The 143,006-nt window shown below is 34.2% G+C and overlaps 6 protein-coding genes across 6 annotated transcripts; 3 read left to right on the top strand and 3 right to left on the bottom strand.

Moving 5' to 3' along the window:
- Nucleotides 1-74,503: 74,503 nt before the first annotated feature.
- Nucleotides 74,504-76,294, bottom strand: LOC124533556 (MIEF1 upstream open reading frame protein). Its single transcript, XM_047108915.1, has 3 exons — nucleotides 76,068-76,294; nucleotides 75,286-75,533; nucleotides 74,504-74,739 (listed from the first exon to the last, which is right to left on the bottom strand). The coding sequence occupies exons 1-2, from the start codon at nucleotides 76,230-76,232 to the stop codon at nucleotides 75,495-75,497; spliced, it is 204 nt and encodes a 67-aa protein (XP_046964871.1). The 5' UTR covers nucleotides 76,233-76,294; the 3' UTR covers nucleotides 74,504-74,739; nucleotides 75,286-75,494.
- A 1,515-nt stretch (nucleotides 76,295-77,809) lies between these two features.
- Nucleotides 77,810-80,555, top strand: LOC124533545 (caspase-8). Its single transcript, XM_047108903.1, has one exon. The coding sequence runs from the start codon at nucleotides 78,045-78,047 to the stop codon at nucleotides 79,665-79,667; it is 1,623 nt and encodes a 540-aa protein (XP_046964859.1). The 5' UTR covers nucleotides 77,810-78,044; the 3' UTR covers nucleotides 79,668-80,555.
- Nucleotides 80,543-81,297, bottom strand: LOC124533546 (ribonuclease P/MRP protein subunit POP5). Its single transcript, XM_047108904.1, has 2 exons — nucleotides 81,099-81,297; nucleotides 80,543-81,002 (listed from the first exon to the last, which is right to left on the bottom strand). The coding sequence occupies exons 1-2, from the start codon at nucleotides 81,116-81,118 to the stop codon at nucleotides 80,552-80,554; spliced, it is 471 nt and encodes a 156-aa protein (XP_046964860.1). The 5' UTR covers nucleotides 81,119-81,297; the 3' UTR covers nucleotides 80,543-80,551.
- Nucleotides 81,298-81,817: 520 nt separating this feature from the next.
- LOC124533704 (FGGY carbohydrate kinase domain-containing protein) lies at nucleotides 81,818-84,472 on the top strand. Its single transcript, XM_047109152.1, has 5 exons — nucleotides 81,818-82,123; nucleotides 82,263-82,478; nucleotides 82,558-83,423; nucleotides 83,656-83,878; nucleotides 83,946-84,472. Exons 2-5 carry the CDS (start codon nucleotides 82,296-82,298, stop codon nucleotides 84,303-84,305), a joined length of 1,632 nt encoding a protein of 543 aa, XP_046965108.1. The 5' UTR covers nucleotides 81,818-82,123; nucleotides 82,263-82,295; the 3' UTR covers nucleotides 84,306-84,472.
- Nucleotides 84,473-85,176: 704 nt separating this feature from the next.
- Nucleotides 85,177-108,533, top strand: LOC124533624 (E3 ubiquitin-protein ligase Bre1). The gene is made up of 16 exons (XM_047109020.1): nucleotides 85,177-85,335; nucleotides 85,881-86,067; nucleotides 86,364-86,549; nucleotides 93,435-93,655; nucleotides 95,303-95,557; nucleotides 96,259-96,432; nucleotides 96,722-96,979; nucleotides 97,686-97,787; nucleotides 98,274-98,374; nucleotides 99,777-99,930; nucleotides 102,117-102,272; nucleotides 102,826-103,017; nucleotides 104,107-104,299; nucleotides 106,101-106,195; nucleotides 107,228-107,359; nucleotides 108,364-108,533. The coding sequence occupies exons 1-16, from the start codon at nucleotides 85,183-85,185 to the stop codon at nucleotides 108,514-108,516; spliced, it is 2,712 nt and encodes a 903-aa protein (XP_046964976.1). The 5' UTR covers nucleotides 85,177-85,182; the 3' UTR covers nucleotides 108,517-108,533.
- Nucleotides 108,534-113,968: 5,435 nt separating this feature from the next.
- Nucleotides 113,969-141,488, bottom strand: LOC124533470 (cilia- and flagella-associated protein 91). The gene is made up of 12 exons (XM_047108764.1): nucleotides 141,332-141,488; nucleotides 122,920-123,973; nucleotides 122,542-122,768; nucleotides 121,997-122,124; nucleotides 120,592-120,764; nucleotides 119,953-120,168; nucleotides 118,524-118,744; nucleotides 118,311-118,409; nucleotides 117,867-118,161; nucleotides 116,675-116,783; nucleotides 115,123-115,182; nucleotides 113,969-114,983 (listed from the first exon to the last, which is right to left on the bottom strand). The coding sequence occupies exons 2-12, from the start codon at nucleotides 123,945-123,947 to the stop codon at nucleotides 114,963-114,965; spliced, it is 2,577 nt and encodes an 858-aa protein (XP_046964720.1). The 5' UTR covers nucleotides 123,948-123,973; nucleotides 141,332-141,488; the 3' UTR covers nucleotides 113,969-114,962.
- Nucleotides 141,489-143,006: the final 1,518 nt, after the last annotated feature.

The following is a 143,006-nucleotide window of genomic DNA, read 5'->3' as shown; positions in this document are numbered from 1 at the left end:
TCCTTAATATATGCTAATAACACGTACATATAGCTGTGGATTAAATTCGCGTTTGAAATGCTATTAAACAAGCACTCGTTATGATTACAATTACTTAGTCTAATAAATATCAGATGAGTAATCAAATATTCACGTACGTTCCTTGTTGCTAACTTTAAACTTGTCACGAAACTATTATAATATGATAAGTTTTGTCTTGTACGTAATAAACATTGTGTCTGTTAACAACATCAAGAAGTATTAAGAAGATTAAATTATAGTTGAATATAATATAATACATGTATATTGCTAAGAATTTATACCAAAGACATTTCTATGTTTGTTTCTAGGGATGTGCGAATATGAGGAATCATTGTAAGATTTGCCAAGTTTCGTAGCATTGAATGTAGTTAAGACGATAGTTTTTAAGATAAAAAGTATGTTTGGATCCCTATCTCACTTGTAGTTACCACTTGAAGATACTTCGTGATAGTGAAATAACACTTGCTTGCTCGTTCGGTCGGAAATTATTAATTTAAAAATGGGTCAATATGAATACATAAATTTATTTATTTTTTATTTCTTTCTTATAAAATTAATAACATTAAATTTTTAAATATACACAAATATGACCTTAAATTAGTTGATGTATAAATCTTGCCCGCGTGAAATGGTGGAAAGAAAGCTATTAGCATTTTCCCGTTGAATCGCAATTCCGATCCTCTGCTTAAAAAACGTAGGTACCAGCCCTCCTGTCACCAGTGGAGGCAATGAGGCGAGGTGTTATAGGTGTTATAATTTTGATGAAGCTTTTTGTACCACTGGTTCATGGTCTTAGCGACAGCAAAAGGAACAAAAAAGTAAATTGAAAATTCAAGAAAATATTTTGAAATTGAATATTAATTAATTATATATGCCCCGTTATTTGTTAGAACTTGTCGTCTTTTAGGTAAAAATCCCAAAGACTCACCAGCCCCTTGTTTTTTTACTAGAAAAGTTACCTGCTTATTTAAAATATGACAGTACTCTCCTTCCAACCTAATATACTCGTATACGCCTGCCCGTTCTCGTGTGATATATATGTACACGGATTGCAGGATTTAGTTTAACTTACTCGGAGCGCGTTTCTATATGTCATCGGTGTTATGTAATTATTATATAAATCATACAAGTATATCACATATTAATACAGTAAGTCGAAAAATGAAACAAAGATATCACTACCACAATATATTAAAATTACAATAAAATAAAATTTAAAAAAACCTATCATAGGTTTCGAAATTTGTAAAAACCAGTTGAATTAAAGTTTCACATGTGAACCAAAATAAATAAAGTGAAAAAATAAAGTACGTATTAGATATTTCTTTTGTATTTCCAAAAGTGGAATTGGAGATTTTTGAGTATAAATAAGTGACAAGAGATTATCAATCGCGCTAAATTTCTTAAAAACTAACAATACTTGTATGTATATATGTTAGCAGTTATAAATATGATTTTTCATTACAAAATTAAAAATGACCTTTAAAGAAAAAATAAGTTATTTATTATACATATCAATGTTATGACATCAGACATATTATACAAACTCGAGCGCACTCAGAAAAATAACATTTTATTCTCTAATGTTATCAATTAATACTAAAATCCTCTGACGTCGCTGAAAAGCTTAAATTGCGTCTTATCTCTTTATAAATACTATATGCATGCAGATTAAATAGAACATAATACATCAGTGTACTATAAAGGGCTCCGCGAAGTTGCCCAGATTTAATTTAAGCTATTTCAACAACAAAGGAAGTCTTGATACGCGACACGCTTGAAATCGTCTTAGAAATAAACGTTACACTATACAGAGAACCTCCTAAATCACCTGAGTAGCTTATACAGTTGCAGATTTAGAGGTCTTGGGTTCGAGTGAGGTAGGAAATTGGTAGTTAGACACTCGTGTCTCTACAGTCCTTGCTCTCTCTGAGGTCGTTCGTGATTGCCGTTCTATCAGATTATGGCATTGAGGAATTAGAGAATGCATCTATGTTTACGTAAACACTTATGCAACATGTTTATATTGCATATTTGTTCTTTGTAGTTGTCTAGTTACAGATTACAACAATACTTATTATTATTATAACAATTTTTTTGTTTGGTAAAATTCATTTTCAACCAGTTTAAAATTTTTGGATCAGTAATTTTGGAAAACTTGTTCAGAATCATCATTTTATATATTTTAGTCGCGGTGAAAAGATATTTCTACGTATACATATTAAGAAGACTTAAATTACATTTGAAACATTTACGTTTATAAACTGAAAGTACGAAGTTTGACAAAAAGGGTACAAGCTCAACTAAAATTGGATTCACTAAAACTTTAGTCTGACATTTCAGAAAAGTCAGATGGCTTCTTAAATGTTGGAAATAATAAAATATAAAATGTAAGACAAAATGATCAACTTAAAGCAAAGAAAAGTAAAGTAACAGCCTGTAAATTTCCCACTACTGGGATCCCACCTCTTCCATTAAGGAGAGGGTTTGGAACATATTCCACCACGCTGTTCCAAGTGTGTAGTAGTGGAATGCACATGTGGGAGAATTTCGATGAAATAAGACACATGCAGGTTTCCTCGCGATGTTTTCCTTCAGCACTGAGTACGAGATGAATTATAAACACAAATTACACCAGCCTATGTTTGAACCCAATCAAGCAATCATCGGTTAAGATGCACGCGTTCTAACCACTGGGCAATCTCAGCCCCTAATGATTAGATGAATGATCATCTTAGATGGGATAAAATGAAAATATAAAAAAATTGAGGAAATCAAGTTGGAAATGTATGTGTGTAGTGTAATGTAATGCGTTGAACTGGAATAGGATTTAAAGTCGCGTAGAGGCGTTTTATGGGCTTTCCTTCGCGCGATTTTCTTGAATCACCTTATAGTATTTCGTATAATATTTTCCAAGGAAATTTTATACGTTTAAAAACAATTTTTATTCTTGCTCGTTATTTAATCTGCAAATTGCAGTTCTCTTTGCATTTGTAGTTTGGAATATTCGATATTTTATATAACCAGAGTAATTTAAATTTTATAGAACATCGATTGAGATCGAAAAACAGATTACTATCTAGAAATTAATATACCCAATACATATAGCTCAGACTGCGGAGTGGTTAGATAAGTACTGGATAAAACTCCGGCAAGCACCACTGAAATTTTATGCGCTTAATTAATATTTATAATTAATTTCGAGCTCAGCGGCGAAGGAAAATATCGTACACTATCGGTAGAAAAAAACACTGTGACCTGTATATCCACCATTCCACATTGGAGCAGCGAGGTGAAATAAACACGAAATATTCTCAAAAGACCGTCCCAGTACTGGGATATTTGCAGGTTACGTACTTTTGACCAAATCCGTGGGCGAGTGGTGTGTACACCGGTTTCCATGGGTACGTGACTCCGAGGTCCCGGGTTCGATTCCCGGCCGATTCGATGTAGATTTTATTATTACTTTTCTATGTTTGTTGGGTCTGGGTGTTTGTGGTACCGTCGTTACCTCTGATTTTCCATAACACAAGTGCTTTAGCTACTTACACTGGGATCAGAGTAATGTATATGATTTTGTCTCATATTTATGTATTTATTATACATACTTTAATTTTTAATAAAATATTATTTTCAATGATGAATGACGTCAATTTACCGAGTAAAGACCATCAGCGCTGAGCAAAGCACATCAGTAATCTCAAAGGCAGGCTTTGTTACCTATCAAGTTTCTCATGTAATATACATTAAACGAATACATCAGAAGCGCTCTTGACGGGAGCTGAGATATGACGTGATGTTGACGTGAATCAGTTATAGCTTCAGTTCAGCTGTCAGTGTGTTATTCAAAGCTATATTTATCTTCACGAATACATAAATTCAAGTTGTTTGCAAAAAAAAACATTAATATAAAATCATATTGTTCTAGACAATATAAGAAACCTAAATAATAAAAAGTGTGAAACTTATACTTGTCGACTTCCAGGCAGGATATATTGTATACCTACCTACAAATGTATACAATTTTGTTAAACTAACATGATTTTCTATTTTTTAATTTGATAAAGAGTTACAAATGAGTTTCTTAGTGGTTCCTTTTGGTATAATTTACATTCGGAACCGGTGGTAGCTTCACTATAGTTTTGTAAAATGACGATTGAAACTGCTCGTCAAAGCCTACTTGAATAAAGTATATTTTGATTTTGAAAGACTTGTTTGTGCAGTTATTAGCGAATCTGTGTTTTTCATGGTGAAAAATCGCAGATATATTTCGCCAGTTAGCCTCATGTCTAGATGTTTTATTTTTCAAATAATTTGCAGTTTTTCGATGACTTAAAAAGTATGATTGTGTCTTTAGAACAAAATCTGGCAAAGAAATAACATACGATTAACGAAATTGTTTATAGTCTTAAACATAAATATTTTATATAAAAAATATTATGTATGTATTAATATTATGTATATGTATAAATTTACTCTGTTCACGTACATAAATTGTTCCAGAACATATTCCAAGGAATATTACTATAAATTCCAATAATCTCTAGCTTTAATTGTATTCCTAGGAAGCTGGCGCGGAGAACGCTATTGTTTATACAGATATATAATGTACAATTGTACATACAATGCTATGAATTTCATGTTACGTTATTCATATACTCCAGCGTGGTAAATAATTAACTTTTATAAAGTAATCGAGATATATTATGATAACGTATATATTTGGTTTGATAATAATAAATAGCATTATTTCCATTGATAATAAATTCCGCTTCCATTGATTATTAATTATTTGATATATACATATATAGTTTTTTATTCCGATTATGGGCAACGCCCGTTTGAAGGTGCCTGTGCCACTAAAACTAATGGATTTGCCATACCTAGAAATTTATACCACATGCTTACGACGAATCAAAAGAATTATTGCTGATATATTTCAAATAATAACTTCAGACAATTATATCGCGATTTAAATAACTACTAACGCCATCTATTAACAACAAAACAGCAACTATTTTATTAATATAAATACGAATAACATTTCTTTAATTGTCTAACAATACAGTAACGTGCAGTTAATCAGTTAAGGATGATACCGACCCAACGAGTAATGCTACTACAATTCCGTATAAAAGTGTTAAGTAAAGAACATTAAATTATCCCTACACTGGGTAACAGCCTCAAACGAAAGTTCCATCTCGTAAACCTGACTCGTAAAATGCTAAACATCATGTTTTGCGTTTCTCCGTGTGGGTTTGCATTTTTAAAAGCCCTGCTTGAAATTTAATATTTAATATTTTATAGGGCATAAAATATTACTTCGAGTTTTATAAGATTTTATACATATGTAAATAAAATGTTAACAGCAGCAGTGTGAGTCTGTAAGATGTCACTTCGTATCTCACTCGTGAAATATTGACATCCGTGTAAATGAATGAATGAATGAATTTTATAATTACTATAGTCGATGTCGTATATACTACATTCTGACATTTCATACTCGTGTTTTGCTGTGAGGTTCGAGTTTCTGGACTACAGAATACCTGTAGGCAACAGGTCTGTCTGTTTTATGCTATTTCACAGATAAACTGAACCGAATTTAGTATGAAGCTTGTATTCCGAAGAAAATAGACTTTCTATAGGACCACCGGCCAACGCCCAAAACGCGACAACTACCCTTTTATATATTACAATTTCTTGTTTAATGTATTTGCTCGAAGTGTACCTATCTCATAGAAAATAAAGAATGAAACTTGAAATCGAGTTATCACTACAAATAATTGATCATTTTGTTATATGAATAAAAAAAAGATATAAAATTACTGAAATATGTTTAATAATCAATTACATGTTCATATATTAAATGGTACAAAATGATATAAAAATATGTTACAAGGAAGTGAGCATTTATAAAAGAAATGCGACATATACCCATGTTCACCTTGGTGTAACAAAAAGGTATATACAACGGTTTCCGGTCCCGAGACGAGGCGATAGACAAACATGAAAACGCTCGACTAAATTCGGTATCTGGGTCATGGGCGTTGATCATATCAATATTATAAATGCGAAAGTACCTCCCTCTCGGTCGTTACCTACAGCTAAGCCACCGAACCGATGTAATTAAATTTGTTATAGAGTTGATAAAGACAGATTATATAAATATCAATTTAAAAAAAAGGACATTTCTCTTTTGCTGAAATCCCGGGAACAGCTATAATAATAAATAATTCCATTATTCAGTGATATTTATATATAACGAAATTGTACATTCAGTGCATAGTCTGTGTGAAATAATGCTTTGTGAGTTAAACATAAAAATGCTTGTGTGTCAGATAACTACGTCCAGTTCACGGGAAAACAAGAGCTTTAGTATAAGATGTATATTTAATATATTTTTAGACAGGGTTTAAATTTTATAATATAGTGTTAGAATTAAAAAGTAAAAATAATTTAAAAAATCAACAAAGGAATTTATATGAAAATAATTTTAATTAGAAGCTCCAAATAAAATAAAATCTAATAAAATAAAAGACAAAGCTATATTTAGCATTTTATAAAATAAAATCATGACTGTTTTTTACCTGATCTTATACAGCGTATAAACAGCGATTTTACAATAGGAAGCTGTGTTCCAGAGCTATCGATAGTTTGGCTATGGATGATTGACCTCGAAAACTATTCAGGATATCGATCGATATTATCGTTTTGATCAACACTATCGATACTGTCGATAGTATCTGTAAGCAATACTGTAGGCTATTTCACTGGTTTTTAAAATCCATTTTATATTATTTAGTAGAAGTTAAGAAACCCAGTAAAAGTTGTGTTTTTTTTTTAGTCATTTTCCTATATTTTAATCTGTAGTTCATATAGTAGAAAAGCAAAGTTTACAAGAAAGTGACTTCATCATAAGCCCGGCCAATCAGGAGCGTTTTGTGTCACGTGACAAACGTTTGAAAATTTGCATTTTTATCTATGGATTTTTGAATAAATTAAGTATTATTTTCAACTTTCGTTAGTAAATAACCATATTTAAACTCATAATATACACTGATTACAATAATTCACAATTTATTTTTCGCATTGTGAAATAGCCTATTGAAAAGCGATACTATTGGAATTATCGACAGTATCGATAGTGTTGGACTATCGATAGTGATTGAGTTTTATTTAAAATTTGAAAAGGATAATGCCGAAATCAAAGTTTTCGTGAATTTTCGTGAGTTTTCGTGTATTTTAACTTAGGCTAAGTTACGCTTTATTGCATAAGCTATCTGCCTGTGAAGTCTCGGAACAAATACATATGCATTTAGTAAAAAGCTTTTATTTTAATAATACAAACAGACACTCCAATATCTTTATTATATGTATATAATATTTCATCATCCTTAATGTCATCATAAATGAAGGAAAACTTCTTGTACATATTCCAATCTGTCACAGAGGTCATTAGATGTGTCTCGTTCGACAACTTTATACGAAGATTATCGAAGTAAGTAGTAACAAACTTATGGGTATATCGATTATTTGATCGGAAGTAAATCAACATTACTAATATTCAAAAGAAATACAAAAACATATTTCATTGAGATTACATTATATGTTCATATTTACTAGCGACCCGCCCCGCTTTGCACGGGTGCAACTGATGCTGATACTAAATATACTACATAATTTGTTTATTTACAACATCACATTAGAAACTTCTAAATATACTAGAATCACTATCTACTAAAAGAATTGCATTAAAATCCGTTGCGTCAATTTAACGATTTAAGCATACATACATAGGCACAGACAACGGTAAGCGACTTTGTTTTATACTATGTATTGATATGTATATAGATAAATTTGAAATATTTAAATACATTATAAGTGCCTGTAACTGAATTCCAGTTATATGAAGTATCTATACTTCGGATAACCTATACAAAGCTTACCTGTCAATATGAGAAATATTTTCGTCAGTAATAAAACGTCTTATAACCTAAAGGTCGCACAGCAATAACTACACGGGTTTTATTAAACCCAGCTTCTGGGTCAACTATTAGATCCTAGTTCTAAATTGCTTTTTTTCTCTTACGACGTTTTAATACGCTAAGATGCGATATTATGTCATCGTCGTATTTAATATAGAAGCTATAAAATTTTTAGAATAAAAAAATTATTGATTTGATGAATAAGTTGAAATAATGTAACACAACAAGAAATAAGTAAAACAAAACAAAGTCGCTTACCGCTGTATGTCCCTATGTATGCTTAGATCTTTAAAAATACGTAACGAAGTTTGATGAGTTTTTTTTTAATAGATAGATTGAATCAGGTGGAAAGTTTATAGACATAAAACATGTACAATATAGTAGAGAAACACAGAAGACGTAGCGGTTTGTATTGTCTAAAGACTGAAAAATAGTGAACGTTGTAGAAATTACGTAGTATATTTTGTACCAGCATTGCACTCGCATCAAGCCGAAGCGGGTCGCTAGTATATAATCAAATGCCTTATTTATTCAAGTCTGTTTTAGTTATTCAGTCGTGTAGTCAGTCAGTATATGAGAACATGAACGATGTTTCGAAGCCAATAAAAGAAATTTAAATATCAAGCTACATTTATACTTCATTATCCATACCAGAGATAATATACAGAGATGATCTTTAAAAAAGGGTCTATTTTATTGACAAATTACCTCCATTTATCCGACACACCCGAGAAGGGATGAGTGTTCGCAGAAAAATGAAAAAAGGTCGACACTTATATTCGCACAAAAGAATAAATATAGTTAAATTAATATTAATGACACTGTAATAATATGTGTGAAATGTATGTACATTTATACAGGCCTAATCGTAAGCATTAGGCTAATGATACAGAATTTTCTATCAACGTTGGACCTACTAGTACGAATAGAATGCGGCTATGCGGCAAGATAAAACAACATTATGTAAGGCAAACCGCAATGAAGTAACTTTTATTCTGCCTTACCGAAGATTCCAACAATTAAAAACGAAAAACAAAATTACACAAAAAAGAACAAAAAAAAGTAAAATAACAACCTGCAAATATTCCACTACTCCAACTACAGCACATACATGCAGGTTTCCTCAAGATGCTCTGCTTAGCTTCCTCCAACCTGAAAATAATTCTACACACAAATTAAACTTATGGTCCTCTTTGATGATCTGGGCTTGATCCTGGAACCTTCGCTTAAGGTTAGCCTATCTTCTTGCATCAGTACTAGTACTGGCTTACTCGGCCATCATTAAAAATAAATAAAGTGTAGTGGGATAAAATGTAATGATCGATCTAATAGTATTGTTTGCGGCTAATTCAACCGAAACGAAAATACACTTCAAAACATTTTTATTGACTTCGAACGATAAATAATGTATCTGTGAAAAATAAATATTGGCTTGTTTGATTTTTATAACAATTATTTGGTGTATTGTTTTTCTATAGAAGAAGTTTATTTTTATTAGAAATTGTTAATGTTTATATAACATACAAAGTATTTGGTCTGTAAAGTCCATTATTTGAGATTGACATGTTTATTTATTTATCAAAACTTAATATCTAATAATATTTTACTACTACCAGAGGTCTTTGTGCGTCCTGTCTGGGTACGTACCACTCACTCATCAGATATTCAACCGCCAAACTCAGTATTGTGTTCCGGTTTGAAGTGTGAGCCAGTGTATTTACAAGAAATTTAATATCATAGTAGCCAAATTTGGTGACGTATTGGGTTGTTAATATATCTTGCAGACCTACTGTCAGTGGTCTATGGTGACCACTTATCATTTGGAAGCCAATTTCCTTGAACACCTTCTTAAAAAAAAAGCATAATTTGTTTCGTAAATAAAAAAAGAAGTATAAAACATCTGACTGTCAATATTCCACAGCTCGGAAAGAACCTCATTTCCTTAAGGAGGAGTTTTATAGCTTGTTCTTTCAGATTGGTTTGTGGAAAACACCTGTGGCAGATTTGCATCCCAAACATGCAAATTTCCTCACGATATTATCTTTTACAGAGCATAGGAGAAATTTTATTATAAACACAAATCAAGCACATGAAAACAAAGCGGCGCTCGCCTGCATAGCAACTGAGCTATTAAAAGAAGCTTTAATACAACATTATTGTATTAAACCTTCAGGCTAATTTAAATATGATATAGAAATGCCTCATAGCTTTTATGGTATTGATGTCATTATTTTTCTCTATGGCGTGTTTAATTCTGTTCTATTCTTTTTTCCAGAGACGGATGCACATTGAAGACATAAATTATATTAAAAAAAAATACCACATAAACAATTATTTATGTGGATTAAAACACTACATATTTAATACCGATAGGCAGACTAACCTTGGGAATTCATATGTCATGTGTTGTGATTGTTGTTTCACTGGTTCATTTATTTCTACTTGGCGGTTTATATTTAGTGGGTCATACCTTCCCATGAAAGGGCAAAGAAACCATTCCACATGTATTGTTGCTTTTATGAATAAATCTTCAACACACTAAAACTTTATAATAGTATATGTCTGATAAAATTTAAACGCAAAAACAAAATTGTTATTGTATATCAATAATTCTGTTTTGTCACATTGTGCGCTCACTGACAACTTGATAATGAGATAGAATGAATAGAGATTAATCGCTTTCAAAACACGACATAATGTTCAGAGGAGTGTTCGTAGTTGCGTTATTTTCATTTCAAACCTATACACATTACTTGTTTATGATCGAAATTGAAAACTCGCTAATCTAAGTAATTACAATTTTAGATGATTTATTTAATTGGCGCGTTTTGGGGGTAAAACCGATTCGTATACCGTAACGGTAAACGGCTTGACGGCCTCTTCGTCATCACTATCCATATATCCATATATATCCCATATCCATATATATATCCCATACGGGGGTATGGGTATGCGTGGCGAGCTTGCTATACTAAATAATTCGACGCTACATTAAATTGTGTACTAGATTATCGATATACGTATAAAATCACTCAGGAGTATTAGATTCACAGGCAGTCGTCATCTATCCTTCTTGGTATTTGCGTTGTTGTTGAAATCGATAGCTATGTTAATATGTGCCTGGCCGGCTACACCATAATTAACTTCGTAACGCAGACGACAAATTTGCATAAATGCTATGGCGGAATGAACCGAATGTTGATCGGGTCAAGCGACGGCAGATCATCGCGCTTTAAATTAAATATTTAAATATGTTTGAAGGTGACAGCGGGACAGTGTGGAATTTTTATTGATATCTATCGACTGGCTACAGGTACTGGGTAAACGAAATTTCGCCACACATTCGACGGACAATTTAGTTTGAAGGGAAATTATGAGAGCTTTTGCAATCCATCTGGATTTTGTTTCTTTTTATTCGATTTTCACTTTGAAATTACCATCAGGTAGAACTTCACAATCAAGGTTATAAAATATTTACTAGTATTGTGTTTATATCAAGTAATTATAAGAATATGAGATTTTTATATGTAGTTTCAACTATTACCGCTTGAAAGTAGAACAAAGGATGAATAAGGGAACCTACCCTGAATGGTTTGAATACAGTATTCTATATCTAATCAAAACAAATAAGGCGTGTTTTATTCAAAAAACGTTACAACGAGGCATTTTTAAATGTTCAATATATAGTTTAAATATTGAACATGTTAAAAAGGCGTTTTGAAAAGCAATTTATAGCGAGAAAAAACGCCAAGAAACTCGCATAGTTTTAAGTAAATAAATTTACAAAGCTGTAATTCATAATTATTGTTCAGTCAGTCCTGTGATGAAACCCGATATGTCCAGGCGTTTTTATCTAAAAACTATTCTTCTATATTTGTTGTGTGTTGAATTACATTACTGTTAAAGTGACATAGGTATGTATAAAGACCCTTTCGTCCGACAGCTAAACTGAAAAGTTGGAACAATAATATGTATTTATTCATGAAAAAATGAAATACATTATTCATCTAAGTTGCAACTAGATGGCGCTAGTATCCGTGATCTCGATGATGTATTCGAAAACTTAATAAATGTCACGTTTTTCCAATTGGCTACAAGATTTGTTGACATTGATAATAAAAAATTACCATGAATTATTTATCTACAGCCTATATTATATGACGGCGCATGGTGCGCCATCTTGTTTTTCGTACTGGCTGGAAAAGAGTGTCAATGGAAGTCGAACGGCGCTCTAGTGAAGCGTCGCGGCGCTGGTAGCGAGGCAGCCATCTTGAATGCAGTTACATTTAAGATTTCCCGCGCACCACGTATGCGACGAATCGCTAATGTCCAACAGTCTGTATTTTAAATAGATTTAGTGTTTTTATGTGTTTGTGATATTTTAACATAAAGATATTTATAGCTACTGTGAAATTATCTGTGATTGATTTGCTTAATTAAAACTTTACTGAATTTGTGAACAATACTTTGAATATACGCCCACTTATAATAAATTATTCTGATATTGGCAGTAAAATGTCTATATATATATCAATAATACTATAAATGCGTAAAATGTGTCTGTTGTATGTATGTCTGTCTCTCAAAATATGGTAAAGTAACGGAACTCGTACTAAAATTATATCTATATGATTTTCAATTACTTTGGTTTTCGTATTTTAAATTTAAATAATATATATAATGGCGACAATAAGAAATACGATACATGTTAATTCGATATACCTACATGTTACATCTATGGACAAAAATACAAGTGATACGTAAAAGGTTAAAATAAAAATAAGTATTCCATTGAAGTAGGAAGAGATTAACAAACCTTATCTCACGAATTTTTAAATATACTTATATCATTTTAATTGAAATAATTTTGTAAATTTATAAACATAAGAATTAATAACATTAAATACTTAAATATATACAAATATGAATTAAACTAGTTACTGTATAAATCTTGACCGCGTGGAATGGAGGCAAGAATGCTACCAGCATTTCCCCGTTGAATCGCAATTCCGATCCTCTGGGCAAAAAATGAACCAGCCCTCCTGTCACGAGTGGAGGCAATGAGGCGAGCTGTTATATTTTTGATGAAGCTTTTTGCACCACTACTCCAAGGGCCAAGCGTTTCGACAGCAAATGGAACAAAATAATAATATATAATTGAAATAATAATATTTAGTACGCTTTTGATTTTGAAATACGTTTTGTTAATTGGAATAACATTTATTAGTATAATTATTGATTCGGTTATCGACACCGTATAGTGGGACTCCCGTCACTTCCTCTCGTGGCGTGGTGTGGCGAGCTGGTAGAGCCTGGCACGAGAAAAACAAAACGCGGTGGATTTTGAACGGGGATTGGAGAAGTAAACTAGATTCGAGGTTGGGCGATAAAAGGATATAATTAATATACAATAAGCGGATAAATAATATATGTATCGATAGGTAAAGTAATATAGTGACATAAATTAATGTTATGTGAGTAGTTTTATTACATTTAGATTTACGTATTTCATGCGATTTAACTAATTAATCAGCTTTATTGTTCACTATTATACTTAACTACTTATTTCCAGTTACGTACGTTCCGTATCGTAGTTTTATTTATTTGTTTTTTTTTGCTAGCGTTGGAATAGAATATATATGTATATCTAGGTATTTAAAAGTGATATATATATTTAGCATACAGAAGTGAAATAGATTAAAAAAAGACAAGATCGTAAATAACTTTAATCAGGATATAAACAACTTCAATCATTTACAAGCAAACATAATAGTTCTAACTTCGAAAATATCTTAACATAAATAAATCACCAAATCATACATATTGAAGTAAATTACTTACTCGGTTGAGTTTACAAATCCAAATAAAACACAAATAACACTTATAACAAATTACAAGTCGCGCCAATATTATTGACCTTACTGTTCGCGCCCAAAATGATAGAATAATGACAGCTTGATGCAGTTTCGCGCGCTTTTGTTTCTTTTTTTTATTTCATTCTTTCCAGCCAGTTGCATAGTTAAAGGAATCTCCTAAATCGGCCATTTCTGACTTCGCGACGTCCTCGTAGCGTTGGTAACGCCGCTCTGGCTCGAAGTCAGCGGTCGCAGTGTCAAAAGAGTCAGAGAAGTTAGTGCGGTCCAGGGCTCTGCGATTGGCTTACATTCGTCATCTGAAACATTCACATGTCTAGGGATATGCTACAACTGATATAAACGGTAACGTTCGCATAGCCAATAAAAATTACAAGTGAGAGCTCTCATTGCTTATTTTCCCCAATACCACCTCAAATATTTCTATAGCGGTGAAGTCATCCGAAGTCGGAGTCCAGGCGTTGTAAAACCTGTGAACAGAACAGCAGACAGAAGGCGTCCCAACTGTCTCAATGGACCACATGTCCAGCATAACCAAGCGTCCTCCAGGACCACACGTTCAAGACCAAACGTCTTCCAGGACCACACGTCCAAGACCAAACGTCTTTCAGGACCACACGTCCAAGACCAAACGTCTTTCAGGACCACACGTCCAAGACCAAACGTCTTTCAAGACCACACGTCCAAGACCAAACGTCTTCCAGGACCACACGTCCAAGACCAAGCGTCTTCCAGGACCACACGTCAAAGACCAAACGTCTTCCAGGACCACACGTCCAAGACCACACGTCCAAGACCAAACGTCTTTCAGGACCACTCGTCCAAGACCAAACGTCTTTCAGGACCACACGTCCAAGACCAAACGTCTTTCAGGACCACACGTCCAAGACCAAACGTCTTTCAGGACCACACGTCCAAGACCAAGGGTCTTCCAGGACCACACGTCCAAGACCAAGAGTCTTCCAGGACCACATGTTCAAGACCAAGCGTCTTCCATGACCACTCGTCCACCATAACTAATCTTCCACGAAGATCAAGCACCTTTCAGGATCACACGTCCATCAATGAAGACCAAGCGCCTTCCAGGATCACACATCCACCATGACCAATCTTCCACGAAGATCACGCGCCTTCCAGGACCACTCGTCCATCATGACCAATCGTCCATGAAGACCATGCGCCTTCCAGGACCACTCGTCCATCATGACCAATCGTCCATGAAGACCACGCGCCTTCCAGGAACTCATTTTTGGTACAAGGTAGCTTCTGCAATAAAACTTTAGAGCAAATTAAATAACATGTCAGTCTGTATGTCTGTAATTGGAATTAGTGTTTTTTTTGTATGACTTTTTCTTGTTCAGTACCCTAATGAAATACGACGTCTTTATGGGTCGGGCGGGTTATGCAGGAGGTCTTAGCTGCATAATGGTGGTCATAGCTCAGATATAGCGTCGCATATAATATCCTGCCTAGCCCACAGAAATTGTCTAACTTGTTTGATATTACTGAAAAATGGAGTAACTAGGACTTTGATTTTCTGAGGACTCGGCCTGACCTGACCCTGACAAATGATACGTCCTAAGTACTCAACTTCTAAAGTAATGAAAGAACATTTAGTAAAATTAATCGAAAAACCTGCCCTCGTTAGAGTTGTTAAAAATACATTCAGTCATTGTATACCCTCTTCTATGGTATTGCTCATATTTAAAACATTATTAATATACATCAAGACATTACCAGTATCAATATTCTCACGTAGTGTATTACTAATAATACGCTGATACGCAAGTTACTAAAATCGTAAGAGATTCGCAAGTACTTATATTAATCTTCGGGAGTCACAAAAAGTGTGATTAACTGACTCATTATTGTTTTAATCCAAAACCAGTAACCAGAGGTAAAGGGTACCGTTCCTTGAGCATCTGTCGGTCTAGCACTCGATGATCGACACACATCCTGATGCTTCTATCATTCTTTTTATTTACTAGGATGATGGGGCTGACATACTCAGACTTTGGGTCTCGATTAATACCCTTATCTTTAAGATCATTTATTATGTCACGAACTTTGAATTGCTTTGTGTGTTATAGCCAGTATGATCGATAAGCAAAAGAAGTGTTTTCTGTGACGTTAATGTGCATTTTACCCGCGGTGACAGTAGTTGATGCTGAATCCGAAATGTACAATATAATTCAGCGAAATGTTCAACCCTCAAGAGATTTCGCTCAATGGCCAGAAGAGGCGTATAAACGTATTCTACTGTTTGACGCAATTCTACATGAACCAATTTTTCTGATGACCGGATTAGATATTGCTGTCTTTTGTACGTACGTATGTAACACCTTAACGGTTGAGAATATCTGAAGTTATTAAAATTTTCTATTACAAAACCGGCCTCGAAGGAAATCTCATAGAGTTCAAAAGTTAGTGTCACAAAAGAGTTTGCTTTGCTTCTATCATTGTATTATTTATACCTTTTAAAGTTCATCGTTTTGGTTTACTCTCGCATGACAAGTATATCAGATCATCAGACGACACTCCTGATATATTTTAAACACCACTGTCGATGAGAACATCAACCGGAATATCTTGGACAGCCGCAGTGGTTAAATCAGTATCTCAGGGGGCACCAGATAACCTCAGCGACGGGTCAGTGCAAATAACCTTACCAGTATTACGACTGGTGGACCCGTCTTTAGCGAAGCAAGAGGTTTCAGTATGCCTTGCCTTTTTCAAACATTACAACTTACCCTACCGCCATGTGGGTTTCGCTTAGAAATTTGATTAGCAACCCTTTTATTTGGGCATTATAAAAAAAATGTGCCAGGTTTAAGCATACGTTGTGGTTGACATCGATTGTCTTGTAACCTGCGAATAGGCTTAACATAGATCAAAGTAAGCAAGGTTTGCATAAGACGCGGCTGTCCTAGCCTGCACGTTTATGCTTCGTATCACGAGTTCGTCACTTAAATCTTTAACTATTTTAAGCCGTTACCTTTACCATCGCATCATATAAAATATTAATTTACTCAAAAATCCACGGAAACAATGACTTGAATTCACGACAAAAAAATGGACCAATAGCGATCAGTGGTTAACCACTCATTAAGCCATAAATGTGCGGCACCCTTGAGACAGCTCGACACGCCAGACAAACATTCAGATCCATTTATTAGAAATATTGAATCTTTCAACTTCTTCGCACCAGACATCAATATCATGTGTGTCGGGTTCAACACAAAATACTTTCCATTTTTTTTTTGGTTAAATTTTAGATTTAATAAATTCGGCAAAAGGACACCCCTAGTTCCTTAATAAAAATAAACTTGTAACTGATCAGATACAATACCCGTCAGCAGAACATTGGGCATGGTACTCTCAATTAGACACAAATTCAAGGAATAACTACAGCCTGAAGGATCAATAGATATCAGCCTATTATTGATGTCAGCCGCTATGTTTTCGGTTTCACTATTGTCACGCGAGGTGGCAACTTTTGAAAGCTTTACCTAATAAAATTTAAATGATTTCGAAGGTATTAAGTTATGAAACATCCTGACTTCGAGGCTTAGGGTTTCATGAAGAAGTACAATTTTGAAAATGGTACCTTACATCCAAACGGGATCTTGTGGATAACGTCTCATCTCATCAAAATGAAATAATTCTCCTTTTTGTACATAAACTATTAGTAAGTACTTATTTATAACAAACTTAATACCAAATGTTTTTGTTTTCGAGATACAACTGAATTTACCTAAGTTTACGGAATATAATTGGTTTCTCTTTTTTTTTTGTGTTCCATACTTAATTGTCAACATTGCAGTATTAAACTAGTTACATATATTTTGCGCGGGAAATAAACATACTTTAACATCGTACAGCAGTCTAAAATAAGATATGATTTCTGTAAGCCAATCATTTTAATTTTTAGCGGTTGAGGAGTCAATTAGGTAAAGTACAACTGTCTTGACTTATTTTTACTATACCCATTCTAAAACGATTCACCGTATCGCCCACCTCACTGCTTCGGCGTCGCACCGCATGCCGTATACCAAAATGTCTATTATTTAATTATGATAATAATGATCTTACACTTTTGATGTGCGTAAAATATTGAAGCAATTATTAATACTAAGTCCCTGTTAATAACTCGATAAATACGATTGTCGACTATACCCTCAACTATAAGTTCTAAATCAAAAATATTTGAATAAAAAGATATATATTCACATGAAGACCTTGAAATCCACATAAAGACTAGCTGTCATAAGTTTTGAATGCTGATTATTACATTATTATTTTTATACACTCATTACAAACACTAAGCACATATGTAAGTGTTCCTAGGAAAATCATGTTTATTAAAAAATTATAAATTTTACTACTTTCAGAACTTATCGTTTGTATTTAGATTGATTACCTATCTGCATAACTAATTTTAACTTTTTTTTTTAGATTATAGTTTTGATATAGGTATATGTTAGTCAATATTAAAAATGACGCTATTTGTACGCTACTATCTAAATAACCGTTTGTGTTTATGAAATCTTAACCACATATTTATCTCGCAAGTCTCAATATACGAACATAACTTAACACGATTATTTGAAACATTTTTTAAGCTACTAAGTCTAAAGTGACCCTACATAGTTCGTGTAATATTAAACACGGTGCCGCTTCTCGTCAAGAATGAGATTTATTTTTGATTACTTCGCATTCGAGACGTATTCTACAACCTATCACCCAATGACGTTCTAGTAAACAGACACGTCACTAACGCGCAAAAAGTGAAGACCAGAAAACGTCCCAATTGGGACGCCCGCCCCCAGTCGCCTTCATCATAATTATGCCAGTAATACGTTTTGCGCAATTAAAACATCTAGTCATCCCTTTTACCTGTAACGAAACTCAAAATAAACGGTCCCCGGCGCGGCACACCCCTTTCCAATGCTTAGCATATGTACAACATATCTGTTTATTAGAATATCATTGCTATCACCGGTCTCATATCGACGCGACTTGTTTCTCGAACTACGCTGTTTATCAGCCTTAATAGTTTACAATATTTAATCTTACAACAATGAATTTGGTGATTTATTTATAAATTATTTTACAGAACTACCGTGTAATTTTTACAGAATTAATAAAAAATAAGAAGCCTGAAGGGCGTGTAAATGTATCCCACTTCTGAATTTAGCATACAGAAGTGAAATAGATTAAAAAAAGACAAGATCGTAAATAACTTTAATCAGGATATAAACAACTTCAATCATTTACAAGCAAACATAATAGTTCTAACTTCGAAAATATCTTAACATAAATAAATCACCAAATCATACATATTGAAGTAAATTACTTACTCGGTTGAGTTTACAAATCCAAATAAAACACAAATAACACTTATAACAAATTACAAGTCGCGCCAATATTATTGACCTTACTGTTCGCGCCCAAAATGATAGAATAATGACAGCTTGATGCAGTTTCGCGCGCTTTTGTTTCTTTTTTTTATTTCATTCTTTCCAGCCAGTTGCATAGTTAAAGGAATCTCCTAAATATATATATATTTTATGGTATAGGTTTGTGGACGAGCATATAGGCCACCTGATGATAAGTGGTCACCATGACCCATAGACAATGACGCTGTAAGAAATATTAACTACTCCTTATATCGTCAATGTGCCACCAACATTGGGGACTAAGATGTCATGTCCCTTGTGCCTGTAGTAACACTGGCTCACTCACCCTTCAAACCGGAACACAACAATACTGAGTACTGTTATTTGGCGGTAGAATAATTGATGAGTGGGTGATACCTACCCAGACGGGCTTGCACAAGGCTCTGCCAAGAAGTATATAAAATAAATATAAATAAAGTATATAAAAATACAATTCGAATTCAAGTCCACCAAACAGTTTCGGTTATAGCGGTCAACCTCTCTGAAGACGATATTTGCCAAAAGACGATGTATCTACATCGTTATAACTTAAGTGCTTACTCAAATTATTAATTAGCGTAGTAAAACGATACAAAAATTTCTTAGTTTGAATATTTTTAAAATTACATTACTATAGCTTCGAAAACTATGGGTATGATATTTACTATAAAAAATATGTATATACAACAACTCTTTGCTTTATTATTATAATACTGAGTATGACAGTAATTCCAAAAATGACATATTAAAGTACATTTCCACTTAATTATATTTATTGCTTGTACAGGTATTTTATCAGCGAAAGAAAACCAGAGAGCAACTCGTGACGTATATTTGGCATTTGATTGACAAACCTACGTTTAAAAAGTACTTACTTACTTTTATTAAAATTGGAATGTACTTTATTCTTATTATATTTCTTGTTGCCTTAATTCCAAAGAGTATTTAATTATGATACGACCTCTTTGATTCCTTCCTTAATAAACCTTAAATTTATATTGTTCACTACTAGCAGAGCTTGACTAATATATCTTTATTTATAATACAACACTATTCCATTTAACAACTTATAGTCACTTTAATTTGACTTCCAAAGTACCGATAATAGTTTCATCGTCATTCAAAACGCAATTTACTTGCAAATCCATAATGAATATCATGGATTCAGCTTTCGACTAATTATATCGTGCCAATTCGATGTCAAATTTTGGTTATTTAGCTTGTGGCAACACTTTTGTAATTCTGTTTTTTTATTAAGTTGCCAATACGGAAGGAATTAAATATCAGCTCGAATACATTTTGAGATTTAACAATTAATTATATATTGAAATGTAATTAAGATCCTTGATGATGTATACTTGTAATTGAGTAAAGAGGATTTATGATCAAAACACGGTATAATTAATATTAAGAAACAATTTATATTTCGCGCAAAATATAGAACGATTACAATTAATATATATATATATTGCTATCACCGTCAACAGTCTGTACATTTCCCACTGCTGGGCTAAGGCCTCCTATCCCTTTGAGGAAAAGGATTGGAGTATATTCCACCACGCTGTGGGCTGGTGGAATACACTTGAATGTTAAACTTCAGTGGTGCTTGCTTGGGTTTGAACCCGCAATTATTATATACGATGCACGCATTCTAACCACTGGGCCATCGTAGCGTCATTATTGCAATAAATATAACTCTTGTTAACGCAATCTTAACAAGCGATTAAAATAAGTCAATAGATTCTCATTCGATTGCACAAACTCGTCTCATAAAATAAAACAAATCTCAAAGTGAAACTGGAGCGTATAAATGAATTATAAATAAAATTACTTCATAAATTTAATACACATATATATAATTAATTAATAATAGTGAGCCTATATATCCTAAAAAAGTTATTTATCTAGACACCCTTCCTGATTCTAGTTTGTAGTATCCGTATAACAAATAGGAGGCCGCTCTACTATTTTTTTCTACTCTCGGTATTTATCCACCGTCAGTATAACGTCCTATTGCCTTGTAAGTGTCAATTGTTTTACTAGCCAACTGTGATAGCAATAAGCCTATTAGAAGTTAGAGTATACTTTTGTCGTAGGTGTTCAAGAATTCTTATATAGACACTAGCTGTGCCTGCGACCTTGTACGCGTTTGATTTTAACGAAAAAATATTTTATTGTAGCCTAAGTTACTCCTTATTATATCAGTTATCTGCCAGCGAAAGTCCCGTCAAAATCGGTCCAGCCGTTCTAGAGATTAGTCGCAAGAACAGACAGACAGACACAAAAATTGTAAAAAAAATGTTATTTTGGTATATGTACTGAGTGTAAACATGCATTGAGTAAAAAAGAGCTATTTTAATATTACAAATAGTCACTCCAATTTTATTATATTTATAGATTTTTCAAATCATTAATATACTCAAAGGATCGGAATTTGAATTCCTATTCAAAAGGAACTTCCCTTCTTTTCTTTTCTTGCTGCGAACATTCTTACCCGCATTCCACACGTTTATTATTTTTGTATTGACTTTCTTTATTTGTACCTATATAATTAAAATCTTAATGCAAATAATTCTTATTTTAATTATACAATGCAACCTTAATATAACGTACCTCAATATAACGAATTCCTCTATTTAACAAATTCGTCATAATCTACTTGAATTGTCCATAAGAGTCAATGTAAAATATACCTTTTACATTGCATTTTTTGCGAACAAGATTTTAATAACGAATTTTCAACTATCAAGAAAAAGTATAAATACCTCTAATTAACGAATATTGTCAATCCAAAACCTTTATATAAAGTTCCCACCAAGATATGTATCTATTTGCGGATTTTACTCCATTTAATTTTGATTCTTAATGTAAGAAAAAGTTTTTGTTACCTACCTAATTGTTTTGAAATAGGAAATACATTACAAGTTATTTGTTAAAAATAACTCATTTTTATCAAATTACCATTTACCAACCACCAATTACCAACCTAACCTCAACATAATAATATTCGGTTCAACGAATTACTTGATATAACGAATATTAACTTGTATCTACCGATTTGTTATATCGAGTGTGCACTATATATAAATATAATTGATCAAAAAACAAAAAGAAAGCATTATGCTGTAACACCTTGGAAAGATTATTAATTTGTAAATAGATAAAATAATCATACGTCGATATATCGATGATGCCATGTTCAATACTCAGTTTAACCATTATTTAGAGATCGTGGAACGCTATTATATTAGCTGTGTTGTAATACTTATGGCCATTCTCAACGCTGATGCGAAAACGAGATTAACAACGTTTTCATTAAATTCCTCAGGCGATTGACCTGAAAAATATAACATAAAAATATTTTCTCGTACATTTAATTGAATGTATCTTATACTGAGTACCTAAATCACCAAACTTGTTTTGTAGTCCATAAAATACAATATGTAGTTACTGTAAATCATTACAAACTTGTAAAGTACGACACAAATTAGACGTAGCATCGGCAAATTTCGTAAAACCGATTACTGGCGATTTACATAACCAATAGAAATAGCTGCCTTTCGCGCCATTCGACGCTATTCGTCGCTATAGATTCTCGCGTCAGTTCAACCCGAGAAAGCAAATTGACATGTCAAATTGTCAAATTTTGCCGATGCTACATCTGAGTTGTGTCGTACTATATGTATCTGTAATTTGTATTTGCTCTTTCTATTTCATGTTTTTCAATATCTATCTGTCTATCTATAGACAAAGAAGCTTACGATGTAACGACATTTTGATACCAATAAAATTTATAATTAATACAATCAAAGTCGCATATTTCATTTGTCGGTAGCTTTATGCGGTGAGTTTTTAGTTTCATCTTAAGGAATATTTCTACATCAATGCGATTCTTTAAATCTCACCGTATCTCACTCTTGAAATATTGACAGCCGAATTTTCTTCATAGCAGCGGTGATATATATAGTCTAAGTTTACTTGGTTGTAATGGTTTTGCTTTGTGCAAGTCAGAGTAGGTAGGAACCTAGCAATCCATGTGGGTAGTGTAATCCTTGTCATCGTAAATTGAATTGCCAGGTAGTAATACTTAGGTATCGAGTATTGGCACAATGTACAGAACAACTTTACTGGCGACACACTGGAGATATAAGGAATGGTTTAAATTACTTACAATGCCAATGATTATGGGGACTTGTTACTACTTACAAATGGCACAATTGCTAGTTCAGTCTTCTATGTCATTAAAAAGTGTTTCTTATTTCATTCTGACATTTCACGATCGTGATCTGCGGTGAATTTCGAGTTTCTTCACTACTTTTTTTATGGAATAGGTGACAAACGAGCAGGTTCCCATTTAGCCGGGATTAATCTGAACAATTCCTCGGAACATTCCCCATGAAAAATTCGGTGAAAGATTGATCCGACATCTCTACACAAAGCCAAAGGATCAAGGAGATCGGAAAGGGCTTGATCGTCGATAACTCGAGCCGCTCTACGTTGGATGCGGTCAAATGGAAGGAGCTGGTACTGAGGAGTACCCGCCTAAAGGTGAGAGCAGTACTCCATGTGAGGCCGAATTTGCGCCTCCTTCAATATTAGCTCTCCCTCAACTATTTGATATGATTAATTAACATTACTAAAAAAAATACAAGTACGTATAGAAAAAAAGTAGAAATATAACTAAAATTTTTAGTAATGAACGTGGTCGTCTTTCAACCAATCGTCCCATTTTCTTGTACTATAGTACAAGAAAATTAAATTAAAAATTAAAAAAAAACCCCGACCAAACAAGACAAAATAAATGAGCCCAAACTCGATGGGTTTACTAAAAGGTAGAGCAGGGTTATGTCTCCTACCTTCGAGCCCTACGATCAGACCAGTTCAGAGGTTCCAGATTTCCAGCATTAGGTCCTCGTCAATTAGAAACATAAAGAGAACTAGTTAAGCAAATCCAACGAGCCCAAACTGGATGGGTTTACTTAAAGGCAGTCCAGGGTTACGTCTCCTCTCTTCGAGCCCTAACAGCAGACCAGCTCAGTGGTTCCAGAAGACATTAGTGTTCAAATGTCAGTTCCCACATATGCTTGCAAACAAACGACCTGACCTTGAAGACCTGAACCGATTTCCACCAAACAGAACAGTCTCGACTGATATACCTTTAAAAAAACGCATTAAAATCGGATCCTTCGTTTGGGAGCTGCGATGCCACATACACATACACGCAGACATGTCAAACTTATAACACTCCATCGTTTTTGCGTCGGGGGTTAAAAATATCGTATAACATTTAATGTACGGAATACTAGTGGATCGCCCGTAAAACTTCGCATTTATTACAAATATTTTATAGGTATTTTAAAAAAAATATGACAGGTTTTGTTTTGATTTCATTTCATTGTAAACTGATGGTACCTTTTTTAAATGAAATTTTAAACATCAAATACAATAGTTTTCAATAACAATCCAGTCCAGCTTTTATTCGCTCTCTAAAATTAATTATTTATTAAATTGTAATAATTTGTACATGTACGGTTTGAGGGCTTTAAAATAAGACCATAACCGATCTTCTACGCGCAGCTATCGTCCCATAATCACTGGGATAAAAATCGGCTTACGCTTTTATTATAGAATACTAGCGACCCGCCCCGACTTCGCACAGGTGCAATGATATGACATCACAGTAGAAACTTTTAAAATTATCAATGTTTCTTTACTAAATTGTCCATGTGTTATATATCTTCTCGAATCACTCTATCTTTTTTTATGATATAGTTTGGCGGACAAGCATATGGGCCACTAATGCTAAGTGGTCACCATCACCCATAGACAATGACGCTGTAAGAAATTTTACAATTCCTTACATCGTCAATGTGCCACCAACCTTGGGAACTAAGATGTCATGTTCCTTGTGCCTGTAGTTACACCGGCTCAGTCACCCTTCAAACCGGAACACAACAGTACTGAGTCCTGTTATTTGGCGGTAGAATAACTGATGACTGGGTGGTACCTACCCAGGCGGCCTTGCACAAAGCCTTACCACCAAGTAAATTTCAAAGCAACCACCAAGCAAAGTTCTTCTTAAATTGTCAGTGTTTCTTTACTAAATGGTCCATATACATATAATACATAAAACCTTCTGCTCGAATCACTCAATCTATCAAATTAAAAAAATAAAAACATTAAAATACATAGGAATATAGGGACAGAGAAAGCGACTTCGTTTTATATGTACCATGTAGTGATTATGCAGTACAATTGACCAATCATTTTCACAAACTAATCTAACCGATTAGTTTAAATAACCGTAATGTTCAATATTTGAAATTATAATTTAAGACTTATGGTTTTCGAGGCTTGGTAAGGATTTAAATGTCAATATTGTTTTATAACAGCCACCCTTTATCGGTGCACCCTTAGTAATACACGTCGTCTCATATTTCGTATTCGGTCAGCTAGCCTTACCGTACCTTACATAAATTATATTCTCGTATAAAACCAGATAATTTGATTAAGCTTTTCAAATATTATCAGTCTACTTTTACCTCGAAAACACAATGAAATATATTAAATTTCTTTATGCTGATAAGAAATTATCCTTCTTTTAGATAATGGTTGTAACTTCCACTACGCCATTGTGTTGCTGAATATACACGAGGCTGAATTTCAAGAAAATTAAGCACATAGCAGACTTTGCGATTAGGTAGAAACAACCTTGAGGACGAGGTGAATAGAAGAATTCAGCTGGGTTGGGCAGCGTTTGGGAAGTTACGTCGAATCTTTACATCGTCGATCCCACAGTGCCTTAAGACGAAAGTCTTTAACCAGTGCGTCCTACCCGTCATGACATACGGAGCCGAAACGTGGACACTCACGACAAGGCTGGTCCACCAGTTTTTAAAGTCGCTCAGCGTGCTCAGGGCTATGCTCGGCGTTTCTCTGAGGGATCGCATCAGAAATGAGGTGATCCGTCAAAGAACCAAAGTCATCGCCATAGCTCACCGGATCAGTAAGCTGAAGTGACAGTGGGCTGGTGATAATTGTCGTAGAATCGACAACCGTTGGGGAAAACGTGTTCTAAAGTGGAGACCGCGTCTCGGCAAACGTAGTTTAGGACATCCTCAGACACGGTGGAGTGACAATATACGCAAGGTGGCAGGCAGGAGCTGGATGCGAGTAGCCGAAAAAAGACCATAGTGGCGTGCACTTGGAGAGACCTATGTCCAGCAGTGGACAAAAACGAGCTGATGATGTGATGATTTGAAGCACACAGAAACTCTGTAGTGCATGATGGGGTTTTTCGGTTAAGTTTAGAATTCACATTTAATAGGGACTGGGCCAACTCGGTTGTGTTCAAATCTATCCAACATCTAAACGGCATACCCTACTTTGCCTGTGAGCACGCAATTGCAATGAGCATTGGATAGAGTAATTATGCCGGACTTACATACCTCGCCATGCATGACACTGTATAAAACATGCTGACTGAAGCTTTGAGCAACAAAATCTATGTGTTTGAATAAGTAATGCGGTCATAAATGAATGTCACTTATCGATAAAGAAAGCTTACTGCCTTTTATAATATGGCATTATAAATATTTTTCTGGTCTGGTTATATTTTTAAATAAATTTTGATATAATTGTATTGTATTGTATATATATTATATGGCGTATGGTCGAAATAATTCGAAAGATAGCATAGCAACATACCTATGTTGCTTTTTGATTGTATGCAGCCCAGGTGGGCTGAATGTCATAGTATGAAATGAATCATCATCAATATTGACTACAGGTGACGTAATTTTGCAGTTTTCGTCCTAAACCTTCGGCATGTTCTTCACTACCTTTGCGATGACTGTCTCTTAACATAACGCATCCACGTTAATCCACTTCATTCATCATTCTTATGATCATTGATAAGAAAATTTAACGTGAACGAGATACAATGACCAATACCCTAGCTTGACGTTTTGAGTTAGCACACAGAATAGTGCTATTTATACTGTATGACGTATATGTAACGCTTTTATCATAGCTATATATCATAATAATTTGCAATATCCTTAATCAAATACTTACCATACAAAAAAATCATTTTCAAGTATAATTATTAAGTAAATAAATGTTAGCTCGATCTAATTATAGAATCGAATCTCTCTCACAGCAGGAAAGCTGACTCATTTTGTGTCCAAACAATCGGAATTGCGATTCAACGAGGAAATGTTGCCAGCAATTTAGTCAAAATACAAATCGAGAATTTATTCAATAGCTATTTTTAACGTTGATTTTTATTGTTTGATGTCCTTTATGTATTTAAAAGTTACATAAATAATTGTAATTTTGAAGCAAAATAGTCGTTATTTATTTGTTAATTGTCAAAAATCTAAAATAGGAACTTAACAGTCATCTTATAGACATTTCTGTAATTTCTTGCTGTATCCGGAAACAATTCATTTTTGACGCCTAAAAGTGATTTTTTGAAATTAAAGGAATACTTGTTGATATAGATGCTTAGACTCTGTTCTTAAGAAAATAATGCGATAATAAAATATAATGTCATATAAACATTGCTAAAATTTCTGAGCACAGGCAAATCAATGAAAAACACGTTTTCACGGCGAAAAATGGCTTCTATACCGAGGAACTCCTTGATGGGGGGGAGCCTAATGTATAATGCGACTCTGTAAACAATCCTGTAAATAAATGATTGTAAATATTTGAACGTCTCCTTGAAATAAATTTCATTAGCTCCGCGCGGTTTCACCCTCGTTAAAAGTTACTGTTCCACTTCCGTAGGTCGTAGCATGATATCATGGAGTCAAGAGACTTTCTTAATAAATTTGCTTTCTAACGCAAAGAGATTAATCTAAATTAGTTTATTTAATGCAAACAACAGCAACAATAACAGCCTGTTAATTTCCCACTACTGGGTTAAGCCCTCCCCTCCCTTTTGAGGAGAAGGTTTTGGAACATATTTCATCACTATTCTAATGCGTGCTGGTGGAATACATTTGTGGCAGAATATTCAATATGAAATTAGACAGTTTCCTTCAACGCCGAGCACGAGATAAATTATAAACACAAATTAAGCACATAAATAATCAGTGGTGCTTGCCTGGGTTTGAACCCGGAATCATCGGTTAAGGTGCACATTCTAACCACTGGGCCATCTCGGCTCTTTAAACAAACGTTTAAGTTTTATGTAATTCCTTACTGTATTGTAGATTCACACAATAAACAGTTTTAAGCTAGATCACATACAAGACTATACGTGTTTCGTTTACTCTAGTGTCTCTAAATCGGATTTGAGATGTTATCCCTGAGATATCGACTATAACAGACAATATATTACGTAACGCATAACGGATTGGTGTCGAGCAATTGCAGCGTGCCTTTGTGCATAATCCTAACGCCACGAAGTTCGCAATTTGATTGCAACTCTATCCGCAGATGCCATGACACACAACATTGTTGTTCAAAGTGAATCTACAATATCGCTACGACAATAACAGTACATTAATATTAATTCATAATTCATAATTCATTTATTTATTTGCAAGAATATGGTACACAATACAGGTGTTCATTAATATAAATTCTCATATTCTACCGATTTATCGGTGTGCAAAATATTAAACATGCCATAAATAATAATTTATATAACATTAACAAAAGCAAGACTACCATAAATTCAATCACATTAAAATAAAATAATAAAATAAATTAAGGAATAAATAATTTAGATTAAAAAAAATAAGGATTACATAATAATACAAATAGTTTCAATATTTTCATCAATTTTTGTCACATAAATATTCATTAACGTTATAGTACAATTTATTCAAAAGCAAATCAAATACCTTTTTTTTAAACATAGTAAATGGTAAATCCTTTAAGTGGTCGGGAATATTGTTATATATGCGTATCGCCATACAGTATACATTTTTTTATATAAAACTAACTTTTGTACAGGAGCATAGAGCTTATGTTTATGTCTAGAATTTGTACCCAATACATCACGATTTGTCTTAAATAAATGTCGATGTTTTTGGACAAACACACTTACTTCGTATATATACAGACAAGGAAAAGGAAGAATTCTTAATGATTTAAAGAGCGGTTTGCAACTGTCTAAACATCCTACACCACATAGCGATCTTAAACATTTTTTTTGAACTTTAAAAACTCTATCTGAATCTACGGAATTTCCCCATATTATAACTCCATATCGAAGATTGGAAGATACATATCCGTGATATGCTAACATTGCGGCTTCTTTAGTGGCTACTTTTTTGAGACGTTTTAAAACGTATACAAATTTCTCAATTTTATAACATATTGCATTCACATGTTCTTTCCAATTACAGTATTTGTCTACATGGACCCCTAAAAATAACGCTGAATTAACGTTTTCAAGTTTCGTATTGTTCCCTGATACATTTATATCTAAAAAATTACTATTCGATGTTTGAAATTGTATAATTTTAGTTTTAGATAGATTGATTTGTAGATTATTATTATCTAGCCAGTTTATTACTTTTGTCAAAACGGTGTTGGCTTCCCGTTCAATATCCTGTCTATTGTTACATTTTATATTAATTGTTGTATCATCAGCAAATAAGATACATTCGTGATTTAACGCATCTGGCATGTCGTTTATATAAATAAGAAATAGTAAAGGTCCTAGAACACTCCCTTGTGGAACTCCGTAGCGATTTACCAGATAATTAGAGAAAAAAAATTGCCTTTTAGACTTGCAAACTTTTGTTATCAGCACACATTGTTCTCTGTTATATAGGTAACTTTTAAACCATTCGAGCTGTTGACCTCTAACACCATACCTATACATTTTTTGTAATAGTAAATTGTGAGATACGAAATCGAAAGCCTTTGTCATATCTAAGAAAATTGATAAAGGGTATATTTTTCGATTTAAACTTTCAGTTATACTTTTTATGAGTGTAAAGCAGGCTAATGTTGTGGAACTTTTTTTCCGAAACCCATATTGACAATTCTTTAATATCTTGAATGTTGTTAAAAAGTTATATAATTTATCACTCATTACCTTCTCGAAGATTTTTGAAATTATTGGTACTAAGGTAATGGGTCTATAACTACCGGTATTAAGCGGATCACCTCTTTTATATAATGGTTTTACTATAGATTTTTTTAGTCGTGATGCAAATATACCTTCTTCTAAGGATTTGTTTATTAGATGAGTCAATGGTTCAGCTATAATATAGGCGCATTCTTTTATAATTCTTGTATTTAGTTGATCGTAACCAACAGATTTTGTGTTTTTGAGTGCGGATATTATTTTAAGTATGTCAGACACATTTACTGGTGTAATGAACATAGAATTATTATTTATAGGTATATTTGTAGTATTTTTTGTCACTTTACAAGTTGTCAAATCTTTATTAGTTAAATCTATAAAATAATTGTTAAAATAGTCAGAAATTAGTTTAGAGTCAGTACATTTTTTATTATTAATAATTAATTCATTTATGTCATTCTTATCAATTGTATTATCAAATGACTTTTTTATGATATTCCATGATGATTTACATTTATTTTTAGAATTTATTACATGTCTTGTAGCTGTGATTTTTTGTGAAAGATATATACATTTTTTAAGTATCCTGTTGTAATTGATATACTTTTTTTTGTTGTAATATTTATTACTCGGCGATAAGAGATATTTTATGTATATCTGTCGTTTAATTATACTACTTTTTCTTATTCCTTTAGTTATCCACTTGTTACGGAGTGCTTGGCGAGATATTTTAATGTATATAATGGGAAAACACAATTCAAATAATAGAGTTAGCCAGTCGTGAAAATTTGAAAATGCTTTATCAAAATCGGTTTCTGTGTAAACGTCTGTAAATGAAAGGGCTTTTAGATATTCCTTAAATTTCCTAACATTATCTTTGTTAAAATCGCGTCTTGTTTCAAACCAAAAAGTGGGATTTTGGTTAAGAGATGAATCTGGTAATACCTCTATCAACAGGCTCTGGCCAGTTTCATGATCAGATAAAGCAAGGTTATGAAGGTTAGCTATAACTTTATCATAGTTACTTACAATAAGATCTAAGCACGAGTTTTTTCTGGTGGGTTTTACAATATGGTTCTTAAAATTATAAATATTTAAAATTGCTGTAAGATCATTCGATATCTTGTTGTTCTTTAAAACATCAATATTCCAATCACCACACAATATTATTTTTCTATTGGTTTTTCGAGTTAATGAACGTAACAAACAATCAAGTTCAGTAAGAAAACTACTAACTATTGATTGATTGATGAATAGATGATGGTGTTCTATAGATGCAGACAATAATGATCTTGTAATTTAACAAATCTATTCCGCAACTTTCAAACACATAGGGCTTACTATTTTTTATTTTAAGTGGTTCATAAATCAAATTCTTTCTTATCAAAATACAAGTACCACCTCTCCGTTCATTTTGACGAGAAAAAAATGATGCTAGTTTATAATTTTGTAGGTTAAATTAATGCTAAGTAATTTACTAATGGTTCCATTTTACGCACGGTCCTTTAATGTAACTTTTATGATGTTTTACGCTCTTGGCAGAAAAAATCACTGGACTGTGAAGAGGTCGAACGAGGGTGCGATTTCAACTTGAAGGGCAAGTGTTTCTTTGGGCTTTGAACCCAAAATCATATGCCACGGAATATAATATAATAAATATATATCTCAACCAGCTTATGCGATACTTTGTCTACGTTTTACGTTGAATTATGCTGTATGATAATAATGTTTTCCTAAAACCTTGTTTGAAACACGGTGAATATAATAACATAAATATCACGCCAAAATATATTGAATAAAAAAAGCTTTTTCATATATTATTTATTATACATACCTGTCGCAAAACTTTTTCCGAAAAGCGCCGCATCGCAAATAACATAGTAGGTGCTACCAATAACAATGATTCAGTATTATCGGATGGTTCCGTAAGAGCACGATGGCAGAGCGATATATACGCTTTCCCGCTCCCACACTATGAATACGAAATTGTGATGTATGACTTCCCTTAGAAATAAGATGACGTTTTACAAGAACCTTTATTCGTCCCGTTATGACCTACACGAACCCTGCCTTTGCCCACAGTATGTCGTCCCAAATTAATCGATTACAGTTGATACCGAATCGAACCTGCGTATCGATTAAACTCCATAAAGACTTCAACATTGATTCGATTTGTAAACACCATGTATATTTCCAGAGAGCCAAAAAAATATAGTAATTCATTGAAAACACAAGCATGCAAATTCTCAAACACCTCCACTAGCCGAATAAACTTAAGCATCCTGTACAAGTTAAGAACAATAAAGAAAATAAGATTACTACCGCAAATGCCCCATTCGTAGTAAACACTACACAGCGCAGACCTCTACCGCTTCTGCTTGCAACGAGGCTCCGAGTAGTGACGTAACGCGAACGATCGTGACGTCAAATTACAGTTTTACGAATAGAAAACTCACTACCCCACCAACTACACCCTGAGCCGAGCGATCTCATAGGAGACACCCTCAGGTTGAACATCAAGGAGCTCGAGAGAGTTTAAATTTCAATGCAAAGTCTATTTATTACTCGGCCCTATTTCGTCACGCTTTAAAGATGAGTAGGGACAACAGCAAAATGTACAAAAAAAATTCAGAGCGCATCACTGGACAACGAGGGTCGTATGAAATTATTACGCAAATTCGTATAATGGTTGTATAAAAAAGTACTTAAGTATTTTTTTATCATACTAGTGGCCTGTCCCGACTTCGCGCGGATGGGATGGGATTTGATTTTCGTTCTAATTCAACTTACACAAAGACCTTAATAAATTATATACCCAAAACCCTCCTTATGAATTGCTCCGTTCAGTAGTTTAGGAGATCATCGGGAACATACATACAGACAGACGCGGCCGGTGGGTTGTTTTATAATATGTCACTACATATTAAATTATTAATTATTATTATAAGTATTTTATCTTGTAACTAAGAGAACATTAAAAAATTACATTACATATGCTACAATTGCAAAAATAATGTTATTTAAGAAAAAAAAAAACATAAATCATTTCGAATATAGATAACCTATAACATACACATATTGTACATGATAAGTGTGGTAATTACGTTCACAAAATTTAAATTGATGGCTCTACGCCGCTATGCCGACCACACCCGAAAACATTGAAAATAAAATATTCCTTTTTTAATTTGCAAGAAGATTAACTACCACTCATCGGTAGAAAAATTTAATTAAAGAATCAATTTATGGCAAACCGAATCCGATTAATAAAAAATGAAAAAGTAACTTTGTAGATGTTATCTGTCATATTTTGTTTATGTATTTTTATTATGACTAAAGTATAGAAATTGTAATTAAATTGGACATACAGATTTATGTACTACCTATTCAATCCGGTCCGGTATAAGTTGGTGGGTATATAAATTGCGGAATCTACGGAAAATTTTCACTTGTGGTAGGGCTTTGTGCAAGCCCGCCTAATAAGAGTCATGACAAGCCGGGTTGGATCCCTAATTTTATTACTATTATATAACTTACAAAAGATTGAAGGAGAGTTTTAGAAAAAGGAAATTTTAGGAATTGTCTTGGTAGGTACCACCCACTCATCAGATATTCTACCGCTAAACAACAGTACGCAGTATTGTTGTGTTCCGGTTTGAAGGGTGAGTGAACCAGTGTAACTACAGGCACAAGGGACATAACATATTAGTTCCCAAGGTTGGTGGCGCATAGACGAAGTAAGGAATAGTTAATATTCTCTACAGTGTCCTCTATCCTCCTCCTCCTCTATCTTACAGCGTCATTGTCTATGGGTAATGGTGACCACTTACCATCAGGTGGCCCATATGCTCGTACGCCAACCTATTCCATAAAATAAAAAATCTGCGGAAAAATAAGTTTTACTGAAAGAAATCTCGAGCAACAGCTTCTTTTTTTATTTGTTAATAAAAATAATGATGGCACCATTACGACTAGTTCATTCAGTCGAAATTCGATTATTATTAACAATTATGTACATAATTAACAATTTTCGATCATTTTTATCAGATGAATATAAATAAATTGCTTTTGCCTTGAAAAATGGTCCACTTTTGCACCATGCATCTGGGGGTTATAATTATTGCAAATGGTCACCCCTATCACCTCCTAACGGGAACACGTCAAATTATCAATAACCCTGTATAAATTGAAGAGGTGAAATAAAGAGTTAGGAGGGTTTAGAGAAATAAAGGCCTGTCTTTTTTTATTTAAATAGGTGCCGGTAATCGAAGTTCCAAGTACATAGACAACATATTTACTTTTAGGCACCCTTTCGGAGAACATCTATTTTGTTAAAGTTTGCTCATACAAACACTTTTGAATTCTATCACATAAAGTAAATCGGCTCCGAATGTAGATTATACTGCGTAGGAACGGTGGAAATTTCAGTAGTTATTGTGTTTGTGTGTTATTTGAATAAAGTATATTTAATTTTTGATTTAATACAATTTATGTAAAGTAACTGTGACACTGCTGACAAAAGTCTGTTACCTATTAGAGAATGTTTTAGGGATGATTCCAACACGATGGTGCTGTCAAAATAAATAAGTAAATTTCACGAGTGAAAGTGAGATACTAAGTGAATTCTTATAGAAACGCACTGAAACTGAAACAAATAAAAAGTATTTGAATAAAAGCAATTATCATTGTAATAGAGGATATATAATTCTAGCTGTCAAATGACGAAATTAGCTCAGTGTTAATTTTGCATTTTGTGTTCGAATGTAGTTTAGTATTATTTATAAAACCTAATTCAATTTCACAAGCCATTTATTACGGCTCGTGTGTTTAACAAGAGTCGAATGGCGTTTGTGTTTGTGAGGTTAACAAAACCCTTGTTTCACAAATGAAATTGTTGTCCGACCTTCGAAACCCGACCTGTTTTACCTTAATGCTATGAACCATAACCTATGTAATGTATGTATTTACGGACAAAATACAGAATTAAAGTCTTAAACTATTTAAGCCCGGTTAGTGTAACCTGTTTAAGAAATAATTTGTTTTGGTTGCGGATATTAGAATTGGGGAATTAAAATTGGTTTCTATTGCATCTAGACACGTGTTAGCGGGTCAGCCAAGTTCAAATATAGTAATAGCAGCATCCTTTATTTACAGCTTTCTGATTGGTGGATGCTGAATTACGCTTAGCTTAGAGAAGACGATAACAAACGGACATTAATGAACATCTCTTACTAGAAAAATAGTGGGAATTTTCATTTATTATTTTTATTAGTATACTAGCTGTGCCTGCGACCGTGTACACGTTAGAATTTAACAAAAACAAAAATTATTTTAGTCTAAGTTACTCCTTATTATATCTGTAATCTGCCAGTGAAGGTCCCGTCAATATCGGTTCAGCCGTTCCAGAGATTAGCTGGAATAAACGCACAGACAGAAAAAAATTGTATAAAAAAATATTTTGGTATATGTACCGTGTATGTATATACACATGCATTGAGTAAAAAAGGGCTCACTCCCATTTTTTAATATGTAAATTGTATTTTATTCAAGAAAGCCGAGTAACGGTTTATAAAAAACATTCACATCGTTTTTCGTACATAGATATAGTCTACGTGACGCACACAAGCAAAGCTTCTAAACGACATGACATTTTCCGACAACTTAAACAATGATCGTCATAATTCGGCCAATTTAAACAAAACCATGATAAATAAAACTTCTTCGTGAAACCAAAATATACCGTACATATATACCATAAAACCAAATGATGCGTTCGGTAGTTATTACCGATCGTAATCATAGTCGATTATAATCGTAGATCGAATTTCAATTTAAGGGGAAAATGCTTCTGCATTCTTGCCATTCCACGCGGTCATGGTTTGTACGGACCACGGTACTATGCAGGCCTGAGTAAGTACTTAACTCTGTCATCAAACAGCATTACTTTGTATTGTTTGTTATATTAGGTTGGGGAAAAAGTCTTTTCGCATATAGTATGTATGAACTTGTAATAAAATCTCTTTGGCTATACCATTTGTATCTGGCTGGTTTTGGTATCATTAAAAAGTTTTAATTTTAAAGAAGGCACTTCCAAATTCAAATTAGGAATTTGTGTGATTTTCATTTGTTTTTGTTGTTGTTAAAATGAGTGAATCTAAAGAACAAATTCGATACATTTTAAAATTTTACTATAAAAAAGGTAAAAATGCAACTCAAGCCGCGAAAAAAAATTTGTGATGTTTATGGACCTAATGCAGTATCTGTGAGAGTAGCGCAAGTTTGGTTTAAGCGTTTTCAAGCCGGAAATTTTGATATCAAAGATGCATCTCGCTCTGATGGCCCTGTTACGGACAAAATTGATGCCATTTTTGAAAAAGTGGAGCAAGATCGGCATATTAGTAGTTACGATGTAGCTGAAGAACTGGCAATTGACCACAAAACGGTTTTGACTCATTTGAATAAAGCTGGGTACACAAAAAAGCTCGATATATGGGTGCCTCATGAACTCACTGAAAGAAACCTAATGAACCGTGTTCTCAATTGTGATTCTTTATTACGACGTAATGAAAACAAACCATTTTTGAAGAAGCTGATAACTGGTGATGAAAAGTGGATCACATACGACAAGAACGTGCGAAAAAGATCGTGGTCAAAGGCCGGTCAAGCTTCACAGACTGTGGCAAAACCCGGATTAACTCGCAACAAGGTAATGCTGTGTGTATGGTGGGATTGGAAGGGCATCATTCATTATGAGCTGTTTCCGCCCGGCAGGACCATCGATTCAGAACTGTATTGCGAACAATTGATGAGATTGAAGCAAGAAATTGAGAGAAAGCGGCCAGAATTGATCAACAGAAGGGGTGTGGTTTTTCACCATGACAACGCTAGACCTCACACATCTTTAGCGACTCAACAAAAATTACGAGAGTTTGGCTGGGAGGTATTAATGCATCCGCCGTATAGTCCTGACCTTGCACCTTCAGATTTTCATCTGTTTCGGTCTCTGCAGAATTCCTTAGGCAGTGTCAGGTTAACATCACGAGAGGACTGCCAAAACCACTTGTCGCAGTTTTTCGATCAGAAGCCCCAAAATTTTTACAGCAATGGGATCATGTCACTACCAACAAGATGGCAAAAAGTTATGGAACAAAATGGCACCTACATACTTTAGTCAAATGTAAATAAACTATAAAAAAAACTTCTTGAATTTTCATATAAAATACGAAGAAACTTTTTCCCCAACCTATTATTTATTGCTTTGTTTTATGGAAAAAAAAAAACAACTAATAATAACATTATTTATTTGCTATGTACATGATTTTTGTTTTTTTTTTTTAAATGATCGAACGATCTATAAGAAGAATACACTATTTTTTTCATACATTCAAAAAATAGAATTTATATTTAATTAAAAAATTAAATAAATAAATAATTTCAAATTATATATAAAAGGAGCAAAGGTCGACCATGTCAGGCTTAAAAGATTTGAGGTTTGGCTTGGTCAGTATTATGTAATGGCGTATCCACACCGCAGTTACATTTTGTGGGGCAACATAATGCAAAACGAAAACATTAGGTAACATTGTTCAACATTTGCAAATACATACTTTTTAATTTTTTTTAAAAATATTGTTTTTTATCGCCAGTAACAGTAATTAAAAAAATATAATAACAATCAATTTTTGCAATAAGTAAATTGCATATCGCTGTTTCACAAACTTCTGCAGTCATGGGGTGTATATGTCCTTGTAGAAATATTAGTTGTTTATTACAACAGATAAAGAAGTATTAACACCGCAACTTAGTATATGAACAACAATAAACTGTTGTTTTAGGATGCTGCCCACTAACTTTGGAATTTGTCAACGGAACCACAACTAAAAGCATTACTCCACAATATTAACTGCGGTGTGGATACAACTAAACATCTTAATTCTATACCTAAAACACTTTGACGTCATGAATGCTATATAATTCTTGTGCCTTTCTTAATTAAATGATATACATAAGGCGATTTTTGTCCCAGTGATTATGGAACCATAGCTGGACGTAGAATATTAGTCTTTTTTTGTAGAGTTGTGTAGATATGTAGAAAAAGGATTCTAGATTTGAATTTAATAAATTATTACAATTTAACAAAGAAATATTTTAGCCAGCGGAATAAAGTTACTGGCCGAGTAGAGAGCGGCTTATACAGGGTTATTGGTAATTCGACGTACATCCCCTAGGAGGTGATAGGGGTGACTATTTGAAATAATTTTAATCCCCATATGCATAATCCAAAAGTAAGCCATTATTGAGTTATCACGTTTTTTAGCTTTTTTAAAAAATTGTCAATAATGCAATGCAAATGAGAACAGACGGAAAATAAATCAAAACTAGACCTTTCATAGGTTTGAAAGTTCCTAAAAATCAGTTGAATAGACAACCCACAAGTAATTATTTATGAGTGCACTATTAGTTTTTCTTTACAATTTATTCGATATTTGTAAAAACAGCTGATTTGAGAAATTAAAATATCAGCACAATAAATGCATTTTAATATTAAGGAGAGGCCCATTAAAATGTCTCTTTAAAGAGACAGTTACTTTACTTTGAGAACTAGTCTCATATTAATATGAGACTAGTTCTCAAAGTAAAGTAACTGAAGCATATTTTTAAGGCGTTGTTAATGGCTGCGGTATTAGCTCGGTAATTGCTTTTAGAGGCAACTGTGTAACTTTGTGGTTCGTAATGACTCGAAATTATTGTACTGGCGGCAGCAATCTTTAGGTAAGCCTCTCTGTGTGGGTATCATTAGGTATCCACCCACCAACGTCAGTACCTCGTATTGTTAGAAGAAGAATCAATATTATAAATAATATCAAATAAAACCAAATGTATTTTTTCAAGTAAGTTCACCATTTCGAAATTAGCCTTTATCGAGATAAATGGCAAGAAACTTGCATAGTTACTCTTTTGAAATAAAAAGACAATATTGTTATGCAAAACTAGTGTTCAATCAGTCCTGTGCAGGAAAGGCTATTCATACGATCAGAATCCTTACAGTATATTAAATCTTTCATCGTCAAAGCTAGCAAAAACAATCACTAATTTTATCATTATACTAAAATAATGTCATGGCATAAAAGTAAAAAAGTAAAGTAACAGCCTGTAAATTTCCCAGCGCTGGGATAAGGCCTCCTCTTCCATTAAGGAGAGGGTTTGGGACGTATTCCAACCCGCTGTTCCAATGCGGCTTGGTGGAGTCATGGCATATTTTAAATAATTTTCACGAAAAACTGAACTTAACTTAGTCAAAGCCCTGAGTACAACTACAGTATATAGAAATAAAATATAACTTAATATAATCAAATCCAAAAAGATCTATATTATACAAACTTCATTCATGAATATAAATAATTTAACACCGACCACAGACGATAATAAAATTCATAAAATACGAAAGCATTTTCAAGTATCGAACGTTTTTGTTTATCCGCTATTTCCAAGTTTATAGTCTTTGGTGGTAATAATAAAATGAAAGAACCGCGGGGGCGCATATTAAACGCTTCGAAATGACTCACAATATATGACGCCTTATATTACCTTCCCAGCTTAACAGCTAGTACTTTTATATAAACTGTTTGATCGTAAAATTCGCACTATGTTTGATGGAGAAAATTAGAAACATTAGTTATAAATATTTATTTATTTATTTTAATGCTTTATTGTACAATACAAAAGTATTAACAAAAGGCGGGCTTAATGCTACTGCATTCTCTACCAGTCAACCTTAGGATGTACAAGAAAGAATGATATTTATTTTATATATAAGAATGATATAATTTATATATAAGAATGATAATTAAGATAGATATAGTAATATTTCGTCTAAAATCGATGGAAATTATGCCCCATTAATGATTTGACCGAATACCGAACATTTTATTCATTGTCAAAAGCCCATTTTATTTTGAGCTATCTCATTGCGATGCGTACGAGAGCGCTAAGAAAGATATTTGATTAATTTATTAAAATATGCAGATTAAGTTTATAGAGCATATTATGCAAATTAAGTTTATAAGCATAACTCAATACCAAATAAGATTGATTTGAAAAATTCCTTTATTCTTGTTCGTTCCCTTTTAGTCCAGCGAATAAAGACAAAATAAAGACCGAACTTCGGAAAAATTAAGGGAAAGCTGAAAGCTTAGAGGAAATAAAATTTTCGCATGAACGGTTGTTTCGAGAAAAAAAATTATAATTTTATTTATTGGAAATTTTTTAACCATAACTTTTCCATAATTACGAACGTTCACGAAAATATGTTTATCGCAACCTTTGAACCTGGATAACTTTCTTAGCGGCATAAGGATAAATGTGAATGAAGTTTCAACCAGGAATCCAGCTTTGCCCTATTTTTTCCGAAATGCAATGTATTTAGTCACTGGAGTTATTTAGCACTTTTGAGTTGTCATATTACAAGTTTTAAATCATATGTAAAGTTGTCACCGGTTTGGATTAATTCCGAATTTTGCCGAATAGAACCAAAAGCTAAACTCGATTATTATTAATCTTGTATCGAGTAAACCAAACTCACTATCTATTATTATCACTCACAATGTTGCAATCATATACCGACTTTTGTTATATTTTTTCCGGATATTAAATTAGACAGTGTTTATTGAAACATATTCAGTAAAATGTTAACTGAAATTTTACTGAAACGAAGACAGTTTGGAATAAGCACACTTATTGCACAACTGCCTAGTTAACTGTTTAGCTGATCGGAAATTACGTAAAGAGAAACATTATGTAGGAAACATTTTTAAGAGACAACAGAGGATATATGTACAGTCAGAGTAAGAAAACCTTCGTCAGTTTTCAAATTCATTCCTTTATCAACTCTTAGTACCTTTTGAATCTAAACATCAAATAATTCGACGCAATATGTCATTCTCAATCGATAAAGCAGATTATCGCTCATACTGAGCACACGAAAATAGATCTTAAGGTGACGAACCTTTTCTTACCCCGACTACACATGACAATAAATAATATTAAAGAAATCTAAATCGGTTCCAAATGGCTCTTAAACAATATGAGGGCTGGATCTATTTAAAAATATCAATGAATGGCTCGGATGTATTAAAGTGTGTAAGAAAAAGCTGATTAAGTGTCGCGCTCACGAGCTATAAATCTGCGTCGTGGTACACAGATGCACTCATCGCTCACTGTAAGCGAACAGAGCAGAAATCTAAAGCGCCCGCTGAGCAGCGGAAATAGGTCAGCGAAACTGGACGATATAGCGCCTGGGTGGGATTGTTAGGAATTGTTACGTGATTTCTTTACACGATGAAGCTTGCGTCATTTCGATTGTTCATTGCACTCATAATACCATTAAATTTATGAAAAAAGGTTTTACTAAATATTTTTAATATTACTAATGTTTGCCTACTTTGTATATTTTGTACCATCGATTTTTTTATAAACTTTCCACGTCAATTTATGGCAACCTGTGAAAAGTACATATTTATTGAGGATACGGTTATTTTATATGTTATATTATATATACTATATCAGAAGTTTTAACAGGTTTATAAAATGATTTTAGTTTAAAAGATATTTTATTAAATAGATAAGGGAACTGCCAAATTATAGCCAATAGTCGCTACCGCCCAATGTCACCAATGTCTACCATTGGCGCCATTTTTCGGACATCTTGTCAAAATTCCAAGTTTTACCCGAACCACTTTGATGTCTGAAAACTTCAAGAAAATAACGTAACTATTCTTCAAACGCGGACAACGCACCTGCAAGCTTCACGGTGTTTTGGGTGTGGTGGTAATCATTTTCCATCAGGTGAACTACCTGCTTATATGCCACCTTTATTATTAAAAAAATAAATTTCACAGGCTACCGGCCTTTTAAACAGGAACACAAATGCTAAGCGGTAGAACATATGATGAATAGGTATCCAGACAAGCTTGCACAAAACCCTAATAAATTTGTAATAAAGCGAGATATGATTCTATTTTTATTTTCGTTTCAAATCCTGAAGAATAAATAATATAACACCTTTAAACATTAACTAAATATAATTTAAGATGTTTTTTTTGAGTCATCAATTTGAATTAGACATTAAATATATTTACACAAGAGCTTGAAAAATTAGGTCACATTCGGAATAATTCCAAATGCACCTTATTCATAATTGATATTCATCAAGCAATGCAACATGGCCACACGTTATTAGCTAAAGTACTCGAAGCTATTGCGGAACGTAGAAATTTATAGCCCAGATTTTATGTTTCTCGTTTTCTGAAACAGATGCATTTAATCTAAAAGTTCCATTTTCAAATACACAATTTTCTCGTCAGACCAGTTGCTCGAAATTTTTCCGCAAAATACAAGATTAATTAATTCATTAAATCCTCAGCTACAACGATTAAAATGCGGCCTTTGTAACATGTTCTCTCCATTAGCCCATCTAAAGTTTGATATATGATACAGACTACTTCGAAAGGTTTCCATAAGTGTCAGATTTACTAATGGACCAAGTAGGACTAAGTTTACGATGATAGATTTGAGTAAGTGTACTACAAAATTAAATAGCGCAAGTATCAAATTAGTAGGGTAATAAATTAACTAACTTTAATTATGGAATATACGTAATAGAATGGAATGAAAAATACGTTTATTAGAGACCTATGATGTATGGAAATCAGCTATAGCATTTACTGATCTTATTTCCTGATATTCGCCATCTTATTTGCGAAGAAGCTCGCTTCTACATTCCTGAATTACGCTGAACCACATATTTGAGGTTCTGAGAGGAAATTCGCTACGATACTAAGACCTCACCATTTATCTAAGACGTTGTTGATTTTATCTCCTTGCACCTACTCGCTGTCACAGGTCTCCGCTCGTTTCTTGGCGACGTATTTTAACCATCACTATTTATTTGTAATTAATATAATCTGTTTTTATTCATATTATATTATTTCTTGAAGTATTTTCTATTGAAAGTGACAACTTGTATTTTTGTTATTATTATTAACATGATCCAAAACCAAAACTTCTTTCAAGGGAGAGGAGGCCTCAGCCCAGCAGTGGGTAATTGACAGATGCTGTCAGTGTTGTTTTTTGTTGAGACAACTTATCGATGATAGGATATATTATCAAACATTCAAAAACACAATTTATCTTATATCTAGTATGTATATCATATAAAACGAAATTGCTTCTCGCCATTTGTGCACTTAGATCTTCTAGACACGGAACGAATTTTAATGTTTTCATCTGAATGATTAAAGATAAAGGTTTATATGCATTATACTTGCAAAAAGCCGACAATTTCAACTTTCCTAACCGGAAAAAACTATATTTTTTTTCCTTTTTATGTTTTCGTTAATCTAAAAGTTGTATATAGACCCTTTTTGTACCCTTGTGAAGGGACGGGTAGCTAGTTATAAAAAAGATTTCTCTCCACGTCAGTTTGAAACCGATGAACTCACAAACTACTATTCGAACTTTCATGCGGTTTCATCAAATGACGGATTGATTCATGAATCCAGTAAAGTATATGACGTTAAAGATGTCGGAATAAAATACGTTTTATATTCCTCATCATCATCATCAACAGCCTATTTTTGTCCACTGCTGGACATAGGCCTCTCCCAGTGCACGCCACTGTGGTCTTTCTCCGGCTACTCGCATCCAGCTCCTGCCTGCCGCCTTGCGTATATCGTCACTCCACCGTGCCTGAGGACGTCCTACACTACGTTTGCCGAGACGCGGTCTCCACTCTAGAACACGTTTTCCCCAACGGTTGTCGGTTCTACGACAAATATGACCAGCCCACTGCCACTTCAGCTTACTAATCCGGTGGGCTATGTCGATGACTTTGGTTCTTTGACGGATCACCTCATTTCTGATGCGATCCCTCAAAGAAACGCCGAGCATAGCCCTTTCCATAGCACGCTGAGCGACTTTAAGCTGGTGGACCAGCCTTGTCGTGAGTGTCCACGTTTCGGCTCCGTATGTCATGACGGGTAGGACGCACTGATTGAAGACTTTCGTCTTAAGGCACTGTGGGATCGACGATGTTAGGATTCGACGTAACTTCCCAAACGCTGCCCAACCCAGCTGAATTCTTCTATTCACCTCGTCCTCAAGGTTGTTTCTACCTAATCGCAGAGTCTGCCCGAGGTAGACATATTTTTGAACAACTTCGAGAACGGTACCGTGTATCGTAGTCGGTTCCGGTAGAACATGTTCATTGAACATGACCTTGGTTTTATCCAAGTTCATCCGTAGGCCGATACGCATAGAAGAATCAGCCAGCTCGTTCAGCATTTGTTGTAGGTCCTGCAGCGTTTCTGCCACGATGACGATGTCGTCTGCGAATCTCAAGTGAGAGATGTATTCGCCATTGATGTTAATGCCACGTCCTTTCCAGTTCAGCGTCTTGAACATATCCTCCATTGCATTAGTGAACAATTTGGGGGAAATAACGTCCCCTTGTCTCACTCCTCGATGCAATGGTATGGGATTTGTTTGCTGATTCTGTACTCGGACGGACATGGTGGCAGCTTCGTAGAGACATCTCATCACTTGGATGTATCGCCAATCAACTTGGCAACGCTGCAGGGACTCCAGAACAGCCCAGATTTCAACCGAGTCAAAGGCCTTCTCATAGTCCACGAATGCAAGACACAGGGGCCGATTATACTCATGGGACTTCTGTATAATCTGCCGCACTGTATGGATGTGGTCTATGGTGCCGTATCCGGTCCGAAACCCGGCCTGCTCCGGGGGTTGGAATTCGTCGAATCTTCGCGCAAGACGGTTCGTGATCACTCTTGAAAACAGTTTATAGACGTGGCTCAGTAGGGATATGGGACGATAGTCCTTCAGCAGGGTTTTGTCTCCCTTTTTGAAGAACAGGACGACCACACTCCTACTCCACGCCTCCGGAGTTCTCCCTTCGAAGAGGACAGAGTTAAAAAGCGTCTGAAGTTCCCTAAGTACCGGTTTACCTCCCACTTTTAATAGCTCTGTGGTAACGCCGTCCTCTCCAGGGGCTTTTCCATTTTTAAGCTGTCCAAGAGCAGTCTCGATTTCACCAATACTGACTTCAGGCAGGTCTTCGGAGAAATGGCGTGTTAATGTAGCTCTAGGATCCTCATTTTCGGGATCAGGTCGAGATGCATGCGATGCGTATAACCGGCCGTAGAAGTCCTCTACTTCCGAAAGTACTGCCGGCTTAGAAGAAACGACTTCTCCACTTGCTGTGGTCAACTTCGTCAGGTGGCTCCTTCCAAGAGATTGTACTAACACCTTAGACCCCCGATTCTGCTCAATAGCTCTTTCTATTGCAAGATTATTGGAGCACCGGAGGTCGTGTCGTACGCGCCTGCTGATCTCTTGGTTTAATTGCCGTTTCTCTGACGAAGTGACAGGTGGGTTTTCACGTCGTTTCTTCATGAGCCCCAAAGTCTCTTCCGAAAGGTTCGATTTCCTGCCCTTACGCTGCATGCCACAATATCTCGTGCCTTCTTCCCTGAGAATTCGAACTACATTTTCGAGGTTCTGGTTTACGTCAGTTGTGGTTTCCACGGCAGCGAATCGGTTCTCCAAGATTGACTGGAATGTTTCAGATCCCGCAATGGTTTGGAGCAGCTTTGGTCGGAGCGTGGACTTCATCAGACGGGCGCGCTCGGCCTTAAAATTGATATTCAGAGAGCCTCGGAGGAGTCGGTGATCACTACCGGTATTGAACCTGTTAATCACTGAGACGTCTCTGAATATATGTCTCTTGTCCGTCATTATGAAGTCGATCTCGTTTTTCGTCATAGTGTCGGGGCTTTGCCACGTCCACTTCCTTTGCGGTTGCTTCTTGAAGAAGGAGTTCATCAAGAAGAGCCCCTCCCGTTCGAGGAAGTTGACAAGCATTTGCCCCCTATGATTCCTGCTTCCAAATCCATGGGGTCCTACTACCGATTCGCTGCAGTTCTGTACTCCCACTTTAGCGTTGAAGTCCCCCATGACAACGTTGTAGTGGGTTTTCGTGGTGAAGTGGAGGGCCCTCGATATGTCATCGAATAATTCTTCCACTTCATCGTCCGAGTGTGTCGAGGTCGGTGCGTACGCTTGCACCACCTTAAGGCTGTACCTCTCGGTGAGCTTTATAATGAGGTACGCTACCCTGTTCGACACACTGGAGATTTCCACCACGTTGTCAACTAGGGACTTATTTACCAGAAACCCAACGCCACCTTGGGATTGTTGGTCACCCGCTCGGAAGTACATTAGGTGGCCTGATTCGAGGGTTACGGTGTCCTCTCCCTCTCTACGGACTTCACATAGCCCTAATATGTGCCACCTAATTTTCCCAAGTTCTACCTCAAGTTGCGCTAGATGCGAGTCAAGCCGTAGCGTGCGTCCGTTGTACGTCGCAAGGGTCAGTCGGTTGTGGTGGCCTCCCATAGCCCGGTGATTCTTGGCACCCCCCGTCCCGCCGTTACCATCGTCGCCACCATGACGAGGAATAGCGGGGCTGCCGGGAACTGGGGGCCGTGGCTTGCGTGTGTGCTGCATGTGGAGGTTGTGCCCATAATCGCCACGCTGGGCAGGCGGGTTGGCGATCGCAGGGCGTAGCTTCTCGCACCGGTGACGCTGCTGCCCGTCACCGGCCTGTGGTATTTAGCTACGCCTATTATGTTGATGGTTATACCGCCATCAGTCGGTCGCCAGAGCCTCGCTGCTGCTGCTGGTCGGCAGGATGCACCACGGGCAGGTGAGGTTGGCTTGGGGCACTAAGGTGTAGTTTGCGCCCCCTTACATCCCTTTATATCCCTAATTTAATAATATTATATTACTAATATTATAAATGCGAAAGTTTGTGAGGTACGTACGCATGTTTGTTACTCTTTCACGAAAAAAATACTGCACGGATTTATTATATTTTATTTTATTATTTGGATAACCAACAAAAGAAAACATTATTACATTCATTTCATTATCAAACTGATAACAATAACTTTAATGTCCTTTTAATTATAGGCTATCACATAATGCAAAATAATTAATAACATTATTACAGAAAAATACAATTTAACATTTCAATATAACACAAAGTTTTAAAATATCACAAAATTAAATTAAAAAAAAAAGTATATATAAATATATATATATAATCCAATTCCAAGATACATATATATATATATATATATATATATGTATCTTGGAATTGGATTTGGACGAAATTTTACAGTGATATAGGTTATACATCAAAATAACACATAGGCTATAATTTATAATGATTTTATGTAATTTGGCCATAATATAACGATACATATCAAGTACCCATGCGAAGCCGGGGCGTAGTAACTCTAAGCGTAAAACATTTAGGTCTCATCGTATACTCGTATTTGTATTTTCAGCTAACCTAAGCATGCATCCCTGATTCGACATCCGACAAACGTAATCAATTTACGTGGGCGATATGACTTTGCAGTGATGTACCAGATAGCTACACTTATATGACACTTTTATTGGAATACCTATTCGACAAATGATCTCGATATTTCTGTCCTAAGTTATGGCATTATAGCAGCCAGCTTGGACATAGCGAAGGCCTTTGATCGGGTATGACACAAAGCGCTTCTTTCAAAGCTTCCTTCCTACAACGTAGAGCGGCTCGAGTTATCGACGATCAAGCCATTTCCGATCTTCTTGATCGTTTGGCTTTGTGTAGAGATGTCGGATCACTCTGCATCTTCTACCGAATTTTTCAAGGGGAATGTTCCGAGGAATTGTTTGGATTAATCCCGGCTGCTGAATTTCACCTTCGGATATCCCGCCAAAATTCTAAATTTCACCCGCACCACCTTGATGTCCAAAAATCCACAACAGCGCGATTTCTCAGACATTTTCTGCCTCGCACAACCACTTTGTGGAACCAGCTTTCGCCGGCGGTTTTTCCGAACCGATACGACATGGGAACCTTCAAGAAAAGAGCGTACTCCTTTCTTAAAGGCCGGCAACGCACCTGCAAGTCCCCTGGTGTTGCAGATGTCCATGGGCGGTGGTAGTCACTTTCCATCAGGTGAGCCTCCTGCTAGTTTGCCACCTATGCCATAAAAAAAAGTTAAACCAATATTTAAAATGTATACTTACTACTACTTAATTTAAATTTAGATTATTGACATGACTACGAGTTTCATCTGTTTGTAAATAATATAAAACAAAGCCGCTACCCACGTATGCTTGTCGGCTTAGATTTTGTACGAATCACGTTTTTTAATTATTTTTGTAGAATCCTTTAAGCTTATATATGTTTTAATTTATAAATAGTACAAATATACTAATAGATTAAAGACTAAATGTATGGTAGGGCTTTGTGCAAGGGATAGGTTACCCACTCATCAGGTATACTTTTTCAATAGTAAAACTCGTTTTTTAACTTAACTTCGTTAAAATTAAGTATGAAATTAAAGAGATATCAAGATACATATTTGAATATACACAGTGAATAAATTGAGATCTCATATAACACTACGGGCACACCGCACACTATGGGCGGGTTTATACGGGACATTATTCATATGTATCTCACCCTTGAATTTTCTCATCTGGAACTTGGACAGATCGTTTTAGATAACATTAACATTAAAACTGGTTGTTGCATGTGGCTTAGCTCGCGTTTTAGAGGCTTGTTCTCATGTGTTTGGATAGAAGAGTAATCTATGTCTTTGGGGCTTACAAATGTATCATATCTAAGCATGCAGGCCGTGAAAGCGGTACATAAAGACAAAAAATCGGTGATAACTTACTTGATATTTATGGGTGTTACTGTTTTGTTTATATTTATTATTTGATTATGTTTATAGTAGTCAATTATTGTCAATGCAATCAACATATAATACATATGAAATCTATTTGAAATACGCATCGTAATATTTCATTTTATAAATAAATATATGCGATTGTAATATTTATATGATAATATTGTCAAATATTTGCTATTTACCCGAAAACGTATTAATTATGTTTACTTACGAAACAAAATCTACGAACACGTTTCCAATTACTAGAAATAATAACAATACAAATAATACTGTAGGTTGTTACATAATTAAACAATATTTGTAACTGGTTACTAAATTCAGTTCAAATTTGAATATTTAATGGAATTTCGCACTTTCAATTCATTGTTTTAATTATGCTCTTGATCATTGCTACGGGGCGATTTAGGTCTAAAACCAGTGCACCGGGTTAGGCGTTTCGCAGAAATTGAACTGGAACGCTGTCTAGAGGCAATCGCTGGGTGAAACGGAAGCAGGGTTGTGAGTTGCTTATCAAACATGATTGCTTCAGTATGTACCTCTACCGAAAAGCGAAGCAAGATCCGATAACAACATATAACAGGCTGCGCCGGGGGCGGGGGGCGGGCGACTTCAAAAGGGCAGGTCAGAAAACACTGTACTATTGAGCTTTTAGTTATACTCAGGAATCTTAACACTGATTAGTATGTTGATAACTTAAAAATGAACTCCCATCGCCGATTTTAGTCCCTTCAGGGATTCGATTTGTTTTATACCCCTTTATTTTTAAGCGTTTATTGCATCAGTTTAATAGCATAACGATATTATTAAACGTATATTATATATAAATACATTTTAATGCATTGAATAAAAGTAGGTCAAGGTGCATAGGTGTCAGTTGCTTTCAGTAATATGACCGGTCGCCGTAGAGCTTATGGCGTAGCACTCTCATTCGTCTACGTCTACGTGTAATCCAAAGGGGATGTTATTGAATTATAGTATAGCGTCCGTGTACGGATGTACGTAGATATGTTATTTTTTTAATAAAACTTTTAATAAAACTAAAATAAAAATTAAAATCTTTAAAAAATGTACCCTATGTAATGTCACACCTATGACCAAAAGCTGCCTCTGTGGGAGAAGAGGACTTGAAAACTTAGTCACCATCATGCTTCTTCAATAAAATTGTTAAAAATACATGTCGCACTATTTCACTTGACACATGCAGGTTTCTATATGATATATTTCGTCTCCGATGAGCACGAGACAAATTATTCTAAACACAATTTAAAAAAAGTCAGTTCTACCTACATACTTGTCTTGGTTGAAACCTACGAGTTTTATGCAATAAATCATCACGATACAAATATATTTATATTAAATCAAATTAAACAGTATATATATGTATATATATATTCCAATTCAACAATAAATATATAAAATAAACCTATATATAATAAACTAGATATAATTATTTAGTTACACCTCCATTCTAAATTAGTACAATTTATGTGGTACACTAACTAGCTCTGCTTCGCAATTATTAATAACATTACTGTCTAGCGTTTCAGAGGCTATATATATGCATAGTACTATGTAGTTATGTTCATATCAAGCAAAAGCAAGAAATGACTTACGTTAGCAAACCAAATGTTTCACCGGCCAACTTCAATGAATTCGAAATGAGCTAAAAACAAACAACTGTCTACGAATGCTTATACACGGAGTTCGTGTTAAAATACTGATCATATGTTATTCTGGTGTTGTATTTTTAGTGTAGAAAAAATGTTCACTATTTGCATCGTTGAAGCTTTGTCCGAACTGAATAAACAGTTATATGTTATCTGTGAAAAGCAGCGTGACTATAATTCGATGGTTACGAAAGAGGTTGTAATGTATGCAACTCTTGATCAAATAAGATGATGATTTAAAAATTTTACGTTTTGAAATTCGAATACTAATATTATACAGGATTTTGTATTTTAATCAAGCTAATATTTTAAATGTTATGGTCATTTTATCTATTAAAATATTTTACGACTGAATAATTTTTAATGAATAATTAACAGCTGAAAAAAGTATGTTAACTTAGATAAGATTACATTTTATTTCTTCAAATTTTAAAAGGTAATTTCCTTTCGTTCATTAAGAATATTCTTAAAATAATTGGCTGTATAATTTATATTTCAACATTAAAAGCAAAACCGTCTCAGAATTAAAGCCGCAAACAGACACTTCATAATTAATCTATATTGTTAATTATCATAAAAGCATAAATTTCAAATTAGGATTCATTCAGATAAAATTTATCACCATGAATCTTCTTTGACGAGAAATTCAAATTCACATATGACTTAAGTTAGGTAGGTTTAAATATTAATTACATATATATACACACACGCATATAACAAAACCTAATTATAAATTCACGGATTCGCACACTAATTAAACTCTGGTTACAATACAAGAACATTATGTTACCATAACAAAGTACTTCAAATAACGACTAAAGAAACTTAGTTCCATGTCTGAATAAATAATCAATTTGGTTTCGTCCAACTGGTTACAGTAAGTGATTATTCGGAATATTATAATGATAGTTACGTCTTCCTAATGATTTCAGAAATGGTGGCTAATCTATATTTAACAATATACTTAAATCAATTTTTTTATGGAATAGGTTGAAGGACGAGCATATGGGCCACCTGATGGTAAGTGGTCACCATCACCTATAAACAATGACGCTGTAAGAAATATTAACTATTCCTTACTTCGTCTATGCGCCACCAACCTTGGGAACTAAGATGCTATGTCCCTTGTGCCTGTAGTTACTCTGGCTCACTCAACCGGAATACAACAATAATGCGTACTGTTGTTTAGCGGTAGAATATCTGATGAGTGGGTGGTACCTACCAAGACAATTCCTAAAATTTCCTTTTTCTAAAACTCTCCTTCAATCTTTTGTAAGTTATATAATTGTAATAAAATTAGGGATCCAACCCGGCTTGTCATGACTGTAATCTATTAAGAAAAAAAGGTCAAAATTTTATTGTAACAGCCCGTTATACGGCCGCCATTTCGCAGCAAACGATTTTTTAGTTGCACATAATTTGGCGATTAATCGGCGATATCTTCTAGAGATATTTTCTTTTAAGAGGCTTTCCGATTTTAGACACAAACTGTGTTATCTCGGCTAGTTTACTTGTTATATAATTTATACCCGTGATTTTTTTTTAGAATTAGATCACTACTTCTGGAGACAGCCTCCTACGATTTTTTCTGATATGTATATAGTGTTTAATTAATTTTTTAGAAATACATCTTTATGTTACATTTAAATTAAGAATCTATATACATATTCCATTGATATGCATACATATTAGATATTATGTATATTTGTATATATATTATTTTTTATTTATTTATATTTATTTTATGCTTTTTAAAAGTATTTACAGCAATTTTAAATCAAAAAAATTACATACCGATTGTAATTAATACCTCTATTGACTCGTTTTACTACCCTTGAAGAGTTTTACAGCTTATAACGGCATAAATACACGAACACTAACTAAAGTAGTAGCGCGTCAATAATGTACATAGTACAAACTATTGGTACGCTTGCTCGGACGACTTGGGGTATGTAGCCTACTTTAAATGTGTGAGGAAAGCCGAAATAATATTACATATAGGTAGTTTCAAAATTTAATTAGGTTTTATTTTTAACAACATAATTACATTCACCTTATAATAAAATTAAGAAAATCCTTCTCTGCGCGGATAGAAAAACAGATTAAACAAAACGTTTTCATACTAATATCTACTGGTTTAGGCTGGCTAAGCCATTATTGTTTCCCTCATCTTCATCAATAATCGTTCTCATTTTTCAACCAATTTATACAAAATTATATATATATATATATACAGAATTATACAAGATAATATTTAATTTTGGTTCATAAATATAATTCCTTATATAGATGTTTATTAATAGCTGATGGAGAATTTTTTTATACAATGGCCCTTTGTTAAAAATCCTATCATCGAAGGCTGTCTGGAAAATATTGCTGAAAGCAATAAGGCCGCCTTTGCACACCCATTATACTATGCTCCCATTTTAAGCCGAATTATGTAATATTTCCATATATTACTCGTGTATCTTTTTTACAAGCTATTTACCTTCATGGTGTAATTATATATACATATATGTCGGGTAAAGTAAAGTAAAGTAACAGCCTGTAAATTTCCCACTGATGGGATAAGGATATATATATCGGGACCATTCAAATAAAAGCTGATATATATCAATCATATGTTTTATAGACAATAATTATGAATAAGAGTCGCTAATTCCTCAAAAATTACATAGAGTCATCATTTCCATTATTAATATAAAATTATTTATTAACATAAGAATTAACAACATTAAATGCTTAAATATATATATATATATATACAAATATGTACTAAAACTAGTTACTGTATAAATCTTGACCGCGTGGAATGGTGGCAAGAATGCTAGCAGCATTTCCCCGTTGAATCGCAATTCCGATCCTCTGGGCAAAAAACGAACCAGCCCTCCCACCCAGTGGAGGCAATGAGGCGAGGTGTTATAATTAGTATTGAAATAAACAGTATCACAATAGATAGTGGAAAACGCCTACAGGAAAAACCATGTTATTAAAAACACGCCATGTACACTATAACACAGGTGACGTGGAAATGTGTCCGTAATAAATATTCGGAAGAATACTAATTTTTGACTCTATTTATGTCAGAAACGGTGACTCTTAGTAAAAGAAGTATAGAAGCAATATTTAAGGGCGATCTTATTGACTGTGGCCTATCATTTTATCTGGATCATGTTTTAAGATAAAATTGTGTAGCTGACAAACGCTAAAACCCGTATTTGCAAAATTTGACCTTGATAACATTTTTTTGCAGTGGTGTTCCGAACATTCGTACAAATTTTCAGCTCAAGGCGAATTTTAGTAACCCCGCCCCTAATTTTCGCGCAAACTTGACCAGACTAATTAAGCTAGCCCGAGGATAGGAATTATATTAATTCTCGCAATAAATTTAAGTAATAATATAATGAACGGAAAGATAATGTCGAAAAGGATATCATTTTTAATGAATATTGAGTGACGGAAGGTCGCCTCACGATTCGCCACATTATTGATGACTTAAATTGAGGCTTCGTTGGTCTAGCGGTTAGATATAAGGCCGCAGATCTCAAAGTTCTAGATTCAAACTCCAGGTTAAGCCGGTGAAAATTTATTTTAGCAAAAAGGCTTTGTGGCAAAAAATTCTCAGTAATAATTAATAACACTCACGGTCAGAAAATTGTAAGCACGTAAACTTCCGTCTCTCGGAAAGCACGAAAAGACGTTAACTTTGCGCCTGATCTCTTTTCGGTTGTATTTATTTTGCAATCCTATTAGTTTATGAGTGTTTGCGCACATACTTGTGCTCTAAAATACAGAATGAAATCATCATCATATTGTGCAATATGATAGTAATAATACAAGTTCCTTACGACTTCATCCATCTCAGCTGCTTATACCATTACTTAGCTCCTACTAGCGCTTGGTTACGGCCCGCGTGTGTAGGATTCGGTTCATAGTAATTAGAATAATTAGAATAAGAGAGAAAAGTAAAATAACAATATAATAATAATAATATAACTCTTTATTATACACACTCAAGAAAAAAAAACTTATATTCAATTATACAGTATAAAAAAAAGTAATGTACAACAGGCGGTCATATCGCTAAAGAGCGATTTCTTCCAGAAACCAGCGTGCAGGAGTTAATGTGAAAAAAACGGAACGTTATTATATATATTATGTTTTATAACGGATATTGTATTTACTATTGGTTATCCTAATGAAAATAAAATATAATCGTCATCAATAATTGACAATACGAATTAACTTGTCGAGTTAATTATAAAATATCAATTTCTCTATTTCAGTAGGTCAATTACAAAAAATAGCTAAATTCATAATTTCAAAGTTATTAAGATATGCATGCAATGCATGCAAGTAATGCTGTCTACGATACGATGCGATTTTCGAAACATTTCATTTCTGCAACGCGAATCAGTTTCGATGACCATCCAAATAAAATTTAGCGGGTCTTCTCAATTCTAAAGAGTTCTTCTATATGAAGGTTTTCATCTCAAAACAATAGCCAAATGATCGCTCTGACTAGTGACGATGTATTTGTTTTTAATATTTTATAGTTTGCCTGTCGATTGTCAATGGTATAATAAGTAGAAGTAAAGTAAAGTAAAGTAAACAGCCTGTAAATTTCCCACTGCTGGGCTAAGGCCTCCTCTTCCATTAAGGAGAGTGTTTGGAACATATTCCACCAGGCTCCAATGCGGGTTGGTGGATGCAAATGTGGCAGAATTGCGATGAAATTAGACACAGGCAGATTTCCTCACGATGTTTTCCTTCACCGCCGAGCACGAGATGAATTATAAACACAAATTAAGCACATATATATAGTGGTGCTTGCCCGGGTTTGAACCCGAAATCATCGGTTAAGATGCACGTGTTCTAACCACTGGGCCATCTCAGCTCAGCTCAATAAGTAGTATTATAGAATAATGAATGAATGATATAACATTTGTTCCAATCACTTCTGTCGATACGTTTCATAAATAACCATAACTAAACACAATTACTAACAACAACATAACACGATAAATCAAGTACTTCTAAGAATTTCACGTTTTCAACAATTTAATCGTAGGAATTAGTAACTTAATCGTCTCACGTCTGTGCTACTTTAACGATCCAGAGCATGGAACAACCGATCTATTATAAACTTCTGCAAAGAAAACTTTCTAATACGTAGAGCGTTATATCCAATAATAACTTTCATTCATATGTCCGAAACTAATATGTTTTCTTTTATTACCATACTCGGCCCTTTTTTATTACTGGTCACAAAAAATAATCCGAATCCATTACAGGTTTTCCCGAGGTATATGACATACCATAACCTAAAAATTATTCCCTATGTACCTATATACTACACTCATCCAAATATTAGCTTCATTGAAAGAACGTAAAAAAAGATGAAAGAAATACGAAATTAAAAAAAAAGGTATACTGTATTAATACTAAAATATACTGTATCCTTTTTTTAATCGTAAATGCGTAAAACAACGAACCTTCCTATTAAACAAAATAACTATTAGACGACAATGCCATAAAGATTTAGCCATACATATTTTTTTTACTTTACAAAGATTTGAATTCTTAGCATTATAGACTCGTATATTGTTCCCAACTTAAAAGGAGACTTCATTGTAACAATAAATAATTATATTTCACGTAGTAACAAGAAAATAGTAACTCTTCTGGTAATTATAAAACAATGATGACATTATTTTGACATTTAATATAGGTTTCCCAAAACAAGATTATGTTTCTTCCTATTCTCTGAGGACGTGAATTTGCCTTTTCCTTCATCCGATAAGCCAAAGCGCTTCAAGTTGAATAATTATTGGCTGATGAGCTTACTCCCAATTAATTTCCGCGTATTTACTCACTTGGCAAGCAATTTTTGATCGGACAAAGTTAAGCATATAAATTAAGCATAGCAGATTAATCCGCCGTAATTAAACTAAACGAAATTTACTAACCTAATAGAACTTTATTTACACCAAGGAAAATATTTCCAAATTTCCGAGAATTAAATTATCTTTGATTAACCTTTTATAAATTCTTTTTTATCGTTACTTCTGTTGGATATTCTTAATAAACTTATATAATTGTATTTAAACGAACAGAAAAAAAAACAAATGTAAATGAAAGTAATTTATGCAAAAATCTAAACTCGAAATATAGTCGATCGATTGACGATATGTCGACACATTTTATAGTAAAAATAAACCACAGTGTCAGATCCTGGGTGCCGGCTGTGCGTACTCATTTTCACTAACACACATCATCATCCTCCCATCCCTATCTGACGTCATCTCAAAAGTAACATTCTTTCCAGCCATAACATCTTTCATACCATCATACATATCATACAATCCAGCCATCGTTTCATTGGTTGTCCCCTGTATATCCATCCACAATCATACTCAAGACCTTCCTTACAATATGTTCCTCATTCCTCCGCATAACATAATATCCATTTTCACTAACATACATCACTAATATCGATAAAGTAATATCTTCCGAAATATCAAATCCCATTATAAATAATGAGTTATTTGAAGTTGAAATATGGTTTTGAATTTCCACGAGAAATTGTTCAGATGAAATCTCACATAAACAAATCCGCAGCTTTATTAGGAGCAATAATGTGTCGTATATAGAATTTCAAGGATTTAAAATTAACTCGAAAGACTTAATAACAGTGTTGATCTTCTTAAAGCTATCAAAAACTGACAACGATATTATTTTGGAGTATAAAAACTAGGTGAACGACAAATCCACCTAACAGAACACCTAAGACGTCATTTTATAATATGGCCGGATCGTTTGCGAGAAATTTGCGTCAAAAATATTCCGACTTATTTTAATGGAAAATATTTTGAAAGAAGCAAGTAAAGTAAAATTAAAACTAATAAGTCTATTGATATATTTATATATCATGCCAAAAAAACCTACAGTTTACATCTTTTTGTAATTTCAAAACAATTTCTTTTAAAAAATATAATTAAGTAGGATATGATAAGAAGTTATTTTTTCACAACAGTTCGTGGATTAGCCCCGAGGCAGCTTACTAAAAGCCTCTTCGGAAAATTATGTTCTGAGAGTTCTTTATGTGATACGCGTTTTTTAATTAAAAAAATAATGTTTTTACATGTAATTGTTTTGCCATTTTTTGCCAAAAGTTTTTCATCTACGAATTCGTAAATGTTACTGAATTACCATGACCTGGAAACTGTTACTATCAACGCTTATATTTTTCATAAATATAGGTTCTGCTATTCAATAACCCTTATTAATTCAACGTATCTCGAGTAAATTGGGTGTTTTATTAAAAATCCCCCTAGATCCAGATGTAACATATAACGAATATAAGGAAACCTGCTAGATCCAGTAGATCCTCGTTACGCCTTACTTGGAAAAAGAACTTACATTTATATTTGCCGATTTTCAGACACCTTATTAATTACTATAAAATAACTATCTACTATAGTACCTTACATCTGATATTTATTACCATCGTTTAAATTAAAAAAAAACCTCAATTCACTGTTAAGTTGAAAAGAAAGAATCCTTACAAAGCAAATTTATTTGGAAGTCCAAGTTACGGTTGCTACGTGACCACTCTAGGTTGCCTTCCGGTCTAATTAAAGATCACTCGCCCCACGATTGCTCGCAATACGATGATAAAGTTGGAGCTACACATTTATATAATAAAATATGAATGATATACCTATTCACTTTTCTAACTTTTTTTAAACTCAAAAATTGGATTTTTTACCTATTCGCTACCACATAAGTTAATTAGGAATAAAATACACCCTAAATGAATTAAGACTTTTTATTAAATTATTTTACACCGTTTCTTACGTCGCCTAAAACCCGACAGTTATGAAACATTATTTCGAATTCTAAAAACACATTTACGTCGTTGAAAATATAATGAAACAACGGTCACTTCTGAAAACTCATTCATTACCAAACATATCTTCTATTTTGTCTGTTAAATTTTAATAATTGGAATAAACAGTGATTGGTACAAACCACACAACTATTGATTCGTAGGTGAATTGGGCCTATTTTATTAGTCCTATTACCGTTCGGTCCTTGCTTTTAGTAAACAGCTTGAAAAAACTCATTTTTAAAAAGGTTTTAGAGAAATCTTCTTTTAAATGACCGTTGAAATGGGCCACTGACGCTTATTACACAACTTTAAGGAACTTGTTTGTATGCAAAACGTTCTTACAAGATTTAAAAAAGACGAACGCGACAAAATTCACAGCGTAAGGCTCTAGCACAATCTGCCCTAAACTAAAGTATAGCGGTACAGAAAAACACTACTAATATTATTTATATTAAAATATTAATATAAAAATACCACCCAGATAACTTACATCATCTCTCATTATTTTTAAATCGCTAACGACCGTCAGGAACTGTATTTTAAATAGTATAGTACGTAGTTATCGGTATCCCTAAATAATATTATTAGTATTGATTTTGACAAACGCCGTATGTTAAACAAAAAAGCAAGCAAAAATGTTTACAAACCTCTGTAAAAGGTTCAACAGATTTAACATTTATTCAATAACGTGGATTACATAGAAACGTGTAGGTACTCGTAGTTACCCAAATGCTAATTTGTAACAATGAATTCCAATGAACTTTTTGTTTTTAAAACGAAATTTTGTAACAATACGCACACGTACATTTTTATTTCAAGTTTTGTATGAATAATATATATTTATTTTTAGCAACAATATATTAATGTTTTTTGTATTCAATATTTTTTATGCTTATTATCTAACCTTAGATTAATGTATGTGTCTAGATAGAATATCTACTGAGAAAGCATCGCAAAAGTAGTGTGTTAATAGTGCCCAACAACTGGCCACGCATAGGCCTATATCGTACCGGTAAAGATGTATGAAGTTTCGCATGTGTCAAGCGCCACACACACACCAAGAGAATAAACTGGCCTCACCTATTTTAATTATTTTTAGTGCGAAGCTTTATCTAGACATATAAATAATTTCAGAAAATATATCAGTTAAAAATAAATCGAATTACGTTTGAACTGATTTTCTACACTGGCGACACTAGTCATAATAACCTTTTAACAATATTATACATAAAAAAATAAATCCATAAGTTCTATTACAGGATAATGATGATCTGAAATTACATATGTTCACAGTTCAGTTTCTTTACACAAAAATAATAACAAGTATAACAAGTATAGTTTGAGCAAAAAAACCTTTGTCAGTTTTTAAATTCAATCCTTTATCAAGTCTTAAACTCTTAGTACCTTTTGGAACTAAATATCAAATCATTGCAACATGTCATTCTCGATCGGTAAAGCAGATTATCGCTCATACTGAGCACACGAAAATAGATCTTAAGGTGACGAACCTTTTCTCACCCCGACTGTACAAAAAACTACAAATTATGCGAGAAGTAAATGTAAATTGTAATAAAAAACACGTATAAAACGTGTTTACCGGCAATAAACAGTAAATAGCATCAAATTAGGGTAAGAAATTATTTATCAAATATAATCGTAAGCCTCGATAATTGGTTAATATCCAATTACGACAATTGTGCTAGAGTTCAGAGATAATAAGGCATTAAGTTACTGGATAAATTACAGGAAATCGAGAGAGTCTTTGTTATATGGTTTATCTCGAAATAAATCGGATTCTACAGCTGCAATAAAAGGAAATTAACTGTATTACGTTCTTTCAAGCGGTATAATCCAAATTATTCCCTATAAAAAAATCAGCCTATCAGACAGAACCTATCAGATCGTATGGTAACATCAAGATAGTTTAAATTTTAGAACTACGAATGATATAAATACTCTTAAAAGATAGTCAATAATGGCAATTCATTAATTCAGTAAAATGGCATGGAAAATATGTTTTTATTATATAATTTGTCTTTGTTACCTTACTGTAAAGAATATTAATGCAAAGGGTCTCTATAACCTACCCGATGTTATTTTATTTATTTTCATGGCTTTTATTTGCCGGGCTAGCGGCTTTGTTAGATTGCGGTGTGAAATTATTATTAAGTTGTGCTGAGTTTTGATGAAAATTAGATTGGAAAAGTTTGACGAAATTGATGTTTTAAATAAGTTGGTTATATAAAAAACGATCTGTCCACGTTAGTGCGGACAATCATCAAAGCATAATTTTTTTTTTACTAAATATTCTATCCTTATAAATTGATTTTCTTAATGCAGCTAGCCCAAATAACGAATGAAATGGTGCTAGGTTCTAAATTCTAGAACGTATGCATTATATTTCCTACGTATTTGCTTTTCCGGGAGTAAAATATTGTAAGATCTATAAATCTCAATGGCTGTTCGCCGCAGGACGCTATGTATATTCTTATGATCACTAAAATTATTATGAAACACTGGCGAAATGCTAACATGACGTTCGATAATTGCACAATGCCCTAGTTACAACTTTATGACATTTGATAAAGCATCTTCTCAACGAAGAAGCTTATAAAATATTTACGGAAAATATGAAAGATAGACTGTTATACATAATTGTATCTTAACAATTTTGTGATAAGTTCTTAGACTCAGTTTAAGCGGCTTTTTATTATTCGCCTTCCATATTTAAATATTACATAGTTTTTATCAAATTTTATCCACTTGGTTATTGGCCAAAATGTATTCTACCGCCAAACAGCAATATAATACTATAATAGTATTATTGTGATCTGATTTAAAGTGTGAGTAAGCTAGTGCAGCCCCAAGAGACATAACAATGCGTTCAGAGCACTATTATGACTGCCGCGCTTCTGTAGCGCATCAACGATGTTTGCTCTGGCCAATATGGACAGCTTTGACGCAATCGTTCGGAAGAAGACCGCTTCATTGCTAAACAAAGTGTGTGACAGCAGCCACGGTATACTGAGCGAAATTGCCAACAGCGGAGTCTGTCCGCTGATCGGCCAAATGGCACAGAGAAACTACGTCCTTTTTAATTTTTAATTATTTATTATTGTATAACATAGCTACAAACATAGATATAAGTTTTAAATTATGCCCTATTTACTAACAATTTTATGGATCAAAGTTATCCGAAATAAATCATTTTTATTATTTATTTATTTTTATAACGTCTTAGTTCCCAATTTGATGAAGCGTTAGCGATGTAAGGGATTGGTATTATCTCTTACAGTGTTTATGTGAATAGGCGGTGGTGATCACCTACCATCAGGTGACCCACTTGCCAATCTACCGCCCATACCCAAACTCATATTTCATAGCATAAACATGATGCATAACTGCCGTTCATAATATTATTGTTTCACATAACTTTATCCATTTGTTGACGCCGAGTGTGATACGCTAAAATCCTGTGATATTATAATTAAAATATATAAGAAAATAATTTACTCTTTTAAAGTGAAAAAATAAAATAAAATTAGATATGTATGCTTACATAAATATGTAATTTGAACTTTAGATAACATTTCTAAACGGCGTAAACGTAAGGGACTATCTCGGGAGGCCTAGTGAATAGGTACTTCTAAGCTATTCAAACCGGTAAGCGTTAAGGAATCGATACTGAAAGAAATATAACGTGGGGAGAGCAAACTTTATATTTCTTGTCAAACATATTACTCGTTCCGATGGTAAAATATTGTTTAATACACTTTGCTTAGAGTGGATGCAAAGATGAAAACACTCTCCGATATTATTCTCCATCACAACATCTCAGCTGATAACTAGAAATATTTCTTAAGCATCACTTGTAGTTTATATTTATTTTTTATACACTTAATATTGTAAAACGATTTAGATTATATTTAGCCTTTTATTTATACAGTTTCCTCTTTCTGCATTTTTTTCGCGAATGGTTTTTGTGGTGCTTTTTTGGAAACTTGTATTACATATTGATAACACGTCGCCAAGAAAACATTTATTAACTGCTTGGTAATAACAATCATTTAGCAATAAAATCAATAGTTGAATTAACACCAATAGCGACAGCTCATGTGGGGACGCAAAAAAACAACAAAACATATTATAGACACAGATTATAATAGTAATAGTGTTATCCAATAAATGTACTATTTCTTGGTTGTGAAGTCTCTTACATTCTTATATACCACCACATTGCTGTACATTCGTGCTCATAATATTTAAGAAGTAGGCTTTTCCACTTATCGTTAATTAATTATTAAAAACACATAAAACACATGCCCGGGTTTGATCACGCAACCTTCAACACAATTACTGGAAAATATCACGTGACATATTTTAATTACATAAAAACTTCATATTCTATATTATGAACTAATAACATTAATCTTGAAAGTACAAAGTAATAACAACGATCTATGTTATTTAAACATATATGTTATTTAAAAAGAACTAATTATTCGTGTATCATATGTATCTAATTACTTTTTTATTCCATTTGCTGTCGAAACGCTTGGCCCTTGGAGTAGTGGTGCAAAAAGCTTCATCAAAAGTATAACACCTCGCCTCATTGCCTCCACTGGTGACAGGAGGGCTGGTTCGTTTTTTGCCCAGAGGATCGGAATTGCGATTCAACGGGGAAATGCTGCTAGCATTCTTGCCACCATTCCACGCGGTCAAGATTTATACAGTAACTAGTTTTAGTTCATATTTGTATATATATTTAAGCATTTAATGTTGTTAATTCTTATGTTAATAAATTATTAAAAGTACTAAATGTTTATATTTAAACATAATTATTACATTATTGTTAGAGAGGTTAGATTACGTTATAATTAAGAGCAAAATGGAGAATAACTTTTATGATGAATGGTTGATTTTAGATTGGAAGAACCGATGTCGTAAACGGAATTGATTGTAGAACATTATAAATTAGGAGAAATTACCCGAGGCTGCACGGCTTCTCCCTACCGCAGCCTTTTCTTTAATAGTCATTATATCTATCGTATCTCGTTCCAATATGACATTATCGTCCTTTACTAAATAATAAATTTAAATCTTTAAAGAAAAAAGTAATTTATAAGGCAATGCTTAGTACAAAATTAGTACAAGATTGATCGATCGAAGTAAAACCAAACGTATTAAGATCATAATGTACACCTTTTTTTTAATATTTGAAATATATCTACCTTTATGATAATAAAACCTCAATTTCGCCTAAAATAGCGTAGCGTAGCGGAGTAAAAATTAATTCAAAACAAAAACAGACCATAGGGGAAACTTCGAAAGTTGCAATATTCATCCTGTTTGCGTTTAGAAAGTTTTATAAATCTTATTACTTAGCCCGGGTTCATAATCTTTGTAATTAGATTTTTACAGAAATTTTATCTCGGTTACTCGTGGACGCGGTGGAAGATCAAAGACGGTTGTTTAAAATGGTGTGTTAACAGGGAAAATTGTGGTAAAAATGTTTTGACACATTTATTTGACACTTTTAATCCGATATAAAGTTTTATTACAAAAATAAAAATAAACCAGTGTTTAAACGTATTTCTATAAACATTTTACGTAATAAACAAAGGCTTATCAAATTTTCTTTTAGATTCGGTTTGGACAAACTTTACTTCTATCAATAAAATATTTGAAATTTTTTGGACGAAAGGTGTTCCTAATATGTAAATTTATATACGTTTTCCTCTGTTTGTCAATATAATATAATTCATTCATTTTGTTAAGATTCGGAGCAGCCGCTGCTAGCTGAAACGAACAAACGATCCAAGTATTTGCCCCTTATTCCAATTTATGTATTTGTCCCATTTGCCGTGTTAAATCTTCATTAAAGTATATCACCTTGTCTTCTTTCATCCATCCATCCATTGCATGATTCGAATCTCGATTTACAGGAATGCTGCTAGTGTTCTCACCACCATTCCACGCGATCATGATTTGCATAGTGACTTTTTTAAATTTCGGTGTTTATATAATTAAGGTTTATTATTTTATATTATTATGTGTATAGTAAACAAAGTAATTATTTCTTGTTATACAATAAATTAATTCAATAATTATGTTCGAAATTCGACGAATGAGCGAACGCTAGCTCGTACTTTTGAAATGACTAATTTGGGCAAAAACCGCCTCTCCCATTCCAATTAACAATTTACCACCACGCGCATTCATTAGTGTGGATAGTGACCATTGCGTAAATTGAAAATCGAATGATACCATAAACATCATTAATAATTTTATTTTCATATGGAAACTCCATCGTGAATTTCAATCGAAATGATTACGGATAACTAGTACAACTTTCACACATACGATATGTATTTTATCTCGAAATAAAAATATCTAATTAACACTAAATTTTAAAATAGTAAGACAGTATTATATATACAGTATTTTGTTTGTTTCTTTTTTTGTAAACATCTACAAAATTTTAGAAGTACCTATCGTCGGTACTTCTCAATACTAAGTTTAGTATAACTGTTATGTTTGGTTGGTATTGTGCTGGCTTGGTCGGTCACTCGGTTCGTAGCGGTTTCTCCGAATGTGTTGACTGATAAACTCATATTCCAAAAACCTTCCAAAATAAATATTAATAAAACGTTTCATAATCAACATGCCACTGATCTTGAGGATTAAAATGCGTTTCTTATTGACCATTCAAACCTGAACATAATAATACAAGACAAGTAGCGCTGATCACAGTAGATTTTACATATGTTAGCCTGCCAGGCTTCTACAAAACCATGCCACAAAGTAATTTTCCTTTCTAGAAGTAAAGTGTTCTTATCAGAAGAAGAATTAGTTCTGTTCTACGTAAATGGAATTAAATATCAAATAAAACTTACTGCCCGTGGACGTGCTTGTACAGTCGGGGTAAGAAAAGGTTCGTCACCTGAAGATCTATTTTCGTGTGCTCAATATCGGCGATAATCTGCTTTACCGATTGAGAACGACATATTGCGTCTCAATGTCATTATAAGTCACGTCTAGCAAAGAGTACCTACTATGTCATTTTTTATTATTTATATATATATATATATACAAAACCGTACAGTATATGTATCAAAAACAATACGAGAATACTTTAACAAATATGTTTTTTACAAATTACCTTTTACACAATAATATACTGGATCAATCAAGGGGCTCGTATCGCTTCTTTCTTTTGATTGTTGGGGCAAGGGCACCGTAGCTGACACCGGCTCCAAATATGCCAATAACTATAACTACATTATATAATCGTAAATCGACTTTTAAGTAGTCTAATATTTTTCATTTCATTTTACTTAGGAGGACTCTAAAAAATATGTTGAATACGCAATTATTTTTATAACTTTTTCGTGCATATTCATTTGTTTTAAAATAGTGTTTTGTTTGAAGTCGGTTTTTCTTTTTGTTAAAATTTTTATTTATTCACAATCATATTACAACTTCAGTATATAATCACTATATTTTAGTACACAAATTATTTATTTTATACAAAGATATTCAACATTTAGGAATTGCGTATGAAAATTTACGGAGCAACGATTATATTATATTTAGGTCAAGAGCAGTTTAATAGCGGGTTTTGTAAACAGAATGCAATTGTTATTTGTTTCCCTCGTAATACGCATTATATTATTAGAACAAATAAGTAGTTAATTAAGTATTGATTTATATATTTATATTATTACAAGGTATTTGTTGTCATTGATAAAATGTAAGGGAAATACGGATAAAATGACATATATGGACAAAATGACATTGACCTTATTTAAAAACTGGCGAGTTTTAGATACTTCTCCGGGACTGTATCATATAAAGGGAACCATATTTAAAATCCTGTGAGATTTTGAGCGCCATTGTGACAATCGCATCGCCGTAAACAGTTCAAACGTGTTTCGCGCCTTTGAAAGTTTATTTTACCTCTAATAATTTACTAGAAAATAGGCGATAACCAGATTGGTTATCGCCTATTTTCTAGTAAATTATTTGTTGTTATTTGTAATAATTTATATTAAAATCGATGAACTGTTCCAGTTGTTTCATGAAAGAATTATGTTTTATTCGTTTTTGTTTACGTTTGGACAAAATGACATACATATACAATGGACAAAATGACATACCATGTCATATTATCAACAACCTCGTTTTTTTTCCGAAATTGAATATCAGTTAGTAGAACACATACATTTTTTAGAAACATGACTTTTTGGTTTGACGCGTCCATCATTCCAAGAGCTTGCCTTTGAACCCAAAAAAATGCTTTCAAATACCCTTTCAACAAGGACAAGAAACGTGCAGGAAAACGTGCAGGTGCAAGAATGACTTAAAGGCTGTTTACGATGTGTTTCTTGTTTCCTTTGGGCTCATGCGTCATGTGCTGATGTCCCAAAGAAGACCACAAACAGTTTATTTGTGAACTGTGTTCTTAAGAATTAGTATATCATTTTGTCCGTATAATATGTATAGCATGGTTTTTGTGATTACTTAATTTTTTTCCTAATATACATTTTATTATAGTTCCTACTTAATTAAAAGACTGTTTTACTGATTGTCAATAAAATAAAGATCACCAAAATCGATTGAGACTGATTATGATAGTATTCAATAAATAAATATGATTAAAAAACAAAACACCATGTCATTTTGTCCGTACTTCCCCTACCACGTTGTTGCAGTGTATCGATCTGTTTACGAAGGTTTAATTAATTAGTTGCTAGCTTACATTAATTAAATAATATAATGTATATTTTTTCTTACATTAGCCGTGTAACAAATAAGGATCATAACAGCTTAGGTTCTTTGGTTGGCAGCGCATTGGCAGTATGACGAGTGGTTTTAAATTCTTGCAATATCTTTGTATTCTGCACTGCATGAGATCTTGAGAGTGTCTTACAATTGCCTAAGTCCTTCTCTCCAGTTCTGAATTGTCGTTTTGGAGCATCACGCTGCAAACGCGGTTTGTTCGATTCTTGTGACCGATTTTCGTTCTTCATTGTCGACCAAAAAGTGAATTGTAAAAAAGCACATATAGATTCTTAGGTATTGTTGATTTTAAAAGCAGCTTAACTCAACTCTTTACATACACATATTGAATGACTAATGTTCGTGAGTATATTTATTCGCTAGTTAGATGTCTACTGTAAGTTAAACATAATGAATGACATTGTTTAAAAGTACAAATTATTTATATGTATAAAAGCTTGCACTATCGATTTCAATTGAAGAGTTGCTGTTAAATAAATAAATAATTTATGAACCATTAATCTTACGGATATAAATGCTCATTGCTATTTATAGAGGAATATTAATTAGCGCCTTTCTAAAACGTTCTCTTTTCAAGAGCAACTCAATTCAGAAAAATGCTGTTTTGTTCAGTTCAGGGGGAAAATCTGCTAACTCATAACGATAATTCAGATCGTAACTGAGTTTCAATATTACTTATATTGATTATACCAACAATTAGGAGTATAATTCGCTGTGTTTGTAGAATAGATGACGTCTAAATGGCAACGATTGTTCAATTCAATTGTCAATTTGTTAGTAGACTTTCGGCCCAGCTCAGTTCAGGTCAGGGTCGGATTTGAAGGATTAAAGGCCGCGGGGCTGAATTGTAATATTCAAGAATATTTTTTGGTTTTTCACATTATTTCATTGATTCAGTGCACTTAGATTTGTCAAAAAAATAAACGTATCGAGGAGATGATTTACTTATATATAAACATAATGTTATAATTATTGATAGAATTGTAGGTAAGTCATTAATTTATGTAAACATTTAGGTACTGATATAATTTTGTCAAACCTGTAAAAAGTGATAAAAAAGGTTTGTATGTCAAATATTTTTTTAATAAAAATTCATAGTGAATTAATAGTTAGCAAGAGAATAAAGTATTACAAATATTTGGCTTTACAAGTGCATATGTGCCTGTATACCTACCTAGATCACAGATTTGCAATCACGAGTGCTCAACCCTGTAGGTATGTACGTTTAGGTACTGTCGACGTGCATTAAAAAGTGACTCGAGTTTCCAAGATGTCTTAGTGTGCGTTACATGGCTAATGTAAGAAAAAATATACATTATATTATTTAATTAATGTAAGCTAGCAACTAATTAATTAAACCTTCGTAAACAGATCGATACACTGCAACAACGTGGTAGGGGAAGTACGGACAAAATGACATGGTGTTTTGTTAAACATAATTCTTTCATGAAACAACTGGAACAGTTCATCGATTTTAATATAAATTATTACAAATAACAACAAATAATTTACTAGAAAATAGGCGATAACCAGATTGGTTCGTTATTCTTTTATTATTCGTTTTATTCGTTTTTGTTTACGTTTGGACAAAATGACATACATATACAATGGACAAAATGACATACCATGTCATATTATCAACAACCTCGTTTTTTTTCCGAAATTGAATATCAGTTAGTAGAACACATACATTTTTTAGAAACATGACTTTTTGGTTTGACGCGTCCATCATTCCAAGAGCTTGCCTTTGAACCCAAAAAAATGCTTTCAAATACCCTTTCAACAAGGACAAGAAACGTGCAGGAAAACGTGCAGGTGCAAGAATGACTTAAAGGCTGTTTACGATGTGTTTCTTGTTTCCTTTGGGCTCATGCGTCATGTGCTGATGTCCCAAAGAAGACCACAAACAGTTTATTTGTGAACTGTGTTCTTAAGAATTAGTATATCATTTTGTCCGTATAATATGTATAGCATGGTTTTTGTGATTACTTAATTTTTTTCCTAATATACATTTTATTATAGTTCCTACTTAATTAAAAGACTGTTTTACTGATTGTCAATAAAATAAAGATCACCAAAATCGATTGAGACTGATTATGATAGTATTCAATAAATAAATATGATTAAAAAACAAAACACCATGTCATTTTGTCCGTACTTCCCCTACCACGTTGTTGCAGTGTATCGATCTGTTTACGAAGGTTTAATTAATTAGTTGCTAACTTACATTAATTAAATAATATAATGTATATTTTTTCTTACATTAGCTATGTAACGCACACTAAGACATCTTGGAAACTCGAGTCACTTTAATGCACGTCGACAGTACCTCAACGTACATACCTACAGGGGTATGTACGTTGAGGTACTGTCGGAGCACTCGTGATTGCAAATCTGTTATCTAGGTAGGTATACAGGCATATATGCACTTGTAAAGCCAAATATTTGTAATACTTTATTCTCTTTCTAACTATTAATTCACTATGAATTTTTATTAAAAAAATATTTGACATACAAACCTTTTTTACCACTTTTTACAGGTTTGACAAAATTATATCAGTACCTATATGTATACATAAATAAATGACTTACCTACAATTCTATCAATAAGTATAACATTATGTTTATATATAAGTAAATCATCTCCTCGATAAGTTTATTTTTTGTCAATCTAAGGGCACTGAATAAATGAAATAATGTGAAAAACCAAATTTATTCTTGATTTTTACAATTCAGCCCCGCGGCCTTTAATCCTTCAAATCCGACCCTGACCTGAACTGAGCTGGGCCGAAAGTCTACTAACAAATTGACAATTGAATTGAACAATCGTTGCCATTTAGACGTCATCTATTCTGCAAACACAGCGAATTATACCCCTAATTGTTGGTATAATCAATATAAGTAATATTGAAACTCAGTTACGATCTGAATTATCGTAATGAGTTAGCAGATTTCCCCCCTGAACTGAACAAAACAGCATTTTTCTGAATTGAGTTGCTCTAGAAAAGAGAACGTTTTAGAAAGGCGCTAATTAATATTCCTCTATAAATAGCAATGAGCATTTATATCCGTAAGATTAATGGTTCATAAATTATTTATTTATTTAACAGCAACTCTTCAATTGAAATCGATAGTGCAAGCTTTTATACATATAAATAATTTGTACGTTTAAACAATGTCATTCATTATGTTTAACTTACAGTAGATATCTAACTAGCGAATAAATATACTCACGAACATTAGTCATTCAATATGTGTATGTAAAGAGTTGAGTTAAGCTGCTTTTAAAATCAACAATACCTAAGAATCTTTATGTGCTTTTTTACAATTCACTTTTTGGTCGACAATGAAGAACGAAAATTTTTTTTTTTTTTTTTTAATTTATTGACTAAAAACGTTTTTTGTTACAAACGATTAGAATACAAATAGACATTCCACTTAAACCTGTATGGTTTCTGTGTGGAAGCCGAGTTCTTATACTAAGATTTAACTATTAATTAATGCTAGTACCTACTGCTTACAATACTACAACTTTATATTTTCTTATTATTCATATTTTTAATTGAATTTATGAAATAAGTTTTAAGTATATTTGTGGGATTTGAATTATTCATGTACTCGTCGCATATTTGAGTAGGGAGATTATTTAATATTACAGGTAACATATACTTATATGTTCTGGTGCCGTATTTATTGCGGAACCTGGGTAGTTCAAACACGTTTACGTTATTGAACTGCCGCAGACGATCATTCCTGGTTAAACGCTTTATTTGTAAATCGGTCACAAGAATCGAACAAACCGCGTTTGCAGCGTGATGCTCCAAAACGACAATTCAGAACTGGAGAGAAGGACTTAGGCAATTGTAAGACACTCTCAAGATCTCATACAGTGCAGAATACAAAGATATTGCAAGAATTTTAAACCACTCGTCATACTGCCAATGCGCTGCCAACCAAAGAACCTAAGCTGTTATGATCCTTATTTGTTAAACTACACTGGGTCGCTCGTTCACGACCAAACCGCTGAACTGAATTTGCTGAAATTTGGTATGAAGCCAACTTGAACTCCAAGAAAGGACATAGGCTACTTTTTTACCTAACACATGAAAACCAACACCCTAAAACGCAAGGGAAGCCGCGGGCGACAACTAGTCCTTAATAAGAAAAAACACTAAAATGTAAATAGGATTTTTTTTTTAGTATTAAATTCAATTTAAAATTGCATCCACTATTGGAACTAATCAAACACATAAATATTTTCCCACAGAAAATACCTACCTTTTAACAAGTTAGGCATATTTCTAACAGAAACGTATTGTTATAACAATGTCAAAGTTACGCAAAGTACTTGTATGTAATTAAGCCCAAGGCGCTGTTCAACGAACAGACTGAGAGATCTGTTTCCGTAACAAAATAATTCAAATTTGGGGAAGAATAATCCAAATTGGTTTTGTATTTACGCACCCTGAAGTAAGTTGGTAAGAAAAAACTGCCCTAAGGCTCTAGTTTTTTCGTTATAAACTGTCATAGATTAAAAATATATATTTAAATTTAATAAAATAGGATTATTGTTATTAAAAATAAAGTTTTAATATGATCTTTATCTGACTTCTATCAAGTTATCCGTTTCTATTAAATTCTGCACATATTTTTATCTTTGCCGATTCATAAATTGAAATCATTTGTAGAAATTACATTATTAAAAAATATACTATATAATAAAAGATTATATTGATGATTATAATGTGACTGGAATCTTTATTTAAGCCATTTAAACTAAATAAATACTTAAAACTACAACATAGGTATCTATTCCCATCGTCACGGTAGCATGCGTAAGCGATCCCGTCCGCCGTAAGACGGAGAGGGTACCGCTGGTTTTTTAGTGGGTAAACCCGGTGTGCTTGGGCGTACTCGGCGTTCAGGGCTCCGGGGAGTCCCACACACCCCCCCACTTTCCATCACGTGGGGGAAGCGCGTAATGCGTTTTTCCAGCGAGAGAAAAAAAAAAGGTATCTATTCCCATTCTAAAGCATCGAAAAATCACACCACCTCGAAAACCCATTCAATGTAATCACTCTGAACAGTCTGTGATCATCTTGCAAATGAAGATACTAATATGTGACGGGGAACAGTCAACGACCTACGTTCTATTTCCATATCACAATCGTCTTTTAGATCCATGGTGACCTAATAACCTGAATACTTAAACTTACTGACATAGTATGTTCCGTAAAGTAAGACCTTCGGTATGTGTGTGGAGTAAAGGTAAACAAACCTTGAACTTACATAATCCATCCTTTTTACTAAAGCTCTATGCGTAGGTTTCTTGTGCAAAAAACATTTTTTTTATCTGTATACATTTCTTAATTTGATATAACAACAATATACCCTTATTTTTATTATATTTGTTAACTATAACTACTTTTACACACTTTATGTTTAGGTACTGTCAATTGACGATCTAAACCAATATTCATAATATTTTTTACAGTGCTATAATATATACATACATGATATATATGTCAAGGGTAAAGTATTTTACACCGTGAGTGCACAATATGTCCGATTAATTTGCTGTTTCAATCTTTTATACCCGATCTGGGAGATCACTCTAAGTGACAACCATAATTTATAATATTTATAAAAACGCCCTACGTGGAGTTGGGAGGATATGAGCGACTCGTCAATACCCCGGTACATACAACGGAGTACTCACTAAAAAACTAGTTGTACCCTCTCCATTTTTCTGCAGAGGTCACGGATTCTTTCGCATCTTACCGTGACGCAATAACGAAGTCCCAAAGGGGAATTCCCGGGCTACTGATATCCTACGGCGCATATAGAGGCGGGAAAGAAGGTGAGCGTGTGTTATCTGACCTCAAGTGACCTATTTATTTATGTGACCATAAATAATTGATTACTTGACCTACCTTGGATAGGTTGAACATACAAAAACAAAATTGTCATCAAAAACAAACATCTGCAACTCTGTTTGTTTGTATTAGAAAGACGTTAAGGAAAATTAAAACCAAACAACCGTTTTGGAATTTCTTTGTAGTAGTGGTTGAATATATACATATATACATAATGTACACTAACAAAGAGTCGAGATGGCCCAGTTAGAACACGTGCATCTTTACCGGGTACACATCCAGCCAAGCACCACTGAATTTTCAAGTGTTTAATTAATGTTTGTAATTCATCTCTTGCTCGGCGCAAAGCAAAACATCGTGAGTAAACCTGCATGTGTCTAATTTCATAGAAATTCCGACACATGTGTATTCCATCAAGCCGCATTGGAACAGCGTGGTGGAATATGTTCCAAAAAAACTTTCTCCTAATTTATGATTATAATTCGTCGGTGAAGAAAAACATCGTGAGGAAACCTGAATATGTCTTATTTCATAGAAATTATTCCACATATATATTCCACCTACCTGCATTGGAACAGCGTGGTGGAGTATGCTGCAAACCTTCTTCTCAAAGGGTAAGGAGGCCTTAGCCCAGCAGTGGGAAATTTACAGGCTATTAATTAAAAACATGCATAACCACTTGTTATAAATATTGTTAAATTACAATTTTGAGATATATTATCACAAAAACTAAAATCAAACTGACACAACTTATCATTAAGTGCTGGTTAATGATTTTTTTTTTAATATTATGGTTTCCATTGCAATTAAGACGGTTATTTCGACCACAATGTTCAGTCTCTATTTAGTCTTCTCCAATGCACATGAAAATGGCGAAATAATCATTGCTTTCCACAAAACAAAAAACAATTATTTGATTTACACTTGTTGGTTAACAATTACTTTTAATTTTTTTATGTGAGTAAAATAAATTAAAAAAACACATTCTTTCATAATTATTATAATTCTATAGACATACAAATTTTAATATTCCTATAAACTTTACACTATTTTTTTTAAATTGACATATATAACTAGGCTAAGCCTTCACGTTTTTTCCATTCTTCTTTAAGTTGAGCTCTTTTTTTCTTTTTATAATCTGCTTTTTTATGTTTATCTGCTTCTAATCTTTTTTTCTGTGCTGCCACACTGTCCTCACCATTGATGACTGCATCTAATTTCGAAACTAACATTTCTCGCGCCATTTTTCTGTTGTCATCTTGGGATCTACTGACATGACATTTTACAGTCAACCCTAAAAAAATTAATTATGTTATATTTTAATAAAAATGTTTAAAGGTACATATATTAAAGGAATTACACACAGAATTTTATTGCATCAACAATGCAGCATCTATATAGTCTCTTATTTAATAGTATAAAAAATATATTTTATAAAATATAAATTTTAAATCCTTATTAAACTAATCAAGTGGGATATTGAATAAGATAAATAATAATTGAGAGGCAACTTTACTATGCGACTGTTTTATTTATTTTAAAAATGGTATCAATCTCCCATACTATTAAGCTTAAAGCTAGTACTTAAAGTTCACAAGGACACAAAATCCAATTTGTCAGGATCAAGCTGTAAATCTTTTCATCTCTAGGTGGTCTATTGATGCCTTCTTATTTTGAACATTTAAGTAAGTCTTTCTAAATAGATCTCTATCATAATGGATACTTGTAATAATTCATTTAATTAAACATTCAACAATTCTGATAAAGACTTTTTAATAATGGAAAAAAATATTTTTACCTACATGTTTAATAAGCAATAATCGTTAAGAAGATAAATTACCAGAGGGTATATGTGTCAGAACAACACAGTTAGCATTTTTATTCACAGCAGAACCGCCTGGACCACTTCCTCTAACAAATTGTTCCGACAAGTCACATTCATTGATTTTTGGAACTTTAGAATAGTCTATAGTGTGCTTTGATGCTATACATATATTGAATAATGCTCTACTTCTTTGGATTAACAGGCAAGTCCCTATACTCTGCATTTTAGACAATGGAACCACGTTGAAGCAAGGCTTCTCCTTTCTGAAAAACAAAAATAAAACATACCTGCATAATCAATTATATATTATATCTTGAATGTTCTCAAAAAAGTATTACATGATAAAACAACAATGTTTTCTAATAAATAGTGATGTTTTCTAATCAATTTAAAGTAATATTTATGTACCAACTCAAATAATTTTAGAATAATTTTTTTTAACAATATGCTGACTTGTGAAACTTTAAAATACAATTTGTAGCGATGCCAATATTTATAAATCAATTACAATTATATTTTTGGCAGCAGTTTAAGGAAGCTATGTTATGCAACTGTATGATTATAATAGGAGCGTCTATCAACAAATGCAACTTATTATTACATGATAAATAATATTAAATGAAAATCTGGAAAAAACTGAACACCTGCCCATCTTGGACCACGAACTGAAACCATAACATCAAACTCAAAAATGCAGAACCGTTTGAAGTGGCTCTTAATTGTGGCAGGCCTATCTCCCGAAGTGAACTTCTAACCTTTGATGAATTAATGAATGGAAGAATAGTTACACTGAATACCTTAAGTGCGTATTGGATATCCTCGGGTTTACTTAAACTTTTATTCTGTTTAAATTCGCTTGATATCCTCTTCTTGTAGTATGTAACATCCGTAAACCGCAACGACTTGGAATACAGCATTAGATTCTTATATAATTTCAAAATTTCTGCTTTAGATGCAGACATAGTTTTATCCCAAACATAAAATGTTCACTTTGCATTAATATATAGTCGTATCAGATAAACCAAAAACATAACCTCTTAATCATAATACAATAACAATTATTCAACTTTAGATTTCAGCAGCTGTCAAAATTAATCACAGAATACAAACCGGTAAAGACTATGTTATTGTCATGTCGCCTCTACACATTATATCTACCTACTACGGGACCTACGATATGTTCTGTTAAATTAGAGGGAGGGAGATTAATGGTGACACTTTTTTTTCAATATTACATTAGCTTTTCGATGAAGTTTATTTTTGTTCGTTTCAAAATTTTATACAGCTATAATTAAAATATATTCAAATTTAGAGTGACGAAGAATAAACAACGAACAATTAAATTAGTATATGTAAAATTTGTGATGTATCATATGCAAAATTAGAAAGATTTTTAGATAAATTTTAAGTACAGATCACAAACACCCTAATTAGAAAAAATTAACATTCAATTTCGATGTGTTAGAGTGTGCGTGGAGATGGAAACTTATATAAAATATTCCAAGCAATGATAATCGTATTATTAGTAGGATTTATTATCAGTTTTATGTTTTTAAATTTCATATTCTTGAATAATAATTAACTAATATATCGTAACAAAACTTACTTAAACATTTTAATTGATAAATTTGTTATAATAATGGTAATTAAATCTATTTGTTTTCATAATATTAATAATTTTGACACCAATGATATTCTAATAAACAGATATGTTATATCCATACTATACAACAGAAAATAGTGTGCCGCGCCAGGGAACGTTTATTTTATATTTCGTAACAAGTAAAAAGGATAGCTTGATAAAAACAATAAGTAAAAGGGATAACAAGATGTTTTAATTACGCAAAACGTATTACTACATAATTATGATGTTATATAACGTGTTACTACGGAAAACGACTAAAGGCAAACGTCCCAATTAGGACGTTTTCTAGTCTTCTCTTTTTGCGCGTTAATGACATATCTGTTTACTAGAACATCATTGTTTGTTACAAAAATAAAATGCATTTTATTTTATTCATTTCAGTATTGTTATATATTTTATATTTAACTTTATAAGAAATATTAGATGCATGTTTTGATGAACTATAAAAAGAAATACAATAATCATGTATTTTTATGTAACGAATTCGTAATAGTAATTTTAAAACATGCTTTGTTATAATATTATATACCAGACAGAAGAAAGTATTTATATTTTTTATTGTGTTTAAAAAATAATACTCAAAATCGAAAGCATATTAATAGGAAATAAAAATATTCCTTTGGAAGCAACAAGGGAATTCCCTTTTCCTGACATACTTACACACTGACGAAATAGAAAGATTAGCAAGAAGAACGTTCGGAAATTTCGTGTCGTATCCTTAAAAAAAATGATAATAAGATAATATATTATGATAATATAACAATAACCTTATATTAATATTTTTATTTAATATTTCTCATTATTTTGCTCTTTTGATATAATTTACATGACAAGCTTATAATATTTTAAAGTACTGATTACTAAACGTGGCCTTACAGCAATGAAAACGTAGGTAATACGTACCGTCAACCAGTGTTTTTATTTTTAAGCAAAGAGTACATATATAAAGTATTTTTAAGTTGCAAGTGATTTTGTAAATAGTTAAATACTTCAAACAGTAGTTCCAAACTTTATAATAGTGTTTCATAGTTAAACGTATATATTTTGTAATTGTAATAAAGATTTATTTACCTAGAACAATATTTAATTTGATTCTAATTATTAATATCGGCGCTAAATTAGGTTGAAAATGCTACATTCAGATACTGTATCTCAGCCTGTGGATAACTTATTTACGAATATAAATAATATCAGCATTGACATTTTATCAGAATTACAAAAAGATGTGAATCCTTATGATATGGTCTCCTTGGTGTTCCTTTTATATGATACTCCTGATACAGCACTTCAAAGATTGATTTTATATCAAAGAGTTTCAAAAGATGTTGAGGCCAATAATATGAACTTGCTATATGACTGGGCACTTTATGCACAGTCTCGATCAACCTGGAGATACGAGTTTTTAGAAGCTCTCGCCATTTGTAGACTTTACAAAGTGATCAGAAAATTGGGCTTCAATGTGTCAAACGTGAAAAAGCATTACTTGCCAGATAACATTTATGTCACAGCCTACATAGACCCCATAAAGAAGGCTTTGTATAAAATATGTGAAAATATGACATTGGAACATTTGTCAAAGTTTAAAAGGACATTAAGTTCTTACAAAATAAATATCTCAGAGCATGATATGTGTGAAATTATCTTCTTGGAACTTATGAGTCAAAAATTTATAATATTAGGACAATATGACAAACAAACAAAGAAGTACAATGGTGACTATGACATTGAAAAACTGGCAGTAATATTTGATAACTTAAGCCATTTTGACAAATATGCATTAATTCTAAGAGAAATAAAGAACCAGATAAACAGCCAAAACAATCTGAATTCTTCAAAACAAATGAGCAGTGTGGATAATAAACTTACTTCCCGAGTAAATGACTCTCTAATCCAGAGTAAAATAACTGTTAATGATTTTAAAGAAACATTTGAGTACTTCAATCAGTTGCAATTAGAAGAGGAACCCAATTCAATCTTTAAATCAGATAGAACTAAATTAGACATAGATGCTTATCCCTTAAAGAACTTAAAACGTATAGGTGTATGTTGTATTATAAATCAAGAGAAATTTCATCCATCAAAAGATAGTATCAAGCAAAGAACATCTACAGTGTTGTCTGATCGTTTAGGATCCACATATGACCTTATTGCATTGGAAGAGACAATGACCTCATTAAATTTTGAGGTAATAAGTAAATCTAATTTGGATCAAATTGAAGTATATCAATTTATAAGAGAAGTAATTAAGAATCATATTTACCCTGAAGATAGTGTATTTATGCTTTGCATACTATCTCATGGTGTAAGGGGTCACGTGTATGCAGCTGATTCGACCAAAATAAAAATTGAAGATATACAAAATTTATTAGACTCTGATGAAGCAATTCAACTTCATGGTATACCTAAAGTCTTAATCATTCAAGCATGTCAAATTGAATCTGAACCAGACATCTATAGCAAACTAGTAGCTGACAGTCCTAGATCAGGTTTCTACTTGAAAAAGTCACACTTTCTTATATTCTGGGCAACAGCTCCCTCATATGAAGCTTTCAGAAATGAAGAAAAAGGGTCATTATTTATACAATCCTTATGTTTCCTCATTAAGAAAAGAGTCGAGCATGAGCAAATAAGTGACATCTTTACCAAAGTCACAGATTATGTTTCACATCTATGCACTTTTCTACAGCAACATCAAGTCCCTTTTATTGAAACTACATTAAGAAAAAAACTATATTTAGCTGTACCTCATTAATTTATAATTAAAATAATCTGCTTTCTCCTTACTATAAATTTACCTTTCAGTGGGAAAGCAGGTAATTTCAATTTGCAACATAATATAGATATATTTTTATATATGAATATAAATAAATCTATATGTTGCAAACAAAAATTTAAATTATAACAATATTTTGTTAAGATTCATAAAAAAGTAAGGTACAATATTTAAATTAAGGTAGTATTTTCTGTCTATTTGTAAATTTAAAGCAAACCTCTATTGGATTTATTAATTGTATATAATGTATTATAATATTTAATTAACATTGACATATTTATGCCATACTTGAAGTACTAATAAGGAATAGTCAAAGAAGAAAGAATTATTTATTGAGTTTATATTAAAGGCTTTATTATAGGCATATGTTTTATAGCCTACCCTGTAAATTAAGAGATATGAAAACATGCAATATACTCATCACAAGGAAATACATGTATTATATTCTTTAAATGTCAGTGCCAATGTGACTGTGTCTAGGGACTGATGCCATGCAGGCCTAAGGTTGATAGGAGTTGTGATGCAGTGGCTAGGCATTTCATTGAACAGCTATTAAGTTATCTGGGATATATATATATGTTTTAAAACTGGAATTATATTCATATTATTCACAAAACATACTTGTTAAAATTCTGAAATTTGGTGATCCCCTCTGTTTTAGAAAAAAAATAACTATGAATTTGTAGAATATCTGATCAGTGAGGGGTGGTATTTAATATTTATCCATATTGGTTAAGGCCCGGGCACTTAAAAAGCTTTATTGCAAATTAAAGTAGGAATTGAGTAATAAGTGCATAATTTAGGATAATTATATTTGTAGTATATTTGAAATGATTTTGTATATTTTGAAATAAAAAAATAAATTAAGCAATTCTTTCAATGTTTAATGAGATATCAGTTTTTGTAAAGTCCTTTGCAGCAACTTCAAATGCATTTCTTTCTTCATCACTTTTTAGTTTTGACCAGATATTTTCTAGATATAACCGTTGATGGTTCTGTATAAATTTAAAACTGTGCTTTAAGGTGGCACCCACATGGAGAGTTTTTAAACTAACTTCTAATTTACCTATTCTAGTAATAAAAGGTAAACTACTTGTAACAAACCTATGTGGGCCATGTCTTGATCTGATAATAGCTATCCTAGTATTTTCATTACAATATTTTGTTAGAAACCCGTTTTTAACTGCTGCTACACCAAAATCGCCGTGTAATTGCTGAATTTTTTCGAAGATTATATCATTAAATAATTTTGATTTCAAAGATAGAGCTTTATAATCTGGCACTGTTGGTGAAACTATCTCGACGGTCATGTACCTGGAAATAAAATATTAAAAATTTCCAAATGTTTGATTCAATACTTTAAATACAAAGTAATTAGATATGGTCATTTAAGAAGGATCTCGCTGTTACCTATGTTTAAAGCGTACCATATCTGCACGTTAAAGTTATAAAGATTTTAGAGAAATGTAATATGTAAACAATTTTTTATAAGCCGAAAGGCAATTAATTTAATTTTTATGGTATAACCCGTATTTAACAATGTGGATAAGTATTGTAATTGTCGTCTGTTGTGATTTTTTATTATTTTTACGTGACAGTTGACACTTGACAAGTCACAAACATAGATTATATAATATATGCAATAGGTTTGAATTTTACAATGTTTTAGTGTTGACCAACAATATCACCCACTTTTAAAAGTTATGAATATAACTAAAAGTTATGAATATAACTAAAAGTTATGAATATAACTAAAAGTTATGAATATAACTTAAAAGTTACTAATGAATATCGTCACCAAAGCCCTACAATCGCTTTTTAATACGAGGGCGTTATCTAAATAAATAGTATTTTCATTCTAAATTACACGTTTTCTTGGTAGTTTCAATGCACTTAATAACCCTATTTAGTTTAATTTCCTGTTATCATGTACAGCGAAATTATTATTACACACAATTCCTAAAATTATGTAGAATAACTTTTATCAAAGTCTTTTAGACTTCCACCTATTGGACGATGATTTTGTTTTCTTAATTTTCCTAACTTCCTAACACTTTAATTCGACCCAACGTGTATCGGAGGCTTAGCAATATTAAGGTTACTACGGTACATATCAATACAAATCAATAGTCTCTAGTTCTCTACTTTTGATTACCGCCAAATTCAAAAGAAATGCGTATGTTTTTGTTGTAGGTTTTTAAAAACAGTACTATTTATTAATTAAATCATTATGTAAAAATAAAAGCAAATCATAATATTATACGGTTCCTTTTATATATATAGCATCGTTGAACTAACGTGTGCTTACGATGAGTAGAGGTTAAATAGATAGCACTATATTTTATCTTAGCGTTATAAAGTCAAGGTCGTTATTTCATTACTCCTTTTATCTTGAAGAATATTATGTTTATAAACGATAAATATTTTACAATAAGGTACGTAACGTAGTCATTTATTTTCGAAATATTCATAAAAATAATACATCTTAAAAGCTTTCAAAATAAGCTAACTTTATCTAAATATCACGACGAGATTCTGTTTTGTTGTAACTTGTAATATATTAATTAATTGTAGAAAAATACACTGTGAAGTGAGCTAGCTGAAGATATGAATCTAAAGTATTTTATTGGTGTCGATGTTGGTTCTGGAAGTGTGCGAGCGGCATTAGTGGATAAGTCTGGCCATATAATCAAGACAGCAGTAAAAAATTTACAAACATGGAAACCAAAAGCTGACTACTATGAACAATCTTCAAACAATGTGTGGGAATGTTGCGAATATGTTATAAAGGTCGTAATAAATACTTATCTGGTTAGTTGGAATTTAAAATCCTGTATGTTTTCATAAACGATACTCATTTCATTTACAGGCTGTAGCAGAAAATATTGACCCAGAAAATGTAATAGGTATAGGATTTGATGCAACATGTTCTCTTGTAGCGTTAGATAAAAATGGGAATCCTAAAGCAGTAAGTGATTCTTGTAACAATGAACAAAATATTATAATGTGGATGGATCATCGTGCACAGTCTGAAGCTGATTTTATAAACAAAACTGGACATGGAATACTGGAATATGTTGGTGGTAAAGTTAGCTTGGAAATGGAAATGCCTAAACTTCTGTGGCTAAAGAAAAATATGCCGAATCAATGGTCTGAATATGGATTTTTCTTTGATCTTCCCGATTTCCTTACTTGGAAGGCAACTGGATCAATGAGTCGTTCACTGTGTTCATTGGTATGTAAATGGAACTATGAATGTTCAGTTGATGGAAAACGAGGTTGGAATATGGACTTTTTGCGAAAAATTGGTCTTGATGATTTAGCTGGGGAAGACTTTAAGAAAATTGGAAAGAAAGTTTTAATGCCGGGTGATTACTGTGGAGGCCTTACTAATGAAGTAGCTAGATCACTAAACCTTTTGCCAGGTACTCCAGTAGCTACATCAATTATTGATGCACATGCAGGTGGCTTGGGTATGATTGGAGCAAAAGGACAAAATATTGATGACAACATGTCAAGTCGACTAGGGTTAATTTGTGGAACATCTACATGTCATATGGCTGTTAATACTGAACCAATTATGGTCAAAGGTGTCTGGGGTCCTTACTTTAGTGCAATGGTACCTAATATGTGGTTAAATGAAGGGGGACAAAGTGCATCAGGAATGTTATTGGACTTTGTCATAGCAAGCCACCCAGCTGGAGCAAAACTTTTAAATAATTGCAGCTCAGGAGAGTAGGTATTCTTCTAAATTAAATGTAATTCTAGATCTTATGTTTATTACTAATTAGTTAAAAAAATAATTATTTTGGTCTATAAATAAAATAATTTCTAAACTAAAAATATGAAAGTAATTCTTTTTGTGTTAATAGTATATAAATGGTGTCAATATTTAATAAATACTTATTATGGTATTATATGGTATTATATGGTAATATTTATTATAAATGTTTTGTACTATTTTTAGTGCAAGAAATCATTTAAGGAAATTGCTGACACAAATGGCTAACAATCAAGGTCTTGAAGATGTAAGCTTACTGACTAAAGACTTTCATGTCTGGCCAGATTACCATGGTAATCGTTCACCATTATCTGATCCTGAAATGAAAGGCATGGTTATTGGATTAACCATCAACAATAGTGAAGAAAATTTGGCACTGTTGTATCTTGCAACTATTCAAGCTCTTTCGGTAAACTTTGACTACAAATTACATTTAATTTATTTATACAAAAAATTAAAAAAAAATTTTTTTACAGTATGGCACAAGGCATATAATAGATGCATTGTATCAGGCGGGTTATGCACCATTCAAATCCTTACCTGTATGCGGTGGAATCACGAAAGACCCTCTATTTGTTCAGATACAAGCAGATGCAGTTGGACTGCCTGTATTGAAACCACATGAAAAAGAATCTGTTTTGGTGGGAGCAGCAATTCTAGGAGCCTGTGCTTCCAGTTATTTTAACAATGTACAGGCAGCTATTCAAAGTATGGGTGGAACGGCAGATGTTGTGAAGCCAAATCTAAAAATTAAATCATACCATGATAAGAAATACCAAGTTTTCCTCAAAATGTTTCAAGATCAATTACAATACAGGAGTATCATGAATAGTTAATAAATAACTTAAAAGTTATGTATTTTTCGTTAACAGTTACAAAAAAGATTATTTTATAAATTGTTATATTTTGTATAATTTAAGTCTTAAGCTCAATAATTTAATTAATAAGCTGTAATTGGTAATTTCTTATTTCATCCAGAGGAAATTAAATAATCTGAAATTTATTTAATTTTTTTATTTTATTATTACTAAAAGATAACAGCAACGTTATTATCAGATTATTTGGTAGAGATTTTAAATAAAAAATGCCAAGCTCAATGCCGTAAGAAAGTACATATGAAAAGCAAAAAGTAATTGATACTCGGAGTTATTGAATAGCAACACTCACTACTTGCTATTATTTGCCTAACACATATGTATTTACTTTCCACATTTTTTTTTATGGTTATATTATATTTAAGTTTTGTAATAAACAATTCATAATAAATATTTTTTTAATATATTAATAAATTATTTCGTCGTGAGTAAAGTGAGTGGCTTTAAATTTTTGACAAGTATAAACGCAACATTGTGAAGTTAGCGTTAATCTGTGGCCTGATTATGCTAGCTGAGGTGGTATTGGTATTGCAATTGAATATTCGGTTTTATTCATTCATTCTATGTTAAACGAAATTTTTTTGATGAAAATGAAAGGTTATGTTGTATTTCACACATATAAAACCTGTATTAATTTAGATTTACGTTAAAAACTACAAATTTCAAGTTGTCAATATTGACAAGCAGGTATGTATAGTATCCGACAAAATTTAAAGTACATGTCTAACACTTAAAACACCCACACCCGATGTACTTTCATATTTGTCGATGTAATGTCAATCAATAAGTACAGTTTTCTGTATAAACTACGATATTCTCGTTTAATTTTCAGATCAAGATGTCGAAGCGTACAGCAGAAGATGGTGGCAATGGCAGTAATCAGCCACCGATTAAGAAAGTTCATTTTGAACCCCACCTTATTGGTCCTGTGTCCACCCTTGAAGAGATGGACATCAAAGTCTTACAATTTCAAAACAAAAAATTGGCTCAGGTAATTTCCTTTGCACTGAATATCATAGTGCATATTATGAAAAATAATTTGAGTTTAATACAATCTTACTCAGTAATACAAGAACACTACAAACAATATGACAGTCAGCTGTTTACAAATCTTACAGCTGTTTTTAATATCTTCATTTCCAAATATTATTTGTAATCTAATTAAATTGCAAATAAGACATTTCTGATTATTTTTAATACTTCTTGATATAGTTATTAAATAATTCACTTCTATATCACATCTTCTAATTAACACTTATTACTTATCTACTAGAAAATTAGTGTTTCTTCTAAAAGTTGTATTAATTTTATAATGCTATCTTATTAATATTACATACATATTACATATTAAACAACAACTTTTTATTGAATAAGTAAATATTTGCTTGTATGAAATAAAAATAGCCTATAAATCCCTACTTAAAATTATTCTATTTAAGTATTTGTTATAAACATAATAACCATAGTTTTGGTTTCATGTAGATTTAAATCTGTATTTACTTTCTGATAATAAATAAGCGATTCAATAATTTTTAGAGAATTGAGCAACGTCACAGATGTGAAGCAGAGTTGAGGGCAAGGATTGAGCAACTGGAAAAGAGACAAACTCAAGACGATGCAGTGCTGTGTGTAGTCAATAGATATTGGAATTTACTTAATGAAGACATCAGAGTTTTATTACAACGTTTTGATGCAGAGACAGCTGATGAATCAGAAAATAAAAGTAATTAATAGTTCTACTGACCATAAATTGAACCTATATGTATTTCTCTTACAGTTAGAAATAGTATATATAGAAGTGTAAATCACACAACACTATGAAACTAGTCTAACATTGAATATTAATGCAGTATTAATGATCATATTACTATATAAGAAACTTAGACTATTACTATATAATAATCAAATTTCTATATGTGTATGATCGTGGAAGCAATAGGTTTTATTTAGGTTAATATATTGTACATAGTGTTTAATATTGTTTATTTCAGTAGTTGAACCCGAATTTCCATGTTATAGATGAGAATGAAGCTACAACTTCATTCTTAATGCAGTTGTCGACATGGGATAAGGAGGAATTAGACGCTCAGCTCGCGAATAGAGTTCAAGTAAGCAAGAGGGCGGTGGCTAAAGTCTTACAGGCATTTGACAGACTTCAGCAGAGAAATGATAAGATCTGGAAAGCCATCAAGGGGGAAGGAGAAGGTAAGCTAGCCTTACTATTTTAAATATTTCAGACCATTATAGGTTACAATTATAGTTACAACTGTGTTTATGTGTAAAAGTTAAGCCTCCAAGCATTACTGGCACAAAGGACATTAAATCTTAAATTTCATTATTGCCATTATAGAGTATATGTTATAGGTTAGCTCTATGTCTTACTGGGCTAAGTTCTATGGGAAGTATTACCACTTACAAAGAAATGGCTACTTAATTGTCTTGCCTATTTAAGTAAATATAGGGAAAAATAGTGATGATATTTCAAAACTAGAAAACATAAAAACTACTATAGCATTACCACTGAACAAATTTAAAAAACACAACTTGTGTTTTATCTTTCATTATTTATTACTAGCTTTTGCCCGCGACTTCGTCCGCGTGGAATAGTGACTTCCGGCAGAAAAGTATAGATAGCTGTGCCTGTGACTTCGTCAACGTGTAACTCCTTGTGTGTTATTAAATTAAAATGTATTGGTAATATTATTTTCATCACGTTCACATGGGGCTTAAGTACCTATAGAACCAAAATACTTTAGCGCAAAGTTTCCGGGTAAACTATATTGAAAGTTGACCCGTCCGGCACGTGAACATAAAGATTTCTAGAACTGCTAACACGGGAAAGAGCAACGTATAACTGACCATGAGAGAAACAACTGACACCGAGATCTACTCCGGCAACATGAAAAGTCTGCCCTTGAGCCTTATTAATTGTCATTGCATAACACACCGAAACTGGGAATTGCGTCCTTTTAAATTGGAATGGAAAATTATTTGGTATTAAGGGTATTCTGGGAATAAAGACGGTTTCTCCTGCACCGCAACCTGTTAAAATTTGAGCCTCGATTATATTTTGTTGCAACTGGGTTACTTTTAGTCGAGTTCCATTGCAAAGTTTTGGTGGTCTTAAATTTCGGAGTAGAATAATTGGAATGCCAATTTTTAAACAAATTTCGTGAGAAGGAAGTCCGGGCATATTTAAAGAATTTAAAAATTCTATCGGGTAATTAATAGTTTCTTGTTCATCGACCATTCTATTTATTGATCTATAAACTTTGCTTTCCCCCTGTATGTTCGACAGTATTTTGTTATTAATCTCAGTTGCCTGATCATTGCGAGGAGTTAAAATAGATCTTTCGCATAGCCAAGAATTGTCCCTATTCAATATATTTGTTACGTCACCGTAAACTGACGATATAAGATGTGATTGAGATTGCACTATACAACATAATTCAGGCGTCAGAATAAGTTTTCCTTGGTGTAGTTGTGGATAGGTACCTTCACCAATCTTTAACAATGTATCAGAAAATTGACTATCATCCGGGTTATCTCCAGTTCTCACTCGCATGTTTATAGTCAAATGCACCGACTGTATATCACGCCACAAATAAGAGCTTTTCAGGCAAGCCCTAACCTCATCAGCTCGGGTTCCCCGTGGTATTACCGGTAAAGTTTGTCGGAAATCACCACAATATAAAACCGTGATACCGCCCATTGGTCGATCATTTTGTCTTATATCCCTTAAAGTTCTATCTACTGCTTCTACTGCTTTTCGATGGGCCATCGTACATTCATCCCATATGATTAAATTACACTCGCGTAATACCTTAGCTTTGTCACTATTTCTTGAAATACTACAGGTTGGACTTTCCGTGCAATCTAAATCAATTGGTATTTTGAACATTGTGTGAGCCGTTTTACCACCTGGTAGCAATGTTGCAGCTATCCCGGATGAAGCTACGGCAAGAGCTATTTTACGTTGATTTCGAACATAAGCCAATATTAATTTAGTCAAAAAGGTCTTTCCAGTTCCTCCAGGTGCATCTAAAAACCATATTGTTCCCAAATTATTTTGGACACTTCTGCACACGCGATCATAAACTGAACGTTGTTCTGCAGTCATTATTGGGATACCGATTAAACTGCCTACATCATTAGGTCGAACCTTATCTTTTAACCAAACCAGGATATGTGCGTGGGGTAAGCCGCGTTTTTGCCATTCAACACTATACATGTAACATAATACTTCTCCAAAAATGTTATCTTTGGTAAGTAGACCTATCATTGATTTTAATTTTAAATGAAAAACTCTTGCGATGATATCATGACGGTCATGCGGTGCTTGACCCTCAAGAAGCTCCCGAGTGATTTCATCCCACTTAGGATTGGTAGTTACAGTAATAAATAAGTCGGGACGTCCATATTTTCTCACGTAACAAAAAGCATCTTGAGTACGTTCGTGCATGTAGCGTGGACCACCAGTAAAAGAAGAGGGCAAAATAACTAAACGGCCCATATTCACCGTATCATTATCTTGCTGCATGGCGTCGCGAAGGTGCACGTATTCTTCAACGCGCAGCTGCCTTTGATTAGATCGTATGTAAACTAATCTTTCGGTTTCAATTTTTGCGTACATGTCTACAATAAACTGATTGAATAAGCCACGAAAACGTTGCAAGTATACAAACCTATTCCGTCTTACTTGCAAGTGGTAACAGTAAAATTGAAGGCATGAAATCTTTTTATTATAAATAGGTGCGCCTGTACGCGGATCAGTTTGGTATAAAGCAAAATTATAACCATCTTCCCCTCGACAATATATCAAAGGATATTGCAAACTGTCGTAAGCTCTGTGGGTTTCGTAAATACGTTGCAAACGATTGTCTCTAGAACGGATAACGATATCACGCCTATCACATTCCTGGTCGACCACAGCAACTTCATTCGTGGATGGAGCATTGTAACGCCCAGGGTGCTCCTGCGTTGGACGCCTATCGGCATTTATAACAATTTTATAATTGTTATCATGATCTCCAGGAAGAGCTTCTAATGCCGATTTAAAACTGCATACATACGAATTAACCTGATGCAACATGTTCTGAAGTTGTGAAATGAGTTCAGCATTTAAATTCGGGAAATATTGATTTCTTATATTCGACTGTTCGTCGTAGTCGGATACAAAATATATTTGAAGAAACTTAGGTTGGTCTTCAGGCAAAAGAGATCCTATCAAATGGTAAACTTGACCTTGTATCTTAAAAGTAGGCATGAAAGGACCTTCGGAGATTTGTTGCGCACCAAAGGATGTCATGTGAAATGCACTATTATAAGTGCGAATGTTGTCTAAAAACTGTTTAGATTTCAAAAGTAGTGATTTCAAAGGTTCCGGTGGGTCTTCGAATGAAGGCAAATTTATTTTGCCTTCAGAACAACAGAAACCAGCCGACTCCTTACTCCACTTTGAAGCATTACAAAAAGAACATACCACGTTCATATCGCCTATTACAGAAGATGATTTGTAATCAATTGTGAGGTTATAAGCAAACCCACTTTTATATTTGTCGGACCATGCCACCGTATTTCTAGGTTGGTCTTCTATGTATACATCTAAGTTATTAAGACTATGTCGAAATCTGTCTGCAGTAAGACGGGCCTCTCGCTGTTCGTCCGTTTCAAGAGACCGAATATTTTCGATTCTTAATCTTTCATTAGACAAACTTATTAATCGTTCTTGTCTCAAAGAATTGTAATGTTCGCGTACCGACTCTAGTCGTTGTTCATGCTCATGTTCATCTTCGAGAGATCTAATAATATTGTGGTGCACCCTATCATTTGTCAAACGGTCTTCATATTGAGTAAAAGTTTCAGATTCTCGAGATAAAATATGACGTTCGCGGTCAGCTGTGAGACGCAATTCCCTCTCAGTGGAGGTTTCTGACTCGCGAGACAATATATGACGTTCGCGGTCAGCTGTGAGACGCAATTCCCTCTCAGTGAAGGTTTCTGACTCGCGAGACAATATATGACGTTCGCGGTCAGCTGTGAGACGCAATTCCCTCTCAGTGAAGGTTTCTGACTCGCGAGATAATGCATGCCGTTCGCGGTCAGCTGTGAGACGCAATTCCCTCTCAGTGGAGGTTTCTGACTCGCGAGACAATATATGACGTTCGCGGTCAGCTGTGAGACGCAATTCCCTCTCAGTGAAGGTTTCTGACTCGCGAGATAATGCATGCCGTTCGCGGTCAGCTGTGAGACGCAATTCCCTCTCAGTGAAGGTTTCTGACTCGCGAGATAATGCATGCCGTTCGCGGTCAGCTGTGAGACGTAATTCCCTTTCAGTAAATGTTTCAGACTCGCGAGATAAAGTTTGTCGTTCGCGGTCAGCTGTGAGACGCAATTCTCGCTGTGAAGCAGTTTCAGCTGCTCGGGATAACACATGTTGTTCTCGGTCAATGGTAAGCCTCAGCTCTCGTAGAGAAAAGCTTTGAGACGCCCGTGATGTAGCTCGTCTCTCTCTGTCAGCTGCTAATCGCATCTCTCTCTCTGAAGAGCTTTCATTGGCTCGAGAAGTTGAGGCACTAACTCTCATAGAGTTTAACCGATGTGCTCTTTCCTCTGCCGATTCTTGAGAACGCGCATTTCTCATCCTCTTAGCATCTCTCGAATTTCGAGATAAAGATGGTCTTTTTTTAGGTGGCATTGTGTATTTTCAATCAACAGTAACCAAAGCTACCTTACACTTACGAAACCTATTAATATTATATAATAACTAAATATGGTATATAATTAAACACTACTTACATATATAGTAATAATTATATGATATACTTATATAGTAATAATTATTATTATATGATAATTACGAAAATAAACTATTAATATAATTAAACACTACCACAATAACTAAAATGCGTACCTACTACTACTTCACTTATAAAGAAATAAAATTTTAACTAATAATATGCTTAGACTAAAAGTCGCGCTGAAAAGCACGGTTGGTAAATAACAATTATTGTCTGTCAATAAGGTCGAACACTCTAAACGTCTATTCGCATCAACAGCCAAATATTGTATGAAGCTCGCGCGCGGACCCGCCGCCTTTTTATACCTCCCGCGGCGTAGCGCGTCGAACGCGGCAACCGATACACAAAAATAATCCTTATGGCATGATTCTGTATTCACGCGCGATGACTTATAGCGTATTTCATGTATAACTTTGGTGTTTCTACACCGATTTACATGATTCTTTTTTTTATTGAATAGGTAATAATGTGAACTTTTGTAATTAGGGATGAGTGAGAGTATTGTAAACGTAAGAGTAGACAAATATAGCCAGAAAGCGCCGAATTGCTAAGCTTCCGGAAGTTTCACGTGTTATTGTGAGTCAACTATGAAAGATAGACATATGCTGTCGAGGAATTTATTTTTATATAATAATTTAAGAACATTTGTGTCGTACATGATTTCTATGTAGCTTTAACCATTAAGGCTGCACACGCGACGGAAGTTTAAAAAATGGAGTAACTTCTCCCGTTTTCCCAATATTTCCCTTCACTGCTCTACTCCTATTGATCGTAGTGTAATGAAAAGTATACTATAACCTGCCCAGGAGTAGGAAGAATAATTGTGCCAAATTTCGTTAAAATCCGTCGAGTAGTTTTTGTTTCTATAACGAATATACAGACAGACAGACAGACAGACAGACAGACAGACAAAAATTTTACTGATTGCATTTTTGGCACCAGTAGCGATCCCTTATCATCCCTTGATAGTTTTTTTTAAAATAAATTTCATGTACAGAAATGGCCTCTCTACAGATTTATTATAAGTAAATAATAAATATATTATAATGATATCCTCCTGGTCAATTTTGACCATGAAAATATATTCATAAATGGCAGCCACCAGCATATTTTCAGTGCCAAATTCTAAGCATTTGAGTCTACTTTATTTAAATTCAAGAGAATGCCAAATTTCCATATTAACAGTATGTTCCAAGCTAAGGGCCAACATGTTTTACACGTTTTCCGAGGCATAAATGGCTGACTAAAATGCTGAGTAATAACACACTATACCAATGGGATAGCACATTTAATAGTATTTAACTTAAAGATAAGATGAAAGAGACAATAATTGGAAGAAATAACCTGCATTAAGCTATAATAGCATTTATTTTACTTCACCTTAAACCAGTTTAATTTTTATAAGTTTTACTTAAATAATTGAGCTTAATGTATTTTATGACTGGTGATAGGGCAATATAGTTTTACAAGCACTTTTGCATTGTCATTTAACAAACTATATTAAGTGAAGCTACCACTGGTTCGGAATGCAGATTTGATGGAGAAAAATCGGCAAGGAAATCTGGAATTACTCTTTTTCAACATTTAAAATTACAAAGTAGTGTTTGTTAAAGGAGTCGAAATGGCCCAGTGGTTAGAACGCGTGTATCTTAACCGATGAGTGCGGGTTCAAACCCAGGCAAGCACCGCTGATTCATGTGCTTAATTTGTCTTTATAATTCATCTCGTGCTCAGCGGTGAAGGAAAACATCATGAGGAAACCTGCATATGACAAATTTCATAGACATTCTGCCGCATGTGTATTCCACCAACCCGCATTGGAACAGCGCATTGGAATATGTTCCAAAGGCCTTTAGCCCAGCAATGGAAATTTACAGGCTGTTGTTGTTGTTGTTGTTTGTTAAATTGTATAACATTAGTATATAATACATCCTGCATGGAAGTCAACCAGTAAAAGTTTCACGCATTTTTATCATTTATATAATCGTCTATTGGATAATATGCCTTTACCATTAGGACGACCTCCGTGGTCGAGTGGTCTGTACACCGGTTTTCATGGGTACGCCGCTCCGAGGTCCCGGGTTCGATTCCCGGCCGAGTCAATGTAGATTATCATTAGTTTTCTATGTTCTCTTGGGTCTGGGTGTTTGTGGTACCGTCGTTACTTCTGATTTCCATAACACAAGTGCTCTAGCTACTTACATTGGGATCAAAGTAATGTATGTGATGTTGTCTAATATTTATTTATCATTTATTATTATTATTACCATTATATTTTTTCTCAACCCAGAAGGAGCTCCAGCGCCGTCTCTGGACGAGGTGATCCGCGCCACCAACGAGGATGTGACGGCTGAGAGCCGGCGGCTGCAGGCGCTGTGCACGTCGCTGCACGAGGGTCACCACGCCATGACGCTGCGCGTGGCGCGCCTGCAGGACGCCGTCAACAGCCGCGACACCGAGAACGCCGAGCTCAAGAACCAGATCGACGACCTGCAGTACGAGTTGATGAAGGTACATCTCTTCTTCATACTCATATTTATTTATTTTATTTATTCACTTTATTGCACAACTAAAAGTAAAAGTAAAGTAACAGCCTGTAAATTTCCCACTGCTGGGATAAGGCCTCCTCTGCCATTAAGGAGAGGGTTTGGAACATATTCCACCACGCTGTTCCAATGCGGGTTGGTGGAATGCACATGTGGCAGAATTTATATGAAATTTGTCACATGCAGGTTTCCTCACGATGTTTTCCTTCACCGCCGAGCACGAGATGAATTATAAAGACAAATTAAGCACATGAAACAGCGGTGCTTGCCTGGGTTTGAACCCGCAATCATCGGTTAAGATGTACGCGTTCTAACTACTGGGCCATCTCGACTCTTTATTGCACAACTATTTAACAAAAAATAAATTGAGCAAAAGGCGGGCTTAAAGCTATATAGCCTTATCTACCAGCCAACCTTAGCACGTGCAAGAAAGAGCGTACAGTAGATGTATAAATTATTATGCATATTTAGTATTACTCTAATTAGAAATAAAGTGTATGTTGTGTAATCATATGCTGTAACTAGTACATGGATAAACACATAGTATTAATTAATGGTGTCATTAATAATATAATTTTATGTTAAATTATTGAGCCTATTCGGGATATGAGCCTAAAAGCTATCGACTACTAAATTATAAGAGAGTATAGTACGACACAACTTAGATGTCGCATCGGCAAAATTCGTGAAACCGATCACATCCGAATTAAGTACGTTATTCCAAATTATCAATATTTATTTCTCACGCGAATATGATCTTTGCACAAACGTAATAACTTGTATTATCACATGACCCTATATATTCGTCAATTTGACGCGTCGATTTACATACACTTGTTTTCTCTGACGCGTGAATCTATAGCGACGAATAGCATCGAATGTCGCGATAGGGAGCTATTTCTATTGGTCGTGTAAATCGGCAATAATCGGTTTTATTTTCATTCCATTGCATTTTCCGATGCTACATCTAATTTGTGTCTTACTATATGTGCATAGTAGGATTATCAGCAAATGTATCTCAGATAATAATAATAATAATCATTTATTTCAGACCATAATTTACATATTAAAGTTATTAATTTCGGGATATTTACCATGTTTTTTAATTTTGTTCGGTGGAGCTCGATATTTCGACATTGTCTACGAATGTCTTGTTCACGAGAGTCTCGTGAACAAGACATTACACAACAAAATTAAAAAACATGGTAAATATCCCGAAATTAATAACTTTAATAATAAAAATAACCATGTTAATTTAAAATCCCATAATTTACATAGATCCATATAGTGTTAGTAAAAATAAATTAATTAATCTTAATACCTAAATTGGTTAGTAAGTTCACAAAAGCAATTTTACTTAATTATTTATGTATGACATTTTTTTTAAACTAATTTTAAACTATTCTAATGGACTACGTGAAGTCGTATCCAGTGAGCTAGTATTGGTGAATCCCAGCGGTCCGACAATGCACGCAAGATGGTGTTGGGACTGTCCCGTACTCGTCGAAGTAAGGACGCGCAGCGTTTACGCATGATGGAAGCAAAACCATCTGTGCGAGCCTCTGCAAACATGGCAGATGCAATAATGACAGCGGCGTATGAATCTGTCCAGGTGCGCTCGAGGAACGACAAGCTGGAAAATCACCTCGCGGAGGCGATCGAGAAGCTGAAGAGCTACCACCAGTCGGGGGGCGCGGGGCCGGCGCCCGCCTGCGCGCCGCACTCGGCCGCCAGCGCCAAGCTGGAGGACGTGGCCGCCGAGCTGGAGGAGCAGCGCGAGCTGGCCACCAACCGCCTGGCCGAGCTCGACCGCCTGCACCGCCAGCACCGCGACACGCTCAAGGAGCTCGAGAAGCTGAAGATGGACGTGAGTCTCCCGCTTATATCAATGCACATGTCAAACGCTGCGACCAACATTTGTCAATGATTGGTCTCCCGCTTATAATCAATAATCAATGCACCTGTCAAACGCTGCGACCAACATTTGTCAATGATTGGTCTCCCGCTTATAATCAATAATCAATGCTCCTGTCAAACGCTGCGACCAACATTTGTCAATGATTGGTCTCCCGCTTATAATCAATAATCAATGCTCCTGTCAAACGCTGCGACCAACATTTGTCAATGATTGGTCTCCCGCTTATAATCAATAATCAATGCTCCTGTCAAACGCTGCGACTAACATTTGTCAATGATCGTAAAATTCCCTACAGATAATCAATAATCAATGCTCCTGTCAAACGCTGCGACTAACATTTGTCAATGATCGTAAAATTCCCTACAGATAATCAATAATCAATGCACATGTCAAACGCTGCGACCAACATTTGTCAATGATCGTAAAATTCCCTACAGATAATCAATAATCAATGCACATGTCAAACGCTGCGACCAACATTTGTCAATGATCGTAAAATTCCCTACAGATAATCAATAATCAATGCACCTGTCAAACGCTGCGGCTAACATTTGTCAATGATCGTAAAATTCCCTACAGATAATCAATAATCAATGCACCTGTCAAACGCTGCGACTAACATTTGTCAATGATTGTAAAATTCCCCACAGATCCGGCAGCTGCCGGAGTCGGTGATAGTCGAGACGACGGAGTACAAGTGTCTGCAGAGTCAGTTCTCGGTGCTCTACAACGAGTCGATGCAGATGAAAACAGCTCTCGACGAGACTCGACTGCAACTCCAGAGCGCGAAGAACCTTCACATGCGCCAGATTGAGATGATGGAGGTGTGAACTTTAACTTTACAACAATAAACAATAAAATAAAAAAATAAACTTTATTGTTACATTACAAACAAGTTGCAAGGGCCCCTGTACTAGGTGCAAACCCGTATTACTGGGTGAAATGCTTGTCTTATGTGTTGTGTCGACTTAAACAGTCGATCAAGAAAGACAGAAAGAAAAATATCATTGTTTATATACGTAAAGGCAATTAATAATATGATATTGTACATATTCTAAATTATACTAAGTGTAAGTCTTTTATTATTTTATAAAAGACATTTTCATTTTACAGAGCGAAGAGTTAGCTAGGCAAAAGGCACTGCGAGCTGAAATGATTCAACTTGAAGATGTTCTCGGTCAATTGCGGAAGGAATATGAAATGTTACGAATAGAGTTTGAGCAGAACTTAGCCGCTAACGAGCAGACCGGTCCCATCAACAGGGAGATGAGACATCTCATAACTTCGCTGCAGAATCACAATCAACAGCTTAAGGGAGAGGTTCATCGGTATAAGAGAAAATATAAAGATTCTAGTCAAGAATTAAATAAGGTAATTTTATAGCTATATGTGTTTTAGACCTCAAAAATTTAATATACACAACGATTTAATATATACAAAAGCCTTCTGTTATAATCGCTGATTTGTACTACTATTGGATAACTTGTTAATTGCCCTCGAAAGAGCCCTCGAAAGAGGCTGAAACTTAACAACAACAGCCTGTAAATTCCCACTGCTGGGCTAAAGGCCTCCTCTCCCTTTGAGGAGAAGGTTTGGAACATATTCCACCACGCTGTTCCAATGCGGGTTGGTGGAATACACATGGCATAATTTCTATGAAATTTGTCACATGCAGGTTTCCTCACGATGTTTTCCTTCACCGCTGAGCAAGAGATGAATTATAAAGACAAATTAAGCACATGAATCAGCGGTGCTTGCCTGCGTTTGAACCCGCAATCATCGGTTAAGATGCACACATTCTAACCATTGGGCCGTTTCGACTCTGAAATTTGATTGAACCATATCACTGGTGGTAGTGGTGGATTCGCGGTAGCCTCTTATAATAAATATCCAAAAAACGTGCGGAGTGCGAAAACATCAACTAGAAACGAACTCGGAGTCATATTCTCTATAGCAGTGTTGTCAAGGATACCATTCTCCTCTCTAATCTGTCTGACACGAGCTAAACCATGTATTATATTTTAATAGAATCTGTCTGACAAAAGCTAAACTATGTGTGTATTATATTTTTCGATAGATTCGTAAAGAATTGGAGGAAGCAAGTTCCCGTGGCGGCGCGCCCTCGGAGCAACCGGACGAAAAGCCGCTAGTCGTTAAAAAGGAGGAGCCTGATCCTGAGGTAGGGCAGTCTGAATACAAGGGGTTGTCCATTAATCACGTGAGGCTTGAAAGGGGGGGGTGGGGTTTGATAAAAATCACGAAAATAACACAAGAGGGAGGGGGGGTTGTAGTAAGATATCTCGTGTATTTATTTTTTCGTCTAATGCGCGATTTTTAAACAAATATGGTCCTTAATTTCAGAATAAAATAAGATTATAGTTTATACCTGTATTTATATTAAGATAATATTCAGAAAATTTTAAGATTCGTTGTAGGTACTAAAAATACACGTGATGTTGATAAGGGGGAGGGGGGGTGGTCTTACCTCACTACGTATGACCAATGGGGGAGGGGGGGTTAAAAAATGCTAAAAAAAGATCACGTGATTAATGGACAACCCCCAAGCAAATTTTTTGCAATAACTATTACAGCTATAGAAATTTATTAATGTTTACTTTTTTTATCGAAGTGCGAGTTCCCTAATGCTGCGTCCACATGTCCGCAGGGGGAAGACAGCGCGTGTGCGGAGGCTCGCGGCAAGGAGCACGGCCGCGCCAAGCTGCAGGAACAGGACCAACTCATAAAAGACCTCAAACAGCAACTCAAGTAAGCGCTAAGTATCATATATATGGTCTTGGAACACGGCGTATTTATCAGTTTACAGAACAAACATAGAGACGAGATGGCCCAGTGGTTAGAACGCGTGCATCTTAACCAATGGTTGCGGGTTCAAACCCAGGCAAGCACCGCTGATTCATGTGCTTAATTTTGTCTTTATAATTCATCTCGTGCTCGTCGGTGAAGGAAAACATCGTGAGGAAACCTGCATGTGACAAATTTCATAGAAGTTCTGCCACATGTGTATTCCACCAACCTGCATTGGAACAGCGTGGTGGAATATGTTCCAAACCTTCTCCTCAAAGGGAGAGGAGGCCTTTAGCCCAGCAGTGGGAATTTACAGGTTGTTGTTGAACAACACATAAAATATAGTCATAGATAATAGATAGTTACGGCATTTTGCAATTCATATTCATCTGGGTAAGACCCGTTCATTAAGCATGCTGCCGCTAAACAATGATACTTAGTACTAATAAATAAATATGAGACAACATCACATACATTACTCTGATCCCAATGTAAGTAGCTAAAGCACTTGTGTTATGGGAAATCAGAAGTAACGGTACCGCAACTACCCAAGGCCAGAGACAACATAGAAAACTAATGATAATCTACATCGACTCGGTCGGCAGTCGAACCAGGGACCTCAGAGTAGTGTACCTATGAGAACCGGTGTACACACTCGACCACGGAGGTCGTCGTACTATTGTATTTTCAAAATAAATAGTTCAATTCAATTCAATTCTTAGTTTAATGGCTTTTAGTTGTGGCAGCAGGGCACAGATTATTTCGCCAATGTCACGTAGGATGGAGAAGACACGAATGAGATTGATCGGTACGGTTGAGACACTAAACTCAATTGAATTTTAAAGTCAAGAATAGTAGTATTAGTTTCCTTGTTAATCCTTAACCTAGATACGCATATATAATAAGATACCGGAAAATATAATCAATTTACCATTTTCAAAATTTAAAAATATTATTAAGACTAAATTAATAAATAAATCATACTATTCATTAAAAGAGTACTTTTTAGAAAGAAACGCCTGGAGTTAGGCTCGGGTTCCATCATAGAACGCTAATTACTGTCAAAAACAGCATTGTAAATGTGTTTATTTGAAAAGAGCAACTATGCGAGTTTCTTGCCGTTTCTTTTCGCTAGAAGCTGCTTTCCGAAACGGTGGTAGTATTTGATTATTGACGATTTAAAAACGCTTCATTGTGAAGTTTACTTGAATAAAATTGATTTGATTTGATTGATTTAGAACAACACAAACATTAAGAGTTAATAATAGGATAATTAAAAAAAATAAATAATTAGAAGCGGTTTTTCCAGGCCTGTCATTAAGGTAATGGTCACTCTTGTTGAATTTGCGTTATTTCCCACCAGGAAAGCAGTGAACGAGCAAAAAGAGCTGAAATTGTTGCTGGACATGTACAAGGGCGTCAGTAAAGAGCAGCGCGATAAAGTGCAGCTGATGGCGGCCGAGAGGAAGGCGCGCCAGGAACTCGAAGATCACCGCCAGAAGGCTAAAATGGCTCAGGTGTGTTTTTCATGTCGATACCACCACTTTTTTTTTTTTTTTTTTTTTACGCTGGAAAAACGCTGTATAGTACGACACAACTTAGATGTCGCATCGGTAAAATTCGTAAAACCGATCACATCCGAATTGAGTACGCTGTCCCAAATTATCAATATTTATTTCTTATATGATCTTTGCACAAACGTAATAACTTGTAATATCATATGACTTAATATATTCGTCAATTTGACACGTCAATTTACATGCACTTGCTTTCTCTGACGCGAGTATCTATAGCGACGAATAGCGTCGAATGGCGCGATAGGGAGCTATTTCTATTGGTTGTGTAAATCAGCAGTAATCGGTTTTATTTTCATTCCATTGCATTTTCCGATGCTACATCTAATTTGTGTCATACTATACGCTCTTCCCCCACGTGATGGTAAGTAGGGGGGGGGGGGGGGGGGGGGACTACCCGGTTTCCTGAACGCCTAGTGCGCCCAAGTACGCCGGGTTTACCCACTAAAAAACCAGCGGTACCCTCTCCGTCTTTCGGCGGGCGCCACGGGATCGCTCACGCATGCTACCGTGACGCCCTTCGATAACCACGACTAAAATAATACTAATAAATAAATAAATATGAGACAACATCACATACATTACTCTGATCCCAATGTAAGTAGCTGAAGCACTTGTGTTATGGAAATCAGAAGTAACGACGGTACCACAAACACCCAGACCCAAGACAACATAGAAAACTAATGGTAATCTACATCGACTCGGCCGGGAATCGAACCCGGGACCTCAGAGTGTCGTACCCATGAAAACCGGTGTACACACCACTCGACCATGGAGGTTGTTAAATATAAGTAATGTACCTACAGTTAATAGAGATATGTTCAAAATGTAACTAAATACTGTAATGTAAGTGTATTATCGGTTATCATCGACGATCATAAATGTGGTGATGTGGATACCCTCTCATATTCAAAAATGGTAGATATATTGCGGCCTAACCACAATATACCTACCATACATCACATTATTTAAAAACAAACCATTTGATTTTCTTGGTGGTAGGGCTTTGTGCCCGTCTGGGTAGGTACCACCCACTCATCAGTTATTCTTTCCGGTTTGAAGGGTGAGTGAGCCAGTGTAACTACAGGCACTAGGGACATAACATCTTAGTTCCCAAGGTTGGTGGCACATTGAAGATGTAAGGAGTAGTTAATATTTCTTACAGCGTCATTGTCTATGGGTGATCACTTACCATCAGGTGGCTCATATGCTCGTCCGCCAACCTATACCATAAAAAAAAATATTGAGCCCAAACTGGGCAGTATCTGTCAATGAGAATCTTCGTAAAAAAGATGTTCAAATAGAAAAGTATCAACATTTACGTATAGTACGAGTAGTACGACACAACTTAGATGTCGCATCGGCTAAATTCGTAAAACCGATCACATCCGAACTAAGTACGCTATCCCAAATTATCTATATTTATTTCTCATGCGACTATGATCTTTATACAAACGTAATAACTTGTAATATCATTTGACCTAATGTATTCGTCAATTTGACGCGTCGATTTACATGCACTTGCCTTCTCTGACACGTGAATCTATAGCGACGAATAGCGTCGAATGGCGCAATAGGGAGCTATTTCTATTGGTCGTGTATATCGGCAGTAATCGGTTTTATTTTCATTACATTGCATTTTCCGATGCTACATCTAATTTGTGTCGTACTATACTTGCTTTCTCTGACACGTGAATCTATAGCGACGAATAGCGTCGAATGGCGTGATAGGGAGCTATTTCTATTGGTTGTGTATATCGGCAGTAATCGGTTTTATTTTCATTCCATTGCATTTTCCGATGCTACATCTAATTTGTGTCGTACTATACGCTATCCCAAATTATCTATATTTATTTCTCATGCGACTATGATCTTTACACAAAAGTAATAACTTGTAATATCATTTGAACTCATATATTCGTCAATTTGACGCGTCGATTTACATGCACTTGCTTTCTCTGACGCGTGAATCTATAGCGACGAATAGCGTCGAATGGCGCGATAAGGAGCTATTTCTATTGGTCGTGTATATCGGCAGTAATCGGTTTTATTTTCATTCCATTGCATTTTCCGATGCTACATCTAATTTGTGTCGTACTATACTATAATGTAATGTAACAATGTCGCAGGAGAGCAAGCGCGAGCGTCGGCTGGCGGACGAGGATGCTCTGCGCAAGATAAAACAGCTGGAAGAGCAGAAGTACGAGCTTCAGAAGCAGCTGTCGTGCGCGCGACCCAACGCCGACCCGCTGCACGCCTTCGCCAGGCCCTTTGCCGGCTCCCAGGTCTCTGCCGTACGATCCCTCTTATACTAACTATCGCTTACATAAGAGCTCACGGTAACGGTTTCACTTTATAATTATACTTAGTACATGTCTACAGTCAACAACACAGATTGTGTTTAAATAAAACTAATTATAACGGATGAATCGCGTATATTTAATTATTTTTAAACATCCCGACGTTTCGAGCACTTTGCAAACTTTGGTCTACCCGTGACCACGAACACTACAAAGTGCTCGAAACGTCGGGATGTTTAAAAAAAAAAAAAATGTGTAATAATCGCGAAAATTTAAGACAACATTACATATTGTGTTTCAATCGCTTCGTTCCGACTGGAGCGACGTTGCTGTTTTGTTTTGTACAGTAAATATAATATGGAAACTTTAATAGTTCATTTGTGTTTGTTCCAAAGACAAGTTTCTATCGTTATGGGGCTTCGTTATACTCTGTTTTAATATTATATTTACAGTAATGATGCGTTTTGTGTGTTATTTGATTGGTCAATGAAACATCGCGGTTTATACTTTTTTATTTTCAAAGCAGTTTAATTTGCAGGAAGAAGAAGCCCTTCTAAATGAAATGGAAGTGACCGGACAAGCGTTCGAGGATATGCAGGAGCAGAACTCGCGCCTCATCCAGCAGCTGCGGGAGAAAGACGACGCAAACTTCAAGCTCATGTCGGAGCGGATAAAGGCCAACTCCCTTCACAAACTCCTGAGAGAGGAGAAGCAACTCCTTCAAGAACAGGTCACGAGCAATAATTTGTCTTTAAATAGGCTATTTGACAATGCGAAAAATAAATAAAAATGCATTTTTTCAAACGCTTGTCACATGACACAAAACGCTCCTGATTGGCCAGGCTTATGATGAAGTCACTTTCTTGTAAACCTTGCTTTTCTTCAATATGTACCACAGATTAAAATACAGCAAAGCGCCGTCACCGACCCCATTGCAGCGCCATATTGTCCAAGTAGCGTTTTCGCGCGTTATTTAAATATGGAATTTTTAATATGATATTTTTGTACAAATATGTACTAGAAATAAAAAAATCAACTTTTACTGGGTTCCTTAACCTCTACTAAATAATATAAAATGGATTTTAAAAACCAGTCAAATAGCCTATTATAATAGTAGTATTGATAAAATAAATGTAATTAAAAAAAAATTGTAGAAAATCGAAAATGACAGATTTTAAAGCGAAGAAGTGTCAACAAAGTAATTTTGAACAATAACTATCAGAGACCGGTTAAAATAAAAGGATATATATAGCGGATTATGTCTATGTGTGTCAAAATGGTTGTATGTTTAACTGAAAATTTTTTACCCTGATTTACTTTTCAAAATGTTACCTCTGTCTATTCATGATAAATCTAATCACTAAAATTATGGAATGATAAATTACAACCAACAATTCCATCTAACAAATAAGTTGTAACGTCTCGCGAGCATTAACATGATTTTGCGGACGGTACCGATTGCAGTTCAGTGCTAAAAGGTTGTATATCATTGATCCATGTCTATGTATAAGATGACTTATGTTTCTTCATACGAAGTAAGTTTAAATAACGATTAGTCCTCTGTAGCTAACTAAAGATGAATATTTGTAATAAAACTAGTTACAACGGATTTGAATCGCGTATATTATATTATTTTTAACATCCCGACGTTTCGATCACTTTACAGCGTTCGTGGTTGACTGAGACTGTTGGTATGTTAAAAATAATTAATATACGCGATTCGAATCCGTTATAACTAGTTTTATTTCAATGTGTAATCGCGAAAATTTAAGACAACATTGTGAATATTTGTAGTTTTAACGATGGTTCTGTATCGTAGGTGGTGACACGGGATCAACAGATCGAATCCATGGGACTGGTGGCTCGGCGTCTGGAGGAAAAGGAGCGTCTGTTACAGAACACTCTGTCAGCGGTGGAGAAAGAGTTACTGTTGCGGCAGCAGGCCATGGAGATGCACAAGCGGAAAGCTATCGAGTCGGCGCAGTCCGCCGCTGACCTTAAGCTGCATCTTGGTAAGTGACATATGTCAAATATTATTACTAAGCGATAATTTAAATCGCATCAGTAGCGCAATGGTGTAATGCTGCCTGTATGTGCATGTAAATTTGCCACTGCTGAACTAAGGCCTCCCCTCCCATTAAGGAGTGGCTTTGGAATATACTTCACCACGCTGTTCCAATGCGGTTTGGTGGAATGCACATGTGGCAGAATTTCGATGAAATAAGGCACATGCAGATTTCCTCATGATGTTTTCTTTTACCGCCGAGCACGAGATGAATTATAAACACAAATTAAGCACATATACAGGGTTATTGGTAACTCGACGTATATCCGTTAGGAAGTGATAGGGGTGACTATTTGCAATACTTTTAACCCCCATATGGATGATCCAAAAGTGACCCATTTTTGGGTTATCATGTTTTTTAACTTTTTTCAAAATTTGTCAAAAATGCAACCTCCTCACTATAAATTTGTGCTTAATGCTGATTCAGGAGTCGCGTCTTGTTTGGAAAAAAACTCTGAACCATTGGAAGCCAAATTCGATCAAGATGGGATTACTACTATCATTCAGAGACTTGGGGATAATAGTAAGGATAGAATCCTGCATTATTCATTGTAGAACATGCTGTGTGAGCTCTGTTATAGAGAGTTTCTCGGATTCGCTTATTCATACTTATTTTTATACATTTTTAAAAAGCTAAGAAAACGGGTATGTTTTTAAAATAATCTGCAGGTCAAGTTTCATAATGATTTTTTTAGTTTTTAAGTCATTTTTGAGGAAAAAAACATCTAAAAAAAATTGAAAATAATTCATTTTCCGTCTGGCATTTTAAAATTTGGACCGATAATTATTGTTTAAATATTGGCAAATATCCAGTGTTTAATCGTTTTTATAAAACAAAAGAAATAAATAGATTTTAATTGATATATATTTTTAAATATATTTTTGAAGTGTATTTTTGACAAATTTAGAAAAAAGCTAAAAAACATGATAACTCAAAAATGGGTCATTTTTGGATTATACATATGGGGGGTTAAAATTATTGCAAATAGTTACCCCTATCACCTTCTATCGGATATACGTTGAGTTACCAATAACCCTATATATACAGTGGTGCTTGCCTGGGTTTGAACCCGTAATCATCGGTTAAGATGCACTCGTTGTAACCACGCGGCCAGCTCAGCTCTTAATGCTGCCTAGCGATGTGAAAAGCCTGGGCTATTGTTGTCCCCACTCTTGTGATAAGCATAAAGATGTAAAAGGGAATATTATTAATTTCTTAATTTAAGGCGTTATTGCAATCTTTAAAAAATTAGTATTGTTTAGTTCTTAGTTGAGTTAGTGTAACAAGCACAAGATAGTCAAGATACGTAATATCTTAGTTCCTGAGGTTAGTACCAATCCTATCGGTAATGGTGACCTCTTACGAACCTAATTATTAAGACTATTCGCCTACGGAAATGGAATAAAAAAGAAGATAAATACATAGTCGTACTTTTAGTCCTTCATCTCTTTCTGTCGTGATTGATTTGATATTTGAAAGAAAGTTTAACAAAACACTCCTAAACTTAATAACAATAAGTTAGGTGGTTATTATTTTACTTTAATTTTTAACTATAGTTCTTAATTCAGCCTAAATTAAACATTTATTTCCAAAAATTTCATCATTACTTAATTCAGCTACTACCTACGCGTTAGGAGGAACTATGCTATCATTAGCATAGTTCCATAAACTAACTAACATATTTGTTTTAATATTTGTAATGTTCAAATAAATCAATTTAATGAGAAAATTTTGTATATTGTTACAGAAAAATACCACGCGCAGATGAAGGAAGCGCAACAAGTAGTTGCTGAGAAGACAAGCGCGCTCGAGGCGGAGGCGTACAAGACCAAGCGGCTACACGTGAGTACAACACTGTACTACTATAGCAATAAATTTAGCAGAAAAAATTAGGACAAAAATGTTAATAATTTAATTATTTTTCGAGTAAAAAAAGTATGTTACGTAATATTTTTATCAATGCAACAATGTTGTTGCAATTGTTGTGTTAGTTATAGGGTCTACGAGTGAATTATGTATGGCGGCGTAGATTCCAAAAGTAAAAAGTAAAGTAAAGTAAAGTAACAGCCTGTAAATTTCCCACTGCTGAGATAAGGCCTCCTCTTCCATTAAGGAGAGGCTTTGGAACATATTCCACCACGCTGTTCCAATGCGGGTTGGTGGAATGCACATGTGGCAGAATTTCAATGAAATTAGACACATGCAGGTTTCCTCACGATGTTTTCCTTCACCGCCGAGCACGAGATGAATTATAAACACAAATTAAGCACATATATATAGTGGTGCTTGCCTGGGTTTGAACCCGCAATCATCGGTTAAGATGCACGCGTTCTAACCACTAGATTCCAAACAAACCAAAATTACTTAAGTTAATTTATTAAAATTACAATTTAAATGTATAACTTAAATTACAAACTGCTTAATTACTATAAGATACAAGTGTTCATTATAAATACATATAATTTTTACGAGTTGAAATTTACACAGATTAACCAAAACTTAGTGTCATGAATTTTATTGTTAATGTAACAGAACACAATCTCATCACTTGAATTGGGCAGTGCAAATAACCTTATCAGCAGATCCCACGATGCGTGGGAATATAGCAATATATAATTATAAGTTCATATCCAATGCGATTTGCTAAGAATTATGTTGCTTTTGTATTACAAATAATTTCCATTGGGAATATTATAGATTATTTAAATGTCCAAAATTACATGTTAATTCAAGGTCAAAGGTAGAGAGGAGAGGTAAAGTTTATTAAACAATAAACTTTACCTCTCTTGCTATTGAAATGTATACAAGGCACAAAGATTACGTTTTGCTTTTTTTCGATACCCACTCACCATTTTATATTCTTTATTTTATTAGGAAGAGTTGGCGGTCCTTCGGCGTAAAGCAGAACGTATGAAAAAGATGGAGCAAGCTGGCAGCAGTATGGACGAAGTGCTTCTCGAAGAGATCAGAGAGTACAAGGAGACACTCACTTGCCCTTCGTGCAAGGTATAATTATTAACAATTTACTACAGACTTACTTGATCAGAAACTGCATATACGTTCGAAACCGTTAGAAGTGCCCACACTGTTATTATAATTCACTATAGTCGTTTCGCAGTACCGGAAATTTCCATTCAATGTTGTGACCCCTTCATTTGCCTTTTGCTTTATAATTTGGGCTTATATCAAATATAGTACGACACAAATTAGATGTAGCATCGGCAAAATTCGTAAAACCGATCACAGCCGACTTGAGTACGCCATTCCAAATTATAAATATTTATTTCTCATGTGAATATGATCTTTACAAAAACGTAATAACATGTAATATCATGTGACCTAATATATTCGTCACTTTGACACGTCGATTTGCTTTCTCGAGTTGAACTGACGCGTGAATCTATAGCGACGAATAGCGTTGAATGGCGCGATAGAGAGCTGTTCCTATTGGTTGCGTAAATCGGCAGTAATAGGTTTTACGAATTTTGCCGATGCTACATCTAAGTTGTGTCGTACTATACCAGTATAGTAGGACACAAATTAGATGTAGTATCGGAAAATGCAATGGAATGAAATTAAAACCGATTATTTCCGATTTACACAACCAATAGAAATAGCTCCCTATCGCGCCATTCGACGCTATTCGTCGCTATAGATTCTCGCGTCAGAGAAAGCAAGTGCATATGCACTCCAATCCACGCGTCAAATTGACGAACATATTTGGTCATATGATATTACAAGTAATTACGTTTGTGTAAATATCATATTCGCATGAGAAATAAATATCGATAATTTGGTATAGCGTACTCAATTCTGATGTGATCGGTTTTATGAATTTTGCCGATGCTACATCTAAGTTGTGTCGTACTATAACTTTATATTTATAGAAAGTATGCAACGATTTCAAATCGTTTACCTAAAAACCTAAGCTAGTGTTTGAACTTATTATATTATAAAACAAACATTGCGTAATTTTTTTTTCTATCCATTATATGTGAATGTGTTTCCAGGTGAAGCGGAAGGACGCCGTACTGACGAAGTGCTTCCACGTGTTCTGCTGGGACTGCCTGCGCACGCGCTACGAGACGCGCCAGCGCAAGTGCCCCAAGTGTAACGCCGCCTTCGGCGCCAACGATTACCACCGACTCTACCTCTCCACGTAGGCGCCCCCCCCCCACCTATTTAAAAAGTAACAGCCTGCAAATTTCCCACTGCTGGGCTAAAGCCCTCCTCTCCCTTTTTGAAGAGAGGGCTTGGAACATATTCCACCACGCTGTTCCAATGCGGGTTGGTGGAATACACATGTGGCAGAATTTCTATGAAATTTGTCACATGCAGGTTTCCTCACGATGTTTTCCTTCACCGCAGAGCACGAGATGAATTATAAAGACAAATTAAGCACATGAAACAGCGGTGCTTGCCTGGGTTTGAACCCGCAATCATCGGTTAAGATGCACGTGTTCTAACCACTAGGCCATCTCGGCTCGCTGAACTATTTGGCTAAATGAATTTAATGTCCGCTATTGTGTAGTGGAATTTTTATTAACTGTTATTTATAATCGGGTGAGATTGTGCGTTTGAGATGGTCGGTGTTCCCGTGGAGCACGATTGATTTATTATTATTGAGAGTCTGCACTTTTTTCTTAACTATTGACGAGCCGGGCCGGTTTATACAACGCCAGAGTCACAACGTGTTTTCCTTATGATAATAAACGTATTTTCGTGTAACATCATGCTAAGATATGTTTTCTTAGTGAAGGGGCTTGTAGGCTGTACTAGGATGTATATTTTGAATTTATAAATGTCGTAGCAGAAGCAACTTACGGGCCCGAAGCTGACAGATAATATTCTGTTATAGAATTGTCATTCATGTAAATTTGGTGTTAATTATTCAAATTACTGTGCAATTTTGTATCTATATAGTTCTATAAAACATAAAGAGACCAGATGGTATCGATTGAAGTGTAAGGAATTTCTTAAAAATTAATCCACATTTCATGGTTTCAAATTTATGCAAAAATATATATTACTAGCACTCTTTTGGATTTTGCACTTTATATGTATGATGTTTAAGTGCTTGTAGTATTTGTTTTTAACTTTATGAAACAATGAAAATTGTCTCCGAGGATATTCCTCAAATATATTGCCTAAAAAATATATTTTCATGTGCCCGTCTGGGTAATTTAAGGAAAGCAACGATTTTGTTGCACATCTGGATAAGGCTGAGTGAGCCAGCGGAATAACAGGCACAAGGTCGGCAGTGCATGTTTATGTGGCAGTTTAGATATAAAGGCAAAAGTGACAAGAGGTAAATTTTTTGCCAAATACTCGTCTTTCTTTTTATAATAATCAATAAAAAAAAATTAGGTCAATCTTTGTATATTATATTAATAATAAAAGTAATATCTGTCGCAACAAAAATTACAATAATTAACTTTACTTAGTTTCGTGTGATGATCTCATGACAACACTGAAATTTAAGATTGAGGATGATGGTGATGATGATGATGATGATGATGTGAACAGTATTGAGAGTGGTTTACTTTCTAATCGGTTTGTGATCTTAGTAGATTCGGTATCGCGATGTGACGAGATACACAATGCATATTGTCGAAGGCAATTGTCAACATTATTTATATATCGGTGTTAGATATGTGGCTTATACATTTTTAGATAATTGTATTTGCTTTTCGAGTATTATATAGATAACTTAAAACGATTTAGACACAATAAAATAATATAATTAAATAGCTCAAACATAGCTTTTTTCAATTCTGAATATCCTCTAAGTAAAGATGTGAATATACACGAACAATTAATAAAAAATGATTAAAATATGACATTAGTATTTGATGGGACACGGTTTTTCATTCATTCCTTATATTATAGTAAAACTTTCCATGTATTTAATTATGAATTATATAAAAGAAATCATTAAATATAAGAATTTAAAGTGCATTTTACAACTGTGTATGTGGCATACATGTTTTATTGTTGTATATTGAGAATAACATGAAATCGAACAAGTGAATATAGTTTATCTTCGTTTAGTATGTAATAAGTTAAGTAAGTTTCAATTTATCACCTTATTATGGGCGCAAGGAATATGAAAATATGTATAATTTTGTAAACAATTTTTGTTATGAAAAAGTGAGTACTTTTTCTTATGAAGATAATAAGTGAATCTGATGTGAAAATTGTTCGAAAAATTGTATCCGAATGTGTTTCAGGTAATATATTTTTTTCCTAATAAATTAATAAATGTTCATTTCGCTGAAATTATACCTACTGAAATGTAAAGCTGTTTTGACTTTTTTATTTTGTAAAAGTTCTATTTTAATGAACCATATATATTATATGGCCTTTATTATGTGTAATTTATGATAAAATATTTTGTAGGTATTGTTTTCACAGTTAGTCCATAATAAGGTAGTTCAGTTATTATTATTATTGTATTGTAGATAGGAAAATAGACTAACGCCAGCCCACTGACTGATATATTTATACTTTAGGCTAAACACTCATTGGGTTTAAATATATTTTGCATTCACTTCACTGTCACTTGTAAAATCTCATTATAACTTTCTTATTCACTGTTTTATATAAATAAACTTTATTTTTCTTAAATATACTTGTGACAGTGTTTGGTACGAATTTAATTTAAATTTATAACTACATTTGTAACTCTAATAATTTCAACCAAACTATCTTAAGTAGAACCTCAGCCTTTGCATTGTTAATAAATGTAGCTAAAATATTGTTTGACGCAACTCGCTAGGAATATAATAGCTGAAATTTTGTTAATTGTAAATGTTTTTTGTTTTCCAAGTGTTATTTAAAGTCTGTTAAAATCTGACAAGTAACTATGTTATTACCTGTTAAATCTATTTAAATAAACTACTTCATTATTTCTGAATGTATCAATATACAATAAGTAGGTAAAAGTAACTCTTATCTCGAAATAAATGTTGGGTGTGGTTTAAAAAAAACAATCAAATTTCAAAGGGCTGAGGCATATAACTCAAACTGTGTATATCTGATTAAATGTAATATTAATTTAAATGGAGTATCGAATAAATGTTTTAAACATACTATTAGTTTCATTTTTTAATTGCTATATGTTATTATTGCTATTTGCATATCCAAGGAATTCTATTACATAATCAATTAAAACAAGTATTATTTTTTGGGATTTTTTTATTTACAAGTTACATATGTACATCACAATGTGACACTTCAGTCAAAATGTAATACATTATAACTGGTATTATATTTAGCCATCAAATAACATATCCATACAATGAAAATGCTACTCATAAAGCAGGCATATGAACGGACGAAGCATGTTTTGTTGTACTATAACGTATAAGTATTTTAAATAAGTCTTTCTAGTTCCTATAGTAAAAAAAAATGCTTAACAAACGTGCAATAACATTAAAAAGCAGTTTTTCGAAAGAAATAATCACTCATTTTTTGCTGAGAGGAAATTCTTAACACAAATTTTATTGCATAATATCAACATAAATACAACATCAGTCTCATTCGTTTTAGTAACTGAACTATTGAAATGTTATGATAATCGTTTACGAGTATATACTCTAAACCATAAGGTTTATAAATAGCATATCGCGGCAGTGAATGAGTTACCATTATTTAAAATTAATTAAAAAAGGCAACATACAAGACTCGAATATTTTCCATCGAAAGGTTTGATATTGATTTTATAATCTTATCACTTTTGTTATTTACATGTTCGAATTACAGAAAATTCAATTATATTTAAGTTTTACATAATTTGACAATTTGTATTGACTAGACTGTAATATCAAACATGATGTTATACTTTTTATTTACAACATTTATTCATCGTTTTTATTACTACACTGATCACCTTAGAAGAAATAATTATAAACATTTTCATAAGTAACGTCTTAATCGTTAATGGCACACAAACACTAATAATTGTGATTTAATAAATGTAGTATTCTTTACATATTTATTTAAGTAGCAATTGTTTTTAATTCACGAGAAATACTGTCTTATACCTTAAACAAAATACGAGGCAAAGACCGATAGTTATGTATAAATAATAGATGCTTACAATGAGGCCCAATATATGGAAAAATATAACATTATTATATGGCGTGATTGCAAGTAAATAGACATTTTACAATATAAAATAGCTAATAAGTTTGTTAATGATTAAGCGATATTCTATACACATTAGTAGTGCTTTGACGCTATGCAATATAAACTAGACATATTCCAAGTGACGATGATGTCAACCTAACAGATTTTGAATTATTCCCCGAATCGATCGAAAACGATCGAAACGAGTTAATTCCAATTTCAATGACTAATTACGAATATATATCCCGAACCAATTATTTTTATGCTACATGATTTGCGTAGAATTTACGCATAATTTCACTATCTCTCATACACGAAAGCAACCTCTACTTTTCTTTTTGTGCGTATTTAGCCCTTTCACTAAAGTGTGGTGACAATTTAATAAAAATATATATATTAAAAAAAAAACAAAGTGACATAAATGCTGTTTCGGAATGAAAACCCTTCCCTATTTATAGTAATAAAAAATGATACTGTTAGTACCTTAAACGTAATTGTAGGATAAGTAGGTTGGTCATATAAATGAAATATTATTTTTGATTACGAAACACATTGAGATCAATAAAATCATGATTTAAAAAATATTTATAATTTTCAGGCACACTAAATAGCCATCTCTATCTCTCTTCACGCGCTTAGCTTTTTCTAAGTTTAATCTTAGTTTTTATTTCTATTCTATATTAAACTACATCTTCAGCCAATGACTACTCAACATTTAATTTATTTTTCCGACAAACTTTTATATATTTTATTTATAAATACGGTACCATTGTTTGACTATCTACATTGTTCCAATATTTACGTATATGCGTGCTGTATATTTTGAATATTTTTTTTTTCTAAATAAAATTATTTGTCATCAAATGGCAAGCGCTGATATAATGTGTGCGGGACGGATGATTATTATTTTTTATTATAATGGCATGGATATATTCTGGCAATATTTGAATAATTTTAGCAAAATATTTTTTTTATGAATAAGGTCAATACATTAGCGCAAATATATATAAATATTTTATATTGAACTTTTATATTGACTTTGGATATATACATGTGAATTCGCTTTTTGGGCTACATTTTATTTTAGTTTTCATGCATATTTAATACTTAAGAAGTAGAAAATATCGATAATCAGAATTAGGAAATGAGAGTAGTGTTAGTATAGCGGATTAATGATTATTTTTTGTTTTGCGTAATATTAAAATATTTCACAAAAATATTAGGAGTTTGGCAATTTTTTTTAATGCTGAACTTGGCACAGATTATGCTCATTATGGATTAGTCAAATATTAGAAGTCATATATTTCATTGTTATTTCATACGAATACTTACAGAACTATGTTTCGATCACTAAATAATATTAATATAATATGTTAATTTACTGACCGTCTGTATTTGATTATAGTTAGTAGAATTATCTTAAAAATGTATTAATTAACTTAAGATGAATGGTCCTTATACTTTTAATACGACAAAAAGTTTTTATTTAAATATTGAATAGTAGTGTATTATTTGAACTGTAGGAATCAAGATTAATAAAAATATTGTATTTAATATAATTTACCTTTTGTTACTAAGACATTTTGGGATTATTAATGTAAATATAACTTACTTCAAATTCGTAAATTGAAGTTATTTACTATTGTGGAATTTTAAAAGCTTTCTTAGCGAATTGATTACGTATGAATAATAGATAAGTTGAAGAAATTATGTAATTATAGATTTGGTGGGAAGAATAAATAAATGTGTAACATTGTTCTGCAGCCACTTCCACGAGTGCCCAGAACAATATTAACTCTAAAAATATTTTTGTATCAGCACATCGAAGACAATTATTGAAATATTCATTTTTGAGAACTGATCAGAGAACTAGTCAATGGTAGAATCTGATAACATACGAAGCGAATAAAGTAAACGAGAAAAATGAATCAACAGTCGATATAGCGAGTTGCGCGTTCCGTTTTCTCTCCTATAATTTTATTTAATCGTGTTATTACGCTCTGCTAGTAAGATTCCAACGAGGAGCGTGCTTTACGGTAAAATAAAGTTCGGTTAGTAGACCGGGACAAGTGAGTACGTTGACACGTCAGCATGTCGGCACGTGAGCACGTCGGCACGTGAGCACGTCGGCACGTGAGCACGTCGGCACGTGAGCACGTCGGCACGTGAGCACGTCGGCACGTGAGCACGTCGGCACGTGAGCACGTCGGCACGTGAGCACGTCGGCACGTGAGCACGTCGGCACGTGAGCACGTCGGCACGTGAGCACGTCGGCACGTGAGCACGTCGGCACGTGAGCACGTCGGCACGTGAGCACGTCGGCACGTGAGCACGTCGGCACGTAAGCACGTCGGCGCGTGATCACGTCGGCGCGTGAGCACGTCGGCATGTGAGCACGTCGACGCGTGAGCACGTGTGCGCCCCGGCAGGCGGGTGCGGCTCCGTGCAGGCGCGGCGGCAGCTGCTGCGCGGCGCCGCGTTACACTTGTACAGTCGTAGACTACAAAGAGAGAAATAGTTTAAACTACATATATATATCATTTAATTAAATAGTTGTATATTAGTTTTTAGTTTAGTTAGATTTATATTATATTTGAATTTTACAACAAAAAGTTAAATAAAAACTTTATAAATTTTACCTGTTCGAATAGTTTGATTTCATCCCCCTCACCGTGTTGGGCGAGCTGACTTTTTAATGCCTAAAAAAAAAATTATCATTATTTCTTTAAACCATAGACGCAAAGGCTAAGCTCCCTCTGAGTATAATGCCGCGCTAAAGCCTAAAAATAGTTTCAAACAATATTAAAGTCCAAAAGTAAATTTAATACTACTAAAGCGGTCCATTATATGGCTTATTTTTAAACATAATATTGCATTTCTAAAGTATGCACTTCTAAGCTTGGTTATACTGTTAAATAATAGTATGCAATCAAATAAAATTTATGTTTTATATAGCAATTATTATTGCAGCACTATGTATAGCACTATGATTATGGCACTATTGATACTTTGCCTTTAATATATATTTAGTCAAATATTCTAAATCTATACCTATATATTATCGTTATAGCCGACTTTTTTAATTTACTTTTGGACGAAATTCGTATATAATAATAACAATTTGTTATGTACATAATCGATTCCTTTATATATTGCCAATTATTTATTTACATTATGTGGTTATATACATGTGCTGGAGGTCGCGAGTCAACCCATAATTAAGCCGTGGTTGTCTGTGCCTTCTCTTTAGTTTGAAATATTTACACACATAGATATACATAAACAAAAGAAAAATAAACGATACAGATAATAATTACAAATAATATTTCCTTTAACCATAGAAAATACAGATAATATTTATTTTCATAATATGTGAATAAATAGAAAAAATATACATAAAAATATTTTTAAACAGATTAAAAATATAGAAAAGAATAAGAGAGAGCACAGAGACAATAATAAATGTGTGCGTGTGAAGCTGATAGTGATGTATATTAACCTTGACGTTTTATTCTTGACTCGAGATCGCCAAGCAGGCCCTGAATGGTGTAAATACCTGTTTCACATTAAACCAGTTAACGGTACTAACACTACTCTACATTTCATAATTTTAGTAAACAGGTAAAAAGAATATCCAATTTTTTTTTTAAGAAGGCAGTCGTATTTTTTTCACACCTACGTCCATAGACAAAAGAGATATAAGAAGTATAATCTAATATTACTGCATTTCTTAATTTATTGAACTAAGATGTTTCATCCCTTGTGCTTATAATTATATTATCTCACTTACATTTTACATCAGATTACAGCCGTACATAGCATTACAGAATAAATGGCGATGTGGAGACCTATATATATATTGGACTTAATTTATTTTAGTATCCTATTACATAGATTTTTTTATTTTCATATTATTTGATGGGTTGTTGTGTATGTATGTGTACACTATAAATAAACATTATTACATAAACACATACAATATTTTTAAGTATCTAAGAAACATTGAATATATATCATACATAAAACTTTTTAAGCATTTCGTATTATTTATTTATATAGATACATTAATATATAGGGCGAATAATAATAGAAATACAATATGAAAGTTATAGCTAAATCGTTCGAAAGACTATTCTTGAATAATAATAAAATACTTCGTGAAGTTATAATTTAAAATATTATCAAACTCACTTCTATAGACTGCTGGTACTGCTCCATGAGGTTTTTGCAAGCGTCGAGCTCGGCCAGCTTTTTGACGACGACATCGGCCACGTTCCTCTCCGTCACCTCGATTTTATCACTGGAAATGTAATAGGATGAGCCGGATGAGCAAACCGCATTTATTCTACGTAATATATAGTGTGGTAAGTGGTAAGTGTGAAACAAGATGTGATTGTTTGTGAGCTGCTATGTAAAGACTGTAAAAAGTTGTGAGATGTTATGTAAAAATTGACTGTTAATTTATATGTAAGTCGAATGTCAATCAACTGTAGAGTACTGTCAGTGGGAGTGGGGGGTGTCGTAAGTCGAATGTTCAACTGTAGAGTACTGTCAGTGGGAGTGGGGGGTGTCGTAAGTCGAATGTCAATCAACTGTAGAGTACTGTCAGTGGGAGTGGGGGGTGTCGTAAGTCGAATGTCAATCAACTGTAGAGTACTGTCAGTGGGAATGGGGGGTGTCGTAAGTCGAATGTTCAGCTGTAGAGTACTGTCAGTGGGAGTGGGGGGTGTCGTAAGTCGAATGTTCAACTGTAGAGTCTGTAGAGTACTGTCAGTGGGAGTGGGGGGTGTCGTAAGTCGAATGTCAATCAACTGTAGAGTACTGTCAGTGGGAATGGGGGGTGTCGTAAGTCGAATGTTCAGCTGTAGAGTACTGTCAGTGGGAGTGGGGGGTGTCGTAAGTCGAATGTTCAACTGTAGAGTACTGTCAGTGGGAGTGGGGGGTGTCGTAAGTCGAATGTCAATCAACTGTAGAGTACTGTCAGTGGGAGTGGGGGGTGTCGTAAGTCGAATGTCAATCAACTGTAGAGTACTGTCAGTGGGAATGGGGGGTGTCGTAAGTCGAATGTTCAGCTGTAGAGTACTGTCAGTGAGGGGGGGGGGGTGGTGTCGTACCGCAGCGCGTGCGCGAGCGCGGCGGCGGGCAGGTCGGACTTGTGAGATACTATGTAAAAATTGACTGTTAATTTATATGTAAGTCGCATGTTCAGCTGTAGAGTACTGTCAGTGAGGGGGGGGGGTGTCGTAACGCAGCGCGTGCGCGAGCGCGGCGGCGGGCAGGTCGGACTTGTGAGATACTATGTAAAAATTGACTGTTAATTTATATGTAAGTCGCATGTTCAGCTGTAGAGTACTGTCAGTGAGGGGGGGGGGTGTTGTCGTACCGCAGCGCGTGCGCGAGCGCGGCGGCGGGCAGGTCGGCGGGGCGCGCGGCGGCGGCGGCCAGCGCGGCGGCGGCCAGCGCGCGCAGCAGCTCGGCCAGGCGCACGTCCAGCGCCAGCACGCGCTCCAGCAGCGCGCCGCGCGCCGCGCGCTCGCCCGCCGCCTCCCAGCGCTGGCGCGCCGCGATGGCGGCCGACAGCGCGCGCAGCGACTCGCGCTCCGACGCGCACTCCGCCGAGCCCGAGCCCGAGCCCGAGCCCGAGCCGTCCGCCTCCGCCTCCACCGACGCGTCCGCCTCTGCCGACCGAGCGTTTGTCGAGTTACTTACGGGGACTATCCTGAGGTCTGTCACTCGATTTGTAATGATTATAGATTTAATTATATTTTACAAGTTAGAGTAAAAGAAATAAAGAAAAGAGTAGAATATTTTTTACTGTGAAACTCACCTTTATCTATATCCCCGCAGGACTCTCTCTCGGGCGACAGCTCCTCGCCGCTCCAGGCGCCTGCACCCTCAGCGCCCGACCACCATTCTTCCGCATATTCTGAGATAAAAAAAATTGTCTATTATATTACTCGTCTATTAAAAACCTTATCATTTGATATCTTATTTCTCATAATTTTTTTGCTCTAAAATCACATAAGAAATACTCAGTAACCTGGATCGGTAACGAGACAGGGCTCCGTCTCGGAGTCGAGCAGGTCGGCGGAGTTGTCGTTGTCGTCGGACATGCGCGAGCGCTCGTCGTCGTGCGCGTGCGCGGGCGCCGCCGCGTGGGCGAGCGGCGTGGCGGCCGAGCGCAGTGCGCGCGCCACCGCGCCCAGCAGCCCGCCGCGAGACTCGTCCTCCGGGGACAGGGTCTCGCCGCTGTCGCTCCGGCTACAAGTGCCAGCAGACGAGGGAGTTTAGTTAAAAGTAGAAAATAGTTGCGAAAATGAAACAAGCGAGAGTTCTATATTCGCTGGGTGCGAAGTATAAGGTGGGGGAACCACGAAACGATCGCAGCGCGCGTCATGGCCAAAAAAGGAACTTTGTGTGGCGAACGCTGTCACATTTTAGTAGCGAGATTTACGTTTTTAGTTAATAAACATGGTGTGGATCATAGCATCTTCATATTTAATTTCTTTCACATCTTGCACATGTTAAGCTAAAACTAATTGTTTTCCTTTCAATGTTGTTTGTGGTTGGAAAATGATGTCGTGTGTGATTGGCCGGAATCCAGTTTTTATGAATAATTTGGCCATGTTTAACTGAAAATACATAAAAGGATAGATTATTGAGAGCACAAGCACTCATAAATAATCGTCTACTATTTACATGAAATGCGTTATTCGATGAAATTTGCTTACTTCTTTACTTAACTTCTCATGACGACAGCCATGACAAATCCGTAATGTACTAAGCGATATCTATTGATTGTGCCATTTTAGACGAAAAATAAAAAAGACTTACCTTATATAGATTTAGAATATTATGATTGGAATAAATATATATTACAATATTTAATGACGTAATGACAGCCGGGCATTTGGCATTGCGGAGGCCACCGTATTTGCAACCGCTAGTTGGCGCTGTCATCGCGCACCCAGCGAATATGGATTTAATTGGAAATATTTTCAACAAAATACGAATTATAAAAAGTGGAGCAAAAGAAGTAGTAAGAGTAAAGCTGGCTTCCCACGGCCTGATTTCTCACAGGTCAGACCGCGCCAGGACAGACTGATAGGCCATGGGAACCGTCGCATCTGATGTGGCCTGCGGTGGCCTGATGTAACCCGTTCGATCCATCGGAAGTCGGTAAGTTCAAAGGCGCGGCGCGGCGTGGCACAACGGTGCCTGTAGCGGCCTGTACGGGAGCGTGTGCGTCGGTTGTAATCGTTCATTTCACCTGCGGCCGTGCCTGAGAGTACACGCACATGATGGAATGGACAAATGACTCACTACTCATATTGGAATGTCAGTCAACAGGCCGACAACTGCCGTGGGAACGCTCAGTACAGGCCGTGACAGGCCTACACAGGTGGGGCAGCGCCTGGTGAGGCCTGTCGCCTAGCGGGTCGTGGGAATCCACCTTAAAAGAGCCTCACCTGCAGTAAGCTTCATTGTGGTAGACGGTGGGCTGCAGCGCGTGGTGCGGCAGCGCGTAGGCGGCGCGCACGGCCTCGGTGAGCGCGCGCAGGCGGCGCGACAGCGCGTCCAGCGCCGCCGCCGCGCCCGCGCCGCCCCGCGCGCGCGCGCCCGCCGCCAGCGCCTCCTGGCGCCGCTGCTCGCACATGCGCACCAGCTGCCGGCACTCACCGCGTCTGGGAGTGAAAGGGACACATTTATGAGATATTAAATCACTTTAAAATATTGTACAAACATTTTGGTCAATAAAATTCTTGGTGGTAGGGCTTTGTGCAAGCCAGTCTGGGTAGGTACAACCCACTCATCAGTTATTCTACCGCCAAACAACAGTACTCGGTATTGTTGTGTTCCGGTTTGAAGGGTGAGTGAGCCAGTGTAACTACAGGCACAAGGGACATAATATCTTAGTTCCCAAGGTTGGTGGCGCATTGACGATTTAAGGAATACTTAATATTTCTTACAGCGTCATTGTCTATGGGTAATGGTGACCACTTACCATCAGGTGGCCCATATGCTTGTCCGTCAACCTATTCCATAAAAAAAAATAATATTTATTTGCCTAACATTTTATTGCAAAGGTGATTTTAATCATATGATACCTGCGCTCAAGCTCCGCACTGAGCCTCGCGACTTCGGCCTCGGCGTCCCGAAGCGAGTCCCCGAGCGCGCCCGTCTCAGCGGCGAGGAAGTCCTGCATCTCAGCCGCCTCCCGCTCGGCTTCCGCCAGCCGCGCCGACAGAACACGGGATGACTCCCGCCCGTGGCACGCCTCCTATAGTGAACAGGCGACAAGGGCCTCTGGTAGTTAGTTGGACTTTAAAATTATGACATACATACATCATATAAATAATATGTATTGACAATGACTTACATCATTAAATGGATCTTAATAGAAAACCAAAAGTCATTAAAATACATTTAAAAACGAATTAGGTCAATTTAGTTATAATATAATATATACTTAGGAGCCTAATTTTCAATCAATTAAAATTTATAAGGAAAATAAAATTGACAAATTAATTTTTCAGCAAAAACAATCTGGCGTTTAAAACAATCGACTCGCAATAAACTCTTGTTAAACATAATGAACAAACTTTTTTCCATTTTAGTTATGGTTTTTAATCGGCCCACCAGTAGCTTGCTATGATTCACAGTTCACTGGTTAACCGCAACAAGCGCTTATTACAGTAGGGTTGGCAACTGCATACATTTTATCACAGTGTTTTAATATTTACTTGATATAAGTTTATACATATATTCATGTAGTACATAAGTAGTATTACGAACTTAAAAAGTAAATAATTTAAAATACCAACATATTGTATATATTCTTAACTATATTTATTATATAATATTAATACTTCACTGTACAATGTAAATATGTATTTATTTATTACTAGCAGGAGCAATACTGATACTAAATATAGTGCAGTTTTTGTTTATTTACGACATCACATTAGAAACTTCTAAAATGATTAGTGTTTATTTATTATATTGTCTATGTATTATATACAAAAATCTATCTATCGAATCACTCAGCTATTAAAAAAACCGCATTAAAATCCTTTGGGTAATTTTAAAGATCTGAGCATGTATAGGGACATACAGCAATAAGAGACTTTGTTTTATAATATGTAATGTTTATGTCTGCTATGCACATCCCTACCTCTTTCTATACTTTTTTCGTACCTCTAAGGTTGCCTGGAAGAGATCGCTGTTTTAGCGATGAGGCCACCTCTTGTGCAACATTCTTAAACGTGACTAAAGTATGTGTATGGGACAATGACAATGATAATTTGACGCGGGACAGATTGTAATCTGACAGTTTAACTTTGCAATTATATTTTACAGTTCACAATATTTCGGCAGTTTACAATCTGTCTCGTCAGATTGTAATCTAACGAATTTTGTAATCTTACGGTGACATGTATATTGGTGTACAATAAAGTGTATTCTGATTTGATTTGAATAGTCGAGTTATATTTATGGTGTGAGGTATCATACCGCATGCAACTTGTCACAGTGCTCCCGTAGTGCGTCGATCTCGCCGCGCTGTCTCGTGGCGAGCTCGCCAGCCGCCCGCAACTGTTCTTCTAAAGCGCGAAGACAACCGTCTGCATTGGAACCGGCGCCTGAAATCGATTTGAAAATTGATTTTCTTAGTCGAAACATCTGTTTATAACAAAATAAAACAAGTATGGATACATATAATAAATAATATAAGAGTTAGTAAGTGCTTTAGTGGCACAATTTCTGAATTCACTATTTAATGTTTTTTATAGTTTGCATGCTGGCTTCAGACAGGTGCAATGTCGGTATACATAAATTTATAGATATTTTTCTATCTAGGAAAGATGAAATTCTCAACTTTTCTCTTTTTTAATAGCCCTGTTCGTTGATGTAAAATTGCGTTGTGTAGTTTAAATATCAAAGCATACAGACAGCGGTAACCGACTATGTTTACTACTATGTAGTGATACATACACAAAATGGTGTTTTCAAAATTTACAAACATGTCATTTTTATTGATTCAAAATTATCGTTCTTACCAGCGCCGGCAAGTTCCAGCAGTCTTTGTGAGTTCCTCTCCAGTTCAGATATGGCCGCTAGTCTGGCAGAACGTTCCGCAGCCAGCTGTGCCTCAGCGTGGAGCCTCCTCTCTCGTTCTTCAGCCGCTGCAGCCTCAGCCGCGACGGCGGCGGCAACCAGACGCGCGTTTTCAGTGTCGCGAGAGCTCGCTTGAACACCACGGTGACAGCGAGTGACATCTATGCGACTGGAAAAACGAAATGTCTAATTGACCCAACTATGTTGCACTATTTATCAAATCAACTATGTATCAAATTTATTTTAATCTAAAATAAAGTAACCATCTTTCAAGATCATCTTTTAAAAATATATTTTTCAATTTTTATAAGGCAAGTTACCTCTCAATATTTGGCACGATTCCCGCAAAAGCCGATTCGATATCGGTTCCACACAAAACAGTTTGCGAAACTTTCTCGGCATAGATCCTCACCCGCGTCTTCGTCACAGAACGCGAGGATACGGAACGAGCTACAGTGGGTCTCCGAGAAGGTGGTGTATTCTCGTGTTTTGGAGATGAGTCTGGATCGGCATCTCGCCTTCTCCTAGGCAATGTACCATACTTGTCAGCTGCTACTCGAGTAGCAGATGCATCAGTTGCAATAGGGAGTCGTTGTCCGTTAGTCGGCCATTTTTTCTCGTCAACAGGAGAATTTGGTGTTCTACATCTAGCAGTGGAAGTTTTTGTAGGTTTGGCACGTAAAGCTGGACTCTCGCGGACCAGATTGGGAAGATCTGCAGTTGGCCGTATGCGTGGTTTGGGTGTCAGTGGTCTGGGTTTTTCTGGCGGTGTTGGTTTTTCTCGACTTCTGGCTCGTTCACGAGTTGCTAGGTTAGGTCCACGAGGTGCTGTCGCTGGACGAGGAGTAGACGTACCGACGGGTGAACTTCTTTTTGGTTCCGTCACTGTTACGTTAACTCGGCGACGGGGACGAGGAGGAGCACCCGCTAAGGATGAGCTTTCAGATCCACAGCCCGAACCACAAGAGACAACACTGGAAGCACAAGAACGGGATCCTCCACCACTACTCAGAGCTCGACCACAACCCTCGACACCACTATCACTTCCAGCTGCACCGAGTGCTAACTCATCTCCAACCGGCAAGCTATCAAGGTCACTAATTGACCGCACATCAATCGCTTCACAAGACCCATTTTCCACGAATGATTGTTTTAGATTAATACTTTCATTATGACTCTCTAGAGTTTCAATACTAATACCACTTTCTTCTTTAATCACTACAATTGAATTATCACTTGTATTATTTGTTTTGTTTTCAAGATTTCCGTCTCCGTTAGAAATCGTTTCACTGACTTCGGAGCCGGACGGAGGAAGGCCGCTGACTTTACTTGAATTTTCTTCTTCCATTTTCGCCTTTTATGTCACGTCATGATCTGAAACAAAAGTGAAACGTTGAAATTGTGAAAATTTAGAATGTATTTAAGTTGCTAGACGGATGGTTTGGTGCCAAGTAATCAGTTTGATGCAGTGGCATTGTGTGAGTAAAACGTTCATTGTGCGGCAGCCCTCGGGCCACGGGTCACAATCTCGAGGGAGCTTATTTCTATTGTTCGCATTCGCCTATTCTCAAATGTTCGTGCTATTTTACAAAGAAGCCAGGTTACTTAGCAATAGCGATAGGTATGGTAAACTATAATCTTGGCAATTTTCATTTCATACTTAATGGATAATATTTATTATGAATCGACGACGTACGATTTCATAATAGTAGTTGAAAATTTAGTTCGCATACTACTGAGTGTGCTATATGAGATGAAAGGAAAGAACAGTACGAATAATGTTTTAAAGAAGTATATGATGCATGTATATGAGCGATAACAATACACACAAGTATTTATATGACCCCTAGCGATGAGAGCTACAAAACGTTCCCACGGCGGAGGCCTGCCCCGACTCTTGTGACACTCATTCACGACCATATTAATACAACTGAACCTTGCATATTTTATACTAGGTTCCTCCCACTACTTTGTTATTTTATTCTTTACCGGGATAAAATAATGAAATCTTCTATACATATAATAAAATTGGAGTGTCTGTTTGTAATATTAAAATAACCGCTTTTTACTGTATGCATATGTACATGCATACACATAACACATACCAAAATAACATTTTTTTATAAATTGTTGTCTGTCTGTCTGTTTATTCCGGCTAATCTCTTGAATGGTTGGACCGATTTTGGCGAGACTGATGTCATACGGAGAAACTTAGGTTACTTTTATTTTAGAATTATACATATAATAAGAATAAAGTCGCGTGCAACCTTCGTGTACCACTCCATCATCACGTCATGCTACCAAACAAAAACAAAAAACGCAAATAAAAACAAACCCATTTTTCGCTATATAGAGAAAAAATCGCAGTTCAATTTCAATGTAATCTTATAACTTCAACTCTTTTGTAAAGGAAGCTCAAAGATTGTGTCGTAACTGATTATATGCCTATAACTAAAGATCGTTAAGTCGTTTCGGTGCCACTGTTGTTCCACGAGTGCCTATAATTAGTAATTACGTCAGCTTTTCATGGTCATCTTTATTGTTGGCGATTAATAACTTTCTTTTAATAAAATAAAGTAGGCAACTTTCTTTTTATAACGAGTGCTGCGTCAGAAGTATCGACAGATAAGGAGTACAGACCACTCCATTTATGTCGAAGAATTTGTGTACCATATTCTGCTATGGCTGTTTATTTTACTTTTAAATTAACTTTATTGCGTAAAGATAAATCGCTTTCGCGTGTTCTCTATCTCATATGAAACTAGTTATTGCCCGAGTCTTCGCTTGCGTTTGCGAGGTTGGTCGTCGACTATAATAAAATAATAATATTTTATAACCGTAGCCTACGGAGTCTTTCAGTCCAACCTCCCTTCATTATAAGTTTCATCCGATTTGGTTCAGTTGTTTGGACGTAAAACATATAGACAACGTTACTTTCGTATTCAAAATATGAATATAATTTGTGAATAACAAGGTACAAGAATATTCAAAATATTGAAACCGGTAGGTATGTATTTTTATTTGTTACTAGAAAAGAAAATCTATACTCCACGCCTGTGATATTTCGATCGATTGCGTTTAATATGAAAAAATATATATATAAATATAGTAACATAATAGGAAAATGGACGTGCAACATATATGACACTAATGTCATAGTCCTTAGTTCTCTCACTCTTCCTTCAAAGAATGTGGGGAATATATACAGATTGCATAAAACCCTTCAAGTGAAGTCGTAAGTGATAATTCCAAAACTTCTTGTATTAAGTAAATTTGACTTGTTGTTGACTTTCCATATGTTAGCAATATTCTCATAAATCTTATCGAAGAATTTAATATCTAACATGTTGTAACCGATAAGACCACATACCAGGATAATTATTAACTCGAGTAAGCACGATAAGCTTATAAACACTTCGAATTTAATAAAATATATCGTTTCCGCTTTAATAATTTATTCTAGAGGTTTCGCAAAAAAAAATATGCAAGAATTCATTGAAAAAAGAATTTAAGAGGAGAAAAATTACGAAACATAAAATTAATGAATAGGATTTCGTTCTTCATGAAGTGATTAAGAATTGTCAACAGAACAAGGGGCATGTTTTCATTAGTCATGGTGTCGGACGCCATGATCGCGACACGCCGTCTGCGCGCGCGCACCACATAAATCGACGTTATTCTTAGCCACGTAAGAACTGTTATGTATAATTTGACGGCTAATTAAACGAGATAGAAAGGCCATTGCGAAGGCCCAGTCGATGACACTCGTCTCTCGTCAGACTGAAGGTCACAAGTCTATGTCAGCACCCATTAACTAAAAAACTAAACACTTCCTCAATGCTCGCTCGTGTTTTCCTTGTTTAGATATTAGCTATGTTTAGTATTATTTAAATTTAGTTTTTTTTTCCTAGTTTCCGAAACGAGTTATTTTTTAATACCAGCGGATATAAAGTAATTAATAATGCTTATCCCTTCATTATTGTTTGGTATTGAAACTAGGATATTTTCAATTAGTAAACTATAGGTAATGTAATGTTTATGTTTAAACGTTTCCTATATTAAAATAATAGATATATTATGGCTTAAGTGTTTTGAAATCTTATTTAAATGAGGTTTAATTTGATAAGTATATCGTTTCTTTTTAAGCCTTATTGGTAATTTGTCTCATGATATCTTTCTGAGGAATTTCGGCGGACACAAGAATGAAAAGCCAGCTGTGCAGAGCCAAAGTACGCACACAAGTGTATTCTAATTTCTTTACTTTTATAATCCAATGGGATGGCAAAAAATTATATCCGGAAATAGCACAGACGCAGAACTAATGGCTTGACATGTTTTCATATGAACGAGAGTGTAAACACACAAATACTCAGACTCTCTGCTACTGAGAATTTCTCGATAGAAAAAGACCAATATTTTTTTATAAACCTGACCCAGAGTTTGAACCAAAGACCTCGAGATCTGCAGCATTACATACTAATCATTTTATTAATGAAGTATAGTGAATATGGTTATGTAAAAAAATATTTGTATGCGATAACATTTCTAGAAAAAACCTTCTAATTTTAAAATACTCCGTGGAGCAGGAAACAAAAGGTGTTATTTTAACAAAAACTCTCATTTAGTTGCACAATTTCTTTTCGTAAACTTTCCTTGAGCCGTAGAAATCGTCGAATAAAAGCCATTGTAAGTTAATACGTCTTCTTAATATTCTACTTAAGGATAAGTCGTGTTGGCTGCGTAAGAATGAAGGCACGTAATCCATGAATTTTCACGATAAATAAATTATTCGCGAGCTCGTTGGACAGAGATTAAGAAACGAGTATTGATTTAATTGTTTTAAACTTACTTTTCAACTAATTAAAAAAAACTCTCAGCGTTTTGTGTTATTTTTATTTGCAACACAACACTTTGAAAAATCAAAGTCAAGTTAGTAATAGAAACATTTTTACTTCACTAAAATCTTATTGTAAGTTGAGATAAGCAATAACAGATTTGCTTTTTGACGATGCAAGTGACATTTCAAGGTCAAATCTTTATCAACTTATTTATTGGTAGTAAGAGGCCAGATATATATTTTTCAAATGTTTAATATTACCCATTTCAAACAACAACAACAACAGCCTGTAAATTCCCACTGCTGGGCTAAAGGCCTCCTCTCCCTTTGAGGAGAAGGTTTGGAACATATTCCACCACGCTGTTCCAATGCGGGTTGGTGGAATACACATGTGGCAGAATTTCAATGAAATTTGTCACATGCAGGTTTCCTCACGATGTTTTCTTTCACCGCTGAGCACGAGATGAATTATAAAGGCAAATTAAGCACATGAATCAGCGGTGCTTGCCTGGGTTTGAACCCGCAATCATCGGTTAAGATGCACGCGTTCTAACCACTGGGCCATCTCGACTCCCATTTCAAAACGATTACACAATTATAAACGTTAACAATTGGAATTATCGTTGCGGCTTGCCCGTTCTACTCCCAACGCAAATAGGTTAACCCACGAATTATGATTCACAAATCTCAGCCAATGTTGAAAGCACTCTATTATACAGTTTCTCCTCATTTCGAATGTTTATCTAAATATTAAACGCGCACATAATGGGATGAACGATGATGATTACGAGGTTTATATTTACAGGTTTGTTGTTATTTGACAAAATAACATTCCACAGGGGTGCAAAATGCAAACATCTATCTATACTAATATTATGAATGAAATAGCATCTATGTTTGTATCTCTGTTGCTCTTTCACAAACAAATTGAACCGAAATTGATAAATTAAATATAAAGCAAGTTCAAGAACTCTAAGAAACCTTCCGAAGTTCTCCTCCTTAAGGATTTCGTGGAATTGCAGGCTGAAACACTTGACGATCAAACCCTTAACATAAGCGAAGCCGCGCGCGACAACTAGTTAACATATAAAACATATAAAACCGGAGCTATGAAGAGATCTCCGATAGGCTAGTAAGAGCACGTGAATCTTAATTAAATATTGTGGGTTTAAGCGCCGGAATTTCCATTTGCTTAATTCGTGTTTTTAATTAGCATCGCGCTCGCCGCACCGAAACATCGAGGCATGTGTCGGGTGAAATGCTACCACCAATTCTCTTCAAAAGGCTTTTCAGACTACTGCGTTATATAAAGCACAAATATACTCTTAAAAGGTATGGATAAAATATATCTCAAGCTGGAATCAGGAATTCTTAAACAAATATGTAAAGTTTTGTATCGTTGGATTTTTGTTCCCAAGTCACACTTGAAAGGCTCGATTTGAATATTTCTAATAGAATTGGGCATAATAGTCGATTATATTTAATGGTTATAAGTTCCTGTTATTTAATTAATAATAAAACAGGATTTCATTTACGAAAAGCAACAAAAGAAGGTAACAGATAGTGTCTGACTGATAGTAATATGTGCTTACTAATATTGTTATGTATGTTTGGATGGATGGATGTTTGCAATTACGTCAGAACCTTTGAATGGATCAAAATGAAATTTGGCACGGATATATATTCTGGAATAAGACATAGGACTCATTTTCCGGACAAATGAGCAAATCCTGACTAACCACTCACAGGCTTAATAATTTACTAGTAATATTCTTTTAATTATAACATGTGGTGTTATTTGCAGCATGAAGAAATCGTGTCAAATCTGACATTTAAATGAAGCCCATTACTCCATCAGAATTTGAGTTGCATGGAATTTGTAACGGTTAGCATTTATACAAATTTTGTACTCATTTTTACAAATATTAAATTAGTTACCGACGAGTTTCTTGCTCTCCTCGAGATTCCGGATTTGTATCCAATGACTAGCTAGTCTATTTGAATAAAAAATTAAGTTCGACCGTGAATAAGACGAAGCATATTGCTACTTAATAAATAAATAGTAATAAATTTGTTGCATTGACATTTTAATAACACATCGGAAATTAAACAATTGAATTTATAAGAAATTTGAAAATCTAGACCAAAAAATCAGCTATAATTTCGCTAAGCTTCATCCGGCGGTTTGGAAACCATTGCACATTTTTATCGATCGATAAGACCCTATAACTTTCTATGGTAAACAAATACTTTTGATTCAGATAGCGATTATTTATTTAATTTCATTTATTATTTTTCAAAACAATTAAACAAAAATAAATATCGTTGTTTTATTTACAGTATTATATAATATGCATTGAGTAAGAATTTCGATTTCACAGATCAATTTATAACGTCAAAGGTATTTAATATGGCCTTATATAAAAACTTCGGCGAGTCGCCCGATAGTGACATAATGGTATGCTTAAAAGGTAAATGGATTTGTAAACATTGTCACGAGCTGACGGGCGTAGAGTTATACGGACATACGAACGACCGATAAATTATAGAGGGCAAAAGTACACGTGAAGATAAAAAATAATTCACTTTGGTATTACAACCGTATTTGGATTAAGATAATGGATAAAGATGATATCAACATCCAAGAAGTTCGAGACTATACGCCTATAGTCTACCCCAGCAGTTCCCAAACTATTTTTATCTCGTGGACCACTTTCAAAATTTTATTGGTTTCGGTGGGCACCCTGCTGCTACATTTCTACCACATGCTTAAAGTTAGCAAAAAATAAAAATTGTGTCGCTTCTGAGTTCTGTCCCTATATCCCAATAGCTAAAATAAAAAAAAAATAGTACATTTTCTAACACTTCACTTATAATTATTAAAAGAATAGAATTACTAGAAAAATTAATAAGGTAATATAACTATGCTCACATTGTTGCTCTTTATTATCAAAAGCAGATAAATTTTCGTGGAACCCTATTAACATCTTATGGACCCCCATTTTTATTCACGCCTACGTAGATTATCATTATGTCTCCCGTGGACCCCCAGGGGTCCACCTGGACCACTTTGGGAATCACTGGTCTACCCCAACATAAGAATACAAAAGGCAAATAAACATTTGATATCGAATTGACGTGACATCACGCGAGCTTGAATAATATATAACATTAATTATGGTTTTGCGAAAAAATTGCGATGTAACTAGTAATAGGGAAATTTAGGATGAAAATAGAAGGATTTAGTGGATAGTATTGTATGTTGTAGATACATTAGTCAAGCGATGTTAATAGTTCACAATATAGCTGATCTATTTTCAAATAGCGTGGCGTATGTAAATCTATTTTTTTATTCGTTTACCTTTATTTATTATTCGATTGGAATATATAATATTACAGTGCATACTATATATTTCATTACATTTTAACATTATTGATTGACAGTGCCTATTCCAATTCGATGGGACTACTAGGATGAAATCTTTCGCAGAAATTCCTTATAGAACGTTATTTTCAAACTTCATCTACAGAGGTTAAATGTTTTTTTTTTTTAAATCCCAATGGTAGGCAAAGACAAAAAAGTCAGTAACTATTTCTCTTGGCGTTTCTTTGGCGAGCTTAATTGCTAATAATAATTCAAATATATAAAAGTAAAGTAACAGCCTGTAAATTTCCCACAGCTGGACTAAAGCCTCTTCTCCCATTAAGGAGAGGGTTTGGAACATATTCCACCACACTGTTCCAATGCGGGTTGTTAAATGCACATGTGGCAGAATTTCGATGAAATTAGACACATGCAGGTTTCCTCACGAAGTTCTATCTTGAAATTTTAAGTACTATAATAATGCTAAAATTCCATTAAAATGGCATTAATAAATATAGTTTGAATGCGATACATAATACGATTGAGTGTTTAATTCAAAAGAGATAAATTTAAATATTCTAGAAGTTTCTTTTAAGGTTAAGTTTGATTCTCGTCTTGTTTTTATTATGATATCGTTTGAAATGCATTTCACATCTGCATTTCGATATCCATAGTCGAGTCTGTAATGCCGCAGTAAATCCAGTAAGATTAATCGCGTCCGAGATCTGCAATAGTCTCACGTATCTTCATGAGTAAGAAAGCCACGTATTCATCAAGGACAATCATTTCAAAATAGACGGTTACTGACATCACGTCGAAACATTGTTTACAATGGTTTTTTTTACTTTGAAACATTGTATATGTGCGAACTATGTTTACACATACATGACTTGACAAAAAAAGGCCTAGTGGTTAGAACGCGTGCATCTTAACCGATGATTGCGGGTTCAAACCCAGGCAAGCACCGCTGATTCATGGGCTTAATTTGTCTTTATAATTCATCTCGTGCTCAGCGGTGAAGGAAAACATCGTGAGGAAACCTGCATGTGACAAATTTTATAGAAATTCTGCCACATGTGTATTCCACCGACCGGCATTGCAACAGCCTGATGGAATATCTCCAAAACCTTCTCCTCAAAGGGTGAGGAGGCCTTTAGCCCAGCAGTGGGAATTTACAGGCTGTGGTTGTATGCATGACTTAATACCTATTATTTGAAATTTGTGAGAAGTTTAGCTGTTTGGTTTTAATGATACCTTATATATCCAGGTATAATAAAATATTACAAAAAATGACTCAATACATATGTTATGTATTAATCGTAAATTGATCGAAATTCTATAACCATAATTAACTTATCATGATTGAAAAACGAAGATAAACTTATATTATAAATTAGCATTTTCATTATGCGATTTTTTTACTATCTACCTCAACTATTAATTTGATAAGTAAAAAAAAACTAGCCTTGAACTATAGAAGTTCATACAAACTTGTTTTTTACATGACGTCATTTTATAAAACGAACTGTGTTTTCCTTAAAGCGCTTTAATAAAACGCGTCCGCAAACCAAATGTTTTACAGCCGTGCCATCACCGTCGTTCGTGCTGTCTATATAACAGTACTGTAGCTTCATTGGGCGTCAATTTTACTTAACTAATGAACTTTCGTTAATGAGTATTCTATAATATTCATTGTAAGTTCTAAGTCGAATTTATTTCTTCCTAAAAGGTATTAGAACGTGATGATATGAAAAATAAATATACTTACATGTATTAAATCTTGTTTACCTGCTATGATATATAAACTTGAGCGCATTCAAAATCTCTGTATACGGTTCATATTTGGGCTTCGCAAATATGACCATGTTTCTGAATTTCGCAAAAAGCTCAAGTGGCTTCCAGTCCGCCTTCGCAGGAATACTCGTATTCTATCATTTCTTTACTGTATCCTATTCAATCCAAAAGTTCCTCTTTATTTAAAAGAGAGATTTAAGTTCCTTGGCGCTTCTCATTGTCGCTCTCTGCGCTCCGAGGATAATTTAATTTTGAGTATCCCTTCTCACTCTTCAACTTGTTACTCAAAATCTTTTACAATTAACGCAGCACGCTTATGGAACTCCTTGCCCTTAGCGGTACGTCGAGCTAAATCCCTTGAAATATTTAAACGTCGCATTTTCGAATATTATATTGATACTTGAAATCGTATTTTCATCCCTTACCTTTCTCCTCCTCCAATCCTCATTTATTTTAAAATTGTGTGTATGTTTTTCTTACTAGTTATGTGTGTATTTTCTCATTATATATGTATGTATTATTTTTACTACTTTATTATGTTTGTATTATAGTACACCTCCACCCTAAATTTATTTATTTATTATAATGTCCTATGCCAACCGGTTGCCTGGAAGAGATCGCTCTTCTAGCGATAAGGCCGCCGATTGTATACTGTATAACATTGTTTATTTTATTCTGTTTTAAAATTTTATGTACTTTGCTTGGTCTACAATAAAGTATATTTCATTCATTCATTCATTCATTCATTCATTATGAACGTAGTAAGTCTTTAGCTATAAAATTAGCAACTATGTACGAGAATTCAAACACATTTGTATACAGTAAAGCGTTTAGGAAACCCAGGTTTACACACACACCCATTTAGAATAGTTATTTAAATTTTGATTTTAAATCAATTCTTCTAACAAAGCTCATACAGTCGCGGAACGATTAGTTTTTCATATACGAATTGCTAAAGCTGTATACCAAAGTACCTACTCAAGTTCTAAGGAAACACCTTTACATATGAAACTATTATCGTGAAACATAACGGGGACGCTTAATTGCTGTAGTTATGACGTTACGACGTTATCAGATGAAAAGGTGATATATATATCATTTGGAAAATTAAAGCTAAAATCAAGGTAGCTAATACGTGATGTTCTTATATTCACTCACCCTTTAAACCGGAACACAAGAGTATTAAGTGCTAATTGCTATTTGATGGTAGGGTGTCTGATAAATGTGCTACCCAGAACTAGCACAAAGTCACAAGGAAGAAAATCAAAACCTAAATAAAGATCTATTTAATAACTTTTGCGTCGACGGTACGAATTTTTAAGTGTAAATATATTTTAGCGTCTGACTGTACCGATCTCTATTTGACTGTAAAAAAATCGATTACAAAAACGGCCGACAGTAATTTATTACGAGCTTTGTCATCACTCGATTTAGATTTCTGATTGTTCGGAATGAGTGCAGACTATCTTTAGGTATGTTTATGTCAGAAATCACTTAGATCATATCAAAAGCACTATTTGATATGATTTTATGAAACAGTTCCTCAATAAATTATCCGATCGAATGACCGCATATTACGTTAATAAGATCTTGAGAGTATCTTCTATTACAATTTTATAAGTAGTAGTAGTCAATAGTATAATATAATTAACAATATAAAAACTAAAACTAACTCTAACTAACTAACTCTAACTAATTCTTGGTAGTTTTTTTTTGTAATTTAGTTAGTTCAAAGATTTAGTAAAAAAATGTTTATTTAACAGCAGAACTGTCTAGAACACGTGATTCTTGACCAATAATTGTGTGTTCAAATACCTGTAAATACTACTGAGTCTTTACGTACCATTTGTGACAATCTGACACCTGTAAGAGCCGACATGGCCCAGTGGCTAGAACGGGTGCATCTTAATCTATGATTGCGGGTTCAAACCCAGTCAAGCACCACTATATATATGTGCTTAATTTGTGTTTATAATTCATTTCGTGCTCGGCGGTGAAGGAAAACATCGTGAGGAAACCTGCATGAATGCTGTCTAATTTCATCGAAATTCTTCCATATGTGCATTCCACCAACACTCACACATAGGAACAGCGTGGTGGAATATGTTCCAAGCCCTCTCCTTAATGGAAGAGGAGGCCTTATCCCAGCAGAGGGAAATTTACAGGCTGTTACTGACACCTGTAAGCGTGATGGTGATCAACACCAAGCCTCAGGGGTTTGGGATTATGAAACCTTTGTCTAGCAATGGAACTATTACAGACATGGCATTATTAATGTTGAAAATTAAATTAAAACTCAAGGTAGGATTTTATCACGACAGCATAGCTGGGTCATTGATAAAATACAAATTCGTCGTTATCATAAAAACAATTGGATTTGAGATTATATATATTTAAATAACAGCACCTCATATTGTTTATATTTTATACACTATCGCTGTTATATCAATCGCTATGTACGTTTTAATTAAAACCTACACAAACATTAGAAAGGAAGTATATTATAATTTTTAAACAGTTAATTTTTAAGATCTGTCATAAATTAAATTATTTTTAATTACATTTAATTTAAAATATAATAAGATAACAATAGTTCTTTAATTGATATAATGTGTCGTAACGTCGTATATAGAAATCTCAATACGTTTTTTTTATGGTTTCAGTTGAAACTAAAATAAAATAAATAAATTATAATAAATAAATATGAGACAACATCACATACATTACTCTGATCCCAATGTAAGTAGCTAAAGCACTTGTGTTATGGAAAAGCAGAAGTAACGATGGTACCACAAACACCCAGACCCAAGACAAGATAGAAAACTTATGGTAATCTACATCGACTCGGCCGGGAATCGAATCGGGACCTTGGAGTGGCGTACCCATTAAACCACTCGACCACGGAGGTCGTCTACTATTTTTTATATACCTTTTAAACAATAGCTATGCAATAATTACTTCAGATATCGAATACGTCTCTACCAGAGAGGAACAGTCCGTAAGCAAATTGATTCATACAATAAGCCGTGAAATATATTAAAATTGTATAAACTCGTTAAATTGTCACGTGTCACGTCCTTTATGTCATGCACTCGTGTTAAACATAGCAAGGTCGTTGCACCGCGGTGATTGACGCGGGTTCGATGCCTGCCGGATGTGTGTACTGGCGAATAATCTGCTTTTATAAAAAAGTTTTACTAGCAACCGGTTTACATTTAAAATTCTATTTACGTATACATTCAAAAAAATCTAAACTTTGAAACAGGTGTTTCTTTTATTATGTTGATATTGTTTATATTTATTATGGTATTAACATATATGAAATTTGTCACACCTCTTTATTTATTAATAGAGACACAAAGAAGTTTTAAATTAATTTAGTAAAATAGGCAATTTTGATACTTGTAGGAATTTTAAAACATCCAAGTAGTTTACACATTAGTGCTGCTCGAGAATTTGAGCATAACGTTTCATTTTATTTCGTCCGTCAACACCGACAATTATATTGTTCTCTATTAGGACATGTCTGCTTTTGAAATTACTTTGAAGTTCATTGCCACCATATAATCTTTCATCTCATCTCGTCTGGGACATGCATCGAACGAATGTACCATATATTACTAAAACCAGCTTGATTAAACTATGCTTTTGGTATATTTTAAACATATACTAACATGTTTGCTACATGTTTTATTTGAAACACTAAAATTTTGCTTTAGATTGCCCGTTTATTTCACGATATGATCCAAAAGAGTTTATCATTTAATATATAGTTATTTATTTATTTTTCATTCCGGGTAAAATTGCAGGACATATCTTGTTACAAACACTTGATCGTATATTTATTTTATATTAAATAAGTCATATTCGTTTCCAATACTTTCTTTAAATTGAAATTATATTTGCATATTATTAACATTTACAAAGCTATTTTATTCAAGTTGAGGCTAAATTCTTTCCAATTAAACAAGATTTCAAAAATATACATATAATATATATTAATTAGTTACCCTCATTAAGATATCAAAGATGATGTGAATCAACGAGAAGTTTAAAAGTTAATAAAATCAAGAAATTTGTTATATAATGAAATACTTTTTTTAAAGTTATAATATTTAATAACTCAATATATAATAATCGGATTATCGATTCACCAATCGCGAATAAAAGTGATAAAATATTGAACATTAGTTATGAAAAACTATGCTTCGTAATATAAATCTGCTAATTTTCAAACCATGGAATGCAATCCTGGAATGGACGTTTTATTTCCCTCTTATAACATATGACATATTTCAATAATTTACATAAGAAGCTTACAATATTGTATTCATATTAGATTTCCGCCATTGCCATTTCAAGTGAGAATAGCTAACAATATAGAAGAGATTACAACGGTACGATGCTTTAAAACAAGTGTTGTCACTTCTTATAGAGTCCAATAAGACTTCAAATCTGATTCGACTGAAAAGTAATCAGGTGAAACTGGTTTAAGTGCTTTACGAGGCACGGTAAGCCTGGTGCTGATTAGCAGTTTATCGACTAAAAACCCAATAACATTTTTATAAGGAATTATGAACCCCGCATTTTAGTACAGCCTTATAAACTAACTGTGTTGACTAACCAGTTAATTTAATGGGGCATGTGTTTCTATTATATATAGAATGAAAGAGACAGTTATATAAATACTGTTTCAGTTAATAAAAATATCCGAGCTTCTTTGTAGGTTAAAAAGTACATTGTATTAAATTATGAGGTCGCGTATAACGGTTTGGGCTGGGCTGTCCCTAAGGGCTCGGCGGCCGGTACATTGACTAACAGCCAATGTCCGCTTCGCACTCCATTGCGATCAACGGACCGATATAACTTTTATTGCGTTACCATTCACCAGGATATAACATGTATTTTAAGTATATGTATAAATCACTTCTAAAAATATAATAAACTAACTTCTATAATAAACGCCTCAAGACTATAAATGGAAGATCATAATTTAAATAACAAAGTTAAAAGTAACTTAATATTAATGTGTTCATTAATTTTATCTATATTATGCGCCCACGTTATTCGTTTTAAATATTAAAACTTATGATAGCTAAGCCATCCATGTCACCATCACTGATGCGAATATTTCATAAGTTAAGTTACTTTTTTACTTAAACGAAAATAAACTTAGGTAAGTATTTTGAGTCTAAGTATTTGTCCATAAATATTTACGAATTGTAATAGTTAATTAACATTATTATATTTAATAAAAAATATACTATAATAAAAACACTCTTATTTACAACTAAAATAACCTTAATCATTGGAACTACTTTTATGATTATGTTTTAATTATGATTATAGTCTTATATTAATCATTGAAAGATTGATAGAATACATGGGGCCTCATTTTATGAAATGTTCTTTTATGCTTAATATATCGTCGACAATGTAACTATATTATAATAAATACAGTCGTATCACATCTTGGACAAGACGGAAATAAAGTTCATATAGAGACGAAAATTCATTTAGGTATATTATAGTTTTGTTAAGTCTTCTCGGAAACTTTAGTAGTATATAAATGGTTGAATAAGATATGTATGTAGGTGTGTATAAGCATAAACCCACAGTCGTGTTGCAATACAATTTCAGGACATCGGATGAGTTAAAATTACAAGACAAGTTAATTAACATTTAAAAGGTGTCTGTTGACATTCGATATATAAAGAGAAGCTAATTTAGCAGATGTTAAATTGACTGCAAACCGAGTTTCGTTTCGACGTAAATTGTTAGCAATTTATGTAACTTCTTGCATTTCTTCAGAGACTTGCAAAAATTACACAATACTTTTTAAATTGTTGACAACACTTTTGAATAAAAAGTTGCCAACGTTCTATCCGTTGCCGTTAAAGACACATGAATTCATCACAAATACGCTTTTGTTACGAAATATAACTTAGCATTACAGGCAGGGATAAAAACACTGTTATAATTAGAAAATGTATTGTTGACGTTAGTACAACCCTTTTTTTGCTCAGTAATTAGAGGTAGACAGGGAGCGCCGGATGTTAGCGCATATATTTATAGCGGGCAATCGTTACCATGGCAACACTTACGTCTGCTTGATTTATGTTTCGCACTGTCTAGATTAAAAACGATAACTTTGTTTTAACTTGATTTTATAACGCTAACTCGTTTTCTCTATATGTTCTTTAATTATATTTGTGCGGATTAATTCATTCTAATAAATCATCTTATCGACATAGAAGTCGATTGTAATCTTCAACTATATGTTAAAAGGTAAAGAGGAAACTACTTTTCAAAACGTCTGTTGGTACTGGCCATGAAAAAAGCAGATCTTGTCAAGTTTAAAAAATAATAACACTCTTTTTTTCGCTTTGATTTTTTTTTGTGTAATAATGACAAGGTATCATCCAACGGAGCCTCGTTTTACTTCTTGTTTCGAATGTATCTTATTTTTTAATAGCAACGAATTGCGGTCAAACTTGGCCCATGGTCAACCACTTGTATTGATTTTTCTTAAATATCTAATCTAAAAGTTCGACATAGACTGTTATGGTATCCGCGTGAAGCTATGACGGATAGATGGCAATATATAAATTATCATTCTGCTTCGAAATACATAAAAAAAATATTGACATATATTTAAATTTTAATATCGACATGATAAGACTAACAATTTCTTTTTAATTTCTGATAAGAGATATCTAATCATTCATATTTATTAGGGGATAAGATAAATTATAGGCAGATGCATTTAGGTAATAAATTAAAAAAAAAACAACAATGCGGGTTGACAAATTACTTTTAATTAAATTGTTACAACTGAGAGCCTTGACTTAAAACAAAAAAAAAATACGAAAACACAGTCAAGCAATCAAGGTTTTGATATTTTTTGTACAATAAATATTATGTCTGTATTATAAATACAAGAAGTATATTTATCACTTTAATTTGACTTAATCTGAGGTTTCGAAATATTCTTAAGGTAATTCATAAATTAACGAAAATATAAAAGATTTTAATTATATAAACAATGTATTAAGACTACTCATTGTACACAATTTAATCGTTTCTAACATGATATCATAGGCTCTTGATCGTCACCGGGGTTTGTTTTCTTGGCCTCACTGTAAAAAAATACTATTTTCGGATAGAAAACAATTGATCAAAAATTTGTATTATATACCATGCGGTGTGAAATAAATGTAGTAGGTATATAGTATTGTATTTTTTGGTGGCGAGAACATCGAGGCGGTTTGAAAGTCCTAAGCTAACCTCGCGTTGTACTCCGCCCCCACGACATTACGAACACATGAAACATTGTCACGAATTGCAAGTTTCCCAGAATTGTATTAACTTCGCACATGCCTCAAAATGTATGCCGGTAATGTGTTATTGTACACTAACATCTAGTTATTGTACTTTTAAATTAATTTAAATTTCGTAATATTTGATTTTTAAATTTCGTCTCTTATCAAAATATCTATTAAAATTCATCATAAAATGTGTTAAGTAGGTATTCGAGTTACTAATGTTATAGTAGTATTAAGTAGTACAAATCTTTATAATCAATTACAAAATAATCATCAAAAATGCGTAAAATATACTGACAAATAAAATTCAGTCAATGACTATCTTCTTAAGTGTAAAAGTAAATTCAACATATTAGTAACGTAGTTAATATAAAGAAACAAAAACGAACTAACGCTCCCACAAGTTGATTCATTACAAAACAAAAGCACACGGCGCCATCGGATCTTAGTTGTATACTCGTGAGTAAACCGAGACTTAAATATTAGAATGCAATGTTCGGAAACTGTTGTTAAAGACAACACTTTTATTATTCCAATATACATTTTCTCCCCCATTAATACCACCCTCATGTTTTGTCGTGCCAAGAACGGGACGTTGCATTACTGTATCGATTTTCGTGAACACGTGCTCCGAAGTTTTAACTTCGCTTCAGGAGTTGTGCATGAGTTTAAGTAAACAGGAAAAACTAAGTTAGTTATTATTAAATTGGGAAATATAGTTATTTTAAGTAGTTTTGTGTATAAATAATCACAATAAAATACTATTATAACTTTTAGCTTCAATGGTAGAGATAATTATTTTGGGGATTTCTTAACAATTATTAATAAGACGATGATTGTCAGTGTTTCATTAATCTATATTAATATTATAAATGCGAAATTAGCTCTGTCTGTTACCTCTACGCTTATACCATTTGTCATAGAGATCCCTGTCATTGAGTACCAGGGAAGGACATAGACTATTTTATTTCACCGGTTGCCTTGATACAGATCGAGCAGCCAAAACCGCTGATTCGACTAGTATACATATATAAGTTAACAAAAAACGCTCGGCATTTATTTCGACCAAACGTTATATAGAGAATTATAGTACAGTAAGTTAATTAGGAACAATAATCAAGGAAGAATATGCAGGATATGCAAGGGTAAGAAAAAAATACGACCTTGACTAACAACTGCCAATGTGAGTATTATAAATTTAAATAATATTCAATACGAAATTATGAAGCAATCCAACAGTAACTCGACTTAATAATTAAATATTAAATTACCTAGTAATTTTTATTTCAAATAAATATTGGCGCATTTTATTGTAATATACCTGACGTGTTTAATATCGTACGATTATAGGATTGATAAATATGTAGATACATAGATAATTTTCTACACGATTTGAATGCTCAATGGCTTACCTAAAACATGAAAAGTTGCGTTAAAACTACACAGCACTTATCACTTTCATTCAAAACTCGACAAGCACTACCGAATCGCTGAAACAAGGTCTACGAGACGTTCATATGCGACGCAGACGCGCTTTAAACTAAATGAGAGTTAGTAGTCGGTGGTCCGCCGGCGAACGAGGGGTGCGCTCGCCATGATAACCCAACTACCGCTCGAACACATTCCTATATCGACAATCACATATAAGTATATTACAATCATACACGACAAGGTTATAATCGCAAGCCACACGCTGATTAGTCTTGCAGCTGTGGCCAATAAAAACAAGATGTGGTCTACATAGAGAACTCGAGTTCGCAAGAGCACTTAAATTAGTTCAACGTCTTTCTTTGTAGGGGAACGAAGACATTCCTTTGAAAGATCCAGACAGAATGGGAATTCATCGAATAAAATATTTTGTCGGTCAATCAATGCTCTCTATGGTGATTTCGATTTTGATATACACAAATCTTCCGAACGATTTCAATCATTCGTTCGTTCATCGAACTGGTTTTTATAGTAATATTAAAATTCTTAAACGTTCAGATTTATGGTATAACGTTATATGACATCTGCATAAAGGTCAAGAACTCTTGAAACGAAATGTTCTTTAGCCTCAAAACGAGATTGCATGTTGCTGCGAATACATTTATAGGAGTATTTCATCTCGCTGAATATTTAAAAACGTCATATGTTGTAATTGGAAACATGTAAATTAAAAAAAAAATGACGTCCTCATTAAATATGTTTGTGAATTCTTTGGATATCTCGCATTTGAATCATTATTAACTTACAAATCGCCCGCGAGCTACGTAGGTATAATTTTTTAAATACTTATTTCGTAATTTACATAAATACGCCTTAATTTCTATTGCATATCTAGATTATAATATTCGTAATTAAAATCAAAATATATTATTATATAACTGTACTAAATTTAAGCTACCATCAGTTCGGAATGTAGAATTTACCGTGCCGGTTAGGAACTCAGAAGTTATTCGTTTCGATTGAGCGACAAATTTATGCACCTACGTTCAACGGAATTAAATTTATATAATATATCCTCCCTTAAATTTAGTCAAACTATGTGAAATAATTTTTAAAGCGTCAGTCTGGTTACGCTCGCGATGTGATAAGTATTCATGATATCAGACGGCACTCATCTGATTTGCCGCTCCTTTGCATGAGATATACTTTAGTGTGAGTGGTCATGAGACCACTCACACTAAAGTAAACAACAAAACTAAGTAACATTGATTTGATAAAAAATACTTACGCTTTACACTGACTTTGATGTTTTCTATTGTGTAGACGCAGCTTTATATATAAGATGAATGTATGGACGATTTTCAAATTCCTAAAGAAGAACAGGGAAAAATTAATTCGACAGTTCACCTTTAGGATAAATGCCTCTCGAAGAACAAGTCCAACATCTGCAAAGTAACTAACGGCATCTGTTGATTGTTAATTGCTAAGCCCTTTTATTTAACGGTTTCACGAAAGAAGCACTTAATATTTTATTATTATTATTCGTTTAGTGCAGTACTTACTTAGTCTAAGACCATGATTGCATTTTCAATTCCAGACAAGCACTTAATTCGTGCTTATCTAGATCTTTGACCAGCTGTTAACATTTAAAAGCTGTTC

The sequence above is a fragment of the Vanessa cardui genome, chromosome 11 (genome assembly GCF_905220365.1).
Source record: "Vanessa cardui chromosome 11, ilVanCard2.1, whole genome shotgun sequence".
NCBI lineage: Eukaryota > Metazoa > Arthropoda > Insecta > Lepidoptera > Nymphalidae > Vanessa > Vanessa cardui.
Note: the sequence above shows the minus strand (reverse complement) of the source record. Positions and strands in the feature narration are given on the sequence as shown.

Bases quoted from the DNA above. Each gene is read 5' to 3' on its own strand.
- LOC124533556 (XM_047108915.1), bottom strand. From the start codon at position 76,232: ATGTCTGCATCTAAAGCAGAAATTTTGAAATTATATAAGAATCTAATG. The intron at 75,534-76,067 runs GTATTCAGTGTA...TTTGTTTTTCAG, and splicing joins ATATCCAATACGCACTTAAG to AAAGGAGAAGCCTTGCTTCA.
- LOC124533545 (XM_047108903.1), top strand. From the start codon at position 78,045: ATGCTACATTCAGATACTGTATCTCAGCCTGTGGATAACTTATTTACG.
- LOC124533546 (XM_047108904.1), bottom strand. From the start codon at position 81,118: ATGGTACGCTTTAAACATAG. The intron at 81,003-81,098 runs GTAACAGCGAGA...TTTTATTTCCAG, and splicing joins ATGGTACGCTTTAAACATAG to GTACATGACCGTCGAGATAG.
- LOC124533704 (XM_047109152.1), top strand. From the start codon at position 82,296: ATGAATCTAAAGTATTTTATTGGTGTCGATGTTGGTTCTGGAAGTGTG. The intron at 82,479-82,557 runs GTCGTAATAAAT...TTTCATTTACAG, and splicing joins GTTGCGAATATGTTATAAAG to GCTGTAGCAGAAAATATTGA. The intron at 83,879-83,945 runs GTAAACTTTGAC...ATTTTTTTACAG, and splicing joins CAACTATTCAAGCTCTTTCG to TATGGCACAAGGCATATAAT.
- LOC124533624 (XM_047109020.1), top strand. From the start codon at position 85,183: ATGTCGAAGCGTACAGCAGAAGATGGTGGCAATGGCAGTAATCAGCCA. The intron at 96,433-96,721 runs GTGTGAACTTTA...TTCATTTTACAG, and splicing joins GCCAGATTGAGATGATGGAG to AGCGAAGAGTTAGCTAGGCA. The intron at 99,931-102,116 runs GTGTGTTTTTCA...ACAATGTCGCAG, and splicing joins AGAAGGCTAAAATGGCTCAG to GAGAGCAAGCGCGAGCGTCG.
- LOC124533470 (XM_047108764.1), bottom strand. From the start codon at position 123,947: ATGGAAGAAGAAAATTCAAGTAAAGTCAGCGGCCTTCCTCCGTCCGGC. The intron at 115,183-116,674 runs GTGAGTTTGATA...TTTTTTTTTTAG, and splicing joins AGTACCAGCAGTCTATAGAA to GCATTAAAAAGTCAGCTCGC. The intron at 114,984-115,122 runs GTAAAATTTATA...CTCTCTTTGTAG, and splicing joins AAATCAAACTATTCGAACAG to TCTACGACTGTACAAGTGTA.